Source organism: Oryctolagus cuniculus, chromosome 2 (genome assembly GCF_051225735.1).
Source record: "Oryctolagus cuniculus isolate XC-2025 breed Fujian yellow rabbit chromosome 2, ASM5122573v1, whole genome shotgun sequence".
Lineage (NCBI taxonomy): Eukaryota > Metazoa > Chordata > Mammalia > Lagomorpha > Leporidae > Oryctolagus > Oryctolagus cuniculus.
Genome location: NC_142868.1, coordinates 42,947,437 through 43,089,536, shown reverse-complemented (window position 1 = coordinate 43,089,536; position 142,100 = coordinate 42,947,437). Strand labels below are relative to the sequence as shown.

Sequence of the window (142,100 nt, the reverse complement as noted above, 5' to 3'; positions counted from 1 at the left end):
AGCACCACGGGGAACTGCTTGGATGTGGACCAGACTTTGTTTTCAGAGCCTCCCCTACCACATGCTTCAGCTGTCACCCCGGGCCACCGTCTTCTTTATTTTTTTTTTTTCTTTTTAGGGTTTATTTATTTACTTATCTATTTGAAACATAGAGCAATAGAGAGAGGGAATGATTGGGAGAGGGAGTTGAAGCTAGAAACCAGGAACTCCATCGTGGTCTCCCACGTGAGTGGCAAGCACTTGGGCCACCTTCCACTGCCTTCTGGTTGGATTGGCAATGGAGCAGCTGGGACTCCAAAATAGAATGCTGGCATGACAAGTGGCAGACCAACCCGCTGCACCGCAACCCTGGTCCCTCGCCCCTGGCCTTTTAACTGGCCCTCTGTCTGTGGACAAGGACAGTTTCTCCAAAAGCAGCCAACCTGCTGCAGGCTCAGGGTGCTAGGACTGCCCGCCCTTCTCAGCCCACCCCATCTCCAGCCTAGGGTTCTATCTCCGAGGTTGTACTCTCTACAAAGGAGGGAAGCGGTGTCACTGGGTACCTAGGGACCACACTGCAGGCAGGGACGAGGCTGCTTACCCTCGGTGCTAATCCCCACTTCTGCCGCACGTGTGTTTTACATTTCTGCTTGCTCCAGAAAACACGTGTTGTTTTTCTCCCCCACAATGGCTAGAATGTGGGAAAACCTCTGGGACAATAGTGTTCTCTAAGTGAAGCACACAGAAGGCTTAACTACTTTCCTGTCTTACTGGCTCTCTGAGTGACTGAGCGCTCTCTCTTAAACTAAAGTTAAATTCATTTAACATATAGTCATTTTACAGTGTACGTTCACTGACACTTAGCACATTTGCAACATTGCGCAACTACAGCTATTACCATTATCAAGCTCCAGAACATTTCCATTGCCCTAAAAGAAAACCCTGCACCCATTAAGCAGCCACTTTTCATTCCCCCCTCATCAAAGCACCCAGCAACCACTATCAGCAGATTTACCTATTCTGGACATTTCATGTCGGTGGACTCCTATCACGGATGATCTTTGTCACTGGTTTCTTTAATTTAGCATCGTCTTTTCAAAGTTCACCCATGTTACAGCATGTGTCAGTGCTTTATTTCTTTATATGCATGGATTACGTTTATGTATCACATTTTGTTCATTCATCTGTTGATTGTATGAGTTGGTTCTACCTTTAACCTATTGGTAGCAGAGGGTTGAGTGTTTTCAATTATTATTTCTGGCATACCAAGTTGTCTCAAAGAGTTTGTGGAAAATGGAATTTAAAAATAGGTTTGGCTGGTGCCGTAGCTCAATAGGCTAATCCTCCGCCTGTGGCGCCAGCACACCGGGTCCTAGTCCCGGTCAGGGCACCGGATTCTGTCCCGGTTGCCCCTCTTCCAGGCCAGCTCTCTGCTGTGGCCCGGGAGTGCAGTGGAGGATGGCCCAAGTGCTTGGGCCCTGCACCCCATGGGAGACCAGGATAAGTACCTGGCTCCTGCCTTCGGATCAGCGTGGTGCACCCGCCACAGCACACCAGCCACAGCGGCCATTGGGGAGTGAACCAACGGAATAGGAAGACCTTTCTCTCTGTCTCTCTTTCTCTCACTGTCCACTCTGCCTGTCCAAAAAAAATTAAATTAAAAATAGGTTTATTTTGCTGCAAGAAATTTTGAAATCTATGCATAGTTTTCTCATAATACACACTTTCTGTGAACTTCTAAAATTTCCCTTATATATCTAGTAGGGGAATTTCTGGAACACATGGTAATTCATGTTTAATTTTTTGAGAAACCACCATACTGTCTTTCCCATTGGCTAAACCATTTTACATTCCCATCAACAATGCACAGTGGATCACATCCGCATTGACTTTTCTCATTTTCAGGTTTTTAAAATTATCTTTATAGTGGACTAGTCGTTCATTGTGGTTTTTGGGTTGCATTTCCCCAGTGACTAACGATGTAGAGTTAGTCTCCTGTGTACCTTTGAAGAAATGTGTATTTAAGTCCTTTGCCGAATTTTAGGTTGGATTATCTTTTCATTATTGAGTTATAGGTATTCTTTATATATGGTAGTTATTGAGATTTTTTTATCACATAACATGATTTGCAAATGGTTTTGCTCATTTGTAGGATGTCTTTTTACTTTTTTTTCTTCTAAAGATTTGCTTGTCTATTTGAAGGGAAGAGTTAGAGACGCAGAGAGAGAGAGAGATAGAGCGGGGGGGGGGGGCATCTTCCATCTACTGGTTTGCTTTCCAAATGGTTACAATGGCTGGAGCTGCGCCAGGAGCCAGGAGCTTCCTCCAGGTCTCCCAAGTGGGTGCAGGGGCCCAAGAACTTGGGCCATCCTGTACTGCTTTCCCAGGCCATAGCAGAGAGCTGGATTGGAGGTGGAGCAACCAGGTCTTGAACTGGTGCCCATATGGGATGCCAGCACTACAGGCGGTGGCTTTACCTGCTACGCCACAGTGCCGACCCCAATGTCTTTTTACTTAATGCATAAAAGTTTTAAATTTCGATAGGTAAAATTGGCCTATTTTTTCCTTTTACTGCTCTTACATATTTTTGCTGTCATATCTAAGAATCCATTGCCAAATTAAGTTCAAGATGATTGATCTTTATGTCTTCTTCTAAAAGAATTTTATAGTTTGGATCCTACATAAATGTTGTTGACCCATTTTAAGTTTCTGAATGGTGGGGCCAGGCCTGTGGTGGTAAAGCTGGCATCTACAGTGCCAGCATCCCATATGGGCACCGGTTCCAGTCCCAGCTGCTCCTCTTCCGATCCAGCTCTCTGCTAATTCACCTGGGAAAGCAGCAAAGGATGGCCCAAGTGCTTGGGTCCCTGCACCCACATGGGAGACCCAGAAGAAGCTTCTGGCTCCTGGCTTCAGATCAGCCCAGCTCTAGCCATTGTGACCATTTGGAGAGTGAAACAGCAGATGGAAGACTTTTCTGTCTGCCTCTCTCTCTCTCTCTCTAACTCTGCCTTTCAAATAAATAAATCTTTTTTTAAAAAAGTTTGTAAATGGATTGAGGTAAGGGCCCAATTTCATTATTTTGCATATGGATATCCAGTTGTTCCAGCATTATTTGTTGAAGAGGTGAATGGGTTTATTCCTGCTTTAATCTATATGACTGTCCTTATAAAAGTACAATAGAGTTTGGATTACTTTAGGTTTGGAATAGGTTTTAAAATTGGGAAGTATGAATCTTCCAACTCTACTCTTGTGTTTCACTATTATTTTGAAAAATTAGCACACTGTATTATTCCCTAATGGACTCCTGTGATGGGTGAGATTCACCCAACCCTTTCCAGAAAGCAAATTATTTTAGTTGAGGGAGTTATAGCTGAAGGACCTTGGAAAAGGGAGAACCCAGAGACCCAGGTTATGATTATAGCTTTGCCACCAATTCTCTAGATGTTCTTGGCAAACCACATCTTCCCTTTGGGTCTTGTTTTATTCTTCTTCAAAATGGAGGCAACTGGGCTTAGTCAACCCCTCTTGCTTGGACTGGAACCAACAGCTTTTCAGTAAGCTCACCCTGAAGAATGAGCGGGATCCCCAGGTTGGGGACACAGGCACCAGAGAGTTGTGTGAGACGGTTCCCCTGCCCCACACCCCACATCTACAGCTGTCCAGCTTCAGCCAGCTCCTCCTTGAGCCAGCAGTAAAGGAGTTCCAGGAAGAACTGAATTGTCAGAGGGACGAGAAGCCTGGACCAGGAAGAAATTTAGAGGTGTCTCCTCCTCTTCAGTGTCTCCTCTGGCTCTCATGAGTGTCAGTTGGTGTTTTCTTTCCGTTGACCAGTGAGTCTGAGCAAGCTTTCACGTGGTTTAGGAGGCACACACTTATTCACACAGAAATGGTGTGATGATGAGTACTGTGTGTGATACGAAGACAAGTCAGAGGCATGTCCCATCCTCTGGAGATCACTGATCATTTCACATTTGAGTACTAGCAGGGGCAATTTAAATCATTTTGAAAATCCCTACTTTTTTCATTTATTTCAGTATTGCTTCCAATTTTTTGAACTGCTAAGGCATATGTAAATGGCCTTAGTGCAGGTAAAAACAAACCTGGACAGAAAAGCTCAACCACTGGGGCCATCACTGTGGCACAGCAGATTAAGTGCATCCCATGTGAGCACTGGTTGAGGTCTCGGCTGCTGCACTTCCAATCTAGCTCTCTGCTAATGTGCCCAGGGAAAGAAGCGGAAGATGGCCCAAGTGCCACCCATGTGGGAGACTGGATGGAGTCCCAGGCTCCCGGCTTTGACCTGGCTCCAACCATTGCAGTCATCTGGGGAATGAAGCAGCGGATGGGTTCTCTCTCTTCTCTTGGTCTCGCCCTCTCTCACTGTAACTTTGCCTTTCAAATAAAGATAAGTAAATTTGAAGAAAGAAGGAAAGAGAGAGAGAAAAGGTCAGCTACTTACTCAGATGCATGTCTCCTGTAGGAAGTAACTCGGTAACGTACTTAAGTAACTTAGTAACATACTAAGTCTGTGTTACTCTGCTGAAATCAGGATGCAGTCTCATAGAACCATTTTCCTGCAGGGATATTGTCCAAAGTCTGCCCTGTGAGCCTGAAGGCCACCATCTCAATAGGCAGTCTCCATCTGTGTCTCGCTCACTTCTACCTGGGCTGCCCTGGATGTCAAGTAACATCATCACATTGGAGTGGGGGTAGACCAGCCAGCACCTGCTGCAGAGATGGTGACAGCTTTCGTCTGATGCTGGCCCAGGTGATGGAGTTCACATGGCGGGCGGGGGTTGACAGAGTGGGTATCAAGAGTGACTCCTATATTTATGGCCTGCAATGCTGTTTGGTTGGTCCTGTTGAGTAAGTTCGGGAGCACAGAGAACAGGGCACGACTCTGTTCAATGGCGCTCTGTAGAGCTGCGCAGCACTTGAGTCCTGGGATGACTCAGCCCGAGACAGGTTAAGCTCCAGATGTCTTTGCGGCACACCGATGTATCAGGAAGGAGGCAAGTGTGGCGCAGGGAGAGGGTAGGAGTGGTGGGAGAGGCGGGGTTTCTGGGTGAGACTGCAAAGCGTGCAAGCACCGAGTAGGAAGAGGAAGAAGTCCTGAGCCTGGAAGACAGGCAGTGCTGGAGGGATGAGCTCCTGCAAAGGGGGAAAGGGAGAGGTACCAAAGTAGCCTGGGGGAACCAGACTGAGACTGAGAGCAGCTGAGATTGGAGTGGGCTGTGGAGCGAGTGGGGGTGTGGAGAGAGAACGCACAGGCAACTCCCCTGGGAAGTTTGCCTTCCAGACCTGGGCTCCATCCAGGCCTTCCCCATCCAGGCTGCACAACTTGGGTAAATCTCTTGGCCTCGTTGGAGTCCAGTTACTGTCCAAGAATGGGCGCAGGGCCAGTGCTTCTGTCCAAGCGCACTGACCATCTTTTGCAAATTGAACTCAGCGTATATAACCTGGCACTTGGTGGAGAGGGTCACGGCGGCATCACTTCTCTCACCTGCTCCGTTATCTCTGAGTGATGCAGTGCACAGCTCTTCAGTCCAGGGAGTGGAAGCTCTAGACTCCCTCCAGGGTCAGGGCGAGGAAGGGTCGGGAGGTGGGAAGTGAAAGGCAGCACAGGGGCAGGGCTGGGGCTCATCCAGGATGCCAGAGAAGCGACAGGTGCTGGGGGAGAGGAGCCTGCTCTCATTCCCGAGTCGGGAGTCTGGAGAGGGGCTCCCTGCACCCTGAGCAGCCCAGAGCAAGGCCGAGAGGAAGGGCAGCGAGAACACGCACCTGAACTGGCAGCCAGCCTGGGGGAGACAGAGGCCCCCGGGAGCCCTGGGGAGAGAGAGCGGCGGGCGCCTTTAATGAGCACAGGTGTTGGAGTAGAAAATTTTCCATGAAAAGGAGGCTGTGAAAGGAGGCAGTGAACGTAACCACGTGGGCCCTGCTGGCAAGCGCCCCGATTTCTGTCAGGTTGCCGCGCGCGGCCTTCTACTCTGGTTGCAGGCTGTTCCGAGGACAAACAGCAAAGAGACTCCTTTTCTTCTCGTGTATGCAGTGAGGAAGGTGGAAGGGAAAGAGGTTCCCCCAAAGGTGGGCGGGGAGGCAGAGCCGGGGGTAGAGGCAGGGCTGGGGGTAGGGTTTTCCCTGCAGCTGCCCACCCCTACCCTGGCTCACCTGCAGGGAGATGCCAAGAAGGTGCAGGTCACTCGGCTTGTGGGGGTGGCGTCTGCCCAGCCTGCCACCCCCGTCCACCTGCCTCCCTGGAGCTGCTTCTCTCCTTGGTAGGGGCCGAGGTGATGGTGCCGAATGGTGTCTGCACCTCTCATGTCACTGGCCCAGGAGCCAGGGCCTGTCGCGGTGCCTCGTGTGTGGCACTGGCCAGTACATGACTGCTGAGAGCTAGAGCTAGATATATCCATGATAGGTGGATTGGTGGATGGGTGGATAGACGGATGAACAGAGGATGATGACGATAGAGAGACAGATGCATGACAGGAATGATAAGTAGATGATAGATGATTAATAGATGATAGAGAGATAGGATAAGTGGGTGGGTGGTAGATGGGTGAATGGGTAGGTATTTGGATGGATAGATAGATAAATGGCAGATAAACAAGCAAAACCTTGTGACAGGCATTTTAGTCCCAGTTTTCTGGTAGCTCAGGGAACTGAAGTGTGGGATGTAGAGAAAAGTCTCCTGAGAGACAAGAACCTGGGATCCACAAAGCTGTCAAGCGCAAAGCGGGAGGAGGTTACACTTGGACTCTGGAACATGGCAGCACAAGGTTCAAGCTTGCCACTTACTGGCTGTGCGTGTCTGGGCAAGTGACTTAAGCCCCATACCTCTGAGTCCCCCGCAGCATGACCAAATCAACGTACTGGTCCTCAGCTGTCAGCCATGACCTGGAGGGCAGTGGGCATCCACAAGGGGGATGATGGCAGGAGAGAGCCAGCTAGCCACGCAGGTGCTACCATGGTGGAGGCCTCGCCAACAGAGCAAGGGCCTGGGGACTGCTTGCCGAGGTCAGGTGAGCCGTGGCCCCCTCCACTCTGCCCGCGGCCTCCCAGAGGTCCCGGGCTGCCCCATTGATCGGCCTGTGAAAGGCCACTCGGCAACCACTGGGCAGGCTGGTTGCTGAGAGACGGCCCCAGAAGCCAGGGCTGGGATTAGCGAGTGGCCCTGTTTGCTCTCCTTGCTAGGAGGAGAGAGGACTTTGGTCTCCGCTTATCAAACTGCCCGGGTTTGAAAGCCCAGGAATGCAGCCTTGGGCAAATGTGCAGGTTCACAGGACACCCATTAATCAAACAGTCCTCTTCCCTCCACCCCTAATAACCTGACCCCACTCCACACACACACAGCACACTCTCACACACGCACTCTTACCTGGTCTCCTCCCAGGTACAGGTGGACGTGTTGGGGGAGAGCAGGGCGTTGGCCCCACAGGCAGGGTAGGGGGATGGAGCTGATGGGCCGGCCCACCTCTGCCCCACACCACGCGCTGCGCTGCTCCCTGCAAAACCGAACAGAAATAGCCTCTGCGGAGCTGCTGGTGCACACTCTGTCCACACGGCAAAGCCTGCTTTCAAGGTCTGTGGAATGCAAAGGAGCACCATTCGTTCTTTCTACACGGCAGATGGGACCAAGGCAAAAGTCAGGTGTCGCCCGCCGCACCGGCCTGAGCCCCAAGCTTCTCATCTGGCCCTCTACTGCAAAGGGAAAAGGGGTGAAGTGGGCGGCACTGGATTTCACAGGACAAAGGCAAACACTAAGAGGACATGTGGGTCCCTGGTAGTAGGCAGCAGACACCAACTACCAAGTTCAAAACCTGGCCATGTAGCCTCGAAACAGCCGATGCAGGCAAGACTGTCCGTCTCCGGAGACAGTGCAGGCTTCCCATGAGCCAGCCGTGGTGCTGGCTACCACACCACTAATGTCAACCGTGATGGCAGAAAGGACACAGGCTGGAAGGAAGAAGACAAAAACGCCCAAGCGGTCCCACTGCCCAGCCGTCATCTAAAATACTGTTTTGCAGGCTGGGCACTACATTTGAATTTCCCTACACTGAAAACAGGAGCTCAGTCACAGAGGGTGAGCTGGCCCCCAGGGGGCCCTGCCAAGCTCTGTTGGAGAGACATCCGTGTACACTCAGGAGCCGCGCATCCTCCGGGGAGCTCACCAGTCTCTCTGGGGCACCTGCTGCCATCTGCCCCCCATGGCCACTACCTCCACCCAGGCTCTCCTGCCCCCTTCATTCTCAGCCCAAGCCCCAGGGTGGCCCCTGAAACTCCTTCTCTACCTCGCAGCCAAGTGACCTCATGAAAACTTAGGCCTAATCTTGCACTTCCCTGCTGAAAATTCTTGGGGACACTGCCATCCACCTGCCTACCATGGCCCTCAGGACAAGACAGTGACTGGATGCCCTGCACAGCCCACAACTGTCTGCCCCACACATTCAGAGTCAGCTGCAGGTCAGGGGCTCACCAGCTGCCGCAGCCTTTGCGCATGCTCTAACTGCAGCGCCGTAAGGCCCCCACCCCCAGCACAGTGACCCCTGCCTATCTCCTGCCCCTGGCTTCTGGCCTTTCCCCAGGCTCAGCACCCTGTCTGCTCCTCTGCTAGATCACCATCGACGGGTGGCCACGTGCGTGTTCCCGGCCCCCAGCACGGGGCCTGGTGCCCCATCAGTGTTTGCCAAATACATAGGAAGACTGCCTACTTGCAAATATGTGAAGGCAGCTTAGCCCCAACATGAGTAGCTCCAGAGGTCCAATCAGGGCCAGTGAGCAGAGGCAACAGAGAGGCAGGAAGCTGGTGGGGCTCACCAATGAAACAGGCTTGGGGTGGGCATCTACACTGGCTAAGCTGCTGTTAGCGATGTCTGCCTCCTACAGCGGAGTGCCTGGATCCTAGGACTGGCTCCAATTCCGACCCAGCTTCCTGCTAATGCTCACCCTGAGAGGCAGTGGTGATGGCTCAAGCACTTGGGTCCCTGCCCGCCACGTAGGAGGCCCAGATTGAATTCTAGTCCCTGGTTTCAGGCCAGCCCAGCCCTGGTCATTGCAGGCATTTGTGGATTGAACCACTGGATAGACTGTTTCTTTGCCTTTCAAATAATAAATAAAACTTATGAAAATAAAGTACAATAGGCTGTTCCTGGAGCTGTCTGACTGAATGAGACAGGATGAGCCGGTGACGGGGGTGGTAGCAGAAGGATCTCGTTGGCGTGATGTAACCTCCATGGGCCTTGGAGCTTCAGGACCCCATGGAGTAGCTTGGCTTCTGGGACCCCCTCCACATCTGCATACCAGTCACATCTCAATCAGGGCTCTGCCCCAGCTGAGAAGGGTCCTGGAGATGTCACGATTCTAGAGAGGTGTGCTTTGTGGCTACAGAAAGGCAATGAGGTTGGAGTTTGACCGCCAGCCCGCAGGGCCCCAGAGGGGAGCGGAACTCCTCTCCACCCTGACCGTGGGGGCCCACACATTGCCCTCCCCTTCTCCTGCGGGACTGAGCATACTGCTTCCTGCCAAAGGCCACAGGTCCCGAAGGCCAGAAGCCCAGAGCCAGCCCAGGTGCAGCAGGGAGGAGAGGTGACCTCAGGCGGCCGCCAGCAGCTCCGTGGCCCCAGCTGGGCCGCCCTCCCTCCCCAGCAAGGTCACTGTTATCTGCTCTGCAAGGGCGCTTGCACGGCCTGGACGCCCTCCAAATATGCAGAGGGAGTTTTACCCTAACCCAAGACTGAAAGGCCTCCCACGCCTGACATTTTCCAAGTGTGTAAACTGCAGACAAGGACAAGCAAGAAAGGGGCTTGGAAGCGCTTTTGAGGCCCTAGACTGCTGATGTTCTTCGTGCATGTGTCAGGATCGATCGGTCGACGGGTGCCTGGGTGCACACGTCTGCGTCCTGTGTGTCTTCATGTAATATATGCACATACATGGTCTCTGTTTGTGTGCCCTTGTGTGTAAGCATGCCTGTGTGTGAAGAAGCTATCTGCTTTGACTGTCACCCTGATGTTCTGAACCTGTCTCTTCTACGTGGCTCCAGATCACAAACTCCAGCTGCCTACAATGCCATCTGCCTCTTGGAAATCTTCAAAGACAAACTGCGCTCATTCCCCACAGAAACTTCTCTTGCTTCCCCGATGGCTTTTGGCAAAGCCACTATCGCTGTCTTGCTTTGAGATTTTAATCCTCAAAAAGAGTGGAATTTAACGTCAGCCAGCCGTGTACCCCAGGGCCCTGTAGCCGGACGAGAGACTCGCATGAGTCAGCCTCCCTGTGCTCAGGGCTGATTGCTGAAACAGCAGCTTCTGCGAGTAGGAAAAGGAGAGCTCCCTGGCCCCTGGCACTGCTGGCGGAGACCTGTGCCTGGAGCACCCAAGCCTGCAGAAGTGTGGGTCTCAGACCATGTGGGTTCGAACAGAAGTGACCTTGGCCTCACCTGTTTGACTCCCATGTTCTGTTGCCGGCATTTTTGACCCCATCTGGCCCCCATTTGTGGAAGACAATCCATTGTTCTTCTACTCCTTCTACTCTAGCAGAACCATCTGGGAAAATATACCCATGACTTCCCTGTTCTTAAAGGTAAGGCACATTTTTCAGGCTCTATCATATTGACTTCTAGTGTTTAACACTAGAAATCTCTTTTATTCTTTTTTGTTTTGTTTTTTTGACAGGCAGAGTGGACAGTGAGAAAGAGAGACAATGAGAAAGGTCTTCCTTTACCGTTGGTTCACCCTCCAATGGCCGCTATGGCTGGCGCACTGTGCTGATCCGAAGCCAGGAGCCAGGTGCCAGGTGCTTTTCCTGGTCTCCCATGCGGGTGCAGGGCCCGAGCACTTGGGCCATCCTCCACTGTACTCCCAGGCCATAGCAGAGAGCTGGACTGGAAGAGGAGCAACCAGGACAAAATCCAGCGTCCCGACCAGGGCTAGAACCCGGTGTCCCGGTGCCGCAGGTGGAAGATTAGCCTATTGAGCCACAGCAAAGGCCCTCTTTTGTTCTTAAAACTCCTGTGGTTTTGGTCCTCTGCCTCTTCTACCTGCCTTGGCCCACGGCACTTTTCTGTCTATGAGTGTCACCGGTTCTCAGGCTGTGAGCCACTGCTTTCCTGCTGACAACCTCACATCAGCCCCGGAGCCCCTCTGCCCCCAGACTCAGACACGCACACGCAGGCACCTGCAGAGCACAGCCACCACGTGTACCACGTGCACCGCGTGCACCGCGTGCACCGCCTCCTGGATGTGAGCAGCATGCTTCACAGATACCTTACATTCAACGTTTCCAAGAGCAAAGTCATCCTCCCTGATCCTTCACATCCACACCACGTCCTCACCCTCTGTTCCCTCCCTGTGTGAATAGGCACTAGCCCCCATCCAGCACTCCAGGCCACAAGCCTGAGAGGGGTCCTTTATTGCCCCTCCCTCACCCCGCCACCTCATTCCTACACCCTACAAATGCGATCTACCTCGAGCAATGCTGCCCTCTCCCCTTCCACAGTGCCCTGACCCGGCCAAGGCCTTCAGCCCTCACCAGCACTGCACCAGCCTCCTGCCTAGAGGCTCTGCCGCCTTCCCCATCTCCCTGCCCTTGCCCGCTCAGCTAGTGTGACACCCAGGCTCGATCGTGCGATGCCCCCTCAACATCTCTCGGCCTCAAAAGTACAGTCTGAGTTCTTTAGCAGAGCACATCTTCTCTTCCTTCTCCAGCCCTTAGCTTCACACCGCCACGTCACGCTCCATGGTGATCATGACCTCTTGGCGTGTTCTGAGACCACCACACTGCTCTCTGCCCTGTGCTGCTTCCTCTGCCTGGGACACTCTTCCCTCACTCGGCAGCCTACATGATGGCCCTCCGCCTTCATGTCCACCCACCTGCAGGTCAATCTCAGGGAGCACCTCCACCCGGAAGCCTTCTGACCCCAGGCTGGACCACGTCCTCCTGCCCTGTGCTCTCTGTGCACCACACTGGCTGATGTTATCTGATCGCAGCCACACCCTCCCATTAGTCTGTAAGGTGAAGGCTGGAACTTGCCGCTGTGTCTTACACAACTCTGTTCCTCAGCTCAGTGCCTGGCACAGGGTGGGAGCTCGAGACATTATATCAGGTGCAATCAAATTAAACTACAGGCTGTCCTGGAAGAGAGTGCAGAGAGGGAGAAGAGCAGGCAGAGCGGCGCCTGGTGCAGAAGCCAAGGTATAGACGATCTGCCACAGCACTTCCCTTCTTTCTCAGGGAAAATCTTCTGAAACCAGGAGGAATTCCTGAGGCTGGTGACTCAGCAGATAGAGAGGCAGACAGACTTCCCTCTGGTCCCAGGAATGCTTCTCGCCAGGGTCCCAAGGAGTGCTGAGCCACAGGTCAGATGAGAAAAGGAGGCGAATCAGAACCCCTTGGGTGCAGGAGAAACAAGGGGTGCAGCAAGAAGCTAAAAAGAAGCCATGGAGGAAGCCAGCAGGCAAATCCAGAAGGGGAGACACTGTATGAAACTACTGACGTGGGGGCTGGTGTTGTGGCGCAGTGGGCTGAGACTCTGCCTACAGCGCCTGCATCCCATAAGGATGCCAGTTCGTGTCCCAGCTGCTCCACTTCCAATCCAGCTCTCTGCTGTGGCCTAAGAAAGCAGTAGAAGATGGCCCAACTCCTTGGGTCCCTGCACCCATGTGGGAGACCTGAAAAAAAGCTCCCGGCTCCTGGCTTTGGATGGGCACAGCTCCGGCCATTGCAGCCATTTGGGGAGTGAACCAGCAGATGGAACACTGCTCTTTCTTTCTGCCTCTGCCTCTCTGTAGCTCTGCCTTTCAAATATATAAATAAATCTTCAAAAAGGAAAAAAAAAATAAACTATTGACGCCAGTGTCCAGCTTGTCAGTGGCTTACATAAAAGGAGACTTCTGGGATGTAACAACCAGGTGTGTGCCTGGCCATAGATTGGGTTCTAATGAGGATGTCTGGAGAAATAAAAATGCAAATGAACCCTAGAGAATACTAAGGAATTACCATTCATTTTCTAATGGTATAATATTCCTCTGATGGTGTAAGAAAAAGTTCTTATTTTTTAGATATATATTCAGACACATTTAGGAGTGATATGATACCTGTAACTCACTTTAAGATACTTCAGCCTAACATATACAGTGAGTTTTAAAGGGGGAAGATGGCCAGTTGGAGACACTATGAGATAACTGCTTTCATCTTATGAAAGTAATCACAGCCAGTGAGTTCACGCTGATAACAGACTCATTTTGTGTTGTGTATGTTATGCATAACAGGTCAAATAATTTATAGCTTTGTCATACAAAGAGCTATGCAGCTAGGAGTGAAGTCAGTGAATCTGGACAAAATAGTTTTAATGACAAAAGGAGACCCCTGGATGTCTGAGACTGAGAATATGCACAGGGAATTTAGAGTTAGCAGGGATTGGAGTGTAAGTCAAACACTAGAGAAACAACTGTAAGAATGAGTAAAAACAGTACTTGGCAGTGGCTAAGACCATGTACTTCCCAAACTCACTTCCATAAATGCAACTCAAGAATCAGATTGAGGTTGTGAGCTGTGCAAGAAACTCAGGGGCCAGAACTGAGGGAAGACTGCAGTAGCTCAAGCGGATGGCAGAGACAAGGAGCCCAGAGGGAGGACCTGGGACAGGCTCCACATGGGCAACACTACGACCCTCCCCTTCCCTCTGGGATGGTTGTCCAGTTAGGATCATACAAACCTACTCTGTAAGCTAAGGGTGGACATGCTGCAGGATGGAGCACATATGTGCATATGTGTGTGTGTTTGTCTTGTCTGGCTCCCAGTAGACTAAAGGAGACTGAAGAGAAAAGCATGACAATATTAGCAAAGACTGGCAGCCAGGAGCCAGTGCTGTGGTATAGCAAGTTAGAGGCACCAGCACCCATATGAGCACCAGTTCGAGACCCGGCTGCTTCACTTCTGATCCAGCTCCCTGCTAATGTGCATAGGAAAGCAGAGGATGGCTCATTGCTTGGGCCCCCACACTCATGTGGGAGACCTGAAGAACCTCCTGGCTCCTGGCTTCGGATTGGCCCAGCTCAGGCTGCTGCAGCCATTTGGGGAGAAAACCAGCAGATGCAAGATCTGTCTTTCCCCCTCTCTCTCTCTAACTCTGACTTTCAAATAAATAAATAAATCTTTTATTAAAAAAATTATGAGAACCAAAGATGAAATCATAACGTTCACCTATGAAAAGCAGACCACTGTGGCCGATCACTTAAAGGCAAATAGCTTTATGCCCTCAGGAGTCACGGAGGCATCACTGTGTTACTCTCGCATCAAGGAACAGTTATATCATGCCTTTCATTTAGGGAACTATGTGTCATTTTTCAAGTCATCAAACATTTGTAATGTTTTTTAAAGTTTTTGCAAAGGGCGTCATTTATCAGACTGTGAATGCTGCAAATGTCTTGTGTACAAACAAAAGTATGCAACCAAAGGCAATTAAATAGCAGTTTGAACAAGGTTATTCCCAGGGTAAATTCACGTGCTTGTTTCGTCATCTGTCATTGACTGCAATGTGAGGTCAGTGACACTCATTTCAGAGGGCTGCTGCGAGGATAAGAGGAAGGCTCGTCTGTGGCCTCACTTGTTACGTGACCGGTGAATGAATCACCACCAGCATCACCACCGCCATCAGGAAACCACTTCACAGCGTCACAAAGTGACAGCCTCAGTCATTGATTCAACAGCTGAGCACCCTCCACACAGCAGTCACCGAGGGCAACAGTGAGCAGCTCAAGCCCCTGCCTCACACTGTCTCCTTCAGGGACTCCAAGCAGACCCACATGAGGCCTTGACGCTGTCTTACAGCTCACTGATACTCCGTTTATTTTTCTCAGTCTCTTCCCGTGTTTCATTTTGGAAAGTTTCTGTTACTGTTTCTTCAAGTTCACTGATGTTTTCTTCTCCGATGCCTAAGCTGCCATTAATTCCAGCCAATCTAGCTTTTATGTGTTTTTTTTTTTTTTTTTGCAACTCTGGAAATTATATTTGGGATTTGTTTATATCTATCATATCTATACTTTTTTTTTTATTTTTTTGACAGGCAGAGTGGACAGTGAGAGAGAGAGACAGAGAGAAAGGTCTTCCTTTGCCATTGGTTCAGCCTCCAATGGCCGCCACGGCCGCCGCACTGCGGCCAGCGCACCGCGCTGATCCGATGGCAGGAGCCAGGTGTTTATCCTGGTCTCCCATGGGGTGCAGGGCCCAAGCACTTGGGCCATCCTCCACTGCACTCCCGGGCCACAGCAGAGAGCTGGCCTGGAAGAGGGGCAACCGGGACAGAATCCGGTGCCCTGACCGGGACTAGAACCTGGTGTGCCGGCGCCGCAAGGCGGAGGATTAGCCTAGTGAGCCACGGCACCGGCCATATCTATACTTTTTTAAAAATTTTTATTTATTTGAAAGATAGAGTTACAGAGGGAGGTAGAGACAGAGAGAGAGGTCTTCCATCCACTGGTTCACTCCCTAACTGGCCGCAACGGCTGGAGCTGTGCTGATCTGAAGCCAGGAGCCAGGAGCTTCTTCCAGGTCTCCCACGTGGGTGCAGGGGCCCAAGACCTGGGCCATCTCCTACTGCTATCCCAGGCCATAGCAGAGAGCAGGATCAGAGGAGGAGCAGCTGGGACTAGAACCGGTGCCCATATGGGATGCCGGCACTTCAGGCCAGGGCTTTTTAAACCTGCTGTGCCACAGCACCGGCCTCCATATCTATACTTAAAATGCTCATGTTGCTATCTTCTTGAACATACAGCTAATACTTACAGCAACTGTTTTAGTGTCCTTGTCAACTTATTCTACCTTCTGTATCATTTCTGAATCTGTTTCTATTGATTGAAAGTTCTCTTCATTATGGGTCATATTCTCCTGCTTCGTCACATGGTAGATAATTCTTAATTGGCTGAGAGACATTGTAAATTGTACCTTCTTGGGTGCTGGCTGCTTTATATGTTCTTTAAATATGCTTGAGTTTTTAATTGGGGATCCAATAAATCACTTGGAAATAGTTTATTCCTTTAAGGTTTGCCTGAGGTTTGTTAGTTGGAACCAGAGCAACCTTAAGACTAGGGCTAAGCAGATGGATTCCTCCTACTGATGCCATAGCTTTCTGAGTACTGTACCTGATACCCCACATACTACAAGGTTTCTCTATGTGACTGGTGGGAATGGGGACCATTCCTGACCTGGGGATTGCTAGGCCAATTCATTCAAGGAGTTCTTTCCACAAGCTCCACGTGTCTCCTTGCACATCTCAGCTTTCTGCTGGCTAACTGAGGAAGATCCTCTGCAGGCCTCGAGTGTTTCCTGTGTGCAGCTCTCTACTTGCTCCACTGGGCCCTGTGAACTCTCAGCCGCCATGGCCTTCCCAGGCCCCAGTCACACCTTCTCTGCTCACTGCGATGTCCAGGCTCTGCCTTGGGCTTCCCTTCTGGGTCCTGCAGCCTAGCGACGCCCCAGGCGGGAAGTGGGGTCAGCAGCAGGTCTCGGGTCATTTGTTTCCCTTCTCTCAGGGGTCCCTGTCCTGCTATTCCTGCTCTAAAAACCACGGTTCGATACTTTGTGTCCCAATTTTTCATTGTGTTAAGGCGGAGGTCCTGTCACTGGTGCTGTCACTCTATCTTGGTTGGAACTGGAAGTCCTGCTTAGACTTGTAGAACAGAGAGTGATTCTTCCTGGCTGGGCTTGGACCTCAGAGGATGTAGGGATCAGTGTGGCTTGAGCCCAAAGCCAACATGGCATAAAGGAGGAAAGAGGAGACAGACGGTGCGGGTGACACCCCTGCAGCCCTGAGGCACGCCGGCCCACTAGACCTCCTGGCCTCGGGAGAGAGAGAACACCCCTTTGCTGAGAGCAGCTGGAGTCAAAGCTTTCTAATATTTCCAAGTGAGCCAGTCTTAAGTGAGTCTACTCAAAACGCATGTGCATAATAGCACAGTGGAGAGCTGGGGCAAAGGTTAGAGGGAACAATCCGTGCCACAGGCTCCCACCGGCCGGCTGTGCACACCAAGTGCTCAGCACACCCTGTGTCCCCTCTGCTGCTTGACCAGGCCTTGGGATCCCATCCTCTGGCCCACCACCTCTCGGAACTCCCCTGCCTTTTCACCAAGCAGCAGCTCTGGTCCTCTGTTGGGTTCTCTGCGAGCTGAATGGGGTTTTGCAGTAAATATCCGTCACCTCTGATCGCAGCTTTAAGAGGTGTAACATTTGATAAGCTCCATTTAGCTTGGCTGTACTGCATTGTTGAAATTATTCAGAGACAGATTGCTCCCGGCTCCCCTCCACCCCAAGGATTTCTGCTCTACTGAGCCTGCCGACAGCGAGTGACCAGGAAATAAGGAAGGGGAATCAGCAGGCAGTTTCTCACCATAGGCTCAAAATCAGTTCCAGCCGTTGTTCTACACCCATCACACCCCATTATTCCTTGCTAATTGCAAACGTGGTATGCAAGTTAACTCTTTGAGAACAATGCTGGCTTTGATTGGAAAGGAGGCAGAACACTGCCCCTCCCCCCGACCTGCCACCCAACACCCCACACCCCAGCTCCTCGCTGGGTCCCCAGCTGCTGACTTGGCCTGTCTGGGGCTCCAGGGCTGTCACACTAGGGAAGAAGAGCTCTGAAGGGGCATTCTGATTGGGATAGGATGGCTGCGGGGTGGGAGAGAAGTGGCCAGAGGGCTGAGTGGCCTCCTACCTAAGGTGGCATAGAGCAGACCCGCAGGGCTGTGCTGCAAACCCTTGGCCCCGTCTCAGAATATACCAGTCCCTCCTGGTCCAAACAGTGACATGGACATGGTCTCCCTCCCTGCTTCCCCTGAACAGCTGCAAATGCAGTGAATTCATGCAGGTGGTGGTCAGGCACTGTGCATGGGGGAACAGTATTTCAGGAACTAGTTTTTCATCTTCAGAATCTACTGGCCTCTATTTTGCCAGATAAGAACAAATGAAAGTAATTGTGAGAGACCAGTGGCCTGCCAAACCCCCAATGCTATCTGGTGTTTTACAGAAAAAAAAAAAAAAAAAAAAGGCTGGCTCCTTCCCTTAGACTCTGGACTACAACACTGAGGTGGTGCGATAACCAAATCCAGTGTGTGAGCCTGGATCAGTGTGGATCCTGGACCAGAAAGAGGACATTTGTGGAACAATTGGCAAGAGTTCAATGAGACCTGCTGAGTAAATACTAAGATGTACCAACGTCAGTTCCTTCATACGGGTCCTCACCCTGTGGTTGGGGAGATGATTGCGATGTTCACTAGGTTGGAATTCTTTGCATTGTTTTTGCAACTTTTTGTAATTGTGAAATTATTTTAGAAAAAAATGAAAAGATGATCATAAGGAAGGGTGTTAGGTGCAGCAATTAAGTTGCTTCTAGAGACCCCCCCCCCATCCATATTAGAGTGCCCAGTTCGAGTCCAGGCTCCCCTTCTGATTCCAGCTTCCTGCTAATGCCCACCTTGCAAGGCAGCAGGTGACAGCTCAAGTGCTTGGGTCCCTGCTACCCATGTGGGAGACCTGGATGGAGTTCCAGACTCCTGGCTTCAGTCTAAATCAGTGGATGGAAGACCCTCTCCTTCCATCTCTCTTTGCCTTTCAAATAATTTAAAAAAAAATGTTTTTGTAAAAATGATCATAAGGAGAGTCCCACTCCCAGAATTCCAAGAGCCTGGGGAATAAAGGCAAGTTTTGGGTGGGGAGGGGGCTGTGGGAGAGGCACTGAGAGGTGTCCTTGTGTCCCCAGAGGGTGGCAGTGTGTGCTGGGGGCACTCAGGAAAGCCAGGCTTTTGGAAAAAACTGGGGGCGAGGGGGATACGGCAGAGGCATGTACGTGAAGTGATCCCTGCCCGCAAACCTGATGCTCCATGAATTTACAAACCTTCACCAGCACGAGTGTGATCAGACGTCTTGTTTCAGTAGTGAAGGCTCGCTGGCTGGCGGAGGCAGAGCAGAGGGGCCACACCTGCAGGCTTTAGGGACCTGAGACAGACTCCTAGGAGCCTTGGGGTTGGCCAGGCTGTGCCATAGGATCAGAGCCAAGTTCACCTAAATTGCCGAGGGGCAGGAAGGCCCCCAAGTACTGGGTTAACCCCTTATGCACCACAGAACCCAAGATGTGCATCGCCTCCTGGCAAGAGGTCACCCCCCACCCTCTTCGTTGAGATGGCAAAGCCACCCAGTCAGAACCCAGCGATGCCTGCTCACACAGCTGCTCCCTGCACTACCTGCTCTCCAACTACAGAGCCTGCCAACCTAACGGTGGAGAGGCCCATGTACAGCATTAGAAGCATGGATTACCCACAGTTGGCAACCTAGAACAAAACAAAAACTTGTGCTTGCTGCACAAGTGTCTTTAAGCTGGAGAGGGTGTAAAGAGGCCAGGAGATGTTTACGAGGTAGGGAGAAAAACGGCCAGCTCGGCCTAGGTGACCATGAGAAATCACCTCGGAGACCTCCAATTACAGAGGGCCTAACTGGCCTGGGGCTGCCGCTGCTGCTCCCACACCCATGGCAGCGATTACGGGAAGGCTTTGCCTCAACTCCCACGGCTGCTCCCAGCCCCCGGGAGTGGGCAGCGGGGACAACAAGCAGAACTCCTCTGGCGACCCACGTGAGCTCAGCGACCTCTCGACTGCTTGGCTACACTTGCTTGTCCTTGCACATCCATCTAGAAACTTCCACCAGCACTCTCCTCTGCTCTCCTCACTCAGCTGAAGCTTCCTCAGCGGACTGATGGCTCCCTGCCCGTCTCCCCTAATCTCTGCAGAGTTAACCCCATCTTGGCAAATGCTTTCCGAAGATCAGGACCAACCTAGGCAGCTTTGGCAGATGCTGCTCAGCTGTATGTGCGCCTTTCCCAAGATGCTTCATTCCAAGCCATCTCTAGGAGACCCACCTGCCCTAAGCAGGCAGGGCCGGGGACAGGCAGCCACAGGGCTTTGCTGGTCATGCTTTTGTAAGCGTTAAGGTGTGAAATGTCAGGAATAAAATCTCCAATGATGCTGAGATGGTTAAGTACTCACTCCAGTCTAGGAAAAAGAGTCCCTCCAACTGTTCATGTCTCATTACTTTCCTGCCAGTCATCAGTTTTGTGCCAGTGGCCATGCCTTTGAAGGACTTTTATAAGGGAAAAAAAAAATTGGGAAAGTGTTCCAGATGAATTAGCCTGAGAATTAGGGATTACAAGAAGTTGCACATCACAGCAGGGCCATGTTAGGATGATTTAGCCTGTTTTTCAGCGAGCGTTGCTGAAGCCTTACAAAGCATGTTGTTGAAGGCATGCAGATTTGCACGCGGGCTTTTCCCACTTTCCTGTGAATGTTTTCTCCAAAGTAAGAATGCCCTAGGGACACCTACTTTCACACTAGAGAGCTGCTTCAGAAACAGCGCGATTCAGGTGGAAAGGGCAAACACAAAAGAGTAGGAAAGGAAACAAGACGAGACGGCAATGGAAAGAAGTGGGGAGGCGTCTCCCCTGCCTGGTGGCCGGCAGGTGTGTTAAATCAAGTTGTCTGGCCTAACACTGTCTCTCTACACATTTGCAGTTGGCTTAAAGGTTTCTCCACACAGAGTAGCTGTAACCTGACTTGTTGTGCAAACAGACTGAAACGTACTCATGGAACTAGTGGCTGTGGCCACCCATTCACACCAAGTTCAATAAGACACACATGAGCTATACCCACTCGGGCTGTCTCTGCCTCACTTCTTTTCTCTGGCTATGAACACACCTGACCCATTGGGAAGGCAAGGTATACTGAACCCTTTTTTGGTCTGGACTGGGACCCAATTCTGGAATCACAAATGTCCATCAAGATGTACAAAACTGGGGTTGATGTAATTTTGTCCTTGAAGCATGGGTGAATGTGGGTGACTTGCATCTGGGTGGTGGAAGGATCAGTGACCCTGGCTCAGGAGAACCATTCAAAGCCTAGAGCTGGAGAAGTCTACCTTTGCCCCGCCCAGTCAGAGCTGTCCAAAATGTGTCCCATCATCCAGACAGGTGAAAACCCTCAACCTGGGAGAGGCTCATCCTCAGAGAAGGGGAACACGCCCATCCCCACTCGCCCCAAGGATGTTGGAGACACTGGGTGGGAGCCCCAGGAGGAGGGAGTGGGGGGTGGTGATGTGGGAGCCGTTGCCAGAGCAGCCGTCCTGGGAAGATGAGCCTGGTATGGGGTTCGGTGCCTTCCACACTGAAGCAGTCCAGGGGCTCCCTAAGAACAGTCAGGGGGTGAAGAACCAGGTTCTCACCTAGCAGGGGCTTGGAGCTCCTGGAACCCAGCCTCCTGAGTTGAGTGTTGGGGCAGAGTCTGAAGCTACTGGGGCAAGAGCTGGGACTGGAACACAGATGAGGGCATCATGTGGGTGTCATGGCAACCATCCCATGGCTCTGGTCCAGCATGCATTTCTGGGCTCCTCGCCCTGGCGGCCCTGTCAGCACTCATTTCCTCGGCTGGAGTTTTTTGGTCTCAAAACTGCCCAAGTGATGAAGTCAGATTCATTCTTGCTTAAAGTAGCCCTTTTAATTTTTTTTTTCAGCGTAACTCAGAGTCAGAAATATCTGTCTGCCGTTCAATACACATACGTGTGTGAAAAATATCAGTAACATGTTTCACAAAACAATACCCTGATGATCTACAATGTGTTCTAGTATTTTCTCTTCCTGTCTCTTCTGGCTCTTTTTTTCCCTCTCTCTTCCATTATTAAATAAAGAAAAATGCTACTTACAACTGGTCAAGCACCGGCTGAAAGGAGAGTCACAGCTCTGTGGCCAAGGGACCATCTGGCTCCCAAGAAGCCCCTTGGAGAGGTAGCAGGACAGGAGTGGGCTCTTCTCAGGAGTCGTCAGCAGGCCTTTCTGAGAAGGTTGAATTATGACCCAGGGAGGTCCCCAGGGCCGGCATGGGTCATCCTAGTGCACTGAAACACCCCTGTTGGAGCCCCAGTGGACATGCCTCAGCTCAGAGCCTCATATAGCTTTTGACCACAATAACAGTAGTGTGCTTACATATATTATGTCACTAGAAGAACAACGGTCAGAACAATCTAGCAAAACAGATGTGACCATCTTACTTAACTGGTGGGAAAGTAAGATCAGACACTCTAGGTAAGCAACTTTTCCAGGTTCACCTGAGCTGTTGGTTGTCAGAGCTAGGACTGCGCTCCAGGTATTAAAAAAAAAACAAAAACAAAACAAAAAAAAAAACCCTCAAGCAACAGACATATAGACATACAGCTACACATACAGATGTATAGCTTCCATCTACTGGTTCACTCCCCAAATGCCAGCAACAGGTGGGATTGGGACTGGTTAAAGCCAAGGGCCAGGAACTCAGTCTGGGGCTCCTACATTACATGACTACCACCATGGCCTCCCATTAGCAGGAAACTGAAACCAGAAGCAGAGCTGGGAATCAAACCCAGGAACTCCAACATGGATTGCGTGTGTGTTTTAACCACTAGGCCAAACACCCACTCTCATCCATGTCTTCTGATGCTTTTTTTTTTTTTTTTTTTTTTTTTGGACAGGCAGAGTGGACAGTGAGAGAGAGAGACAGAGAGAAAGGTCTTCCTTTTGCCGTTGGTTCACCCTCCAATGGCTGCTGTGGCCTGCGCGCTTCGGCCGGCGCACCGCACTGATCCGAAGCCAGGAGCCAGGTGCCCCTCCTGGTCTCCCATGCGGGTGTAGGACCCAAGTACCTGGGCTACCCTCCACTGCACTCCCTGGCCACAGCAGAGAGCTGGCCTGGAAGAGGGGCAACCGGGACAGAATCCGGCGCCCCGACCGGGACTAGAACCTGGTGTGCCATCACTGCAGGCAGAGGATTAGCCTAGTGAGCCGCGGCGCCGGCCCTGATGCTCTTTCTATAATGGCCCTCCCAATCCGTGTACTTTTTAAAAATAAATCTATCTCTTAATTCAATTTTTCCATGAAGTTTTTTCAGAGAGACAGAGGCAAACAGAGACAGACCTTCCATCTGCTGGTTCATTCCCCAAATGCCCACAATAGCCAGCGCTGGGCCAGGCTAAAGCCAAGAGCCTAAAACTCAACCCAGTTATCCTACATGGGTAGCAGCAACCCAAGCAGCCAAGTACTTCATCCACCATCTGGGCATTAGCAGAAAACTAGAGCGGAAGCAGAGGAGGTGGGACTCACGTGAGGCACTCCAATACAGGATGTGGCCGTCCCAAGTAGCAACAACTGCTACAGCCAGCATCACCCGTTACCCCAGGGTTCGGGTGATCCTCTGGGATCTGGAACCCCTCAGTCCTCTCCTCTCTCTTCTAATACTCATGTTCTCACAGGACTCGGAAGGTCCCAAGCAGGGGAGCTGTCTCTTGGCCTCTTACAGCGATCTGGCTGGCTGGCTGGCTGGTTGCCCCTCCAGCCAGGACTTCAGCCAGAGTCGGCCCCCAGAAAGGGAATGAGCCAATGTTTAGGATTTACACAAGGACAGCGACTTGCTCAAGAAGAAACCAAAGACAAAAAAGAAGTCCCCGTGCTTCCATCTCTGCCTGGAAACTCTCTTAAGCTGCTAAGGGCAGGAGCGACGTGCAAAGCCCTCTGAGAAATTTGACCGAAAGACACTGCATGCTGGGGGCGGGGGGTGTTCATTCATTTGATTGTATTTTCATGAATCAGTGGTGTCTGCAGTTTCACCGGCACCCACCCTTGCCCCGCGGCCGCAGCTCAACCTCAGGCCTCCACTCACCAACACAACTGCATGCAGGGGTCCCCTCCCAGCCTCATCCATCAAGCAGGCCGCTGTCTGCAGACATTCCGGGATTTGTTGTATTTGGGATTAAATGGGGGGAGGGGAGGGGTAAAATTCACAGGGTTTCTATAAATATAACTTCTCTGGCTCTTGTTAAAACTCTGGGGGTCACAGGAAATCTCTGGTTTCAAACAACTCTGTGTGGAGTGATCCTGTTTACTTGAAATGTCTAGCCAAGATCTAGCTTTGCCCCATTAATACTAAATAAATAATTTCCACAGAAGCTAGTTTTTGGTCCTCTCTGCCAAAAATTTGGAGAAAAGGGGCCAGCACAGAAGCCTCACATGCATGTTGCATGTGAAAGCCACAGGGTCAGGGAGAACTGGGCGTCCTTATTTCTGCAAGTGGTTTCATGACAGACAAGACGCAACTGGTCAACCAGTCTATCCAAAGTGACCTATCAGGGCTACTGCGCTGGTCACCACTGAAGAGATGGTTCAATAACATTGCACTCAATCTGAAAAGGGTCTAATGGGTGTATGTACCTTAGGTACAAATAATTAGTAAGTAAGATTGCCAGATTTAGCACCAAAAATGCACATCACCTAGTTGTATTCACCAGCCATTTGTGACTTTAACTAAAACACTCGGGTGGGGGGAGGCTTGTTTTGGCTTACAGTTTGGAGGTTCACAGTGCAAGGTCAGGCAGCCCCACTTGTCTGGCATTGAGTAGAGGCTGGCGGTGGGGGAATGTGTGCAGGCAGGGATCCTCTAGGAGCCAGGAAGCAGACCTCTGCGGTCTCTCCTTATTCAATCATGGGCCTCCACTGCAGCAAACTGATCCAATCCAATTCTAATCCAATTCACTTCAGATCCTGTTCAAGTCGTAACATCAGTTAAATTTGAATTTCAGAGAAGTAACAAATAATATTTAGCATTAAGTATGTCCTGTACAATATTTGAAACATACTTATACTAATTTATTATGTATGGTTTATCTGAAATTCAGATTTATTGGGAATCCTCTATTTTATCTGGTAACCTTACTGGTAAGGCCCTGTAGGCTACCCTTTCAAGAGAATTTTATTTTTAGCTAAGAAAAACAATACACAATAAAGGAGTTAGGAAGGAAAATTCGGGGACAGGGATGTGGTGCAGCAGTTAGGTCCCCTACTAGGACACCCACATCCTACACTGGCATGCCTGGTTTAGTCCTGGCTGCTCCACTTCCAATCCAGCTTCCTGCTAAAGTGCACCCTGGAAGGCAATGGAATTTTTATGGCTCAAGTACCTGGGTCCCTGCCAAGTACAGGATGGGTACTTTTGCGAGAATTTGGGGAGTGAATCAGTGGATGGAAGGTCTTTCTCTCTTTCTGTCTGTCTCCCTATCACTATCTGCCTTACAAATAAAATGAAAACACATAAATATAGAATTTTTTTAAGAAAGAAAGACAAGAGGATTTGTGGGCCTGTGTATTCTTCCAGGTGAAAGGAGCTTCCTTGCTTGAGGATTTGAGGTTTTTTCTTTTTTAAGATTCATTTTATTTATTTGAAAGAGTTACAGAGAGTGGTAGAGACAGAGAGAGAGGTCTTCCCTCCCCGGTTCACTCCCTAAATGGCCGAAATGGCAGGAGCTGAGCTAATCTGAAGCCAGGAGCTTCTTCTGGGTCTCCCACACAGGTGCAACGGTCCAGGGACTTGGACCATCTTCTACTGCTTTGTCGGATGCATTATCATGGAGCTGGAACGAAAGCAGAGCAGCCAGGTGCCCATATGGGATGCCGGCGCTGCAGGCCAGGGCTTTAACCTGCTGCACCACAGTGCCAGCCCTGGGAATTTGAGTCTTATTTTAAAAAAAAGATGTAATATTTGCTGATGATGTTTTTAATTTATTTTATGTATTTGAAAGCAGCACGTCAGAGAGAGAGAGAAGCAGAGAGAGAAAGCTCTCCCATCTGCTGGTCACTTCCCAAATACCTGCAGCACCCAGGGCTGTGCCAGGCCGAAGCCAGGAGCCAGAAACTCCATTTGGGTCTCCCTCAAGTGTGGTAGGGACCCACGTACTTGAGACACCACCTATCGCTCCCCACAGTGCACACAGCAGAAAGTTGAATGAAGAAAATAGGCAGGACTCAGCAACAGGCACTTTGACATGAGAATATGGACGTTGCAAGTGGTGGTCTAACCACTGTGCCAGACACCAGCTCCAGTTCCAAGATATGTCCCTGGAAAGTGTCTTTCATTTATTTGAGAGAGAGAGAGTTGCCATGTGCCAGTTCACTCCCCCAAATACCAGCAACAACCCCTAGATTCTGGTTGTGTCCAAAGTGGGCAGCCAGGCACTCAAGCAAAGTCTCCCACGGTGGATGGCAGGGACCCAGTGACTTCAGCCATCACCCACCGCTTCTCAGGGGCTGCATCAGGAGAAGCCGGCATCAGCAGCCAGGTGTGAGAGCCAAGCACTCTGCTATGGGATATGGGCGTCTTCACTGCCAAGCCAAACGCCCCAAGAATTGGCCTCCTATCAGGAAGGGCAGCTTATCTAGCCACTTGGTCCCTAAATAATAAAGCTCAGTGCCCCGCCCGCAGGGATGACAGGTGCTTCCCACCCTGTGCTCAGGACGAGGTGGCTCTCGTTGTCCATTTGCTGGAAAGAGGAAACGGAGGGCAGGGAGATTAGAAGCATGCCCAGCTCACCGCTTGGAAAGAGGCCACCGGGGCAGGTCAGGAGCCACACAGGAGGGAACTTGTTCTTCCTCAAGCCATCTCTGCAGGCACAGGAGAGGCGGGGGTACTGAGGGACCCTGAGCGGATGATCCCAGGGAGAGGAGGTGGGTACAAAGTGTGTGGAAAGCACCAACGCTCCCAGGAGGGCTGGGGTGAGGGCCGTTTTGAGAGGGCTCCCGGGGCCGGAGTGACTGCAAAGAGCATGAGTAACAGATGGCAGGGGGCTGCCTGGGATGGGGTGGAACAGGCGGTTACGAGGTCTCTGAGCATTGTAATCCCAGCTGTCGTTGGAGCCCCGGCTCAGTAAGGGAAGTGCATTGGGCTTGACCCAATTTAGCAGTCGAACAAAGCCAGAATTTCAGGAAACACCTCCCCAGTCTTACTCCTAACAAAGAATTCTGGCCCAACACAGTTTTCTGGTAGAACTCACTGCAGGAGGAAGCCTTCAGAGTTGGTCACCTCTGATTTCAGCTCAATAAAATCAATGTCAGTGTCACACCCACTCGGGCGTGCCTCTAGTGTTCGTGTCAACAGAGATCTCTGCAAGCCACACCAGCGGCTCTCGAGAGGGGCCTCTGTCCCCAGGAGACGTGTGACAGTGAATGGAGATACTCTGGGTTGGGAGTGGGGGAGGGGGTGCTGATGTATGATGGTTAAAGGCCAGGGATGGGGCTGCCAATCCCACCATGCCCAGGACAGCGCCCATGGCAAAGAATTAGCTGGCGCCCAGAGCCAGCTTGGACAACTCCCCATTCCCTCCTTCACTTGCGAAGCAGCTGCAGGCCAGCGCTACGGCTCAATAGGCTAATCCTCCGCCTGTGGCGCCGGCACACCGGGTTCTAGTCCTGGTCAGGGTGCCGGATTCTGTCCCGGTTGCCCCTCTTCCAGGCCAGCTCTCTGCTGTGGCCAGGGAGTACAGTGGAGGATGGCCCAAGTGCTTGGGCCCTGCACCCCATGGGAGACCAGGAGAAGCACCTGTCTCCTGGCTTTGGATCAGCGTGGTGCACCGGCCGTGGCGGCCATTGGAGGGTGAACCAATGGCAAAAGGAAGACCTTTCTCTCTGTCTCTCTCACTGTCCACTCTGCCTGTCCCAAAAAAAAAAAAAAAAAAAAAAAGAGAGAGAGAGAGAAGCATCCACTGAGTACCAACTGTGCCAGGACACTGGACTAGGTGCTTGGGCTGTGACAGTTCCTAGAGCAGGGTGCCTGATCCCATCAGATACACCCGGGGCCTTACAGATGTGTAGGTGAGGCTGGTGCATGGGGCTGGGAGGGAAGAGGGAAGCTGGAAGGCGATCTTGCTCTGCACAGGTCTGGGGGGCTTTCCGGGGGACACACTGACAGAGGCCCACGGAGGGTGAACAGGAGCTTGATGGGCAGAGAAGAAAGGATGAATATTCAAGCGACAGGCTCAGAGGCACAGAGGTGGGAGAGCAGAAGAGTGCATTGTGGGGACTGAGGTGGCTCTGCAGCATCGGTGCACAGCCTGCAAAGGAGGAGAGGCACAGGGCCGGACACGGAGGTCCGACGGCCGTGGGCAGCCTGCACCTGCGCTTCAGTGTGCAAACTCAGCCCAGGGCTGTGATCCCAAGTGCACCTGCAGCAGGAGACACGCCATGGTGGGGGAGGTGGGAGTGAAGGCCGGAGGCCCTGGGGACCTGAGGCTGAGGACAGGGAAGGGGAAAGCTGGGGATGGGGGCACTGAGTGACTGATGTGGCTGGGGCAGGGAAGGTGGGGAGGTGCCTGCTCAGCAAGGCTGCCTAACAAAGACCACAGAGTGGAGCTTAAACAACAGGTGGTTATTGTCCCACAGTTCCCGAGGAGGCCAGAAGTCCAAGATCAAGATCAGCAGCAGGACCGGTTCCTCCTGCGGCCTCTGGCCCGAGCCTGCCGGTGACAGTCTTCTCCCTGTGCCCTCACGTTGTCACTTCTCTGCACTTATCGCTGTCCTCATCTCTTCCTGTGGGGGCACCGCAGAGACCCACCTAACCTTATCACCCCCTTCCAAACCCTCTCTCCATTCTACGGTAACAGGGAGGGGATGAGCTCAGTGACTTTCAGCCACGTCCCAGGGTCTATCAGATTGTCACTGGCTAACAGACGCTGACCCCGCAGGCAGGAACGCAAGCACCTTCCCAGAGGTCAGGCCGGGCAGCTCTCTTGCCCAGAAAAAAAGAAACGCTCATTTCTCGAGTCACTGCCAGCCAATGGGGGCGTCGCACACAGTGTGCCAGTTCACCCTCACGGTACTGCCGCAGCCAGCTCCTGACATCCTTGTCACACACACTTGGAGGCTGAAGTTTGGAGATGTTAAAAAAAAAAAAACAAAAAAACAACAAAAAAAAAAACTGCCAAAGCGCAGTAACATTTAGCCCAAACCCAGCCCCCAGGGCCTTCTGCACATCAATTCGTCTGCTGGAAAAGCCCAGAGCTACAGTGTTGTCCATCCAGGACCCAGAGCAGACAAATCCATCCCCACCACACCAGGGATGTGCCTGTGGAAGCAACAGGTAGCTCCTGGGACACCAGAGTCTCCGGTCAATATTTACCTAGTAATTCAAGCAGGTAATAAACAGCTTACAGGTAGCTTCCCTCCCACTACACACTGGGCCCGGCCACAGCAGGTCTGGATCCCTGCAGAACGGACGTTCCCAGCCTGGCAGTAGGAGAGAGCTCCCTGCAAGAGAGTTTTGAAAAATCCTGGGCTCAGGCCATCTCCTTGCCAATGAAGTCAGGGCTCTGGGGTAGGACAGAGGCCCCAGTTTTCTTATAAATGTCCCTAATGTGCAGCCACAGGTGAGAAAATGCTGCCGTCAGCAAACCTGCCAGGCTCCTCCTTGTCCCTTGTCCACCAGGGTTCACCAAGGGGTGTGACACTCAGCCCGGTGCCCCTTGCCCTCTGTGCACACTGCGCCACATCCTGGCTCCAGCACCCCTAGCTGTCCGCACATGGCTGCGTGGATGTGACACAGAGTCGGATGCACACACACGCACTCCCGCGGCACACACCAGGAGGCCTGGGCAGGGGCTACAGGGCCAGAGTCAGGCTACCCCAGCTGCAGGGGCTCAGGCATCTGTCTGAGCATCCAAGTGGAAGGGCCAGCCAACCCCCTCCCCACAATGCCAGCTCCACATCTGGGAACCGAGACACAGGCATGCTGCAGGGAAGAGGCCTGGAAGTGGTCCCCTGCTCGCCACCTCCTTTGTGTGTGAGGATCCTGAGACCCAGAGACAGGAGGGGCTGTGCCCGAAGGCCAGCAATCCCCAGACACCGGCCAGGCACCGGTCATGAGCACCATGGTCCTCGGCAAACCGGTCGCTGGCACTTGTCTAGGGCTGTCAGATGCTGTCACCAATCCAGCCTCACCACCTTAGGAGACAAGTGAGGCTTTCTCCCAATTTTAGAGATGAGAAAATTGAAACAAAGGACTTTTCTTCTCTTTTTAAAAATTGTGATAAGCCTAAACTGTACCATACTAAGCATTTTTTAAAATATTTATTTTATTTATTTGAAAGGCAGAGCCACAGAGAGGCAGAGAGAGAGAGAGAGGTCTTCCATCGGCAGGTTCACTCCCCAGTTGGCTGCAATGACCAGAGCTTCACCGATTCAAAGCCAGGAGCCAGAAGTTTCTCCCGGGTCTCCCACATGAGTGCAGGGGTCCAAGGACTTGGGCCATTTTCCATTGCTTCCCCAGGCCATAGCAGAGAGCTGGATCAGAAGGGAGCAGACGAGACTAGAACCAGTGCTCGTATGGGATGCTGGCACTGTAGACAGCGGTTTTACCTGCTACGCCACAGTGCTGGCCCCCATTCTAAGCATTTTAGTATAGTGGGTTAAGCTGCTGCCTGTGATGCTGATTATCCCATATGGTCTCAGGTTCAAGTCCCAGTGGCTCCACTTCTAATCCAGCTCCCTGCTGATGCACCTGGGAAAGCAGTAGAGTATGCCCAAGTGCTTGGACACTGCACCCATGTAGGAGACCTGGATGAAATTCCTTGCTCCCAGTCCCAGCTGTCTCAGTCATTTGTGGAGTGAAGCAGCAGATGGAAGATCTCTCTCTCTCTCTCTCTCTCTGTCTCTCTCTGTCTCTCTCTCTCTCTCCCTCTCCCTGTCCCTCTCTGTAACTCTGTCTTTCAAATAAATAAAAATAAATCATTAAAAAAAAAAAAAAAACCTGGGGCTGGCATTGTGGCGTAGCAGGTTAAGCCTCCACCTGCAATGCTGGCATCCCATATGGGCACTGGTTTGAGACCTGGCTGCTCCACTTCAAATCCAGCTCCTTGTTAATGTACCTTGGGAAAGCAGCACAAGAAAGTCCAAGTCCTTTGGGCTCCTACACCCACAAGGGAGACCCAGAAGAAGCTCTGGGGTCTTGGCTATCATCTGGCCAGCCCTAGGCACTGCAGCCATTTGAGGAGTGAACCAGCAGATGGAAGCTCGTGCTCTCGCTCTCTCTCTCTCTTTCCTCCTCCTCCTCCTCTTCCTCCCCCTCTCTGTAACTCTACCTTTCAAATAAATTAAAAATAAATCTTTAAAAAAAACACACTAGCTCTAAGGTGGATTTAGCCTAGCACTTAAGACACTTCTCATATCGGAGAGCCTAGGTTTTGGAGCGGCTCTGGTCCCTGAGTCTGAGGCAGACCCTAGGAGGCATCAGTGATGGCACGTGTCACTGGGCTCTGATCACCCTTGTGGGAGACCTGGATTGCGTTCCCGTCTGTCAGCTTCAACCCCTGACACTGTGGGTGAGTCAGTGAATGAGAGTGCGCGCTCTTTCCCTCTCTCTCCCCCTGCTTCTCAAATAACTAATTTAAAAAGTTTGTCCATATAACCACTAGCTCCTCACTCTCCCTAGCCCCAGCCCCTGGCATTTTCCACTCTACATCCCATCTCCGCTACGCTAACTATTCTAGGTATTGATGTAATGGGGATTTGTGTGTGACTGGTGTATTCCACTTCGCATAATGTCTTCAGCACACACCCAGACTGTCGCTGGTGTCAGAATCGCAGAGTTCCACTGTACAGACAAACCATGCTCCATCTAACCCTTCATCCAATAATGGCCCCTTGCTTCCGCCGTTTGGCTAACGTGAATAAGGCTGCTATGAACATGGATGCACAAATACCTCTTGGAGATGCAGCTTTTGATGCTTCTGGACATGAGTATGCTCAGAATCATTCAGCGATTTTCTGCTTCACTTTGAGGGAACCAGCACACAGCTTCGCACGGTGGCTGCACCGTTTCACGTCCCCACCAACGGTGCAGGAGGGCTCTGCTTTCTCCACGTCCTACCAATGTTTATCTTCCACTCTGGTTTTGTTTTGTTTTTTATGGTAACTATCCTAGGGTGTTATCTCATTATGGTTTGGGGTAAGGAGATATCTCCGTGTGGTTTTGATTTGCATTTCCCTAATGATTAGTGACACTGAGAACTTTTGCTTGTGCTCATTGGCTGTCGTGTGAAACTTAGGCCTTTAAAGTAACTTGCCCAAGATTACTGAGCTAAGCACGGCAGGGCTAGGTTCACACCCCGGTGTCTGCCTGCAGGAACTGTTCTGAACCAGGAGCGCTGAGATCACACAAGCAGTGCAGTGCAGTGCAGTGAGTGCTCCAGAAATGTTTGCTATCACTGCTACCACTCCCGCTTAAATTACTACTACTATTACTGTTGATATTACTGTGACTGCTACCACAAGCCTTTCCAAACTGGAGTCAGCCAGTTCTGCCTCCACACCTAGCTGCGACCCCACCACTGCAGGCTGTGGTATTATAAGCAATGTTGTGGCCAAAACAGAAAAGATGAAGGACTGCCAGGGCTTTGGGATTCCAGCGGACGATGGACCCACCGGGTGACAACAGTGCTGGCCTCAAACCTGTCTCCGGATCTCCCTCAGGCTTGCTAGGCTGGGATCTGTGGGTGGGGGCAGTGGTCCCCAGGGGACTGACCCTCTGCCAAGTTCAGCTGAGTATCCTGGCTACTGGGGCTGGGCCAGGAGTCTCACTCACTGGCATACCACAAGGGATAACAATCTTCCCACCAGAAAAAGACAACAAAGGGCAAAGCGTGGTTTGGCTCCTTTTCCCTGCTTTTGTGAATTTGTTCTGTGGTGGTCTTGTACTAGATTTTCACTGAAAAATATACATGAACAATCCGAGGCACCTGTAAACAGATGTATGGGGAAAAGAAGCCGATACACAATAAAGTGCACCTATGTAAGAGACCCAGGTTTGGACCCATGAGACCATCACCAGCACCATCATGGTAAACACAATCACCCCAAGTGTCCTCATGCCCCTTTGTAGGGACTCCTCCTTCCCAGGCCTCTCCGCTTCTCCCCCTGCCCATGCACTCATCACCTTCCCCCAGACCCTCAGCTTCTGTATCGGCAGCGTTGGAAGAAATAAAGGGTCTTCAGCCCTCCCAGTGAGCACTGCCTTCAAAACCACCCTGGCGACACTGCGGGGAGTAACAGACAAGGGCCTCGGAGCAACCTGGGCAGCCGCTAGTGCGGCACATTTGTGCAGGATCAGAACAAGGGGGTTGGATGGCCAAGTGCGAGAGCATGTCCAGAATGCCTTCCTCGGACATCAGCCAGCTTCCCAACTCCTATACATCCCTTCCAACCCACCTCTCCCTTTGGGATGCCTCCATTGGCCCACGTGTCCCCAGAAGCCTTGCTCAGAGTTGTGCCCATTTTGCCGGGGATGGGGGGCATCTTTTACCAAACATTAAACCAAACTGGAGGTCTGGACCACCCTCCATCAACAGGAACTATGATTTCCACTAACTCAGAAGACAGTCATCTCTTTCCTCTTATTCAGCTTTCCCAGGAAGATTGACAAGCGCCCAATGCAGTGCCCAACAGCCCTCTCAGTTACACCCAGCTCCTCCTCGGCAACTGCAGCCTGACCCCTGGCTTTGCCCAACTCAGCTGCCAGAGTCTTCCTGGCTGACCCTGCCCACCCTCCCCGGCCCAGCTCCTGAGCACAGTATTGCTACTATTCCCAGACAAAGGAGATGGGCTCCGAGTCCCTGCCTGCTCTGCTTCTCCCCAGCTACTCCGTCCTCCTGCTTCCTGCCCGTGTCGGCCTCCCACACGTGTGCCCTCGCCACCCTCGGGGGAGACCCCTGTCTCCATCTCTCCTGAGGGCAGAGGCCCGCGGTCCCTCCCAAGCCCCTGAGTAGTCTCCAGCAGGACCCAGCCTCTCAGCTCCTTCACCCTCACCACGGCTCCCAGTCTCTCCACCGGTGTCGGCAGCAAAGTGGAAAAGTTCAAAGCTCCCAAGGCCATTTTCCTACAGACCTCCGATTTCTGTGTCTTTCCTAGCGCCAGATGTTTCACATCATAGAAAATAAATATCCAGTGGAATTAATGCTTCCTGCTGCATCCTGTTTGGCTTTTGGCCCGGAGCTGGGACCTGGTGTGTCGGGCACCTGTCCTCAGCCTAGCAGGTCCCTGATGGCCCCTGGCCCTGGCACTACCTCTTCAATGCAGGCTCTGAGCTGGGGGCTGCTCAAAGATCTTCACCTTCCCAGGCGGTCGACTGCAAAGCAAACCCAGCTCTGCTCACCGAGGAGCCAAAGATTCCATGGTGACGTTGCTAAGCTGTCACAGAGAGCCAGAGCCCTAAGGAAGTCCCCACGTGGACAAAGAGCCTTCAGAAGATACTCAGTCCACACCCTGCCTCCAGAACACCAAAGCTGAGAGACATCCTGCCCTTCTTAGAAGCCCAAGGGAGGGCAAAGAGCTGTGTAATTCTTAAAGGACACCATCAACGTCTTGACCCTGGAGTGCAGCGGCACCACTGCGGCTGCTGGGGTTGAGTCCAGAACCGTAGCCAGACACGAGACTGGAGGATAAACAAGACATGCTGGTAGTGTCCAGAGAGCCCAAGGAGGAAGAGGAGGAAGAGGAGGACATAGTGGATCCCTAGCAACCTGGAGCAAGCCCCGGGGGGAAAGGCGGGAGCAGCCTGAGCTGTGTGATGAGCCTGTGCCCTCCAAATCACACACACAGCACTGTACCGAGGAGCTCACCGCCTTCTTGCGTGCCAGGAAGCACTGCGTGGCCCACAAATTCTTGAGCAGCTTGAAATAAAGTGCATACTTCACCCCAGCCTCCCTCGGGGGGGCATCAAGACATGTCCTTGCGGTATTAAACTTGCCATTTGTTTCTAATTCGTAGGAGTGGGGGCTGACGCTTTGGTGCAGTGGTTAAGCTACCGCCTGCCACAACGGCATCCCATATGAGTGTCCATTTGAGTCCCGGCTGCTCCACTTCCAATTCAGCTCCCTGCTGATGTGCCTAGCAAGGCAGCCGAAGATGGCCCAAGTGCTTGGGACCCTGCCACCCATATAGAAGACCCAGATGGAGTTGCAGGCTCCTGGCTTCAGCCTGGCCATTGCAGTCATTTGGAGATCAAACCAGCAGATGGAAATCTCCCTTTTCTCTCCCTCTCTCTCTCTCTCTAACTCTGCTGTGCAAATAAATAATCTTTTAAAAAATCATTTGTATAGCTAGGAGTTCTGTAAACTTCATGGATTTTGGCGTAGGCAAGTAAATTCTGTAGAATTAGCAATGATTCCATCTTAATAAAGTCCTGCGGTCTGTGAAAAATGATTATAACAGTACAAAGGATGTGTAGGGGAAGGAGACCAGGGACAGTAACCGGCACCTGTTGAACAGCTCTGTGCTCCATGATTTATCTATGTGATATTCCAGAACTCTCACAGCCCTGAGGATAACAATGCTGATCAGGATGCTAAGGTGAGCAGCTTGCCCATGAGTGACGGGGCTGCAGGACGGCCGACTCCAAACCCTGTGCCGGCTGCTCTCCGCAGTGTGGCTGAGCGCCGTCGTCCTGCCTCTCTGCATCAGTGGGTGGCTGTGGGCCCCCGGCTTCCCATGTGCGCCTCCCCCTTCAGTCTCAGCGCTGGGCTTTCTCCTTTACCCCCGAGTGAGCGCGCCCTGGAGGACTGGCCACCACTCAGGAGGGGACGGACTTGATAACACGGTCTTATTTAACCGCCTGTTGTGATCAGATGGTGACAGAGTGCCTGGCTCTGCTCAGCCTCCATCTACTGGGTCAGGACCAGCTTGATGCACAGAAGATTCATGCCAAGGAATTGAGTGATTTCATTAATGCGTTTTATGGTGGTAACATACACAAAACATAAACTCACTAGTTCAACCATTGCAAAGTGCATGGTGCACCACCACCTAGCTCCAGAATTGTTCATCTTCCCAACAGAAACTCTGTCCCCATTAAACACGAACTCCCCAAACTCCTGCCCCATTCTACTTTCAGTCTCTATGAATTTGACCTTGTACAAGTGCAACCATAAACTATGGTACTTTATGAGTGGCTTATTTCATCACATTTTATAGCACTGTGTCTTTTTTTTAATTTATTATTTATTTGAAGGGCAGAGTAACAGAGAGAGAGAGGGAGAGAGATCTTCCATCTGTAGATTCACTCCCCAAATGGCCATAATACCCGGAGCTGGGCCGGTCAAAAGGTAGGAGCCAGGAGCTTCTTCCAGTCTCCCACATGAGTTCAAAGCCAAGCACTTGGGCCATCTTCTGCTGCTTTCCCAGGCACATTAGCAGGGATGTCAGCATCACAGGCAGAGGCTAAACCTGCTACACCACAATGCCGGCCCCTAGCATCAGGTCCTCAAGGTTGACTTTAGGGTTTTTAAGAACACTTGCACAAAGGGTATGACCTGGGAGTCAACCTTCTCCACCAAGAGAGCTGGGCCTGCCCCAGGCGATCAGCCAGGAGTCCACCCTCTCCTCCTTCCTTAGCACCTAGCTCCTGCGAGAGCTGGGTTATGGGAGCAGCCCTCACCGTCATCTGTACGTCCTTCCAGACCTTGCCAAAGCTCCAAATACACTGCATACACTAGTTTGGGGGGGATTCTTCCAAGGGGGAGCTGCACAGGCCTTTCCATCTCATCAGGGACACACACCCCCACACACAGCAGGGTGGAGCCTTCAGGGAAGGCATCCCGAACCAGCAACTGCCTCCTTCGTTTCCTTCTGCCCCAAGCTTGGCACCTGCTGGCCTCACTTTATATATCTGCCCACTGGCTCCATCGACTCAACTGCAAACCTCTCTCTACTTCCATGACACCAAAGAGGCTCACCCTGGGTCCCTCCTTTCACTCTGCATTGGTGGCCGCTGCCTCGACCAGTGTCCACCTATGTCCCATGCCATCAGTTCTCCATCTGCTCTGCGAGAAGACCCTTCCCTCGGTCTTTCCTCAAAGATGAGGCCACCTTCCCTGCATCCCCCCACCCTGACCCTGCTGTCCCAGGCTGCCCAAGGCAGCTCCGCCCAGCCCTCCTGGGCGCACAGCAGCCGTGAGATTGCAACACGTGCACCTTTAGACCGCAAGTGCCACCTGGGCGAGGACTCTGCTGTTTGCCTTGGCTCCACCTTTTTATTAATTCCCTGCTGTCCTCATTTACGGCCCCATAAAATGACAGGAATAGAAAGAAAGAAAGAACCAACTGGCCGTTGGTGCTCCCAGAGCCCAGGAGAGGTGGGGAAGGGCTCTCCTTTCCAAGTTCAAGAGTGAAACCTCACCTTTCACCTATTTAAGGAGGAGCACCCAAGATCCCTTGCAAATCTTGAATGGTACCCCTCCAGGCCCCTTGTGCTTCTGAAAGGACTTCCTTGTGGGGGACTCAAATTCAGGACTCTCCACAGGCCCTGCTTCATCCACCCCCACTGTCTGATTCCAGCCCCTGGGCACCTGCAACTGTGCAGAGCTGCCCCAGGCCTGCCATGACCTCCGCAGACCCTGTGCTCCTTCTCTATGACCCCGCCCAGGCATCCAAACCACCTTTGCTGCTCTCCGAGGAAATCCCCCCATGGAGCCTCACCCACCTTGTCTGTAAGTGACGGACAGCCCAAGCTCTTTCCCAGGGCATCCTCCCCAGGGCCCCATGCCCTGCCCTCCTTCTGCAACTGCTGGGCACTCTGTGGGGCTGGAGGGGGAGGAGGATGGGGAAGTGGGGAGTAGCAGGGAGAGAATCAGGCTGCTCCATAGGCCCCAGGCAGCCTCCCACGTTGCTGCCCCCACCAGCAGCCTGGTCCACTCCCTGACTTCCAGAAGGGGCTCTTCCTCAACCACAATGACGAAGGCACCGCCCTGGGCTGTGATGCTGATCTCCCAAAGCTCTGCCCCTTCCTCACTGCTGCCAGGATACCTGGGCCAGGCAACGCTGCAATCCCCCACGGCCTCAGCCACCCTAAAGGGGTCCCTGTTTTCTGCAGGATAAAGCACATGGAGGCCAGCACTCAGACCTCAGCCTCCCTCCCGGACTCAAGTGCCTACCTCCTGGGTCTCTGAGTCTCCACCAAGGCTGATGCACCTGCTCTTCCTGCCGGCGTGTCCATGGTCTCCTTCCTTCCCTAGGAGAATATGGAATTGAGTAAGGGAGAATTTTGGTTTTAGAGAAGGGAGATACACTGAGTCTGATGGTGGAGCGAATGGCTCAAAAGCAGAGCAGGAATGTATGAGCCAGAGTGGAGGAGGTCGCTGGGAAGACAGAGTCGAGGCCAGCAGGGGAGGAGGAGGTGGCCTCATAGGAGAGCAAGGACAAAGCAGTTGTGTGCAGGCAGGAGGAAGGTCAGACTGGCACAGATGGGTAGAGGCAGGAGTGTGTCACAGGATGGCTTCAAGTTCCTCAGGGAGACAAGAAGCTGAGAGAAGGGAAGGGGCTGTTGGATTTTGAGGAGAGAGGAGGTATGCAATAAAGGATGACCTCAGCTATAGGTAGATGCATCTCCAGGTAGATGCTTAGACAATGGCTAGGACACTGCTTGGAGTTGGTGTTGTAGCACAGTGGGTTAAGCCACTGTCTACAACACCTGAATCCTATATGAGCACCACTTCTAATCCAGCTCCCTGCTAATGCACCTGGGAAAACAGAGGAAGATGGCCCAAGTGTTTGGTCTCTTGCTACCCAGATGGAGTTCTGGGCTCCTGGCTTCAGCCTGACCCAGCCCCTGCTATTGGGTCATCTGAGAGTGAACCTACAGGTAGAAGATCTTTCTCTCTCTCTAACACTGCAAATAAATCTTAAAAAAAAAGACACTGGTTAGGATGTCCACGTCAAAGTATCTGAGTTCAATATCCAGCTCTATCTTCCGATTCCAGCTTCCTGCTCATGCATTCCCTAGGAGGCAGCAGTGATGGATCAAGTACTTGGGTCCCTGCCATCCACGTGGGGTGCCTGGATTGAGTTCCTAGCTCCTGGCTTCGGTCTTGGCCTAGCCACAGCCATTGTGGGCATTTAGAGAGTAACAAACAGATGGAAATGCTCCCCTTTCCCAGTCTATCTCTGCCTGGTTATCCCTCTGCTTCTCAAACTAATTATTTACTCATCTCAATATGTGTAGAGCAAAAGATCATTCACCTAGACCAAGTGGGATTTATCCCTGGTATGCAGGGATGGTTCAAAATAGGCAAATCAATAATTGTTATACATTACATTAACAAATTGAAGAATAAAAACTATATAATTGGGACTGGCGCTATGCCTCAGAGGGTAAAGCTGCTGCCTGTAGTGCTGGCTCCCATGTGGGCCCTGGTTCCAGTCCTGAATGCTCCACTTCTGATCCAGCTCTCTGCTGTGGGCTGGGAAATCAGTAGAAGTTGGCCCAAGTCCTTGGGCCCCTGCAACCAGACAGGAGACCTGGAAGAAGCTCCTGGCTCCTGGCTTTGGATCTGCCTTTCTCTGGCCGTTGCAGCTATTTGGGTACTTAACCAGTAGATGGAAGACCAACCTCTCTCTCTCTTTGCCTCTGCCTCTATAATGCTGCCTTTCAAATAAATAAATAAATCTTTTTAAAAATATATGATTATCTCAATAGATGCAGAGAAAGCATTTGAAAAAGTACAACATTCTTTCAAGATAAAAACTGTAAGCACATTGTGTATAGAAGAAACATTCCTCAACATAATCAAGGCAATGTATGACAAACCCACAGCTAGCATCAAACTGAAAGGGGGGGGTGGGGGGGTGGCTGGTGCTGTGGCCTAGAGTGTAAGGCCACCACCTGCAGTGCAGGCATCCCATATGGGCTCAGGTTCGAGTCCCAGCTTCTCCACTACCTATCCAGCTCTCTGCTATGGCCTAGGAAAGCAGCAGAGGATGGCCCAAGTCCTTGGGCCCCTGCACCCACATGGGAAGACCCAGGGGAGGCTCCTGGCTCTTGGCTTTGGATTAGCTCACCTCTGGCCATAGCAGCCAAATGGGGAGTGAACCAGCAGATGGAAGACCTCTCCCTGTCTCTCTCTGCCTCTCCTTCTCTCTCTGTGTAACTCTGTCTTTCAAATAAATAAATAAATCTTAGAAAAAAACTGAATGGGGAAAAGCTGGAAACATCTCCACTAAGAACAGGAACCAGAGTTGTCTGCTCTCACCATTGCTATTCAATATAGTTCTAGAAGCTTTAGCCAGATCCATTAGGCAAGAAAAAAAAATCAAGGGATACAAATTGGAAAGAGGGAAGTCAAATTACCCTTGTTTGCAGATGACATGATCTCCAAATGTAGGGAAACCAAATCACTCCACTAAGAAACTATTGGAACGCATAAGAGAGTTTGGTAAAGTTGCAGAATATAAAATCAACACACAACAATCATTAGCCTTGGTATACACAGAAAATGCCATGACTGAGAAAGAACTTGTAAGATCAGTACTATTCATAATAGCTACATAAAGACTTCAATACCTTGGAATAAATTTAACCAAGAATGTGAAAGATCCCTACAATGAAAATTACAAAACATTAAAGAAAGAAATAGAAGACATAAAAAATGAAAAAAATCTTCCAAGTTTGTGGATTGAAAGAATATCATCAAAGTATCCATACTACCCAAGGTAATTTACAGATTCAATATGATCCCAATCAAAATACCAATAACATTCTATTCAAATCTAGAAAAAATGATGCTAAAATTCATATGGAAACACAAGCGACACTGAATAGCTAAAGCAATTCTGAAGCAACAAAAGCAAAGTCAGAAGCATCACAATACCAGATTTCAAGACATACTATAGGGCAGTTATAATCGAAACAGCCTGGTCCTGACGTAAAAACAGACATGCAGACTAACAGAACAGAACAGAAATCCTAGAAATTAATCCACACATCTACAATTAACTAATCTTTGATAAAAGAGCTAAAATAAATCCCTGGAGAAATGCAAGTGTCTTCAACAAATTGTTTTAGGAAAATTGGATCTTCACGTACAGAAATATGAAACAAAACCCCTCTCTTCCACCTTATACAAAAATCAATTCTAAATGGAACAATGATCTAAATCTATGATCTGATATCATCAAATTACTAGAGGAAAACATCAGGGAAACTCTGTAAGACATTGACATAGGCAAAGACTTCTTGGAAAAGACCCCAGAAGCACAAGCAATAAAAGCAAAAATAGACAAATGGGATTATACCAAGTTAAGAAGCTTCTGCACTGCAAAGGAAACACACAACAAAATGCAGAGGCAACCAACAGAATGAGAGGAAATATTTGCAAACTATGCAACTGATAAAGAATTAATACCCAGAATCTATAAAAAGCTCCAGAATCTAAACAACAACAAAACAAACAATCCAGTCAAGAAATGAGCAAAGGACTTGAACAGACATTTTTCAAAGGATGAAATTCAAATGCCCCCCCACACACACACACACAAATGCTCAGGATCAGTAGCCATCAGGGAAATGCAAATAAAAAACACAATGAGTTTTCACCTCACCCATTAGAATGGCTCTCATAGAGAAATCAAAGAACAATAAGTGCTGGTGAGGTTGTGGGGAAAAAGGTACCCTAATCCACTGTTGGTGGAAATGTAAACTAGTACAGCCATTGTGGAAGATAGTATGTAAAGTCTTCAAAAATCTGAAAATAGATCATATGATACAGCCATCCCACTCCTGGGAATTCACCCAAACAAAATGAAATCAGCATATGAAAGAGTTATCTGTAACCTCATATTTATTGCAGCTCAATTCACAATAGCTAAGATATGGAATCAATGTATATGTCCATCAAGTGATGACTGGACAAAGAAAATGTGATATATATGCACTGTGGAATACTACTCAGAATGAAATCCTGCCTTTTGCAACAAAATGGATACAACTGGAAACCATAATGGTTAGTGAAATAAGTCAATTCTAGAAAGACAAATATCATGTTTTCCTGAAATGTGGTAATTAATATACAGAGCACAAAAAATGTCATGTATAGGAGTGAGACTGGCATTTTAAGATTTGGTCATTGTTTACAGCCCTAGTCCATACTCTTGAGGAACAGTGGTTTCTGCTGCTTACTACTTGTTGAATTCTTTATTTGTAGATGGTTAAGCTTATGATTATAAAATAAATTGAAAGTATGTCATTGTTGCCAGCACCACGGCTCAATGGGCTAATCCTCTGCCTGCAGCGCCAGCACACTGGGTTCTAGTCCCAGTTGGAGCGCCGGATTCTGTCCCGGTCGCTCCTCTTCCTATCCAGCTCTCTGCTGTGGCCCAGGAGTGCAGTGGAGAATGGCCCAAGTCCTTGGGCCCTGCACCCACATGGGAGACCAGGAGAAGCACCTGGCTCCTGGCTTCAGATCAGCACGGTGTGCCAGCCGCAGTGGCCATTGGGGGATGAACCAACGGAAAAGGAAGACCTTCCTCTCTGTCTCTCTCTCTCACTGTCCACTCTGCCTGTCAAAAGAAAAAAAAGTATGTCATTGTAAAAGTTAAGAGAAAAATAAGAAAGAAAGGAGAAGGGAAGGTGGGAGGATAGGTGGGAGGGAAGTATCATTATGCTCTTAAATCTGCATATATGAAATACATGAAATTTGTTCAGCTTATATAAATAAAAAATTAAAATAAAAAAATGTGTAGAGCTATATCTGTCCACTTATTTTCTGATTTTTCCAATTATTTACATACTAACGAATGATCATATTAGAGAACACATCAGAATCAGTCTTGAAGAGAAAAAGCAAATTCTAACCGAAATATTACTCGAAGTGCCAGCCTCCTCCTCCATGGGGGAAAAGAGTAGCTACAATAGCGCTCTCTCTCGCTCGCTCTCTCTCTCTCTCGCTCTCTCAGTCTCCCCCCCACATACTGTCCCCACTCACACCAGAACACAAGACATGGGTCCCAGGAGAGAGGGCCCAGGGCTGAGACCCTCCGCTCTCCCCACCAGCTGAGGCCTGCCTTCTTGGGAGTGCCCCATCCCTGGCTCCTCTGTCCATCCTTCATATTCTGTCCAGCTGACACCTAAGGACGTTGCACCTGTCTAGAAATGTCCCACTCAGGAAGGCAAGAGGCCACACCATCTGGAAAAGCGCGGCCTTGAGTGAAAAGATGAGGTTATGTTACTGAAATAAGGCTAGGCTGGCCAAGCAGAATGGAAATAAATGCCACCATGGCTCTCAGAGAGGACACTTGTGGGATGTCCAGGTGGTCACTTGGGGTCACGCAGACACAAGGCAGAGCATCTCTCTCCCCAAGCGAAGTTAACGTTCCAAGTCCTGGTTCCCTTCGATACCAAAAAGAATAGATTCAAAGCTAAGAAAGATGACCCCAAAAGCACACACAACAAAAGAAAGAAAAATAGATGAAATGTCAAAACCTGAGCGCACCCAAGGACACAATCAATAGAGTGAAAGCGTAGCCTATGGAAGGGTGCAAGTGTCTGCAAACCATAGAAACAACAGGAAGCTGATGCCCAGGCTACACAAAGAACTGCTACAATTCAACAACAAAAGCAAACAACCAGAATGAAAAATGCGCAGAGGTCTTGAATTGGCAGTTCCAGAAAAGGTGCACGGACGGCCAGTGAGCCCTGAACAGAAGCTCAGCTTCCCTAAGTGTCAGAGAAACCTGACTCGGAGCTAAGGACAGGAGAGGTGGACAAGCCCTTGTCATTCCCAAGTGGTTCACCTGGGGACACAGAGGCGTCTGTCTCAATGGAGTGTGAGGGATGACATTACACACTCCTGGGGGGGACGTGGGTGGAGGTGGTGTGCAGGTTCCCATAGGGTGCTGAATTGGGTGACTGGGAGCCACCCCTGGGGGGTTTCCACTCTCAACAGCTCATTATGTGTACAGAAAAGCTGGGAACACCCAGAAGTAGTTGAAAAGGCAAATTCAAGGCCAATCATGCTCACCTCCAGCAGGAGCAAACAGCAAGCAGTGCATTGCTGCCTTCCTGCAGCTCTGGGCCTCAGGCGCGTGTGGACCCTTCTCCCAAAGGCCAGTGCAGGCGCCCAGAGGGAGAAGGCACGGTTAAGATCTTAGCAGGCAGGGGCTACTGCCGTGGGGCAGTGAATGGATTTTCCACCTGCGGTGCCGGCATCCCGTATGGGCACCAGTCTGAATCCTGGCTGCTCCACTTCCAATCCAGCTCCCTGCTAATGGCCTGGTAAAGCAGCAGAGAATGGCTCAAGTCCTTGGGCCCCTGCACCCGTGTGGGAGACCTGGAAGCTCCTGGCTCCTGTGTTTGGATTGACCCAGCTCTGGCCATTGCAGCTATTTGGGGAGTGAACTAGTGGATGGAAGATCCTCTCTCTCTCTCTCTCTCTCTCTCCCTACCCCACCCCCACCCCCCGTAAATCTGAGTTTCAAATAAATAAATACATCTTTTCAGCAGGCAGGTGTGGGGCAGAGTCCCACTCGGCTCCGGGGGCCGTCGTCCACCTGGCTGATGAAGCCTCTATCTCAGTCAAGAAGCGGCCACAACATTTCAGCACCTTCCCCGTATCTCGTGGAAGCTGCTCTCCCTCCCGTGGCCTTCACCTTCCGGCTCTGCCCGCATCCGGTGGCTGAGCCCAGCACTTCCGGCTCCTGCGCCGCGTGAGCGCGGGCCGCACCGCCATTTCCGCCGCAGTGCGCAGCCGCGTGCAGCGTGTGAGTCCCTTCGTCACCGCAGCCCTCAAACCTCGCGGAGCCAGTGGACCCCTGTGCAGAACTCGCAATCCCAGCGACTTCTCCTATCGAGTGAGCTCCTACCTATTCTTTTCTCCGGAGGCAGTCTAAACAAGGATCTTAAGAAAAAGACATTTATTGCCAAGACAATTGGAGATAAGAGAAGATCATCTGTCTGCCGAAATGACTTGGGCTGGGCCCCGGTTGCCGTGTTGTCAGAGTGATTTTAGCGCAGGCCCTGGTAGACATTAGGCTATTACAAACTCCAGATAAGCCCTCTTTTTATAGGGCATGGAGGAGTAAAGGGGAGCCAGCGAGTTACAGCCATCGTCGCCACTGGAGATAAGGGGAATATATATTTTGTTTAACCAAACCTGTCCGTTGGCTGGAGACGCCAATGAACTGGCATCCATCAAACCCCTTTCTGATTTACATGAATAGCTGATTCCCCCGATAAGGAAAAGTGTAAGTCAACACTGCTCTGTTGTAATTGGGTGTTACCTGCCCAGATACCGGACTTTTTATCTGCAGATCCTTTTGCAGGCTCCCTTCAGCTTTATCTGCCTCTTAGGTGTGACCAAATTGTCCTGTGTGTGTGTGTGTGTGTGTGTGTGTGAAACTCCAAAGGTGCACTCATGAATATGTCCCGAAGAAAGGCCACAGAGAAAGAATGACTTGGAATCTGAGAGAGAGAGAGAGAGAGAGAGAGAGAGAGAGAGAAGCAGGAAAGTGATGGATCTATTTCATAATCCCCACACCCTCACCCCTCCTGTCGTCTGCTCCCCAGGGCTCTCCTCTGCTCTCCATCAGCCAGAACGCCGGGAAGCCAAGCCCACGGCGGCCCTGATAAGACACCAAAACTGTGACAGATCAACCCACACCCCCGACTCAGTTTCCCCATCTAGGAGAGGGATAATTATATCTACCAGCCCATATCTATCATGAGGATAAATGGCCTGCATTACGCCAAGTGATCTTAAAACAGGAAGGCTGGTGGATTAAATACAGATTTACAAAGAATTATGTCCAAATGATGGTTATTTATGATGTGCTTCATGAAAATAATAGATGATAACCCCAGGGAGAACCTGCTTTCAATGACTCATTTTCCAGATTGGAAAAAAAAAAATGCTAAGATCCAAAAAAAGGAAAAAAAGGAACTTGCCAAGATAAACGCTCCCCGTTCCTACCTCCCCTTTGCTCAAGCAGTTAGGTCAGGGCTCAAGAAAGAAGAATTTGTGCTGCAAATCGCTGGTCACTCCCAGTCGGCCCTTCCCGTCCTAGGAAGTTCGACTTGGAGAGAAGACTGCGCAGCCTGGAGAAGCAGCTGCGATGGCGGTGATGGACGGCCAGCAAGGCTGTGGCACGTGCACGGCCTACGCTCTACGACTGCCGCTGGGCCTCACCTGGCCGGTCAGAGACTGTATTTCCAAAGGAATGAAAGGAACTGTGCTGGGGAGTGGGTTTTAATCTCAAATTTTGTTTTTGCCAGGACTGCTTTGCTCCTTGTCTATTAACAAACTATGCCATTGTCTTTGTAAAAGACTTTCTGCCAGAAACACAGAAGCTTATAAAATGTAAAAGATACAACTACGCACCTGTTCTCGCCCCCCAAACTCCCAATCTCACTCTCCCAGGGCAACTACCATGCAATATAGAGAGTCTGTCCAGGCTGTCACGGGCACAAACCCAGATGTTTGTGTTTGTGTGGGGTTTTAAAAGACTGCTCTATTTATTTACCTGAAAGGCAGAGTGACAGAGACAGAGATCAAGAGAGAGCTTCCTTCCACTAGCTCACTCCCCAAATGACCACAACATCCAGGGTGGGCCAGGCCAAAACCAAGAACCAGGAACCACCTCAGGGTCTCCCATGTGGGTGGGAGGGGCGCATTGGGTGGGAGGGGCCTGTGCACCTGAGCCATCATTTACTGCCTTCCCAGGCGCATTAATAGAAAGGTGACTGGGGCCAACGCCGCGGCTCACTAGGCTAATCCTCCGCCTAGCGGCGCCCACACACCGGGTTCTAGTCCCGGTCAGGGCACCGGATTCTTTCCCGGTTGCCCCTCTTCCAGGCCAGCTCTCTGCTGTGGCCCAGGAGTGCAGTGGAGGATGGCCCAAGTACTTGGGCCCTGCACCCCATGGGAGACCAGGAGAAGCACCTGGCTCCTGGCTTCGGATCAGTGTGGTGCACCAGCCGCAGCGCGCTGGCCGCGGCGGCCATTGGAGGGTGAACCAACGGCAAAGGAAGACCTTTCTCTCTGTCTCTCTCTCTCTCACTGTCCACTCTGCCTGTAAAGAAAAAAAAAAGTGGATTGGGAGCAGAGTAGCCAAGACTGGAACTGGCACTCAGGCATAGAGAGCCAGGATTGCAAGTGGCAGCTTAACCATTGCGCCCCAACACCTGTCCCCGTTTGCGTGTGCTTTTAAATTTAAAAAGGGCGGTGGTGGAAATGGTCAGTATCACTTTTCAACAAACAAGAACAAGCTGTGCTGTGACAACAAGCCTTCCAGGGAGGATGCACTGGACACCACGGCGCTAGGTGAGCTGGGTGAGAACAGAGTTCGCTGGCAGACTTTACTCCCGCAGACACACTGACTCAGCCCAGCTCCTGGGGACCAGCTCCTCCCCTTCTGCTCCGAGAGTGGCCAAGCACTCAGCCTCCATAGTGAGGTCAGAGGTCAGTTTGATGGAAGGAGGCTCTGAGAAGCCATTGAGTCAGGGCGCGTGAGTGACTCGACAAGAACAACTAATAAAGTGTGAATTAGGGGCATAGTAGATGAAGTGGGCTTTATGGCTGCCAAAATGAGGGTGCCACACACACTCATGGAAAGATGGAGCTAAAAGATACTTTTGGTGGCTGAATGCTTCAAGCAGCAGTGAAGATGCTGCCTGGGCCACCTGTGGGGTTGAGTCCCACCTCTGCTCCTGACTCCAGCTTCCTGCTAACGTGAACCCTGGGAGGCAGCAGGTGATGGCTCAAGTCCTGGCTTCCTGCCACCCACATAGGAGATCTTTATTGAATCCCCAGATCTTGGCTTCCTCCTGCTGGCCCAGCCCTGGCTGTTTGGGACATTTAGGGAGTGAATAAGCCATTAGCAGATCTCTCTCTCTCTGTCTTTCAAAGAAATTAAATAATAAATTAGTTTTTTTTATTTATTGACAGATCAACCTTTTTTTAAAAGATAAGCGTATCTTGGTACAAAAATGTTGAAATTCATGGATCCAAGGGGGTTTTCAAAAAGTTCATGGAAAATTCACATAAAAAAACAAACTGCTATAGATTCAAAGATTTTTGCACTGAAACAAACATTTTAATTCTGTTTTTCATGTGTTGTTACCTGGGTGGATAACATGCCTGGGAAATTCACTATCTTCCACAACCCAGTTCAAACACCCTGTTTCTAAAACATGCATTCATTTTCAACCCTGGCTTCTCATAATGGGACAGGAGACTTTCACAATGCAAGCAACCCTATGTAGTAACCTCCTCCCATCCACACGCCATCCCCATTAACACACACCCCACCCCTAGATCCCAAAGCACTCGGAGCAGCTCTCCATAACTGTACTTGTCAGCTTTAGCAAATAAAAACACAAGATATTCAGTTAAATTTAAATTCGGACAAGCAACAAATCATTTTTATTAACCAGTTATTGTTTGTATGAAAGCTTATTTTTAAAGATTTTTTTTATTTTTTATTTGACAGGCAGAGTTAGACAGTGAGAGAGAGAGAGACAGAGAGAAAGGTCTTTCTTCCATTGGTTCACCCCCAAAATGGCTGCTATGGCCAGTGCTGCGCTGATCCAAAGCCAGGAGCCGGGTGCTTCCTCCTGGTCTCCCATGCAGGTGCAGGAGACCAAGCACCTGGGCCATCCTCCACTGCCTTCCTGGGCCACAGAAGAGAGCTGGACTGGAAGAGGAGCAACAGGGACTAGAACTGGTGCCCATATGGGATGCCGGCGCCTCAGGCGGAGGATTAAGCAAGTGAGCCAGGGCGCCAGCCTGAGATATTTATTTTTTAATGAGCTACCATATTGAACTATCTTACAAATTTGCTTAAAGGTCAGGTACAAAGAGAGAGAGTACATCAGTGAATCTAACAGAGATAATTTAATAAATGAATAATCTAATAACTTTTAAAAATAAATTTAATTTAAATTTAATAAATTTAAAACTGAAAAAGCAAAAGGATAGCTCTAGTATTGGAAAGGTGGAAACTTCCCAGATAGATATAACTCCTAGGTTTGGACAATCAAAAGGAAACGGTTGAAATTATTAACATTTCAACATCAGAAAGAGAGGCCTATGGGGCATTGCTTCTGATTTCCTGTGAACTAAGAAGCCAGATTACTTTTTAAGCTTAGAAGAAAAAAGAAAGGAGTAGCAAGACTTGCTCTTCTGGGGAATTGTACCTTTTCTCCTGCTAAGCACATTTTAAAATCCAGGCATTACAAATAAAACAAGCAAAGGAAACTGAAAGGAGAAAAGAAGAGAATAGACAAAGTAGGGGACTCAGCAGGGCAGAGTAATCATTCATTGGGTTTCTCTTTGCTGTTATAAATCTATACTGGGTGAAAGAGAGGTTGGCAGGGCCGGCGCTATGGTGTGGTGAGTGAAGCTGCCACCTGTGGTACCGGCATCCCATGTGGGCACCGGATCAAGTCTAGCTGCTCCTCTTCCAGTCCAGCTCTCTGCTATGGCCTGGGAAGGCAGTGGAAGGTGGCCCAAGTCCTTGGGCCCCTGCACCCGCGTGGGAGACCGGAAAGAAACTCCTGGCTCCTGGTTTCTGATCTGCACAGCTCTGGCCGTCGCGTCAAATTGGAGAGTGAACCGGCGGATGGAAGATGTTTTTCTCTCTCTCTGCCTCTCCTCTCTGTGTGTAACTCTGGCTTTCAAATGAATAAATAAATCTTTAAAAAAAAGAGAGAGAGAGAGAGAGAGAGAGAGAGAGAGAGAGAGAGAGGCTGGCAACACAAAAACACAACAGCCAGAGAAAACCACAGTGCCCACCCTCCCCAGCCAAGGCCAGGGAAAGATCACCAGGCAAGGGAGTGCTGAGATCAGCATTGCCCTAGCTTAGCCAAACACCCCAGAAAACAACAACTGCCTGGCGAAGGCCCTGGATGTGTACCCTCGCAGAGCCACGGTGGGGCTCCTCGGCTCCCCCAACAGGTGGCGTCAGACGAGGCAGGTGAGCAAGTGGGACTTCGGCCTCCTGATCTCCGGAGGCCCCTCCGCTGCATTGCCAGTGACGACCACACAGGGGGCCTGGCCTCAGGGCAGTCACACAGGGCAGAGGTGGTGTCAGAGGAAGCTCAGCAGAGCCGGGACTTCCACCCCGATGCCTTGGTAATGAGGCCGCCTTCTCACAGTGTCTGTGGGGCCACCTGAAAAGCAGGAACAGGAGACCCTGATGGTCTAAAATACGATGGCATCGTTAGAAGCAACCTGGCCCACCACCCACATCCATCAGTCATGAGACGAAGCCCAATCTTCCATGGCTCAAGTGGCGACAGAGAAGATTGAAATAAAATCTAGAGTCCCATAACGTAATATGCAAAATGTTGAGGTTTCAACTGAAAATCACTCATCATAGCAGGAATGAGGGAAAACTGAACTAGATTAGAACGAACAACCAACTGACACCATGGGTGCTACAATTCTCTGACAATGATGCTATAGCAGTCATCACACAGGGCTTCAGCAGGGCTTATGAACACTTTTGAAACAAATGAAAAAGTAGCAACTTTTAGCAAGGAAAAAGAAGATATAAAAAAAATGGAGGGGCCAGCGCTGTGGTGCAGTAGGTTAATCCGCCTGTGGTGCTGGCAGCCCATATGGGTGCCGGTTCTAGTCCCGGCTGCTCCAGCTCTCTGCTATGGCCTGGGAAAGCAGTAGAGGATGGCCCAAGTCCTTGGGCGCCTGCACCCTCATGGGAGACCCGGAAGAAGCTCCTGGCTCCTGGCTTCGGATCTGCACAGCTCTGACCGTTGCTGCCAATTGGGGAGTGAACCAACAAAAGGAAGATCTCTCTCTCTGTCTCTCCCTCTCACTGTCTGTAACTCTACCTCTCAAACAAAATAAGTAAATCTTTAAAAGAAAAGAAAAGAAGAAAAAAGAAGAGAACAACCAAAGGAAAATTGCAGAACTGAAAAACCCTCTGTCACCTGAGTGCAAGCAATAGAATAGCGGGGACTGAAAAAGAAACAATGAACCTGAAAATAGAACATGAGGGGCCGGCGCTGTGGCACAGCAGATAAAGCTGCCACCTGCGGCGCCAGCATCCCATGTGGGTGAGGTTCAAGTCCCTGCTGCTCCACTTCCAATCCAGCTCCCTGCTAATGGCCTGGGAAAAGCAGCAGAAGATGGTACAAATGCGTGGAACCCTGCTGTTCATGTGGGAGACCTGGAGGAGGTTCCTGGCTCCTGGCTTCAGTCTTGCCCAGCCCTGGCCATTGTGGCTATCTGTGGAGTGAACCAGCAGATGGAAGATCTCTCTCTGTGTGTCTGTCCCTCTCCCTCTCTGTCTCCCTCTCCCTCTCTCTCTCTGTAATTCTGACTTTCAAATAAATAATTTTTTTTTTGACAGGCAGAGTGGACAGTGAGAGAGAGAGACAGAGAGAAAGGTCTTCCTTTGCCGTTGGTTCACCCTCCAATGGCCGCCGTGGCCGGCGCACTGCGCTGATCCGAAGCCAGGAGCCAGGTGCTTCTCCTGGTCTCCCATGGGGTGCAGGGCCCAAGCACTTGGGCCATCCTCCACTGCACTCCCTGGCCACAGGAGAGAGCTGGCCTGGAAGAGGGGCAACCGGGACAGAATCCGGTGCCCCGACCGGGACTAGAACCCGGTGTGCCGACGCCATTAGGCGGAGGATTAGTCTATTGAGCCACGGCGCCGGCCCAAATAAATAAATATTTTTAAAATTAGAAATTACTCAATTGGAACAACAGAGAGAAAATAGATTTAAAAAATGAATAGAAGATACTATCTATGTCTTGTAAACTGTAATGTCTAAGTGCTCCCAAAAGATGCACCATTCTTGGGTTCTTCTTCAAAGTTAATTTCCTCAAAAAAATATAAATTAAACCTCAGGAAGTTTAATTTATATTTTTGAAGAAAGTTTACTTTTATTGAATTAAAAAGGAAGGTTTACTTTTATTGAATTAAAAAGTACTTTATTTCCTTATTGTAGAAACAATCCTGTTGGCGTTCCTCCTACTCCAGAGTTTTTATAATTATAGTTGAAGCAACAATTACAACATTATCTGGTGTTCTCAATATATGTACAAGAAATATTTATGATAATTATACCACAAGTGGGATAGAGTAAAGGAATAGGAAGGTAATTAAGGTTTCTACACTTCAGTCAAACTGATAAAAATGTCGATATCAGTAGGCAGTGAACAGATAATGTTATATTGACATATATAAACACCCACTTAAATATCACAAAATGATATCATCAATAGCACTATAGAGAAAACAAAATGGAATTCCAAAAAATATTCAAGTAGTGCATAGGAAGGTTGAACAAAAGAGAATTAACAGATAGAAAAAAAATCACAGCAAAAAAAAATTAAAGGACCAACTTATATCCTAACATCAAAAATTACATTCATTTTAAATTGTCTCAATGCAACAATTAAAAATCAAGCTTGGCAGCGTGGATTAAAAACCATGATTCGGGGCTGGTGCTATGGCTCAGCGGGTTAAAGCCCTGGCCTGAAGCGCCAGCATCCCATATGGGTGCCAGTTCTAGTCCCAGCTGCTCCTCTTCCGATCCAGCTCTCTGCTATGGCCTGCGATAGCAGTAGAAGATGGCCCAAGTCCTTGGGCCCCTGCACCCTCATGGGAGATCCAGAAGAAGCTCCTGGCTCCTGGCTTCGGATTGGTGCAGCTCCGGCTGTTGCGGCCATCTGGGAAGTGAACCAGCAGATGGAAGACCTTTCTCTGTGTCTCTACCTCTCTCTGTAACTCTATCTTTCAAATAAATAAAATAAATCTTAAAAAAAAAAAGGATGTCACTTAATACAAAAAAAAAAAAACATGACTCAACAGTTTTCTGCCTAGAAAAAATTCACTGCAATTATAATAATGTAGACAGCTTGAAAGTTAAAAAAATAAAGATATACCATGCAGATATCAATCAGAAGAAAGCAGAAATGACTATAATAATATGACATAAAATAAGGTTCAGAGAAAAGAAAATCACCAGGGATAGAAAGGGACACAGTGTATTGATGAGAGGGACGCTCTGTCGGGATTTAGCAAACCCAAGTGCGCATGCACCAAACAACAGGACTCCAAAGTATGAACCAAAACTAAGTAGAACTACAGGGGATATAAATCAGCTACAATTATAGTTAGAGACGTCAACCCCCTTTTATCAGGAGTTGCTGGAACAACCAAACAGAAAATCAGCAGGCAAATAAAGGAGCTCAGGAACACCACCAAGCCACGCGGTGTAATCAGCGTTTCTCCAGCACTCCACCCAGCAAAGCAGAATACACTTGCCTTTCACATGTCATGGAACCAAGATAGAGCATATCCTGGGCCCTAAGACAAATCTGAGAAATCGCAAGGTATTTAACAGAGTTAAAATCGCACCGTGTTTGTTCTCTGACCATAACACAATCAAACAAGAAATCAGCAGAAAAATAACTGAAACATCTTAACAGACTTGGAAACTAAATGATATGCTTGTAAACAATCTGCAGTTCAAAGAGGAAGTCTTGAGAAAAATAAAGATAATAAATTGGACCAAATAAAAATGAAAATGCAATGTAACAAAATTTAAGGGACACAGCTAAAGCAGTGCTGAGAAGGAAATTTATTAAACTAAATGCTTCTATCAGAAAATGGGAAAAGTTTCAAATCAACTATCTAAGTTTCTACCTCAAGAAACTAGAAAAATAAGAGCAAAGTAAGTTCAAAGCAAATGAAGAAATGAAATAATAAACACAATGGCAGACATCAACGAAATGGAAAATACAAAAATAATAGAGAAAAATCAATGAAGCAAAAAGCTGGCTCTTGGAAAAGATCAGTAAAATTAAGAAAATTCCAGGAAAACTGAAATATAAAAAGAGACAGAAGACATAAATTACAAAAATTAAGAATGAAATGGGATATTACTGCAGAAACTACAGACATCGAAGGATAATAAAAAGGTGCTGTGACAAACTCGACAACATAAGTTTGACAATTAAGGTGAAATAGACCAATTTCTTAAAAGTACAAACTATCACAACTCACATGATATGAAAAAGACCAGCAGGTAATGGCTCTGTAACTCTTAAGAAAAGTGAACTTGTCATTAAAACTCCCAAAAAAGGAATGTTCAGACCCACATGATTTCAGCGCAGAGTTCCACCAAATCTTTAAAGAAGAAATAATACCAATTCTACACAGTCTGTTCCCGAAAATACCAGCAGGGCTAACATTTCCCAGTGCACTTTACGAAGCCAGTATTCCCCCTGATGCCAAACAAGACTGATAACAGAAAAGGACACTGCAGCCCAGCATCCCTCATTCATCTAGACGGAAAACCTTTTCAAAATGGTAGTAATAGCAGCGATACACCAAAGGCAGTACGTACTATGATTAGCGAGATTTAGTCCAGAGATGCAGAACTGGTTTGATCATTGGAAATCCATCAATGTGTAATAGTAATAGTAATTTAGCCACAGTAATAGGCTAAAGAAAATAAATCATTTGTTATCAATTGATACAGGAAAAAAAAAGCCTTTAACAAAAATTGGCACCCTTTCATGATACAAGTCCTCTGAAAACTAGGAATAGAGAAAACTATCTCAACTTGATGAAGTATCTGCCCCTAACATACTTAGCAGTGAAAGGCTGAGTGCTTTCCCTGAAGATGGAGAATAAGACAAAGATTTCCACTCTCACTGGTCCTATTTAAAAAAAAAAAAAAAGATTTATTTTATTTATTTGAAAGACAGAGTTACGGAGAGAGGTAGAGACAGAGAGAGAGAGAGGTCTTCCATCCACTGGTTCACTCCCCAGTTGGCTGCAAAGGCCAGAGCTGTGCCAATCTGAAGCCAGGAGCCAGGAGCTTCTTCTGGGTCTCCCAGGTGGGTGCAGTGGCCCAAACACTTGGGCCATCTTCCACTGCTTTCCCAGTGCCATAGCAGAGAGCTGGATCGGAAGTGGAGCAGCAGGGACTCCAACCCACTGCACCACAGCGCCAGCCCCCATCTCACTAGTTCTACTCCACATAGGACTAGAAGTGCAAGCTAGAACTTGAACCTAAAAAAAAAAAAAAAAAATGCAAATCATAAAGAAAGAAATAAAAGTGTGTTTATTTGGACATAACATGATCATCTACATATGAAATTCCAAGGCATCTACAAAAAACAATACTCCAAGAATTGATAAATGAGATCAGTGAGGTCTCAGGAAATAAGATCAACAAGCAAAAATAATTTGTTGGGAATTCTATATATTAGCAATGAACATGTGAAAACTGAAATTTAATGTGTAATATTTATAACTGCTCAAAATTATTTCCTTAAATGTAAATCTAGCAAAGTGTGAATGGGACTTGTAGAGTATACTTAGTTATCAAACACTAATGAAAGAAATTAGGGAAGATTTCGAGAAATGGAGAGGTATGTCATGTTCATGGATTGGAAGACTCAATATCCAAAGATGTCAGTTCTCCCCAAATTGATACATAGCTGTGATCTCAGCAGGATTTTTTTTTTTGCAGGTGCAGATTAGATTTTTTTAAGATTTATTTACTTATTTATTTTACTTGAAAGGCAGAGTGACAGGTGGGGAGAGAAACAGAGAAAGAAATACCTTCCATGTGCTGGGTGACAGCCAGGCTGAATTCATGAGCCAGGAACTCCATCCAGGTCTCCCACACAGCTGGGGCTGGCAGGGACCCGAGTACTGAGACCATCATCTGCTGCTTTTCAAGTGCCTTAGCGGAAAACTATCAGAAGCAGACCTGGTCCCAGATCCTCCCTTATGGGATGCAGGCATCCTGAGCAGTGCCATAAGCCACTGTGCCACAATCCATGCTCTGACACAGAAAAGATTATTCTAAAATTTGTGTTGAAAGGCAAAAGAACTAAACTAACCACGCCAATTTTGAAAAGAAGAATAAAGTAGGGGTCTGACACTGTGGCCTAGTGGGTAAAGTCACTGCCTGCAGTGCAGGCATCCCATATGGGCACTGGTTCAGGTCCCAGCTGCTCCACTTCCAATCCCACTCTCTGCTATGGCCTAGGAAAGCAGCAAAAGATGGCCCAAGTCCTTGGTCCTCTGCACCTGCGTGGGAGACCTGGCAGAAGCTCCTGGCTCCTGGCTTCAGATTGGCACAGCTCCAGCCATTGCGGCCAAATGGATAGTGAACCAGCGGATGGGAGACTTCTCTCTATCTGCCTCTCCTTCTCTGTGTAACTCTGACTTTAAAATAAATCTTTAAAAAAAAAAGAATAAATTAAGATTGTATGGCTTTAGTGATAAGGCCTGCGCCACACTGATAGACACATAGGTACAGCGTATCCTATACTACGCTTATTTGTATGAGTCAATCAGTCAACAGAATTATGGATTATTCTGTGTGGGTGGCCCTGTGTTAGTCAGTACTCTTTCAGTTGAAAATGTCCCAAAAAAGCCCTCAAATTAGCTTAACAAAAGCATAGTTGAATCTAGATGTTTGAACATTTCAGCAGGCTCCCTGAAGACACACATCCCACTGAATATGAGAACCCAATAGACAGATGACATTTTCATGATTGTTCTAGGCTAATAAATTGCAGGAAAATTATAATTGGATTTTCAAATTGGTCAAATTTGGGGAATTTGTTGCACCTCAGCCACAGGGAATGGATCCTGCCAGTCACAGAAGAGATGGGAGAGGCCGTGTGCTGGCCCTGGCCCTCCAAATAGATCCCTTCCACCCTTGAAGAGAGAATTGTCAGCCCGTCCTCCCCGCCTGCTGAGAATCTGAGGTTCTAGGGGGAGATAGGAGAGTGCAGATATGCACCAACTGAACCTTGGGGCTGATCTGAGTAGGATGACAGCAAAAGGTGGCTACTGAGTTCTTGAACTGAGATCCCAAAGCACAGAGGGCTTGGGCTCGGATGAACCTGGTGCAGGGAGACGTCCAGAAACCAGTTCAACGGAAGGAAAGTATGAAAATCATTTGTACTGTCAAACACACAGAGTTGATGGGAGGATCCAATGAGATAACAGCTGTGAATGCTTTGTAAACTGCAAACTTCACTGCCACACAGGTAGTTGTTGGTATCACTTAGCAAAGAGTTAAGCAAGGGAGGGCACCGAGGCACAACTGGTTAAGTCACTACGTGGGACACCAGCATCCCCCATGAGAAAGCCAATTGGAGCCCACCCCTCTGCTTCTGATCCAGCTCCCTGCTCATGCGCCTCGGAGAGAGCAGGTGATGGACCAAGCACTTGGGTTCCTGTCATCCATGTGGGAGACCCAGATGAAGTTCTTGGCTCCTGGCTTCACACTGGCCCAGGCTTGACTGTTGCAGGCATTTGTGGAGTAAACCAATAGATGAAAGCCGGCTGTCTCTTTCCTGCTCACTCTCTGACTCTCTCTCTTCTTCTTTGTCTGTCCCTCTGCCTTTCAACTAAGTAAATAAATCTTAGGGGGAAAAAAAACAGTGCATGCAAACCATCCCAAACTTGAAGAATGCTGTGATAAGGAGGGCAGAGTCAGCCCGCACAGCAAGAATAATGTAAGATCTGCATTCAAGGGCTCTCCTGTAGGTGACAGGATAAGAGAGAACACACACCCAGAGCCCTCAGCACAGGGTCTGGTGCCTGGGGGGTCCCACTAATGGCTGCCTTTAACAACGACAGCCCCGTTCACCAATGCTGATGTGCAAAAGCAGGAAGGCGGGAGTGTGGCTCAGGGGTGTTATCTGCCCACAACCAAACCAGTGTGGAGTTGGGCTGACAAAACTCTGAGGCCCGCTCCAGGTAGCATGCCTGGGATTTTACATAAGAAACTTCCAGTGCACGGCTACCACGTCCAATCACATCGCGGCTCTGGGATGAAAATAGGCTGGATCAAGACACTGACGAGAGTTGCAAAGCCTTGTAATATACTAAAAAACACTGAAGTCTACATATCCAAAGGGAGAATGTTACATCATGTGAGTTATTTACCCGTTTAAAACAGAAAAACAATAACAAAAGACAAACCACTGCAGCCCAGCAGAATGGAGCTGAGAGTGGCAGTCACAACAGGGCAGAAGTGTGTAAGTGAGTTCAATCTGGCCCTGGGTGCTGATTGTTTTCAAATTACTCACCTCTGCCCGGAGACCTGGGGTAATTCTAGAGTCCGGGTGCAAATAAAGTGTCATCCAGGCACGAGTTAGTCCTAATCCCGGGAGACACTCAGCCCAGCATCCCCTCACAACAATGAGAGGAGTTGCCCTAGCCCGTGTGGTCATGGCCACTAGGCCTTGCCAGGAGGCTGTTCCCCCGGGTGCAGGCCGGCACAGGAGGGCCAAAACAGGATCACTGGGTTGAGTGCAGGTGCCACTGATAGCTCGCAGCTGATAAGAGTAATTGCAGTAGTAGAAATAGTTCATTATTTTTTAGCATCAGGCATCACACTAAGAGATTCCCATGGTCATCTCATTTAAACTTGTCAGGAATCCTATAAGAATTATTACAACCATTTTACAGATTTGAAAACTGAGGCTTAAAGCTGTTCATTAATTTGCTCACACCAGAGAGAGAAATACAATTTCCAGAAACTGTCTCTTAACCACCTGCTCAATGACAAATACCCTAGAGAAAGGGCAGCCCTCGGAAGAGAAGTCAGAATTCAAGAGCTGTCTGCTGAGGCAGAAGGGCAGATGCTAAAGAGACTGCCATCCTCTACTTTCTGCAGTACTTTTAATCTTAGCAATGAATATGTGACACTTTCATAGGGAAAGCTAAAATAAAGTGTGTGCTTGGGGCTCACACTATGGCATAGCAGGTAAGGCCACCATCTGCATAGCAGGTGTCCCATATGGGCACTGGTTCAAGTCCCGGCTGCTCCACTTCCAATCCAGCTCCCTGCTAATGCACCTGGGAAAGCAGCAGAAGATGGCCCAAGTGCTTGGGCCCCTGACACCCTCAAGGGAGACCTGGAAAAAGCTCCTGGCTGTTAGCTTTGGTCTGGCCCAAAGTCTCTGGCGCTCTCTCTCTCTCTCTCTCTAACTCTGCCTTTCAGACAGAGAGGAAAACAGACAGCTGTTCCTTAAAAGTTTCTCTGGGACTCTCCTGTCATGGATTCTGAGAGGTGTTTGGAGTTCTGGCTGGTAGTTACATCATCACCATCATTTCCCAGATGAACACAGGAGCACAAGAGAAACACAGGAGTAGCTGGCACCTTCATTCACTCTGAACACCCCTCATGAGCCCACCCTCCACCACTCTGGGCAATGAGGGGCCGCAGACTCCAGTTTTGCCCTGGGGAAGACTCATGCTGGCCAGGGCTGGCTCAACAGAGCCTTGAGATGGTGGAATCTTGGATTCCTCCAAATATATAAAGCTTCTGGAAAGTTTAAAACCACAGGGAACAAAAATAGGCTTTCTTCTACCTCACAAAAAGATTCAGAATTATAGGGAGAAATGAAAATACAGAAGTTTCATCAACATTCCAATGACCACTTTTATTTTGTAAATTTTGAAACACAAGTTGTGTTCTCCATGAGTTGCATTTTTACCCAGTGGAGGCTGGTGGCCCTGACACCGTGAAGTCCCTGGACTCTGTGGACACATATAGAGGACTAAGGCAAAAATATGCTGGGTGCAAGCAAACACAGGTGCTCTTGTTACTGCACCATGATACAGGAATCTTCCTCCCCAGTCTTTTTTTTTTTTTTTTTTTTTTTTTTTTTTGGACAGGTAGAGTTAGACAGTGAGAGAGAGAGAGACAGAGAGAAAGGTCTTCCTTCCATTGGTTCGCTTCCCAATGGCCTCTACAGCTAGCTCGCTGTGTCTATCCGAAGCCAGGAGCCAGGTGCTTCCTCCTGGTCTCCCATGCGGGTGCAGGGCCCAAGGACCTGGGCCATCCTCCACTGCCTTCCTGGGCCACAGCAGAGAGCTGAACTGGAAGAGGAGCAATCGGGACAGAATCCGGCGCCCCAACCAGGACGAGAACCCGGTGTGCCAGTGCCGCAGGCAGAGGATTAGCTTAGTGAGCCGCGGCGCCAGCCTTTTAACACAAGGGTTAACTCTGCTCCCAGGAGGTCCTCAAGGAACTCCATGCTTCACCTTTCTCTTACTGAAAAACTATTTTCTTTTTAAAAAGTTTTGAGCAGACAGGGCAATATGCCCCAATCTTATTACCTATTTTAAAGAGTTGTTTTATTTATTTGACAGGCAGAGTGACAGAGAGAGAAGGAGGGAGAGATACAGAGATGTTCCATCTGCTGATTCGCTCGCCCAAATGACCATAGTGGCTGGGGCTGCGCCAGGCCAAAGCAGGGAGCCAGGAACTCTGTTTGGTTCTCCCACGTGGATGGCAGGGACCCAAGCACTTGGGCCATCTTCTGCTGCCTTCCCAAGCACACTAGCAGGGAACTGGATCAGAAGCCAAGCAGCCGGGACGCGAACCAGTGCTTCAGTCTGGATGCCAGAGTCACAGGCAGTGTCTGTGCTGTAACAACGGCCCCAACCTGCCCGATTATACGTGGATTAGTTGGTGTCACTGCTCTGTTATTTGCTATTTAGACAAGAGGATGAAGACCTCCTACCTAAATTTTAGAGCAAAAATCCAGTAGAAAACACTGGAAGTTACTCAGAAAACTAAACATAAAACAGTCCATATGATCCAACAATTTAACTTCTGGGGGGCTACCCCCTCAAAAATATTGAAAGGAACTAGAACAGATATTTGTACACCAATGTCCATAGCAGAATTCTCAATAGCCAATAGGTAGAAAAAAATCCAGTATCCACCCACAGATGAATGGATATACACAATGAGGTCTATACATACAATGGAATATTATTGAGCCATAAAAAGTGAAAATTCTGACACATACACAGCATGGATAAGCGCTGAGGACATTATGCTGAGTGAAATAAGCCATTCACAAGAGACAAACACTGTGTGATGCCCCTTAGAGGAGCCCCAGAGGACTCACATTCGCAGAGAGAGAGAGAGCAGGCTGGAGGGTACCAGGCGCTGGGGAGCTGGGGAGTGGGGAGTCAGTGCCTAACAGGTGCAGAGTTTCAGTTGCGGAAGATCAGAAAGTTCTGGCTATGAATTGCGTGGAGGCGGCATAACAATGTGCGTGCACTCAACGCCACTGAGCTGTGCACTTGCATTTTGTGTTACATGCATTTTACAGCAATCAGCACAACAATAATCACTCCCTCAGAAGAACCTGCTCACGAAAAGGCTCTCCCCTGGTGGAGACAGTGGGGCCCCTCAGGACCAAGGCCTGGCCCCAGCTTCGCCTGTGTGCTGTGTGCTGTTCAGCTCACTCTTAAGGAATTTTAATGATCTGACATGACAGGGAGTTTTACACTAACATCTTCCCGTGGCATAGTTTCTACAAGTCATTTGGCAGGGAAAGAGTGTAAAGATAGATAACCACAATGGACACCTTATACATCACTTACAAAAATGTTCGTAACTAAAAATCCTTGGAAGGGAGAAAGCATGCGTGTGTCTCTCATGTTTCCCCCTTGTCTCCCGGGCCTTCTCCTCTCCAGCTCTTTTCCCACCATCCATTTGCTCTCTGACATCTGGCAGTTCACGTACCTTTTCTGTTTCAGATTCTTGCTCTACATTTGGAAAGGGATATATGAACTTGTCTGCTCTCGGCTTACCTTGCAGGAATTGTTGTCAGCATCCCAGGAGACTAGGAACAAGGAGCTCTGTTAAAATGCAGAGGCCTAGTGTACATTGTTATTATTAAGAACTGCCTTTGGGGCCTGCGCCATGGCTCAATAGTCTAATCCTCCACCTGTGGCGCTGGCACACCGGGTTCTAGTCCTAGTCGGGGCGCTGGATTCTGTCCCGGTTGCCCCTCTTCCACACCAGCTCTCTGCTATGGCCCAGAAGTGCAGTGGAGGATGGCCCAAGTCCTTGGGCCCTGCACCCACATGGGAGACCAGGAGAAGCACCTGGCTCCTGCCATTGGATCAGCGCCATGCGCCGGCTGCAGCGCGCTGGCCATGGCGGCCATTGGAGGGTGAACCAACGGCAAAGGAAGACCTTTCTCTCTCTCTCTCTCTCTCACTGTCCACTCTGCCTGTCAAAAGAAAAAAAAAAAAAAAAGAACTGCCTTTGGGAGATACTGATTCTGTAAAGGATGCCTACCTTAAATAAGGCCTGGCATGACAGGAGAAAATTCCAGAGCATGTCTCTGTTGCCTGGTTCCCCAAATCACACCACTGCCACCATGCCCATGCCTTTCTGTGTGCAGCAAGCTATAGTGGCTAGCAGAGCTGCACATTCCTGGCACACAGAGAATGAGGTCCCCATCACCAGAAGCATTCGAAAAGAACGTAGGAGATTCCTGCTTTGGGCCAGAGATTAGAACTCTGAGGTTTCTCCCACTTCTAAAAATCCACTGGTCTCTTTATTGCTGGATTGAGGATCAATTGATCTGGGGCCTGTGTTGTGGCATAGCAGGTAAAGCTGCCACCTGGTATGCCAGCATCCTTTATGGGCACCAGTTCGAGTCCTGGCTGCACAACTTCTGATCCAGCTGCCTGTTAATGGCCTGGGAAAAGCAGTGGAGGACAGCCCAAGTCCTTGGGCCCCTGCCGCCCAAGTGAGAAACCCTGAAGTGGCTCCCGGCTCCTGGCTTCAGCCCGACCTAGCCCCACCCATTGCAACCATGTCTCTCTCTCTCTGTAACTCTGCCTATCAAATTAAATAATTTTTTTAAATTTTTGCAAAAAACAAAAAAAAACCTCTGTTATTTTTTGTTGTATACTAGGGGAGGACTAGCAAGGTTGTTATTATTGTACTTCAAATTCTCAGAGGGTGGTTGCATGACACAGCAAAGGCTGCAAAGCGTCCTCCCCAAGCAACCGGAAGGCAGCCTCAGTGGCTGAGAGAGAGGTTACGCAGGGAAGAAGCCCACACTGTGACCAGTGCTTTCTCCCCCGAAAGCATCATTCCTCAGGCTTGTTTTTCATGAATCTCGTGTCCTTCCAAGTGACCTTCCAGAAGCATCTCTGGAACCTTGTGAACACTGACTTAAAAAAAAAAAGCCTCCAGCCAGGGCTTCAGTCCCTAGCAGGGTTTCCTTCTGCTTCTACAAATAACCAAAAAAAAAAAAAAAAAAAAGGCTTGCTGAATTAATGAACCACTTCTCTTATCTATTCTTCCTGTTATCTAATTTCGAGAGGAAAGCTGGGAGCTCCAGGGAGCTGGGAGACGAAGCTCACAGCGTCTCCCTCCCACCCGGCTGAGAACAGTCTGGAATCCCTGGGCCGAGGGGCGGAGGCTGGCCCTGAGAGTCTGCCTCCCACCAGGCCTGGAGGAGCCACGGGGACACCGCTCCCACCACTGGTGAGTCCCCTCCTGGCCTTCCTGGCAGCCCTTCTGCCAGGGGAGGCCAGGAGCAGTGGCGGGGCTGGGGGAACGGGAGGCCGAGGGGAACGCGCTGACTCCCCGCTGGTGGGGAGAGGGAAAGGCCTGGCCAGGGTGCCACTGACCGCTGGCGGCTGGCTGGCGGCTGGCTGACGGAAGCAAGGACACCCTGCAGGCCACGCCACACAGCCAGGGCTTCCTGTCTGCACGGTCTTCCTCTGCTCCATCCTCCCTCTTTTTCTCTCTTCCAATGAGGAGGTGTTTTACTTTCTTAATTTCTGGGCTCAGCCTCCCATTCCAACAGTCAGAAATGGATGATCAGTCTTCAAGAAAAAATGGAAATAAACAGCACACCAGAGACCCAATGGGCCAGGGCAGGTGTCTCCACCCCTCGGCTTTTAGTCCTGGCACTGCCAGTCACCCTGATTTCTCCTGGGTCCCCTCAAGAAGCTCCCCTGGAAAGCTCAGGTGAACCCTTCCTGATCCACATCAGCGCAGGCCCTGTGTGATTTCCGGGTCTGGAAGCCTCCATGGTGTTTCTGGTTGGCCTTGTTACTGGGTCTCTTAGCCTTCAGGCCAGTTAAATTCTGTTTATTCCGGTGCCAGACTGGTGATGGGAAGAAGGGGGTGGAGGTGGGTCTCAGGTGTCCCACAGTCAGTATTTTTCCTCCCAGAGCCCACTGTGCGTTTTTGCAAGAGCTTGGTTGCAGACAATCGCAAGCCTTTGCGTTTTCATGCAAGGCAAACATCTCTCTGCCTCCTATGAAGCTGACGCTCAGGCAAATGGACTGCGGATCCTGTTTATAGCTGAGAAAAGGGCTGCTGTCAGAGAGAAGGAAGAAGACAAGCTGAGGTGGGCTGGGTGGGAGGGGGGGACAGCTTTGAGAGGACACGGTGGAGGATGAGGAGCTGGCTCCCCGCGCAGCGCTGTCTGACGACTGAGGCTCTCCTGCCATTGCAACCTCCCAGTTTCTCCCAGCCCCCCAACTTCCCAAAGGCTGAAAGCTGACAGTGAGCTGAGGAGGTAGGGTCTGGTGCACAGGCTCTGGGTCCCCGGACACCTAGCTATCCACAGTCGCTTTCCCTGAGGTGTCTCCCTCTCCAGAGGGCCGAATTCAGAAATGTCTCCAAAAGTCCACTCATTTTTCCCTTCTATTTCCCCTGCCCAACTTCCTGGCTTTCTTAGCCCTGGTAATTTTTCCTGGAGTGCAGGTAGTCTCCCTACCACTTGCATTCTCCAAAATTAAGGGGGAATTGGAAGATTTTTAGCTGGGAAAGTCAGGGACATGCCGACTGGAATGGAGGGAAAAATCTTACTGCTAACATCCCATGGGGGGCCATCGTCAACTGTTTTATTAAACATAGCAGTAGTGGCAAATGTTAGGCGTCTGCTTAGCTTTATTTTCACAAATCAGCTTAGAGTCGAGGATATTTGAAGTCCCACAGTATGAACTTTATTACATGGCCACGAATTTTCTTTGTTTTCTAACAATCTGTCCCTGAAGGCAATTTCGCACTCGCGGGGTTCACTTGGGGGGGGGGGGCGGGCTTGCAGTCCGTTTTGTGCGGTGAGTACTGAGGAAATGGTCCTAAACTGCTCTTTGTCCCTGTTCTGTTTCTCAAGCCCAATAAAATATCCATTTCAAATGGCTTCCTAATGCCTTGTTATATCTGCCAAGTGATTTACAGGACTGAAAATCACAGCGTGCATGTGTGAAGTCCAAGGATGTCTGAAGGCTGGACTCGGGGCCGGGGCTCGGAGAAGGGGGAAATCCGAGCCACCCACCCTCGAGTGTCTAAGCACAGCCCAAGGAGAGCTCCGGGAGGGGGCTACTGGGCTACTTCCACCTGCGTGATCTAGAACCGCGGTGGCTCTCCACGGCCGCGCGAACCCAGGGACGCGGAAAGGAGGGAGGGGGAGTCTCCAAGAAAGCTGGAGAGGGGCTCCTGCCGCGCCACTGGGGAGGGCCGCTGCGCCGCGGGACGCCCCTGCCCAGCTTGATAACGCCCGAAGCCAAGCTAAGGTCAATAAACCTGGCGGCGTCAGGCTCCGGCCGAGGGGCGGGCGGCCCGGGGGCCGGCGGGGAGCCGGCCGCGCTACAGGCTGTCGGCAGAATGAAAGGGCACCGGCGACTGCTGGGTCGGAATGCCGACCCAGCCCGGGACCCGAGTGCGGGAGCCCGGGGCGAGTAGCCCTAACCCGCCCGGAGTTGGGAGACCCGGACAGAAATGGACGTTTTAAAGGGGCGAGGATGGGGTGGGGTTGGAAAGGAGACTCGAAAGTGACTCCTTCGCTTCAAAGAGGCAGAGATCTGGGCCCGGGGCGAGGAGCAGGGAGGAAGGGGCTCTGTTTTTGTTTAACCGTCCTTGTCCATTCTCCTCCGCTGCGCCCCGCGGCTCGCGAACTCCCCTGGCTTCGGGGTGTTGGGTGTTCCTCCCGCTGCCCGCAGGAGGAGAAGGAAGAGGCATTGGGACAAGTTCATCCGTCCCTTGTCGCGCCGCCGGGGCCTCCCAGGGGACCTAGAGACCCTTGCTGCACGATCCCCTGAGGGAGCCCCGACCCGAAGTGCGCAGCCGGCGGGGGAGACCGGCAGCCGGGCCTGGGAACGGCGGCGCCGCCGCGTCGGATGCTCCGCGGCAGCCGCACGGCCGAGCCGTCGGGGCAAAGCCCAAGCGGCAGGCTCCAGGGTCGGCGCTGACCCGGCGACTGCTCGCTCTGGAGCCCGCGGGCAGATCTTGGCCTGTGAATTACGAGGCCCCTCCGAGGCGTTGCCACCTTCCCGCGTTCTACCTCCCTCCCCGTCTCCTCCTGCCCCAGAGGCCGCGGGTCTCCCTCGCAGTCCTCCAGATCTGCTCCTGGCGAGGCCGGGGCTTGGCTGGCTTTGAACCGGTCTGGTGCCTGGCGGGCCGGGGCGCCGCGGGCGGGTGTCGCGGCCGCGTTCTGCAGGGTCGCGGTTCTTCGTGGAACTGCGCTCCGGAAGCGAGGGTCTGGGGACTCAGACAACCCAGGCCGTAGGCAGCAGGGAGTGAGCCGCGGTTCCACGCAGGACCTCCGGCCTGGGCCTGGCGCGGGTCGGAACGCGTCTTGGGTAGCCCTTTCTGCGAAAGAGCCCTGTCGGGAGCGCAGGGATGGCCGGATGCCGCGAGGAGGAGGGCAGAGCGGCCGCCCGAGGCCGGAGAACCCCTCTCCACGTGCCAGGGGACCTCTCGCCCCCACACCGCTGCCTCCACTCCCTGCGCGGCGAGGCACGGAGCCAAATCCCAGCATAGGTCGAGGCTCAGGGGTGTTTCACCGAAACGGTTATTACATCCCCCGCCTCGGGCCATGGTGCTTGGGAGTGATGTTGATGGGCGTGAAATGGCTACCAGGCTCAGTGACTCAACCAGGGTCAGCGGCCACGCAAACCTGGCCCCAGCAGCCTCCTTCCCTGAGCTCGGTTGGAAGACCCTGCATTTCGGGCGCCGTCTCGCGGCGGGATGCGCGGGCCCTCGAGGGAGAGGTGGGATGCGGTCTCCCCAGGAGCCCGCGGATTCCCAGGCCGCTGCACGGCTCTTTCATCCTCATCTCGCGCCTCGCGCCTCGCGCCTCGCGCCTCCTGCCCCGCACTGGACGAATCTCCAGCACGCATCCTCCCGGGTCTTACAAAAACTCCTGGCAGACCCTTCCCGTCCTACTTGTCGCTCAAAGCGGGGCGGAAGCTGCAACCCTCGCGCTGAGGCAGGCACTAGGGGCCGGGTACCCGCATCCGGGGAGACCGCGTTCGAGGGGAGACCCTCTCTGGAATGCCTGCTGTTTTTTCTTTGGATATTGAGCTGTGTTGTTTCTCCCACTTCCACCCCACCCGCCCTTCTCAGGGATTTTCCGGATTCGTTTAATTATCGTCTTGTTAACTTTCCTCGATCTCTCTCTCTCTCTCTCTCTCTCTATCTCTCTATCTCTATTCCTTTTCTTTCTTAGCCAGAAGCTTCTCCCCATTCCTTTGTCCTTTCCCCATGTAATTTGCTGTTTGCCACCTGCATGCCTTTCTGCTTTGCCCTGTCTCTGACCAGCTGCAGCCTGGGCTGGCAGCTTAGATGCACAAACTTGTAACAATTCCTCTGCCTCTGGCTCCTCTTTTCCTATCCTAGCCTGAGGCCCTGGCTCCGACAATAAATTCACTTTTGTTCATTCGGGTGTACTACTTGTGCACAGTAGCGACTTCATAAAGTTGTCTTTTCCAATGAATCAGAAGCCTTCCCGTTGATAAACAAGCTCAATTTCTGCATATTAAACTCCACAGTAGCTATTTTGTTTGTCTTTAAGGAAAAAATGACATCACACTACAATAACTTTCCAAGGGCTAAGTGAATGTCTAAGAAGATTGATTTGCTCAGAAATGTGATGCAGAATTTTTTAGCCTTATAGAAACGTGAAACTGAGCCAGATAATTTATCCTGCCACAGTATAAGCTTTCCACTAACTCCAAAGATTTAACAGGAAATTGATATGGTATAAACAGATAACTTTGCCTTGTTCACTAGCTAAGATTTTATTTGCTTTCTGTTAGATCAGAGTCATCCTATCACAGTAATGATAGAACAATTAGTCTCTCCTTGTAGATAAATAATGCTTCGGAGTACTTATTATTTGTTCTCTGTAGAACCTACTGTTAGATCTCACATGAAATTTTTATATAACAGTGCTGGTAAATGGTAGATGATTTTTGCTTTCAGAAAATGACTGGAGACAAAAAATAGTTGATGTGGATAAAAATATAAGTTTTGCTCTTTAAGAAACTTTTAAAAAAAATATCGCCTTGAAAAAACACCAACGAAACTTTTAAGAGCCAAGATCAGGTGAAAACTTGACCGTAGGGAATTTGGAAGGGAGGTCAGAAAGCTATGACTCGGAAAATGACTAGCCTGCTGGGGGCATCCATCCCAGGAAGGGGACAGGCGTCTCAGTGTGTTCCTAGCTTCCCAAAGGTTAACAAGTAGAATCTAAGAATTACACCCTGGAACCCAGCAGATAGTAGCGCCGTCTCCCCTATCCCCACCCGCTTCCTTAAATGCTTGGGGCTCAGGGAAGGTTCTGGGAAGAGGCTGGAGGTGGAAATCACCTGGGTTCTCCCAGGTTTCTTGTGCCCTCTGGGTTCCCCAGCCTACCAGAGGGGGTGCCCTGGGAAGCTCTCGGCTTGGTGACCACTGGGTTTGCTCCAGCTGCGATAACGGAAGGGCTTGCTATCTAATCTGGACAGCAGTATGACCAATCCATTAGAGCTCAGCATTTATCCGGGGTGGGGAGGAGGGAGCCACAGGGGCTGGCATGCCCCGCCCGGCCCTGGGAGGCGCTCAGCTGCCATAGTGCAGAGGAGTGTGTGTGTTTGGGGGGTGGGGGTGGGGATGGGGTGGTTAATGAAGCAGAGTTTTGTGTGCACTCAAACCTCACCAATGCCCATTATTCTCACTTCTGCTAGAAATGATAATTCCACCCATTGTCAGTGTAAGCAAGAGTTAGAATCCCTTAGGGCTGGAGGGCTCACTCTATTTTTAAAAAGTTCAATGAGCTATACACAGTCTCCTTCAAGCTCACCAGTCAAAGGGCGATGTAAGATCCCACTTCCACCCGTATTCCTCCAGACTGGGGAGACTTAAGTCCACCCACCCATTCTTTCATTCATTCATTCATTCAGCAAACATTTACAAAGCTTTACTCCACGCCAGGCATTGTGCCTTGTGCTGACAGGTTAAATTATTTGCCCAAGATGAGGACTATGCTGGCGGCTGGGGCGGGACCCTAAATCAACTGTTCCAGCCCCAGGACGGCTCACTTCTTTCCCCCCAAGACATACAAATCGGAGACGCTGGGAGTGGGAAGGGCCCCAGAGGTTATCTGGTCCAGCCTTCCATTCAATGCAGGAATCTCCTCCCCAGCGTGCCAGCGGCCAGGTCCCTGCCTCTGCTCTCTCCCAACTCTTGGAACCGACAGCAGCTGTGTGGGCGTCCCATCTGAGAGCGCCCAGTGCAGGGGATGCCTCTCCCTGGGAGAAGCAGTGCCTCCACCTAGGAGCTGAGCCTCCTTCTGCCGCTGGGACTCCTGGGTGTCCAGCTCGGCTTGTATTCTCAGAGCAAGGGTCCTCTAATCTAGCTGTGCCACCCTTCCCCTGGGGATAGAGAGCCTAGGTTGCTGGATGCTAAGCCCCTTGGAACGTTGTGTGTGGGGGTTGGGGGCATTGGCCTTAGCTGGGTTGTCTGTAGGGGAAACTTGCTGTCAGGTCAGAGAAAACACCTGAGGCAGTAGTCAAAGAACCCTGGATTCCAGTTCCAGCACAAGCAGGGTGGCTTTCAACAAGTCGCTTTCCTTCTGTTTGTGAGATGCACAAATGTGCTGGTCAATAGCTGAGGAGGTCGCCTTTTTCAAAGATGAACTTTCTCCTCATAAATAATCGGAGGCTACAGAAAGTGATTTCTGGACAATTAGTGCATGGCAAAGAACATTCTGGAAGCTTTTTACATTTGGTGAGCTACTATGTGTGTGACGTCCCTGGGTCAGTGTAACAGTTTACAACCAATGTGAGAATGGTGTGATTTGGATCCCATCTTCCTTACTCACTACCTGTGTTATCTTGGGAGAATTACTTAACTTTTCTGTGCTTCGATTTCTTACCCTTTAAAATCCTCATAATCCTTAGAGCAGATGGTTTTCCCAATCCCTAAAATAATCTCCACAGTTTAATATATTCAGCTGGACATTGATGCTCCCCTTGTTTTAGTTTAGCTTTGAGCTTTTTGCTTCTTAGTTATAATTTCAAACTTCCTCAGAAAGGAGGAAATTTTATAAACATATTTTAACTATCTTATCCAAAACTGAGTGCTGGTGGTAGAGATGGAAATTTTGGGTGCAATCTTTCTAGAAGGCAATTGGCAACATTTATCCCAAATCCTAGAAACATTCACACCCTCGGACCCACTCTTCCAGAAACAGAAACTTACCTTAAGAAAATAATCAGGTGTTTCTAAGACATCCAAATTTATGATTTGACATCAATTATTTATTTATTGTACTAAAAACAGAAAACAATCTAAATTATGAACAATAAGAGTTTACTTAAGTCCATCACATGGTCATTAAATTGTATTTTCTTGAGCTATCTGATGACACGTGAAGGTCTCATAGTATATTATTTTTAATAAAAAGTCATTTGCGAAACACTCCAAACAGGGTAAGGTTTATGTTTCACAGGGAGAGGTGAGAAGCCTAATGCCCTGGGGTCTCTTTCAGGGTGGTGTGGTTAAAGATGTATTTTGTTGTCCTTGTTAGACTTTTCTGGATTTCCACTGAGCTTATGTTTATTTAACAAAAGGAAATATTTTGAGAGGGGTGAGGGGGACTGGCAGGATCCAGGGCAAGTCAGGCTTCCTGAGATCAGAGTGGTCCTTGGGCTTGTCCACTGCAGGGAACTCAGTCTGAGAGTCCCCAGAACTCTTCACCAAGGCCTGCACGGCCCATTCCTGGCGAGAGAGGGCCACAGGGGAAGGAGTGGTTTTTCCACAAAGGGCTTTCTCTTTCCCCTTGATATTTTCACAGCCACCCAGATTGTCTCAGAATTTCACTGGCAACCTTGAGTGTTTCTGAAATCAAAAACAATAGTCTAAGCTCTTGTAACTTTTTCCCTCTTCTCACAACTCCCTTTGCTAGCAGGAGGATGCGCTAGTGCGGTGGAGGGACCAGGCCAGGTGCAGGGGCCAGCTGCAGATACAAGCTTAGGCAGCTCCAGGGCCAGGGAGAGGAAAGTCAGGCCTCCAGCAGGGCCAGAAGCGGGAGACAGCATCCGGCAGGCCAGCGAGGTAAAGCTCAGAACATGAATGAAGACCAAACGAATTGAATTCTGCAGTGATGATTAATGAGTGTCAGTGCCACTTTGGAACGAGATTGTGTTCTCTTGCAGAGAAGTGAGCAGGAGGTTAGACTTGCTGTCTTCCTCCACTTCACAAGCAGAGCGTGGGGTGGTGTGCATGGGGCGGGGGGGGGGGGGAGGGAGGTAACCAAAAGAAGCAGAAACCCCATAAACTACAAGATCTTTTAAAAGAAAGTGCATTGAGCTTTTGCTTAATGTAACACATCTCAGTGAGCAGAAGACAAAGCCAACACAGAAATAAAGAGGAGTTTCGTTTTTGCTGATTAGCAAGTAAACATTTTAGTAGATTTATTTTATTCTGCCTATAGCAGGAGATGTGGGCTGAATACGCCACTCCATCATCTTTCTCTGAAGTGCACACTTTTCAACTTTGCAGTTGGCCTTGGTTGGTTGGTTGGACAGTTGTTGGTAAGGGAGTATGAATAGAAGTTTTGCAAATGCAGAATTTTAGATGACTGTAGACTGGAGCTGGCTCCACCTCAGCTCATCTCTGCCCTTCTCTGGCTACAAAGCAAGCAGGGCCCAGTTGGGAACCACAAGCATCTGCATAGCACATTTGCTAGCCCTTGACACCACACAGGCATGGTAGCAGGGACTGTTTGAGGGGTCTCACATGGGTAAGTCCAAGATACCTTTGCCGACTAGATTCTCTGTGACCTAAATCCTCAGGAACAGCAGGTTTCTTGGCACCCATCTCTGAAGGAAATTAAAGGCACACAAAAACACCTACATATTGTATCTTATTCTCAGAGCAACCCTCTGGGGTAATCAGTGCACATGTTGCTAGAGTACTCCAGATGAAGGAACTGAGACCCAGAGATGCATTGCTGAGGGTCTACTACTAAGCAACAGAATTCAACTCGAAATGCCCTGCTCTAACCAAGAAGTGCTGCCTCTCCACATGCCAAGGACATGTGAGATGGCGAACTGATTTGTCATTGCACTAATACATATTACCAGGATCCCTTCATTCACCCCTCTGAAAACTGTAGAATCAAAGGACGAAAGAGCCTCACTGCACTCAGAGCCCAGGAAGCCCTCCTCCCCACCCTTCGCCATGCAGGTGTGGCCCAGGGAGGTTAAGTGATTTGCCAAAGGTCACCCCATAAATTAGTTGAAAATGACCAATCTCATTTTTAAAAATTAGTTGAAAGAACTGCCTACCAAGCCCATTTTTATGGCTTATTTTAAGCAGGTTAATAAGTACACCAGCCACAGCTTTAAACCCAACTGAGTAAATGCTGACACTAGTTTATAGATTGGGCAGATAAGTAGCAATAAGGAATTATTCATCTCTCATTTATCATCCAGCCTCTCCAAGGTGCAAGTTATAAAGTGAAGCAAATAGCAGTTCAAGAGCCCCCACACATGTGAGATCAAAATGGAGAAAACAGTGGTTTACAAAGTCACATGTTTATAAAGTGCATATGTCCAAGGTCTCCTGAAATGTGAAAAAGGGGAAAGATTTAGACAAATTATTTGTGTTTCACAAGCAGGTATATTTCTAATGCAGAATTCTGTGCTTGGTTTCAGATTCACTCATTTTGTTGAGTATGTATTAAATACCTATGGTATGTAGAGCATTGTGAGGGACTAGTATTATTCAATACCATTAATGTTAGCATTATTAAATACTATTTAACCACCTAGAATCTTTTCAGCTTAACGAGGTGATAAAATAAAGCATGTATACACACACACACACACACACACACACACACATCCATACACAATTGAATCTCAATCCTTTTAGGATGAGGCTTTGCATAATGCCTGGAACCAACTGGTGCCAGGCACACGAGGGAGGGGAAGAGTGCCTGTCCCAATGCGGTAGTCACAACAAGGAGAACCCTGAGGAGAGGGGGGTGGCCTTGCTGCAACCTTTTCCCAAGATTTCTTTATCTTTAGGAGGGGTTGGGAAATTTCATAGGCAGAGATGGAGACAGTGAATTGATGGCCCCAATTAAGAGCCTAATCCAAAAATCCCCTTAAGCACCAACTGGTGAAGAGCTGCGTGGGGAACCCACAGAGAGCAACCGTAGTTATAACATTTGCAACACGCTGAGAATGGATGAAACCAACAGATGACTTGCCTGTTTGGGAAGTAAGCTCTAACGAATGTGTGTGTGTTCTTTAGAAGGGCTGATTTATTTTATTTTATATTCTATCAATCCCAGTTTGCCAATGGTGGACCTGAGGCCCAAAGTTCAGTGTCAACAGAGAAGCAGCCAGAAATCCAATAAGTGACTTTGCTCTCAGCAGCCCAGAGGAGAAGCTGGCTGTAGCCAGCTGGCTCCATCTACCCCCCACTCCCCAACCCCCACCCCAGTGACCGACCTGCGTCCTCAGACAAGCAACCATTCATCTTTGGGCCCAGCACCCAGAACACTGCAGAATCTTTCAGTGCAAAGAGAATTTGGAAGATATTTAGTCAAACCCTTTACTCAGTAGATGGGTAAACTGAGGCTCAGGGGGTTCTTGTGACGTCACACAGCTGACCACATGATTTATGTTAAATTACCAGAGAGTGCATGCACTCCTAATAACTACACAAGGATAGCAGGCCTAGACGGGCGGACTTGGGCAATTCAGGACACTGGGTTACCCTATTCAACAGTGTGAATCAGAACAAGGACCATGTCCAGACCCCAGCCAATATGCCCCCCCCTTTGTGGCCTCATTTTTTTTACTTTGAAGGTTAGAGTGTGTATGAGTCCACAGGAAAATTGGGAAGATACTCAGCCTAGAGATGGAAGCCGTGCCTGGAGCCCATTTTGCCTCAGTTTCTCCCGAGTCTAAGGAGAGATGAAGGACTGCAGTTTCCAATGTCTGTGACTTGTGACCCTGCTGTCCCCTCCTTGCAAAGGGCAGATGCAGCAGGGCCAGCCAGCCTCCCAGACTTCTAGGCTCTTCCCAGAGCCTCCTGCTGCCTTGTCACTAATCCTCTCACCCCAGCGATTGCAACACACTGTGGAGGTTTGGCCATAGGATTCAGATTTATAGAGGGGAGATATCGGTTCCTATAGCAGCATGTTGACATGGAAAAGCAGGGCATGACCAGAGTCTCAGGGTACCCAGTCTTGGCTGTGTCACTGAACAGCCCTGTGACTCTGAGTCAGTGCACGGCCCTCTCTGGCTCCTAATTGCCTTCTATATAAAATGAGTGGATTGGACCAGAATTCTTAAGCTCCCTTGCAACTCCAGGGCTCCACATCAGTGTCAGAAAGAGACTGTTCCATGACTGATAAGTGGGCCAAAGGTATGTGGGGCCAGGTCACCCCCACCAACAGGGGCCTCGGGCCAAGGTGCTGATGAGGCATCACGAGGCCCCTGTGGGTTTGCACACGGTGGAAGGGGCCATGGCATGTGTGTTTCACCTGCATCTCTGATACGGCATCTTCAGGCACGCAGGATGAGCACTCACACTGTACAAGAACAAGTTGGAAATGTCAATTTTCTTAGATCAATTCAACAAACTTTTCTCAAACATCTCTAATATGCAAGTTAGAAACTACTGGAAATAAAAAAGATGTCGAACATGGGATTTGTGCCCTCAAAGAGAGTAAAATTTGGGGAGAGGAGTAGACACACAGAGTTGCAGAATGATTAAGCTCAAATACAGTATGTTGAAGGATGTGAGACCAAAGAGGGAAAGACATTGATTCCGGAATGGTGATGGGAACTTTGAAAAAAGAAAGATATAAGTAGGATACATGCCTTCATGTCCCTTCTACATCCCTCAAAATTCCATTCTTGAGTTCTGAAATCAAAGCATGTGAATTTCAGTCTTGGCTCCACCAAGTCTCCGGCTGGGCAAGCTACTTAATCTTTTGTGCCTTAGTTTCTTCATCTATAAAGTGGGGGGAATAAAGTGACTGTGTAGATAAATGAGGCACCGCATCCACACAGCATGCTTGGCACCAGGCCTGGCACACAGCAATGCCCAGGGCTTAGCTGTTAACAAACGTTTGATGAACGTTTTTCATCTGTAGTTCAATCCTTTTATCATACTTATCATTTTATACTCAACTGAGCCTCCCATTGCGAGTTCTTTACTGAAAACATTCACTATCTACAGCTGAGACTGAGTTCAGACTTGGGGTCCTGGTGTCCCCGCCCTTCCATTGGGCAGGACCCAGGACCGGGAATGAGCCGCGGGCACGCTGGAGCCACAAAAGGGCACGGCCTGGTGATAACCATGTGGGGAGTTGAAAGTCACAGAAGGCTGGGGACCCAGGGGGTGAGTTAGTCCAGTCTCTTCATGTTACAAAGAAGGATGACTCGCCTGCGGTGGTGGCACTTACTGGGTGGCAGTAGCAAGATTTGAGCTCCCACCATCCTCACCCTCGGTGCTTAAACAGCAATCCACAAGGAACTCTGGGGTCACAGCAACCTGGGACTCCTCCCTTCTCCCTCCTCTCTCTCTCTCCCCTTCTCCCTCTCTCTCCCTCCCTCTCTCCTGAGAGAGAAAAATTCTTGAGCCTCCTAGTAGCATTAGCGCCCTTACCCGTCCAGGACTAGCAACCGATTCAAAGCGCGTGGGGGCATCTTAGCCACTAAATGCTTCATGCTGTTTCCGGGAGCGCTTTGCGGGTAGCGTGTGTCACCAACACAGCAGGCAGCCCTCAGGACTTCCATTGCAAGGGCAGGGAGAGCCTGGCGGCCTCTTTCTGCATCTGCCAGGGTAATGGGAGCAAAGAACGAGGCGGGGACCAGAGAGGAAGGTGGAGGTGGGGGAATGAAGCAGAGAGGCTGAAAATGAACTGAACTCCATCCCGGAAGGATTCAAGGGTGCTCACTGTTAGCAAGGATCACGTGCTCAAGGAGAACGTCAGATACGTGCAAAAAGGACAAAACACACCACCAGGAACTTGACAGTCCTCACGTAGGTCTATGCTTTTTACTTCTCCACCCATCTCACTGCCACCGTGTGAATAGTCCAGCGGCCTCTAACTAGGAACATTCGCGCGCGTCCTGTGCTGGCTGCTCTCCCGCACGGCGTAATTCCCGCGAAACTGACTTTTCCTTTGGGATCGCGTCGCATTTGCTCTCAGGCCACGAGTCCCCGCCTCGAAGGGCGCGGCCCCTTCCCGGGGGCAGGGACTCTGCTCCTGGGGGCGCACGGCCGGCGCCGCTCCTCCGCGCCTCCACCGACTCGGCTGCCCGGGTGAGAGCGGAGGCCGGGGCGGGCTCAGGGAGGCTGGGAGGGCTGCGGCGCCGGGATCCCCGCGAAGGGCACGGGCGAGCGGGGGGCGGGAAGGAAGCGGGGCCGGCACACCGGGCGCCAGGCCGGGGAGGCGCTTCCGCGCCCGCCACCCCCTCCGCGGAGCCGAGCGGGGCGCGCCTCGGGGCGGGGGCTGCCGGCCGGGTGCTGACCCCGAGCGCCGCGGAGTCTGCGCCCGCCCGCCGGCCCGCGCTCGCCTCCTGCCGCCTCGGGTTACGCGGCGGCCGTCAGCGCGCACCTCATCAATAAGGCCTGACAGGCCGCCGGCTCCGCGGCCATCCATCACGCCGGGAGGCGCGGGCGCGGGCGCGGGCAGGCGTGGGGCTGGGAACCTGACGGGACGTCCCCGCGTCCGCCCGGGCGAGGCCGCCGGAAGAGTCTGCAGCGGGCGTCCGCGCGCGATGAGCCAGGCTCGTGCACGCCGGGGGCGGGGGGATTCCCCTGACAGCCCCGCGTGGCTCGGAGGCAGCATTTTACTCACACTGGGCCTTTCACAGACAGGCTCAATTTTGGTTGAAGATCCGTACGGGAGATCAGCAATGGTCCAGCACAATCGGTACACTCCCCAGAGGAGGAGACTGAGGGCCAGAGTGGGGGGCGAGTGTGCCCAAGGCCGCATGGCTAGGTGGTGACCAAACCGTCTCTGGACAGCCGACACCACGTTGGCACCCAGCGGCAACCGTGTCGGATGTGCGTGTTTGGCACCAAACGTGTGACAGCGCAGGATCGTGCGTCTCATCAGATTCTGGCTGTGCCTCGGTGCGTGGACAGTGCAGGGCGCGCGCCATGCTTGCCCTTCACCCAGGCCAGCGTGTGTGTGTGTGTGTGTGTGTGTGTGTGTGTGTGTTGAGAAGAAGACAGACGGGACCGGAGGTAAAAGTACGGAGACCACACCGGCACATTAAAAGGGTGCATTTAGCGTTCCCAGTCCCACCTGCCCTTTTCCCTAAGGAGGTAAGATTAGGGTTTGCCTGTCCCAGCCCCTACTCCTGCTTCTCTCTGCTGGCCTCTTCCTTGCTGGTCTGACCAGCTTGAAGGTGGAAATTTGTGTGCCTCCTCCATGAGTGTTCAGAGTATGGATTGCAACACTTACAAGGGAACTCAAATAACTCAGAGGACTTTGAGGTTGAAAGAATGCAAGGTCGTCCCGGAGTGCAATTCCTTTCAGAAGAGGGAGACTGGGGCCCACACTGTTGCCCCTCATTTATTCACGGCAGGGCCCCCCCAGGAATCCCTGCCTGGTTATTTTTGAAAACAAAACATTTTTGATTGATTATCATGTAATTGGAAGGCAGAGAGATGAGGAGAAAGAGATGGCGAGAGCAACTATCTGCACCCCCATCCCCCAATTTGCCAGGCCATTCCTGCATCCTTTTCACTTTTCTCTTTCCTTTCCCACCTTTTGGCCCTTCTATTGCTTAATTAGCAACCTCTCCAATGGGAGGGCTGAGAGGATCAGGAAAGAGGACCAAGCCAAATTGTTTACTTTGTTGTGAGCAGGAAACACAGCATATTCTGTGAGTTTTTGTTTTGTTTTATTGTTGTTGGTAGTTTTTTCTTAGCGTTTGTGTTGTTGGTTTTTAATTCAAATGTAAATGATGATGTTAAAACCAGTGACTGATGATGAGTGTCTGTTAACCTTTGTATTATTATTTTCTTTCCTTAGTTTGACTAGAGTTAGAAACAATGATATTATCAACAACTCTGGAAAAAGTAGAAGCAATCTCTCTCTCACTCTCTATCTCTCTCTCTCACACACACACACCTTTTTTTTTTTTTTTTTTTTTAAGAAGCCAAGCTTCTAAAGCCATCCTGTGATCCAGATAGGCAGGCAGTCAGTGGCTGTGGGGCTGTTGTGTGCTGTTCACTATACTGTCATAGTTGTGAATACTGCACAGCTGTGTGGCTTTTTCTGGCACAGAGCACACTTTATCCCTGTTCCCCTTACCCTGCATGGCAGCCCACCCATGTGGACATGGTGAACTGCAGCCGAGTGCAATTAAACGACCTAACTGTCCGAGCCAAAGCTGCTTCTTCCACACAGCTCTCATCAGGGTTGATTCTAGTCTGGTACAGGAATGCCCATGTTTCACTAAATGCTGTTGCCTCAGTCCATTCGAAAATACAATTCTAGTTTCAGGAGCAAACACATTTCTCCTTCAAGGCCAGTCCTTGGCTTTCACACCCTCATGGGACCAGTTAGACAAAACCCAGTGTCTGCTGACTGCCTGGGTCCTCCCACCCTCTAGCACCCTGTGGGGGCAGTCAGCAGGTTACCGAAGATGACTTAGCAATTCCTGAGCCATTTGGCCCCAGGACCCTCCTCAGGATGCTAAAGCAGGATGATTCTCCAGTGCCACACCCCTCACCCCCAGTCTACTGGGAATGTGAGTGTGGTTATGTGTGTTTTAGTGTCACACGTGTTCACTGGAGCTGTGCCCAGGATGGACTGCTGTGGTTATTCACATGGACCAAGGATGAGCAATAGGGAGGATCAGCCTTGGAAACTGGATCCTTTAAAAAGAAAGGCATTGCTTTCTTCTGCATATAAATCATTCTGCTGAAGTGCTGTGGGTGGGAGTGAAAGATGTACCAGGGATGTGGAGTCTCACTGGAGACTGCAGAGGGGTGGAGAGATGGGGGCAGGAGCATCTTACCCGGTTTTCTCAGTTTAATAAAGATTTATGGAAGTGTAATTTACACACAGCAAATTCACTCCATGTAGTGTGCAACACTTACACAAATTGTGTAACCACCACCACCATCAAGATATTAGAGTAGTCGCAGCACTCCCCAAATTTCCTCCTCCCCCTGTTGTAGTCAACCCTTCCCCCAATTTCCTGACCCCCCCCCCACCCCTAGCCTCTGGTCTGTTTTCTGCCCCCTCTGGTCTTTGGAGCCTTCCTTCACTTAGCTGGATGCGTTTGAGATTCAGTCTTGTCACTGGATGTGCTTGTAATTCGTTCCTTTTTGTAGCTGGGTAGTGTTTCATTGTGCATTGTACATGAGTTTATCTACTCCCTACTTGGTGGCCTTTTGTGTGGTGTCCAGTTAAGGAGAATTGTGAATAAAGCTGTAGACTCTGACAATTCCAGGCATACTCTTGTTGGTTAAAACACAATTTACATGGAGTACTTGTAATCCCCAGGCATATCACAGTCCTCTGCTGGACCACGTTCAGAGAATTAGGTGAGGATGGCACAGTCCTTGGTAAAGTGCTATATGGAAGGGTGGACGTATAGGGGAGAGAAAAACTGTAAAATCAGAACTAGCAAGGTGGAGTAAAAACAAATACATAGTTATTGAGAAATTGATCAATCTTGACTGACAAGGCAAGTAAGCCTCACTCTAGGCGTGCCCCACTGCCCCTTCAAAGAGAGTATGGCACTGGGCAGGTGTGGGGGAGGGGTGGGAGAAGCCCCAGTCCCAGCCAGAAGTAGTGTGTGAAGGGGAGGAAGGGAGGAGATAAGATCCAGAGAGACTCCTGGTCAGTCTGCATTTGCAGAAGGGAGCGCCTGCCAGCTCCCCTCTGTCCACGGGCCAGGTTTGCATTTCACGCAGACTTTGCTTGTGACTTTTCTCCCTTTGGTACCCTGCCCTCTGACAGTTCGCTGCTCATTAGCACCTCTGGCCAAGGGCAGAGGGGACTGCCAAAGAAGTCAGACTTCAGCAGTAAAGCGTCCCGGTCGTTCCACACCACACACACGCACACATAACTAAGCTGGGGAAAGCTGAAACCGGCCGCCCCGAAACGGATGGGAGAACCTTCCACTCTGTTTTCTCGCTGGGTTCAGAAAACGGTAAATACCCTTTTGTCAGAAAGAGGACTGTCTCGCTAGTGCAAGCTTCATGCCTCCCCTTCCTTCTGCCCTTCAAGAAGTCGGTGATTTCCCAACAAGAAGCACTTCGGAGCTGCGGCGGTCGGAGACGTAGCTCCGCGGGCACCTGCTGCCTAGCGGTGGGAGGGGAGGGCATGTGCAGCTACCCGACTGCCCACGGCCACGGGACCCGGGAACGACCCGGCTGACTTCTCAGCGGCGAGGAGGACAGCAGGGCCGCTGCCCCCACCCCCGCTCCGCCAGGGACGCCAGCCCCTCCCGGGCTCCGGTGGACCCTTGGCGGCGGGGAGGCTTGGGGGGCGAGACGCTGTTTTCGCACTCCGGCTTCGCGCTTCCTCGACACTTTCCTGTCTCTCGCCCGGCCGCGCCAGGTCGCGGCGCCTGCCTGGGCGTCTTCCCCAACTCGGGGTCACCCAGGGCTCCGGGGCGAGGGGAAGGGTGCCTGGCGGATGGGGCGTTTCGGCCACCTCGGGGTGGAGGAGGGCGGTGCGGAAATGAGCCTGAGCTGGCGCTGAGAACGCCAGGTCTCCGAGGGCCCCACCAGTCCCCAGATCTGTGCACCGGTACCGGCGACTGGCAGTGCTCTGCCCACCACCGCCACCGCTGCCCTCGGGGCGGGGAGGGGAGGGGGAGCATTCAGCAGTGGGCCCAGCTCTCCCATGGTGCTCTCCTCCCCTCCCAGGCCGGACCCCTTTCCTGCGGGCCTGGGGGAGGAGTCTCCCCCCCCCCCCACGCCGCCCAGTCCCTGGAGTCCTAGCTGGCCTTCTTTCCCAGGGTCTGTGCCTGCCCTCTCCACCCGCTGCTATTTTTCCTCACCGCTTTCGCCGTTAACACCCTACAAAATGGACTTTACATTCTGTCACAAATTGTAAGGTCCCCAGGTAGAGCTCAGGCCTCCAATGTTGCTAGCATGGGTGCTCGATAAATATAGACAGAATGAGCGAATGATAGTAAACGTCAATTGAATGGATGAGTGGATGAGTGAATCCCTCATCCTTGAGTTCTCACTGCCCTCTGGGTTCTCTTCTCTCCTGGTCTGGCTGCTTTCTGCTTTTCCCCCTTTTCTCTCTTTCCTTTCATTTTTCTGCCACACACTCCCTCACCCCATTTTCTTCTCAGCCCCAGTGCCTGCCTTGATCCCTTGGTCCTCCTCTGAGCTGTTGGAGGAGGTGCACCTGGTGACACAGAGCCTACCTGGTCCCCCAGCCAAGTACTACTTCCAGAACCCTGCCTGTGTACCCAGATATCCTTGGTTTGTAAACTCCAGGCTCCAGGGACCTCAGGATGTCCCCGGGATAAGCCCAGACTGCGGGTGGCTGCAGAGCTGAGCTGGCAGATGAACCCGCAGGAGGGATTTGGGTCACCTGGACCCGGACCGGCTCCTCCCTCCGCCTCCAACCCCAGCATCAGCCACCCGGTGCGGGGATGTGGAGGCTCTGTGCACCTGTGTGTGCTTGGCCGCTTAAAGGCAGCTCTCAGCAGCCTAGAGGAACGCCGTAAGCAGCCGTGTTTGTTATTTTCGTTCCCTCAATTATTGAGCACCTACTGTGTGCCACCCCTGGACGCTGCCCTCACCGAGCCTGCCCTCCGGGGTAGGACGGGAGCTGAGGTGGCAGCGCACAGCCAACTCCAGGTAAACGGGCTTGTAACCCCGGAGAACCTGGGACCTGTAATGAAGCCAACGAACAGTCCAAGGACGTTCTCCGTGCTCTTGCTCTGGGGGCAGAGCCAGCAGGTCTGGGACTCCGCAAGTCTCCAGCCAGGAAGGAAGGGAGGACACACATTGACAGACTTGGGGCCTACATCAGCAAGAGCCGTGCCAGAAGCGGCAAAGAGAAAGCTCCCCACAGACAGCTCCCAGAGCCTGCGGGCTGCAGCCGTGTTCGTCCGCCTGGGCACTGGGCGTTGGCAGCGCCCACTCGCTAGCTTTTTCAGAGGTCCTTGGATGAAGAGGAGGAGAAGGAGCCCCGTTTGGGAGCGGGGAGGAGAGGGGCAAACGCGCGGGCGTCAGCGCAGCCATCGCGCCACAGTGCTCGGGGCTCGCCGGCCCGCTGGCGGCGGAGCCGGGACTTGCGGGCTCCGGGAGCGCCGGTCCGGGACCCGAGGAGCGCCCTCCCCGCTCCGCAAAGCTCTGGCATCCTCCCAAGCCTAGCCAAAGTGTTCTCGGGCTGCGGTCCCCTTCTCCGTCCCTTCCCACTGGCTTTCAGATGATGCCACGCCAAGCATTTTAGTTGAAATGTAATTGCTAAATGTCAGACATGTTCATTAGAGGAAATTTAATTTCTGAATAATACAATGATGGTGAAAGAAGTGTTTCATGGTAGAAGGTGGTTTTAAGTAGGAAAAAGCGAGGACTGAGGGACTGGAAGCTGCCGCTGCTACTGCTGCTGGGGCTTTGCCAACTCTGGCCGGCGTCTCAGCCTCTCTGTTTTCTAGAAAACAGCCATGGGCTGTTTTTTAGGGTGAGCATGGGAATACTTCTTTCCCTTCCTCTAATGTGATCAGGTCGCCGTTTCCTAGAGGGAAGCTGTTCTGTGATCTGGAAGTCGCTGTAAAACAGGAGTGGTGTGCCACAAACTCGGTCTGCGGTGCAGGGAGCTGTTGCGGAGGTCTGTGAGGAGAGATTACCGCGTCCCTCTGCCGCGCGTAGCAGTGTTTTTTTTTACAAGAGAATTCAAAAGCGGTGCTGCCTCCTGTCCTCGCGTCTGTTCACCAGAGGCTGGATGCAACCGGGCTGCTGAGCTCGGCGCCCGGTGCGTCGCGCGGGGATCGCTATATGATCTCCCCACCCCCACTCCAATTCCAGGTGTGCGAGGCGCGGGGTGCAGGGAGGCAAGAAAGGTTGGTCTACGTGGTCTTCCAGCTTAACTCGTTCTTCATTCTTCCAGCAGCAAAAACAGACTCTGCCGAGCCGGCTGCGGGTGGGGGTTTTTGCGAAGGGCAGGGCAGACCCCTGGGGGGAGGTCCCAGTGTCGCCGAGAAAACGAGGAACCGCGCCGGCGGCGCGCAGGGCTGGAGGGAGGGCAGTGCGGGGAGAGGACCGGGCATTCGCTCTGCGCGGGTAGTGTTGCCCGTCCGTCCCAAGAGGCGCGCCCGCACTGCGTTTCACGCCACGGGGGTTGGCATCTGTAGGCCCCTCTTCCTGCTCTGCCTCCCTCTCTGAGTTTCTGGTTTCCGACTACAAGACTCTGGTGACCTTGGGCGCCGTTTTGCTCTGGGTGCCCTGGCTGCAGCAGACTCTCTTCCAGCGAGTAGGGAGGGCCTCGAGCCCGCAGTAACTTGAGATTGTGGACGGGCACGGTGCGCTCGGCTTAAGTAAACCCGAGCGTGTCCCCCAGGGAAATCGCGCGAACCTCTTCCTGGGAGACCCTTGCGGGTCTCACTAAATTCCGGCATCTACTGCTTAATTTTTTTTCGAGGAAATCCACGTTCTTCTGTATAATATGCTCACAATTTTGTCTCTTCCAGAGCTCTCCCAGAGTATGGGCTGACTCAAGTCCGGGGAGCCTTAATGAGACAGAGGAACGGATTTTTCGCTGTGTCCTGGAGAGGTGGTTTTTTTTTTTTTTTTTTTTAGAGAGTATAGTATATCTAAATCTTGTCTTTAAAAAAACCTCGCGATTTGACGCTGGGTCAGTAGACCCAGGCCTTTAGTAAAAAGAGGTCACGGTGTTAAACGATCCTCTTAGATTATGGGAAAGAAAAGCGGAAAAGGGACGAGAGCCGGGTTAAGCAGCCCTCCCAGGCCAAGCCAGACATCCTCCTTAAAAATAGCCGAGAGTCTGAACCTCAGAGCGCCGGACCCCTGCCCCCAGCCGTCTCCAGAGTGAGCGAAGCCTGGGAACCTGGAAAGGCGGCCGGGAAACCTCTTCCAACCCCCGGGCCAGCGAGGCCTTGAAATGCTCCCCGCTCCAGGCAACGCCGGGCTCCCGCCTGGCCCCGGGGAGGGAGGGGGCGAGCCTAGGAGGGAGTGAGGGGAATAGAACACCCACAAAGATAGGGCGCTCGCCAGCCACTCCTTTTCGGCCCTTGCACAGAGGCCTTCCGGGAGAAAGCCGGAGCGCTGGCCCACCGGAAAAGCCGCAGGAAACGGACCCACGTTTCTGTGTCTTTGAGAAGCAGAGAATATTCCCGGGCCCTAGGAATTTTTTCTAGGTTTGGGCCTAGCCAGCAGCCGTCCAGCGGGAGGCGCGGGTGGTCGACCCCTCTTGGGGCCTGGCGGGGAACCTCGGCCCTGGGACTTGGGCGCCCTTGCAGGGGTCTTAGAACAGCCACACAGCGGAGCCAGCTGCTTTTCCCCACCTGCGCACAGAGGCCGCGCTGGGGGCTCTGCGAGGCCGGCGGGCTGTCCAAGGCAACTCTTAGAGCACCACACCTCGCGCTGCGGCCCATCTCAAAGCGCTGGGAGAAGCCCGTGGGGGCAACGGGCTTTTGTGCCTCCCAATGGGAAGGACTCCGCCAGCGCTAAGCCCCAAGTTCCTGACTTGTTGCAAAGAAAATCCACTGCCTAGTGTAAGTCCCCAGGCTAACCCTTTTTGCTCTCTGAATGCCATGCATGGGAGGAGGGAGAGGGAGAGCTTGAGGCCCCCGGCCAAGCGGGACCCCCAGATCCGCGGGGGCAGAGTACAGAGGCAGCTTCCGGTTCCTCCAAGTCCAGACTTTCAGTTCTCCAGAAGGCCCTCGCTGGCCCCTTCCTCAGACTCAACCCAATGAAGATGAGGGCTCCCTTCAAACAGGGCAGGGGTCGAACCCTTCCCTCTGCTGCGTCTGGGGATGCAGATCGCGGTGTGCTGGAGCTTTTCCCCCGGCGCCCGCCTCCGGGACCGGGACCCACTCTCTGGAGTTTCCTGGCCTCTGATCTGCGGGGCCAAATTCTGCGGAGGCGCTGGCTAAGAGCCGGAGAAGGGACCCGGTGCGCAAGCCTCTCGTAGTTTGCGTCTCCGGCGCCGCAAGGCTCCGGGAGCAGCGGCTGGGCTGCGGAGGCCGGGTCGGGGCGTCCAGGCCGCGTGCAAGCTCTTAGCTCCGCGCCCTCGCCGGCTCGGTTTTCTCTTCTGCGCTGGGGCCTGCTGGACCTCCGCACCTCTTGTTTAGGGAAGAGAATTCCCCGCGCAGCCGCGCTCACTTCTTCCTCTGGGATTTTCCTGAGAATTCCCAGGAGTTGGCCACCATCCCATCAGGGGGTTTCCTTACAATCAGCCCCGCGTCCTAGCCTGATCCTCAGCGACCGGGTTACCCTGGCGCGCACCGGGAGCCCATAACTGACTTCCGATTGCGGGAGCGGGTGTCGTCTGCAACTAGTTTCGGAGCAGCACAGGTTTGGTGCAGGGTGGTATCCCAGCCCCCTCCCGATACCTCTGATCTGGGAGAAACCTGTGCTCACGGAGCGAAATGCGGCCTTTAAAAAAAAAAAAGTTTAACCGAAAGCGTGAGAGCCACAGGCCGGCTGTTATCTGGGACTGAAGGCTGCGGTAATCGATGGGTTATTTTTACGCGGTAATAGGGCCTGTGATTGCTCTATTAACCTTTAGACCTGTCTGAGGGACTCTCCGGCTCGAAGCCCCGCTGCGCAGGGGCCTCCAGGCGCTGACGCCGGCTCCAATCTCGGGCTGACACCTTCCCCGCACCCCATTCCGAGGAGGAACCGCCCGCAGCCCCTGGAAAAGCAGCCTCCACTGAGAAGCTCCCCCGGATCGCGGGGTCACCCCCCACCCCGTCCCCGCCGTGTTCTTTCCATGGGGGCAGCAGCCACTGCAGACTGCAGAGGAAACAGGCAAAGATCAGAAGCCCAGGAGGCCGCAGAAGGGAAGCGGCTCCAGGAAGGGGCGCACGTTTTGCATAAATACATAAAGCTGCGGGCTGGTGCCGGGATCCTCGGCGCCCGGCCCCTCTCCCCAGGCTCCAGATCGAGATTCCGTCTTCGGCTCAGATTCTAGCGACAAGTCCCGGAGTTAGGGTCTCGCGAACCTCCTCGGAAAGCCGGGCTGGGTCGATCCCCGCTAGTCGCGAGCGGAAACCTTCGGCCAGCGGGGCACCGGGGTGACCCGGAGTCCCACGAGCGATCGGGAGTGGAGCCGGTGAGGTCCCCTTCCCCAGCCCCGCCCCTCGCCCGCCGCCGCAGGACCAAGGCTAGGCCAGGGGAGTGGGTGTGGGAGGGAGAGGCTCATTTAAAAAGCCTCGGGGCCACAAAGCCAACCGAATCGACCTCGCGCTGGGCGGTGCGCGAAGGGCCGCGCGCTGGCGATAGCGCTTTGGTGTTTCCCGAGGAGATTCCTGCGCCTGGACTTTGCCTGCTGGGGGAGCTTTCAGAACAGCCCCGCAGCTCGGCGCGCGGCGGAGGTGCAGCCTCGGCCGCGCACCCCCGCCCCCCGCCCTGGCACGTGACTCGCGCAGGCCACTCAGCGCCCGCCAGCCCGAGCTCAGGGGCCTGGGGACCCGCACCGGCAGCCGCGGGACTCGGAGGCGGCGGGCTCAGTGGCCGCGGAGGCTCCGCCGCCGCTGCTCCAGGGGCGCCCAGGCGAGAGCGCGCAGTTCTCTGGAAGGCTCGAGGCCCGGCAGGTAGGGCTCTTTAATCCCTCCCCTGGCTCTTCCGAGCTGTCCCCGACCCTCGGCGCTCCTCCGCAGTGGTCTGCCTGGGAGGAGGGAGGGAGCCAGTTCGCGGGAAGGAGACATCGGTCACTTCCTCACGCCCCAACTGGCCGAAGCCTGCTCTGCTTTTGACTTTGGCTTAGCAACTCCTTAAGTCTAAACCGGATTTGAGGGCGCCGCGAAGAGGGCTGGTCCAAGCGCGTTTGGGGTTCTTTCGGTGTGAACTTGAACGCTGCCAATCTCCGTCCTCGTGCGCCGATTCTTCAGCCCGGGCCCGGGTGGTGGTGGTGATGGTGGCCGTGAGAAGTCGCTCTGACCGACCTACCTGGGGAAGGCCGCACGGCAGCTCCCGCTCGCCCACCGCCGCCGACTCCAGGGACCGGGGAGGTGCTCCGAGGTGGGGACGGCTGCCGAGCGGCCTGGCCTCCTAGCTTTCCTGACTGGGCTCCAGGGAAAGAAATGCCCCTCGCCGAGAGAATCCTCCCATCTACACTGCTACTGGGTGAAACTGGCCGAGGCCTGGAACCCGGGCGAGGGGCTGCGACGTTCCTCCCCGCTCGCTGCGGACCCACGGTCGCCTGGCTTTGGGCCGGGCAGGGGGTCCACTTGGGGCGAGAAGGATGCCCAGGCAGTGAGCTGCCAGCAGATTGAGGGAAGGGGCGGGGGGGAGTTTCACTCAGGAGAAAAGAATGGCTTAGTAGAAGAAGGGACCCCGTCCAGAGCAGCAAGGTCCTGCGCTGCCCGCAAGGCTGGGGGAGCGTTTCCTGTGGTTCCCAGAAAAGGATGGCTCTTACGGGAGAGATTCGCCTGGGGTGACGGTGTATGGCTCCCCCGCACTTGGAGTCTCCGGGCCCCTGCCGCGGCAGCCGCCTGCCTGCGGCTGGCGTGCCGGCTAGTGAGTGGCAGCCTTGCGCGCTGCAGGCCGTGAGCCGAGGCCGAAGCCAAGGAAGGACCTGCACACGGGCGCGAGCTCGGAAGTGTCCCACTCTGAAAAACTAGATTGGAAGAGGGTAATGTTGGCTAAATCGTGAAAGGAGAAAGCATGGCCTGTTGGCCTGCGGACTTGGGGTGAAACGGATCAGGAGAGAGAAAGCTGGGGCGCAGGCCAGCCGTGAGCCGCCGCCGGAGCTCGCTCGGCTGCCACAGCACGCCGCGGGACCCCGGTTCTAATACAGAAATAAGCAAGCATCATTTTAAGGAATAATTTCATGTCTTTCCAGAAAGGTATGGGGGGGGGGATATTTTCTTCTCCTTCTCTGTTCCACTCATCCAGCTTCAAGGTAAATATGTCAGCCATTTGAAAAGGTGGAGAATGTCATAAAGACGTGTTAAATTTAGAATATTTTTAAGCGTTTACATTTTAAAGCTTGCAAGTTAGCACTTGTATGTATACTGGAAATTGGATCACAAAATTCTAAGTCGCCTTCCTTTTTCTGCAGTTATGTGAGAAAAGAAAATTTACAATGTTATCTTTTAGAACTGCAAGAGTTTAGTATTACAGAAAATGGGATGAAGTAGATCAGCCACTTGATTTTAAAGTTAAAACTGGGTATTTAATGAAGGGAAGGTTGCACCTTCACTTATGGAAGCACAGAGGTTGCTTGGAGGTGTTGAGATTTTGCTTTAAAAAAAAAAAAAGTTGGTGGCCTCAGGTAAAATTTTTTTGTACCCATCCTTTAACCAAACTAGCAAGGAAGGAAATGTCTCTCAAACCAATAGTTATTGTATATTTTGAAAGCAAAGAATAAAACATCTTGTTACTAGGTGCCTATATAATGCAATCCTAATAATCCTGTGATTGTTACTAGTGATGTTGCAAAAAATGCATCAGGTGGTGCATACATACTAGAGATTACATTTTCAGAATTTTCACAATAAAGATGATTGTTTTAGTAATATTACATTTGAGGTACATTAGAACTCTGTAGGTGGAACTTTGTGCTGTTATAACAGTTTAGTAAGGCCCTGTTATAAGTGCTTTAAGTGTATTAATTTATAATCCTCAATAACAATCCTCTCAATGACTACAAATGAGGAATCTAATTTTTTTGCATTTTGCATATGAAGAAACTGAGGCATAGAAAGTTAAGTGATTTGTCTAAGGTCATTCATTCAGTAAGTGGCAGAGCCTGGATTTAGTATATGGTTCAGTGAGTATCCTTGTAAGTCCACTATTCCAGTAAAACAAGAAACCACTGTTTGGAGTAGCTGCTGCTTCTTAAGGAGAAAAATGTGGTTGTAGCGGACAGCTTTAAATCCTTGCAGCCTGCAGATCCCATCCCCCATCCCCTCTAATTGTACTTTGATCCTAACAAGTTTCAAAACTTTCCAATGTTTCAGTTCCGTCTTTTGCAAAAATAGACACTTTTCCTTGGTACAGGGATCCAGAAAAGGATCTGGAAGTGCAGCAGGTGCTTCAGAAAAGGGCAGCTCCTATTTTCTCCGTTAAAAAAATCCATCATCCCATCAAAACCTAGGGTGCTCAGAAGCGTACAGTCAAGCCCCACAGACCTTTCCTATGCAGTCTCAACTCTGATTCCGCAAATGGATGGCCCTGCTGATTCTAAATGAAAAAAACTGCTCATTGCATGCGAGTAGTCCAGTGAGCGGTCCTATAAAGTGACCTTGTCCATTCCTGTCGCTTTTCTGGTCCTGATACACAATCTGCAAAATGTCTAAAATGTAAGTATCTGCAAGGAACATGGAACTCATTTGATTTGACATCTGCACGGTACATGTATGGATAAGGGGTTTCACCATACTTTTTGGGAGATTGAGCAGACACTTGCTCATTTATAAACATTTAGACTCAACCTCTAGGTTTTTCAAAAAAGATTACAAACAGAACCTTCATAGCTTGGTGGTTTTTATAAAGTTTGTGATTGTCTACCTACAGGCAATCTTAAGTTGTTTCCCGGACAGGAATTACTGGGGAGAGGTGGCAGGACTCCCCCCGGACACCCGGAACCCTAGGGGGCTTACACTTGAAGAAAAGGGTAAAAGTAAAGCCCCCCCTCCCCCCAAGCAATACTGAAATCATTGACCGAGCTCACAACCAGTAACTGCACGCCCAGAAGCGTGCGCAGGGCGCCCTCCCGCAAGGCTTGCCTGCCCCGCCGACGGGACCCCTTGTTCTGAGCCAGACAAAGGCCGCCGCTTCCCGCGTCCTACGGGGCCCCAAGCTGGGCCGCGGGGTGGGGCGATTTCGTTTGCAGTGCGGGAGAAAACAACCCAGCAACCCAGGAAAGTGGGCTGGAAAGCTCTGGAATGAACGTCTCTCTTCCTCCCTGTCGTTCCTGCTTTAGGACCGCGGCTGCAGCGAGGAGGCTAGGAGCTTCGGGGACCTGGGCTTGGAGGCCGATCTACGAACTCCGCGGGACCGGGACCGAGGCCTCCCAGAGGGCCGCGTGCGTGACCCGCAGGCACCGCCCTGGGTCTCCGGCCACCCACAGGCTCTCTGCACCGCTGGGCCCCGGGGTGGATTCGGCCCGTCCTGTACCACATTCTGGAACAACCAAAAACTCCGTTTGGGATTTTTTCCGAATAAACAAGAACCTAGAGGCTTTTGCTCAACGCTGGATGGATTTAAGACATAGACACTTTTGAGCGTCTTGGGTTTTCCCCTTTGATCTTTGATTTTTATTTCCGTGACAGTCCCTCACACGCATATTTTTATTGTTATTCTCCCTCTCCGCGTTGTTCGGAGATCTGCCAGGGCAGAGGGAGGACTCCGAAGCCAAGGACGATGTACCAGAGCCTGGCCATGGCCGCCAACCACGGCCCCCCGCCCGGAGCCTACGAGACGGGTGGCCCCGGCGCCTTCATGCACGGCGCAGGCGCCGCGTCCTCGCCGGTCTATGTGCCCACGCCGCGGGTGCCCTCCTCGGTGCTGGGCCTGTCCTACCTCCAGGGCGGGGGCGGCGGCGCCGCGTCCGGAGCGGCGTCGGGCAGCAGCTCCGGCGCGGCCCCTTCGGCGGCGGGGCCCGGGACGCAGCAGGGCAGCCCCGTCTGGAGCCAGGCAGGAGCCGAGGGGGCAGCCTACACACCGCCGCCGGTGTCGCCGCGCTTCTCCTTCCCGGGAACCACTGGGTCCCTGGCGGCCGCGGCCGCCGCCGCTGCGGCCCGGGAAGCCGCGGCCTACAGCTCCAGCGGCGGGGCGGCTGGAGCGGGCCTGGCGGGCCGCGAGCAGTACGGGCGCGCGGGCTTCGCGGGCTCCTACTCCAGCCCCTATCCCGCCTACATGGCCGACGTGGGCGCGTCTTGGGCAGCAGCTGCCGCCGCCTCTGCGGGCCCTTTCGACAGCCCGGTCCTCCACAGCCTGCCCGGCCGGGCCAACCCCACCGCCCGACACCCCAATCTTGGTGAGTACCGAGCGCGGGCCGGAAACACCGGCCGCCCAGAGCCCTGCTCGGGGCATTCGCCGTCCCTGGAGCGTGTGCCGGGGGTGGGAGAGGGGACGTGCTGGAGGCCACCAAGTCTCCCAAGATGGCACACGAAGCCTCGAGGCGCAAGCTGGCGGCGGTGAAGTGAGGGTCGCCGTCGTCCAGCCAGGCGGGCCTCCCCGCCAGATCCTCTTCCCCGCGAAGGTGGCGGGGTCCGGGTGAAGCCCCCGGCCGCGCCGCGCTGTAGCTGACCCGCGCGAGGCACCCTAAAGGAGCAGCGGCTGGCGACCGCTAGCCCCGGGTTCCCGTTTTCCTCAGAGGCCTCTGACGGCGCTGGCATGGCTCTGAGATCTTTTGGACCATTTGGCGGCGCCGTTGCAGGATCCCTGGGAGCGGCAGATGATTTTCCTGTGGGGGGCTTCACACCGGGAACAAAGGAGGCCGCCCGCGAGATGAGGTGGACTGGGGCCGCACCGTGTCGCCGGACGCTGCTGGCCGTCCAGGGCCAGCCCGGGGGCTTCTTCGTAATGCCCTTGTGAAAGGGAGACGGGAGTCCAGGGGCTGGGATTGCGCCTCCCTTGGCTGCAGGGTCTCGGTTAGAAACGACAGCTGTGGTGGGCGCCGTGCGGTGTTTCCACCCGACTCAGTGCGGGGACGGCGAGCGCAGACGGCGGCCACCGCCGCTTCCCTCCGGGGGGCCGGGGTCGGATCGCGCCGGCTCTGACGCAGGGAGGTGGTGAAGCCCAGGCCTGACAGACTGAGTTAACATTTACTGACTGCCTACTAAGTGCTAAATCCTTCTGCTTTTGTTCTCACTTTGAAGAGGAAAGCCTGTCCCTCCCAGGCTTCCAGGCTCAGGCCGCCTCTGAGAAGGGTCCCGGCTTTGAAGACCTTTTAAATTATTCTCTGGCCCTGGGTGGCCAGGGGAGGTCCTCCCCGGGGGCTCCAGCCAAATCCACATCCCAGGTAAACTGATTAACCGTGGTAGTGGCGCCGGGGCCGGGAAGCAGACGGCCCCCTCTGGCGAGGAGGGGCGGCCAGCGCCCGGGCCCTGCGGGCGGCCTCGCAGCAGTAGCGCATGGTGCATCTCCGTGCTGGGCGGCTCGCAGTGGGCTTGCGGGCCGTGGGGCGCCGTGGCCTTCATTCGTGCGACATCTACATTCTCTCCAGAACCGTCTCTCGTGCCGCCTCGGGTGGCACTTAAGGGGAAATGGTCCCCAGAATTCCACTTTCTTCTGATTAGGGAGGCGGGAGGAGTTTGCTCGATAACTCCTATAATCCTGGGAGTGAGAATTTGGCGTTCCGTTAAGGAAAAAAAGAGAAAGGTCCAGATTTACAATGCAGCAGCGTGGAAACAAAATGGATTTTTTGTGAGTGTGCACAGCGAGAGTGTAGATTTTTTTAAAAAAGATTTATTTATTTATTTGAAAGGCAGGGTTACAGAGAGGCAAAGACAGAGAGAGAGAGAGAGAGAGGGAGAGAGAGAGAGAGAGAGAGTGAGAGGTCTTCCATCCGCTGGTTCACTCCCCAGGTAGCCCTAATGGTTGAAACTGCGCCAGTGCGAAGCCAGGAGCCTGGAGCTTCTTCGGGATCTCTCACACAGGTGCAGGGCCCAAGGACTTTGGCCATCTTCTACTGCTTTCCCTGGCCATAGCAGAGAGCTGGGTCAAAAGTGGAGCAGCTGGTGCCCATATGGGATGCCAGCACCGCAGGCGGTGGCCTTACCAAATACCCCACAATGCCTGCCTTCCCCCCTCTCCCTCCACAGTGTGTAGATTTTTTTTTTTTTTTTTTGACAGGCAGAGTGGGCAGTGAGAGAGAGAGACAGAGAGAAAGGTCTTCCTTTGCCTTTGGTTCACCCTCCAATGGCCGCTGATCCGATCGATGGCAGGAGCCAGGTGCTTCTCCTGGTCTCCCATGGGGTGCAGGGCCCAAGCACTTGGGCCATCCTCCACTGCACTCCCTGGCCACAGCAGAGAGCTGGCCTGGAAGAGGGGCAACCGGGACAGAATCCGGCGCCCCGACCGGGACTAGAACCCGATGTGCCGGCGCCGCAAGGCGGAGGATTAGCCTAGTGAGCCACGGCGCCGGCACAGTGTGTAGATTTTTAAAATGTAAGCCATACCGTGCAGAAAGTGTTCCCCAAATTCCACTGTAGTCAAGGGCAAGCTGACCTCCAAAAAGGGTCTGCTGTCCAAGCACTGCCTCTCCGCTGCTCTGGCCTCTAGGCTGTGCTGGCCTGTGCCTGAAGTCCCACCAGAAGGCCTAGTGACTGGCTTCTCCATTCCCTGCGTGGCCAGGTGTTTCTAACCTGAAACCCTATGAGGTGCCCGAGTGTCTTTGTTCAGGGTTTGGGAATCAGGTTGAATTTGTTGCCATCCAGGTCTTCAGCGTGTTTTGAGTTTTGCACTTACTTAGCTTGAAAAGCAGGCATTTGAATGTGCCCTTTCTATGTTTTTCCCATCATGCTGGTCCTCCTGTGAATACCTGGCAGCTTGGGAATGAGTCAGCATGCATTCTGGCCTACCCAAGTGCTGGAAGCGTGTGAGATCTGATTTCATGGCATCGATTCAGAGCTGATGATTACATGGCAATAGTGTGGCAGTACAAGCACAGCTTTTCTTTTTAAGATTTATATCTATTGAAATAAATATAATTGATTTATATTTATTGAAAGGCAGAGTTACACAGAGAGAGAGAGAGAGATACAGAGAGACAGATCTCCATCCACTGGTTCACTCCCCAAATGCCTGCAACTGCCAGGAGTAGCCCAGGCCAAAACCAGAGCCAGGAGCTTCTTCCCTGTCTCCCAGGTGAATGCATGGGCCCAAGGATTTGGGCCGTCTTCTTCTTCTTCTTCTTCTTCTTCTTCTTCTTTTTTTTTTTTTTTTTTTTTTTTTTGACAGGCAGAGTTAGACAGTGAGAGAGAAAAACAGAGAGAAAGTTCTTCTTTCCATTGGTTCACTCCCCAAATGGCCGCTGCAGATGGCAAGCTGTGCCAATCCAAAGCCAGGAGCCAGGTGCTTCTCCTGGTCTCCCATGAGGTGCAGGGCCCAAGCACTTGGGCCATCCTCCACTGCCTTCCCAGGCCACAGCAGAGAGCTGGACTGGAAGAGGAGCAACCGGGACTAGAACCCGGGGTGCCGCGCTGCAAGCAGAGGATTAGCCAAGTGAGCTGCAGCACCAGCCGTGGGCCATCTTCCACTGCTTACCCAGGCTATTAGCAGAAAGCTGGATTCGAAGTGGAGCAGCTGGGACCGGAACCGTCATCCATATGGATGCTGACATTGCAGGCGGTGGCTTTATCTGTTATGCCACAAAATCGGCTCTGAACACAAGCTTTTGAACTTTGGCAAACCCAGATTCAATTCCAGGTGTCCCTGCTGATCTTGGGCAAGTTATTTATAAGCTCACTTCAGTAAAATGGGTTTATCATCACTTCTTTAGTGTTGTCTTAAATTTGAAAGATAAGGTAGCATTTGTGAAATATCTGGCTTTGGTCCTTCATAAGTGACAATAATTTTATTAAACAGTCATTCACTGTCATGCAGAGAGGCCAGATTTTCTGGTTTGCCCAGGACAGAGGGGTTTCCTAGGACTTGGGGGTTTTAGTACTAGATCTGGTGCCATCCCCAGCCAGCAGGGATATGACATGAGCATGGCACGGTTATGAACTTGAGAGGTAAGTAGGGAAAGCAGAAACACTTCTCTCGCTCTGTCTCAGGCACTGAAAGTCACCTTAGTGGTGCCATATGCATTTTGGTTTTGAATGAGAGGTTGCCAGGAAGAGGAAGTGCAAAGAAGGAAAAAAGAAAAACAAAAAGAGAAACTGGGTCCTCACTGACATAGGTGTAGTACCATGAAATAATCCAGAAAGCCCCAGCTTTTGTTTAAATAATGTGTTTGATGCCATAGGCAACTCCGCACAGACTCACCCTTAATTCAGAAATTGTTTATTTTCAATGAGGAGAAATAATATATTTATTTTTTGAAATATTAGTGTAACAATAGTTAATATCTTGCTAGAATTCTTATGTTGGTTATTGGAATAAGGGAAAAATCAAAATAATAGAAGTGAGTTAAATCAAAATAACGGAAGTGGCCATCTCTAAAACCCTGCACTTTTTTGGAAGGAAATTATTCTGTTCCACTGCAATAGACATGGACTTTAATTCATTCCAAGTTCAGTGTGAACCAAGGCCCTGAAACAGCTATTGAAATAGTTAGGCTGCCTTAATGGAATTCTGTGACCTTCCTGAAGGCAGGTACAGAGTCTTACTCATTTTTAAGTGCCTGGCACATGCTGGGCACTTAGCAAATATTTGAGTAGAGATCAAGAAAGTGGTTGTCCCAGAACTCTGCCCTGCCTGGTCAAACCACATAGAATGACTGGAGCACTTTAGGGAGAGAGGGCAGGATGGAAGAGGGTTCTGGAAGCCCTGAGGAACCAGACATTGTAAGTTGCAGAAGTCACTCAGTGGACAGAGGTGACAGTGCACCAATATCTAAAAGGTAAAAGGAAGAATAGCCTATGACCTTTTAACTTCATGTCGCCCTCAGTGACCAGATACAAGGTTTGAGAACTCTACATGATGGTAGCTATTAGGAAATGCAGTATGGACTATGGCTTGTCTTCATAATAAATTGCTAGGCACTAGAAGTGCTCAAAGAGACAGACACTGCATCACATCGGAAGCTTCTGCCAGCAAAGTTGTGTACCCACTTCTTAGTTTTGAGGGCTTCGGGTCTGTGTGTGGGCATGCACACATGTGTGGCTGTGTGTGTAATCATGGTTCCAGGACAATATGAGTACAACTGTCTCCTTTTCATGAGCATATGCATTTGGCAAAACTAATGGAAATGTACTCTCAAAATGTGAGTCTTTGGTTGTATGTATAACACATCACAATGAAGATGGTTTTGTACCAATTAATGATGAAAAGGAGGCTGAAATGGGAATTATATGTAAATATGCCTTGAAGGATACAGTGTGATGCTGATAGTATGCCTTGAAGGATTTAGCCTTCCCTAGAAAGGGTAGGGAAATGTATTTTACTGTGGAATAACAATTCTCTTGTGGAATGGAGAAAGGGCAATTATAATATTCTCAAAGGATCAAAAAATTTTGAAGCTTTTGAAGAGTCAGTTAAAAGCAGCAACACAGTGAAATGTGTGCAGATCATTCAGTGTTACCCAAATGGTTTCTTTAAAAGAAGTTTTGTCCTGTTTGGTGCAAGGTGGGAGCACTCAAGGTGTTTTGAGAGTTGGTTTGTGGTGGAGGTCAGTGGAAACCACCCCACTGTTTTCTGGATCTTTCTGGGACTGCTTATCAACTTGGCCAGTTGCTTTCAGTGCCAGTTCATTTATCCAGGGAACTTTGTGAGACCAGCTCTGAAGTAGCTTGTTTGGCTAGAGAAAGATTTGTCAGTCTTCGAGAAAGCCAAAGTTGTTTAACTTTCCGGTTACCACCCTGCACAGGTCACTCAGTGTCGGGGCTGGTCTGTGGTGTGAAGGGGACAGCCAGTTAAATAAGGAGGGTGTGTTGGGGTGACCAGGGGTGTGTCACGCCTTCAAGTGAGACCTGCCACTTGCCCAATTGTGTCCCATCGAAAGGTCAAGCCACATCGGCCAGGCTCCCTCTCAGCACTCAGGTGGAGGATGCACAGGAGACAGGCTTAGATAACCCTTTCTTCCATATCCCTCTCCATTTTTTTCTTACTTAAATGCACAAAGAAAACAAACATACTCTGAGGTGCAGAGAAACAGGAACTCTGATACCTGTGAGTGGGAGTGTAAATTGGTACATGCATGGAGTCCTTGGTAATGTCCATCAAGATACAAGCTGGATAGTCTTGACTTAGAAATGCTGACTTCTAGGAGCGTAGTCTACAAATAGACAAGCGCATATATGTTGCAGCACTATTTGTAATAACAAAATCATCATTAGGAGACTGTATAAGTATAGAAAGTATATGAAGTTCATTGTGTAATGGTATGGAAATCTCACCAGACATATCTAAGTATGGGAGGTATTCTTAGCACTATTCTCCTGATATTAGCAAAAAGGAAGAAAATATTGTATTCCCCTGAAAATACATAAATTATCTCTGGAAATATTCGTATTTGTAAATACAGATTCTCATAGGGAATTTATAACTGATTATAGGGGGAATGACAGGTAGGTGTGACGTAAGGGTGGGAAAGGGACTTTCACCATAGGTGCCTTGGAACCTTTTGAATTTTTTGAAACCATTCTAGCCTCTTTTGTTTTTCCTTTTTTTTTTTTTTTTTTTTTTTTGAGGAAGGCAGACACTTAGTAGAAAGAGCTCTTATCCACTGGTTTACTCCCTCAAATATCCAAATGATCTGGAAAGGATGAGAAGGGAACTGGCAGCCAGAAACCCAGTCCAGGTGTCCCACCAGGGTGGCAGGAGTGACATTACTAAAGGCAGCACCACTGCCACCTCCCACTGTCTGCATTTGCAGCAAGCTGGAGTCAGGAACTGGAGCAGGGCATCAAACCCAGGCACTCAGATGTGGGACGTGGGTGTCTTAACTACTGGACCAAACACCTGTTCCTCAACCATTTTTTATGCTTATGTCTGTGGATTAATGGATTAATATCCATTAAATCACAAGAAAACACATTGGCTATACAGGGAAGTTAAAATTTAATTTAAACAACTTTAAATCCCCCTACCCTTTTTTGTGACAGTTCCATGTGTTCAGTACCTCTATGCTGTGTCTCCTTTGGAAGACCCCAAACACAGTGATGACACAGGTCTGTCTGCACATTTGACAAAGCTCATGGAAGTGTACTTCATAACTTTTGCATCTTGCAAAACCGAAACTCTGTACCCAATAAAAACCTCTCCATTCTTTCCTCCCCATGACCCCTGGCAACCCTTGTACTTTCTGTCTCTATGAACTTGACCCCTTCAGGGACCTCATGTGAGTGGAAGCACACAGTATTGTCCTTTTGCATCTGGCTTATTTTACTTAGCTTACTGTCTTTTAAGTTTCATCCATGCTATCGCATGTGTTAGAATTTCTTTTCTTTTTAAGTCTGAATAATATTCTGTAGTACATATAGACCTCACTTTGTTTACATTCATCCCAATATGGATGTGCAAATGGAACCTTTTGAATCTCAAATGATGCAAATGTATTGCCTATTTTTAAAAACTTACTAAGCCAATTAAGTGAGGTTTTTTTAAAAAAAGATTTATTTGTTTTATTTGAAAGGCAGGGTTACAAAGAGAGAGGGTAAGACACTGAGAGAAAGAGAGAGAGAGAGATCTGTAATCCACTGGGTCGCTCCCCAAAAGGCTGCAAGAGCCAGGTCTGGGCCAGAGCAGAGCCAGAAGCCAGGAGCTTTTTCCAGATCACCTACATGGGGGCAGGGGCCCAAGCACTTAGGCCGTCCTCCACTGCTTTCCTGGGCACATTAGCAGAGAACTGGATCTGAAGTGGATTGGCTGAAACTCAAAAGTTGCAAACAGAGGCTTAACCCATTGTGCCACAATGCTGGCCCCACCATTTAAGTTTTTAAAAATAAACATATGATATTCATACTTCAACTTCCTGAAAGTCTCTCAGCTGCTTTTTAAAAAAATTCTGTATTTCTCATTCTAAATATAAAGATATGACATAAATCATTGTTGATTTAATTTGGTTTTTACTTATTTTTTTTAAAAAAACTCCTTAGGGCTTTCCTTGGTGCTCAAGCTTCTTCAAGATTATGCCAGGTAGATCAACACCATCCTTGGCTGCAATCCTGAATTTGACTTTCGAATTCACTTATCCGACAGGCAGTTGCTTCACTGAGGAGGAAATTCCCTGATGCTGATTTCATTCCCGGTAGCAGATGTAAGTCAGCAACTGTCAAACGTCTCCCACCACAACACACACTGCTGTGGCTTCCTAAGGGCCCCTCGTGGGCACACACACTCACACACCTGACCATGGGTTGCCTTTCCTGGTGCACAGTTCTCCTTCAGGGGTACACAGACCAGAACAGGCTGGGAAACACCAACCTAAGCGATGGTGGAATTGTGCTTGAACGCAAGTTGCCTTCTTCCAGGCTGCAAGGTGATTTTTAGAGACTGTTCCATTTGCAAATATTGCCGCTTCTCTTTGCATAAGAAAGAGGAAGGCTTCCCCCGCCCAGCTCTGGAAGAGGCAGCGCTTGCAGACTTGGGCTTCTGCCTTAAGAATTCAAAGGGACTATTTTGACAAGGAAAGGTTTGTCTTTGGGGGACTTCTTTGGCCTATCCATCCTGCAGAGCCAGGGGACAAGCTCCTTTCTTGGGGAGTATCGCTGTGCTAGATTGACATGGCCTGTTGTAACACAGTCCATGAGTGGGTTACTCGGACAGTTTTATTGGATATCTACAGAGCTGCTCCTTTGTCACCTTCTAAAGAAGAGCAGGGAAAAATAATAGGAGTGGGGTTATAATAAGAATAACCTCGATCTATTTTAATTTATACAAAATAAATGTGTACTTTTTGGTACATCAGTGTTTAGATAGTAGTTAATAACGTTTTAGGAAGAGTAGTGTGTGCTTTGCTTAATAGCCCATCATGAATAGAGTTGGATCATTGGGGAAATCACCCTATGCCAGCGACTTTGAAGTGTGGGTATATCCTATGATCTCCATTTGGCTGGAAAGGAAACTGACGTCTAGAAAGATGAAGTAATCTGCCCAAGTCCCCACAGGTAGCAGACAACAGCTCCGGCTTAGAACCCAGGCAAGGCCAGCCCCTGCTGTGGGACTTTCCCCTTTTCCCCATGCATTTGCCAAATTTGAGGCAGTGGCATTGACCCTTTTAGAATCAAAAGCTACATCGTGGTTGAAGGACTCTGTTAAACCTTGTGATTTTCCTTCCTTGTTTTCCGGCTGTTCTCTCTCCCCAGGGTAACTTCTGTCTGTGTGTCCCTGCTTCCCAAGAGTTTGTGTCTTCCCAGGCTTAGGGTCTGGAGTAAACTCCCGTCTCATTCTGGTCCTGAAGGATGTGCAGCTGGGGACTGCATGGGTCCCCGGCCTTGCATGAACTGCTTTTTCAGCCTCTTGACTTTAGTGTGCAAAGGATTAAGGAGAGAGTCCCAGAATTCAGTTCCTCTAAACTAGGATTCACCTAGGCTGCTGGCTGCTTCCAAAGAGCCAGGACCTCAGAAACTCCTTTGCTAAAGGGAATCTACAACCATTTTCTCCATTTTTCCTTTTCTCTGAAGATTTCAAGAGTGTTTGCGACAGGAACAGAGGAACACAGTAATTTTGATTGTGATGAAGATGAGAACAGGGGCGTGGATCAGGATGGTGACTAAGCCTCAGGCAGGAATGGACTCATGGAGGTGGTCTGAGATGGACACAGCATCGGAACTGGGGCAGCTTGCTTGTTCCTGGCAGGCAGCCTATAGTTTTATCTACGACTGCTCTGCAATCAGAATTGAGCTGGGATATTCAAGCTTCTTATCAGAGTGAAGGGAATTTGGTTTTCTGGCCTTTAGCATTTTGAAGGAGCCCAAGAATCGACTTGCTGTTTGTAAAATATTTTGTCTCTTAAAAGAAGATTCTAATCCGGATAGGTAAGTCCTTGGAAAGTCCCTGCAAATGGAATCTGAGGTGGTCTTTCATTTTTATTGAATAGTCGCTGTTACATTTTATTCTGCAGGATGAGAAACCAAGATGCTATTATTCAACTTTTGAGAATTAGTAAGCCATGAACTTTAGGACCTCCCAATTGCACATTTAGTTTTACTTCTTAAAATTGGATTCCGTCTTTAAATTATTTTCTTGATCTTTCTTTCTTTTTTTTTTTTTTTCAACCCTCTCGGTTTAAATCTGCATTTTGACTTCTAGAAATCCAGTCAAACTTTATCACCTCCATTTAGAACTGATCGATAGCAACTGGTGAGCAGGTTAATTATAATCGCAGAATAAACGCCGAAGTCTCAAAGTTCACCACTTTTGCAATGTTTCCAAACCCCTCGGGGACCATGCCAAGAGACACTCATTGACCCATTCCAAGCAGGTGTGGGAGTTTGAAGGAGGGGGCAGACAATCAGATCTGATTCAAGACAACTCAATTTGGTTTCTTATCTGCAGCTTTTCCTATCTTATGATGTCTGTCATTTCAGATAAAAAAAGTTCATCAATTGAGCTGGGAAATGGCAAATTACATTTTTGTCTGATAAAAGTGTTCTAGTTGTTGTTTTATCAGATTGGGTTGAAATTGCATGTGTCTCTGTCAAGGTCTGCAATGAGCTTTTCAGATATTTTATCAGGTATTAGGAGGGGGAGACCTTTTTTTCTTTCTTCCTTCATGGTAGGAAAGAATGACCTGACTTCTAAGATCATAAATCAAACCAGGTAAAGAGAGGCAATAATACAAGTTACCCCTCAAAATTGAGTAGGCGGGGAAGAACAAACAACAAATAAAACCTTTCTCCAGCATATAGGGAGAACTTAACTTGACCCTAAATAAAGAATGTGCTTCCCACAAGTACATGGTTAGTAGAAAAATACTGCTTATTTGCAAAACGAAAATATTTTCTAGGCTAAAATGGTTTCAGAAAAACGATTCCCCCAAACGGAATCAATAAAACTTTAATTATTCTTCTTTTATTAAACTTGATGTATGTTTAATGTGAAAAAATGAAACACCCAGATAGATGAATGTGCAAATTAATTGGTAATCTTACCACCCAAAGATAACCACTGTTAGGCATTAATCCTAACTTTTTAGTTACTATGCATATACAAGAATGTGCATATCTATATTTTTAAATAGTCATAAAAGTTACTGTTTAAAACCACTTCAGCACTGAAGAGTTTCTGTAAGATTAGTGGCCCAGACTGGCTCCCTCAGGACTGATCCCTTAAAGAGTACAAAAGTGGGAAACAGATCAAAAGAACTGTCAGTAAGGGATAGCCCATCCAATGGGAAGGCTGCAGGTAAAAACACGTGTGTTGTGCAGAAGGGACAGCAGGGTTGAAGTGGGAATGTATCTGTGAGTTTTAAGTGGGTGCCCCTGGCCCATCGCAGGCTGCTGACTGGTGAGGCTCAGCTTGCTGCTGCTAGGAAGGGGGACCCAGGAACCCAGCAGCCACAGGGAAATGAAAACACTTCAGTCTGAGGTTGAGAAACCCAGGGTCCTGTCCCATGCCCTCATTTTCCTGCTGGATGACTTGGGGAGACTCACTGTATCTGCTTTGTAAGGTAAAGAGATCAGATCAAGTGCATACATAGTGAGAAGGGCTACTCCAGTGTCCTATGGGGATTTTAAAATCCAGGGATTTCGGGCCTCCCCTGTGAGAATTATTCAAGTTTACCACTGGTAGGGCTTCACATTAACATTTAACCTACATGGGCTTGCCTGCACAGCATACTCGCTGTGTGAAGTGGACACAGGAGGCAGGTGGCCAGGGAAACCTATGGTCACTTGCCTCAGTTTAAGCAACAATACCTGTGAATCTTGGTTTGGGTGGACTTTGCTTTTTCTTATACATAACAGAATACGTAACCACTAACATGCAAAACAAACTTTGGGAAACCATGGGCCAGTGACCTCAGAGTGGTCTCAGTTTATTGTACCTTTGGTTTATTAATAAACTCATTGAGTGTCTGAGGTTCTAGGAAGCAGAGGAGACTCATAGAGGGTAGAGTGTGACAGATGCACATACCAGACACATTTCTTTGCTTCGTCAGTCAGCCAGTTGAGTTGTTTCTCTCCTGCTCCTTGTGAGCTGGGTGCTTGGTTTCGGAGATATGAAATATCCAAAATGGTCTCTGAATGCCAGTAGCTTACAGTCTGATAGGAGGAAATAAAAAGTGCATGTGCCATGTCAGGGCAGGGAATGAAGAGCTATGGTGGGGTATACCTGTCTTCCCCGAGAGCCCTGAGGATGTCAAAACTGGCCTTGGTGCAGAAAGTTGAGCAGGCTTGCTGGAGAAGGGACAGCTCTGCTGAGTCCCGAGGGATGACGGAGAGTTTGCTGTGTGCAGAAGGGACAGCTCTTTTGCAGCCTAGGGTAGGGTACACAAGGCTGGGAAGCAGGCGAATGCATCGAGAAGAGTTCACACTTAGCCTTGGGGTAGAAAACTTGAAAGTAGAGCAGGATTTGAGTAGACTTAGGATCCATGTCTTTGGTTATAGGAATTGTATAGAAAGGCTCAAAATTGTGGCTCTTGGTTTTATTTTTGCCTCCCTCAGGCAGGGCAATGATTGACTTCCTGTCCCATACTGCATCCATTCAGACGAGAACTCTGCTTCACGTGCAGCTGCACACTGCCAGCATATTTTGGGAGAGTTCCGTGTGTGTACTCTAGCAGGGCAGACGGCTGTGCGGTTTGTGTACAGACTGAGGCGGGGGAGGGGAAATGCAGGTCACTCCTAGTCCCCAAACCTGGATCCCTGCTACCAGGAGGGAGAGGAATGAGGTGTGTCTGACCCAGGACCAACAGCCTTTTATAACTCCACCCTCTTTCCCCGTTCTTTGTAGGGGTGGTGGGTGGCAGGAGTGGCCTTGAAATAGGAACAGAGATGATCACAGGAGAGAATACTTGAATGTGAGTGTGCATCACTAGACTCTGCAGAATGGGCTCATCAGCACACTTACCTCCCAGGAGGCTTAAAAGTCAGGATGAAGGGCTCTGGATAACCCCTTATTTTGACATCTCTCTCTCTCTCTCTCTCTGATCCATCTTTTTTTAAGTTCAATTCTTGCCTTTAAACCAGTTTTTAAATATGGAAATCTAAACATATGCAAAATTAGAGAATAGAATACCTAGCTTCCAGCCTCAACAAATACCAACCCGTGGCCAACTGTTTCGTTCTTACCTCTACTCTCTTTTCCCTGAACCTGCCATTTTTAAGCCAATTCCAGACAGCATGTCATATCATCGAAAGCACTTGTGTATGTCTCTGTAAGACATATAAGGTATCTTTTTAAGTAGAGCTCCAGTTCCAAATTGTCACCTCGAAGAAAATTCACTGACACTGTTAGTGTCCTGAGATGTCCACTGAGTGTCCACATTTCCCTGTTTCTCTCATTTTCCTTCACCATTTGTTCTAATCAGAATCTAAATAAGGTGCATATGTTGCCTCTGTTGACATCTCAAGTTTCTTTTGTGGGTTCTCCCTTCCCCTCTCTTTCTTGTGCTTGCAATATGTTTGCTCAGGAAAGGAGGCTTTTCTTGTAGAAATTCTGCAGACTGCTGTTCTTCATGACACTTAGCAGGTTCCTCCCTCCCTCACTGCATCTGTGATTGGAAAGATAGACTTGATCAACTCAGGTGGAAGCTTGGAGCCTTTAGGGGTTGCAAATGGTAATGTTCTGACGCTGTCATTCCTCCGTTTATTAGCTGGAACTCTTCTACAATACTAAATACATTTTTAGCTTATCAAATATTTGGTACCCTGAGGAAAAGTTTGTATAAGAAAGGGTAAATGCAGGTTGCTTTCACTTCACTTTTCAGTGTTCAAAATAACAAATGAGTTCTCCAACATCCTTCAAAGATGACCAGTGAGATACATTTTTTTTAGTGTCATTAAAAACTCCTGGGTTTAAACAGATGAGTTATAGGATGTGTTTTTGTCCCTGTATTCCAACTGATGCTCAAAGTATCCTACTTTTTGCTAGTGGGAACTTGTTCAAATCGACTCAAGTACATTTGACAAAATGTTAGCTTAATAGTTTCCTGCTTTTTGTACTACAAAATGTTCCAAGCCCTTCTCTTCCATTTTCTTCTCTCCGACCTGAATTTGGCCATTTCCCCCAAGAAACTCTGGCTCCTTTCATGAGGAATGGTATTTGGAGCTCGCTCTTGGCGCTTGCTGTCCTAGTTGTGCTTATTACCATCGGGTTAGTCTTTCAGCAGAGCTAGGAAATACTTCACCCGCCCGCCCGCCCCAAAGATAAGATAAAATATATCATGTGCTCATACCAATGCTTCCAATTCAAATTTGGGACTAAAGGGATTTTTATTTCACTTTGTGCTTATTTTTTAAATTGCAGTAAAATATACAGAACATAAAAACTGCCATCTTAAATATTTTTAAGTGTAAAGTTCAATGGCGTTAAGCACATCCACATTGTTGTGAAAGCATCGCCAGCGTTTATCTCCAGAGCTTTTTCATCTTTCACAGCTGAAAGTCTGCATCCATTAAACAATAAATCTCCGAGTCCTCTTCTCCCCAGCCCCAGGCAACCACCGTTCTACTTTCTGTCTCTGCGAAGTTGACTGCTCTAGGTACCTCATATGAATGAGATCATATGGCATTGGTCCTTTTGTGTCTGGCTTCTCTCACTTAGCATAATGTCGTCAGGATTCATCCATGTTATGGTGTGTGTCAGCGTTTCCTTCCCTTTTAAGAATGAGTCATATTCTGCTGTGTGCATAGACCACTTTTTATCTATCCACCCATCATCTTTCTGTGGACTCTTGGGTTGCTTCTGCTCTTTGACTATTACAAGTGATGCTCCATTTTTACCTGGCTATATAAGTATCTTTTTGTGTTCCTGTTTTTAATTTTTTAAGTATATACCTAGAAGTAGCATTACTAAATTATACGATAATTCTATGTGGTTTTCAGGAACCACTAAACTGGTTTCCATAATGACTGTATCATTTTACATCCTTCATGACATCTTTACATCTTTTCTTTCTTAAATATTTATTTATTTATTTCAAAGTCAGAGCTGCAGAGAGAGAGGGAGAGACATCTTCCTTCTGCTGGTTCATTCCCCACATGGCCACAATGGCCAGAGCTGGGTCAGGCTAAAGCCAGGAGCCAGAAGTTTCACTCAGGTTTCCCACATGGCCATCTTCATGTGAACCACCTGAACCATCTTCAGCTGCCTTCCTAGGTGCATTAGCAGGGAGCTGGATTGGAAACAGAGCAGCCGGGACATGAACCAGCACCCATATGGGATGCCAGCACTGCAGGCAGCAGCTTAACCCACTGTGCCACAGCACCAGCCCTGCCATCCTTACATCTATAAGTCTTTTCATCCACATCCCAAATCCCATTTTGACAGGTAGAGTTACAGACAGTAAGAGAGAGAGAGAGAGAGAGAGAGAAAGGTCTCCCTTCCGTTGGTTCACTCCCCAAATGGCTGCCTCGGCTGGCGCTGTGCCTATCCGAAGCCAGGAGCCAGGTGCTTCCTCCTGGTCTCCCACATGGGTACAAGGGCCCAAGCACCTGGGCAATCCTCCACTGCCCTCCCGGGCCACAGCAGAGAGCTGGACTGGAAGAGCAGCAACCGGGACTAGAACCCAGTGGCCATATGGGAGGCCGGCACTGCAGGCGGAAGATTAACCAAGTGAGTCACGGAGCCCCCCCCCCCCCAATCCTATTTTTAACTCCAACCCCATTTCTCCTTTCCTTTATGCCATGGTATTCATAGAGTCTCAGAGTAATAAAACCAAAACTTTCACCAATAATACAGTTACTGAAACCTGTTTTGTGCACCTGTTTTCTAGTTCCTGGCTTTGGGCTCCTGTTCAGCTACATGAGCTGGGGTGCACCTGCCTGGATTCCACTGGGCATCTTGGACATCACCACCTACAACCTGTAGCTGTCCCCATGTCCCCAGCAGTCTGGTTTCCCCTTCGGCTTAGCAAGGTTGACACAGCTGGAGCCAAAGTTGGGTGGAGGGCCTTGAAAGTCAAGTCGAGAGCTTCGGGACTTTGTGAATTGAGGGCAAGTATGATAGAAGCAGTAAATCGGGAATATGTATACACAGAAGGATGTGTGTATATGCGTGTATCAGATGGATTACTGGCATGGAGGCTGAAGGCAGGGAGGTCAGAGAGGAGGTGTTCAGAAGCTTAATCTAGTCCTGAGAATGAGTGAATGATGGCAGAAGATATGAAAGGAAAGGCAAGGGGGAAAGCACCAGGTCAAATTGGGAAAGGGAAGCTGTAGGGAAAGTCAGTGATTATTATTCTCTCAAGCATCTGGACTCCATTGTGAAGAGAGCTGCGGGGGAGTGAATGTAAGATATCTTACATTCTTACCCCCAGTTCACATAGGCAGTGGATCATCCTCATGTCACTGCCCTGCCCAGACATGGTGTCTACAAATAAATTCTGGGCTGCCCTTTCATGCTGTCCTGGAGAGAGTCATTGCTTGTATTGTAAGCCTTCCTGCTTACCTGATGCACTCCCTGTGTAGTGAGGGTAGAGGTGAGGAGGGGGCAGGGGGGATGCATTGTAAGGAACTATCCAAGAATTCTGCATCTGAGGTTCCTCTTCATTGACCTACCATGTGGCCCAGGCCAGTGTCACCTCTTACTGCCCCATCAGGGGTTCAGACCTACTTTTCTTCTCAGTAGTTTAATTTGCTATGTTGAAAAAATCTAAAGGAACTTTTGTATAGGGAGTTGAATAGATTTTGAGTGGGTGTGGAAGTTACAGAAGGATTTCTCATCCATCTGTTGCCCAAGGCCTGGGGATTGGATTCTTCACTTGTCCCTTCAGGCCTGGCAGCTTCCTGGACTGATGGGATAGGCTGGGAAGTCAGTGGCACTTGTAGGGAGGGCAAAGTGCAAGAACTGGTAACTGCCTTTGATTGGTTGGCTGTTGGGAGGAAGGCAGATTCGATCACATTTCTGGAGAGTCCCTTGGATTTTACTACTTGGGCTCCCATGAGTCTTCGTCTTTGTGGGGAAGGCCAAGATAAGTGGAACTTCTGAGCCTGGCTCCTGTCTCGGAGGTCAGCCTTGCTGCTGTCTGTGATGGCGGCCAGGCACATAGAAATAGAGTCCTGGCTCACAGGACGTGCCGGATGATGGGAGCACCACGACAAAGCATCTGGTACCTGGTGCTTTCCTAGTAACCCCACAGTACCTTTTTATGCAGACACTTTTTATCTCCTGTCCTCCCCAAGTGACTGAGGAAGAACTGGAAGCAAAAAGAAAGAGAATACAATCAGAGAATACAAGTTCCCATTGCCTCTCAGTAGCCAAGAGGCAGGGAGAAGGTGGACCTTGTGAGTGCGTGAAACTGAAGATTGGTCTCTCATCTAAACCTCAGGGCTGCCTCGTCTCTGCGGCCAGCTTCTGCCATGTTTCCAGGCAGAATTCCTGAGAACCAGACCTTACGGTGCTATCCTTTTATATGGATTATTGATCCACCAGACTAGAAGTGTTTCTAGGGCAAGAATTGCACCCTGTTTCATTTTAGGGTCTGTAATACAGTCACCTGGCAAATACCAGATCCATGGTCATTAATTAACATAAAAGGATATAGTCTGGAATTCATCCTCATGTCAGTAATCCCTTTGGCTCCCATATTCACACCTGCATGAATGGCCCTACTGAGATATCCTCTCCTCCAGGGAGGAGAGGAGTCATCCTTGAAAAAGGGACCCAGGAGGCAGAAGTCCAAGGATGAGCCTGTCCTGATCCAGGATCAGCTGGACAGGCAGAGGGACCCTGAGAGAGGTGGTGGGAGAGGAGCTCCAAGAATTGACAATGCATAGAGGGTCAGGAGGCAAGAGACGGACCTAGAGAGCTCCCGTGATATGTTCTCCAAGGTTGCAGCAGAGAGCAGGGCACCTGGAAGTTGGATCCACCCTCAGCATGTGGTGGTCTGAGGCATGGGGGAGGGATGTGCTGGTGGAGACATCCAGGAGGCAGATGCGGTCACGGTGGGAGTCTGAGGGTCCCCACTGCCTCTGTGTGAAGCCTTGAGAACAAGGCAGAGCCCCCAGGATGGTGAGGAGGTGCCAAGAGGGCCAAGGAGGAGCTCAGCTCAGCAGAGCTGGCCTGTACTGCAGTCGAGGCGTGTGGGGCAGCGCAGGCAGCGGCCCTGCGAAAGCGAGCTGGGGGTATGGAATGGCTGAGTACGTGGCTTCACGACAGCCGCCAGCACATTGCTTGGTTCCCTGTTGCCCCCTTGCTCTTCCCATGGTGCTCTGGGCCCACTGTCTCCCTGCAGACTCTGGAGCCTTCTCTCATCATGTTTGCCCTTTGCTGCGGGTGGGGACCTCCACCCACTGTTTTCCCTCCTCCTGACTGGGAGAAGAAGTCCGGGATCCTTCACAGAGAGCCTTGGGGGGCCTCAGGGAGAGCTTTGTGTATACCCCTGAAACTGCCTCTCAACCTCATCATAACAAACCAGCTCAGGAACTCCAGGATTCCCTGCAGAAACAAACTCTCCCATCAGACTCTGTTTAAAGCGTGTAAGTGCCTGTTGATTTTGGAGGAGAGTCTCTCCCTGCCCGAAGTGCTTCGCAGAAGTGACGAGACACTTTCCTGCGGGGAATGTTGATATTAGGTTTCCTGCCCTGTGTAAACACATCTCTAGGAATGGCATTAATAATGGGGACCCGTTCCCCAGGATAGAGCAGAGGGGCAGTGGGGAGAGATGGAAGAAGAGGGCGAGATCTGCCGGGAAGGGGAGAGCGGACCACACGGACCACATAACCAGCTGTTCGTGGGGAACAGAGTCCATTAGCCAGACTTGTTTTCTTTGCTTTTGAGAACTTTTGCTTATATTTCTTATTGGGACCTCCAACTTTTTACTCATTGGTTGATGATAAAGGAGTGGCAGTAGAATCTTGTGGCTAAGGAAGCTGAACTGGAGTCAGACCTGGTTTAAAATTCTAGCCTTTCCCCTTATAATGTCCTCGATTTTCATGGGTATAAAGTTGAATTGAAGTTACTTCATGGGGTTATTGCAAAATGAAATAATGTTCATAAAGCATAATACTTAGCATACAGTCTATCTGTAAGCATTACCTATTAAAAAGCTAACTATTATCATTAAATGAGATATTACTTAAAATAGGAGGTTTTTTGCTTCTACTAACAAAGGTGCACAGAAGGATGCCAAGTTGAATCGAGGGATTTGGATTACTTGGAATTTGCCTCTTTTTTTCTGTTTCAATCTATAGTTGAGGGTATGGGCCCCTTTTCAATTTATTGCCTATAATTCTTTCTACATGAGCACACACGTTTATGCAGGCAGAAGTTAGTTGGAATTATAGTTGCCTGAAGAGTGATTTTTTTTTTTTTCACAGGCAGAGTGGATAGTGAGAGAGAGAGACAGAGAGAAAGGTCTTCCTTTGCCGTTGGTTCACCCTCCAATGGCCGCCGCGGCCGGCGCACCGCGCTGATCCGATGGCAGGAGCCAGGTGCTTCTCCTGGTCTCCCATGGGGTGCAGAGCCCAAGTACTTGGGCCATCCTCCACTGCACTCCCTGGCCACAGCAGAGAGCTGGCCTGGAAGAGGGGCAACCGGGACAGAATCCGGCGCCCCGACCGGGACTAGAACCCGATGTGCCGGCGCCGCAAGGCGGAGGATTAGCCTAGTGAGCCGCAGCGCCGGCCAAGAGTGATTTTTTTTTTTTTTAAATAAAGGTTTTAGAATATTGTAAAGCTCCTTCTAAGGGAGTTGGGACCATTTGCTTCCAATGAGATTTGAACCAGAAGAAAAAAGGCAGAAGCTACTTGGGTTGAACTCAAGAGGAGACAGGACTGTGGCTGGGCTGTGGAGGGATTGTGTGTTCTGAGCAAGCCCTCGCAGTGCCGGCCCCGGGAACCTCTGAGATGCAGTGGGATCGCCGTCCACTTCGAGTTCTCTCAGTAGACCCTTCCCTAGGGTAGGAGCCCAGCAGCCCTGGTGAACATTTTGACCATACTAAATGGTGTTTCCTGAAGCGGGGGGGCTAGCCTGCCAGCTTGTGAATTTCTGCCCAGAAATGTATAGGACCCACACTGGCTGCTGCATTCCGAGTGGCTCTGGAGAGGGTATCAGGGTGAGGAGGAGCCACTTATTTTTAAGGATTTAATCCAATCCAGTTTTTATTCTACACTCTGGATGGTTCTGTCATAAGAACAGTGTATCCAGTAATTTGCCTTAGTCTTAAGTAATGCATTGCAGCATTACTTTTAATCTCTGTTCTAGAGTAAATTTAAAAACTCAAACAGCAATTTTCATAATTAATATGAAAACTTTGAATTTTTAAAAAGGACACTGTAACAAGCTGTTTCGTAACTTAAGTATTTTCCACTTTTTAAAATGCTTTGGAAACTGAAGCTTGAATCTGCTTCTCTTTATCTTCTCTGCTTCCTTTATCGACCCTCTAGTTAGTATTGGGCTGCTGCAAGAATGCTCAGCTTTAGACATTCATTTGTTTCTTCAATAGGGTACCTTAAAAACCTGAGAAAGAATTCAAGGGAAAAAGATGACATGTCATGTATTTTTTCAAATAAAAACGGAAAACTAAGTGAATAAATTTTTGGCATACTAACAGTGTTCCTTTGATGTAGGATGTTGAAAGAACTTGTGATCACAATCTAATTTAAACTTCTGCATCAGAAACTAACTTCTCATAACTTCTGTAAGGTAATTGTAGAGAATATTAAATGTAACACATTGGGAAGAGCCTTCCAAGATAATATACAGAGGACAAGAATGTAAATCCTACAACTCCTGTTTTCATGTACGCTGAAAGCACATAATTCTCTCATAACAGACAAAGTCTGTAACATTCTGTTATGAAAAACACAACCATGCTAGCTCCACTACACAAACCATAATCCCACACCTATGAAACAAAAATAGAATTAGTGATGCATTATTACCTTATACAAATTTAACCAATGTGGCAACTGTGTCAACAGAATGAAAACATTTTCAGGACCTAAGTGCAGACTGTACATCTTAAAAGCAAGCAAAAATGCAAGACCAATCCATGCGTCATGTATTCAGCTGAACAGTTGGGTGAGAACATCGCAAAGGCACATCCCTAGACAGCTCTCCTACGGGGAGCTGCAAGAGAGCAGAGTACTGCACGATCCCAGCACGTGTTGGGGGAGCAGTTTCAGACACATGTGTGCAGAATCCACTTTTCCAAAAGCGTCTTCACAGTTCCGTCTTTGTCTCTGTGTTGTTTTCCTGGCTCTCGTTCTACACTTTGGCTCCTTCCACGATCGTGTTTGTCCAACTAGTTCTAGTATCACTGTGATCTCGTGTGTGGAACCGTTCTTTGCTTCTGCTGTGCTTTCTAGATTTTTCTTTGTTGGGGCTGTGCTCTTGTTTCTTTGATTTTTTTTTTCTTCAACACTGCCAGTTCTTCCTTGACTTCCACTTCTACTTTGTTTATTTGATTTTTCTCTACTTTCATTTTTGTGTTTACTTGATTTTTCTTTGCCCCTGCTTCTACTCCATTGCCCTGCATTTCTACTCCTACTCCTGTTTCCTTTCCATGCTTCTACTTCTGTTGTGTTTCCTTCTCTTTCTTGGAATCTTCTTTGTCATCTGATGCTGCCTATCTTCTTTGTCTTTGTTTTTCTTCTCTTCTACTGAACCCATAGCTAGTTAGTTCCTGGGACCATTCTCTCCTTTTAAAAAATATTTTATTTATTATTTGTCTGAGAGCTAGAGTTACAGACAGGGAGGGAGAGAGAGAGAGAGAGAGGTCTTCCATCTGCTGGGTCACTCCCCAAATGGCCGCAACAGCTGGAGCTGGGCCAATCTGAAGCCAGGAGTCAGGAGCTTCTTCCTGGTCTCCCAAGCAGGTGCAGGGGCTCAAGCACTTGGGCCATCTTCCACTGCTTTCCCGAGCCATAGCAGAGAGCTAGATTGGAAGAGGAGCAGCTAGGAAGCAAACCAGCACCCATGTTGGTTGCTGGCGCTTCAGGCCAGGGCATTAACCCGCTGCGCCACAGCGCTGGCCCTGGACCGTTCCCTCTCCTTTTCTTGATTAGTCCCTGTTTGCTTATCGTAGTCTCAACCTCATTTTCTACCTTTCTCATGTTCTTTCTCTCTTTCCCAATTCCCATCCCTTCTGTCCCCTTTACAGTCACAACTTCCACTGCAGCGTCTACCTCCCGTTATGCCTGTGTTCTCATCTCCGGTCAACAGGTCGTCTTCATCGTTCTCCCTTTCTTCAGCTTCACGCTCCAGTCGTTGCTGTTACTTCTTTCTCACCTGTATCAAAACTAGAAGACCCAAGGCCCTCCTAATGATGACTTCTACTTCTTGGTCTTGGGAGCCTCCTGGATCTCATTGATCTCCCTGGAGACCCTGAAAGCCCTGCATTTGACGTGTCTAACTCCTCAGCCCCTTCCTTCCCATCTTTCTTGATTTTTCTAGGTCAAGTTTTAAACTGTTGATCAATATTCTGAGCTGGAACTGGAATTCTTGGAAGCAAAATAGAAAGCCAGTCCAGTTTTGTAGAAAGATCACGGCATTTCTCCAGTGGTCAATTCACAGCCTCCACGTGCCTTCACACGTAGGTCTTCTTCAGCAGCCGGGAAGGATTCAACCAATGCCATGGATCTGTCGGTGGCTGTGGCTGTGGCTGTGAATACCTCACATACATAAATCCAAGGGCTCAGACATATGGAGAGCCTTTGTGTGTTATAAGACCCATCACTTGCTCGTGAATTGAGTTCAGAGTAAATTGTATAGCAGACAAAATGCTGTACAGACAATTCCTCCTGTTCCAACATCTCAGACCCCTCCACACAGCTCTGTCTGGCCCACTGCTTCCTCTGTCCCATGCTTCACCATGGGTACCTCCACCTGTGCCCTTGGGCTGCTCCAAGCCTCACTGGAAGACTGAGACAGTCCTACAAAATCTCCCCCACCACCTCATGGTAGCTCGTGAGCTCGTGGAGCTGAGCTTCAGAGTAAGGGGATGACAGGATGCTGGTCAGGACCATGGGGTTGAGGCTCATCGTCTTCTCATTGCCTCACAGCGGCAGCACATGGCCCCGCTTGCCCGAGACTGCCTATTGATGGCGCCTCCGCTACTGCCGCCGCTGCCACTGGGCTGCAGCCATGGCCGCCTGGTGCTGCGACTCTGAAACACATTTTCTAATAACTCAGGATATACTTCCTAGGGGTTTCTGCCACTGACTGGCTCTATGGGCTGGGAACAAGATCCAAGCTTCTTTGTGCCTCCATCTTCACTGAGGAGTGATGTGGCCTTGGTGTCCATCCTGGAGGAGCCCTATGGAGCCTTCAATTCCTTTGTAAAAATGAGTGAAGTGGACCCACACCTCCTAGGTCTATGGGCCCTTCCAGCTTTGATGAGCTCTCTGAGAGTCAGGAGGTAAGGACGTAGGGGGATAGTGTAAAGATTCTACCAAAAATGGGAATTGAATGTGAAAAACAGGAAGACGTGAAGGGTGCTTGCTTGTGCTGTGACTGTCAGGGAGTGGGGGCTTGGTCTGGCCCCCCGTAAGGGAAAGGCGTGAAGAGTGGTAGTGGTACAAGCCCAGCAGTGCTTATTCTGTGCCTTGCTCTCCTCTAGCACTGTGCCTATTCCCAGTGAGTGTCCTGCAGACAGGGTGGCAGTGTGCATTGTCAGGCAGAGAAACCAAGGTTGCAGGGATGTGCTCAAGGCCACAGGGCCGCGGCTGGTGGGACCCAGGTCAGCAGACCCCCCAGGGCATGTGCCACTCTGCTCCTGCCTGTGTCAGCTGCACTGGGTGAACGGCCTCCCGTTTCTGGGAGATGGGGCCAGTGGTGTTCCCGAACAGCTTGCTCCAGGCTGCTCTGCTTGAGTGATCCTCCTTCCCTCTAGATCCTGAGACCACAGGATTTTTGTGGGTTGTTTCTGGGGGGATCCTGTCTTGTTTTTTCTTGTCCTTTTCTCTCCTTTCCATTTCTTTCTTCTCCGCAATCCCTCCCCTTCTTACTTTTCTTTCTCTTTGCTTTCCTTGTCTCCAATCTTCTCTACTACAGCTACCACTCCCTCTGAGTTTTTTCTAGAAGAGTGGGTCTACAAAAATGCTGCCTCAAGACATCTCCCTGGGGCTGGCGCTGTGGCGCAGTAGGTTAATCCTCCTCCTGCAGTGCCAGCAGGCTCTGGTTCTAGTCCCAGCTGCTCCTCTTCTAATCCAGCTCTCTGCTATGGCCTGGGAAAGCAGTGGAAGATGATCCACGTGCTTGGGCCTGTGCACCCACGTGGGAGACCTGGAAGAAGCTCCTGGCTTTGGATCGGCTCAGCTCTGGCCATTGTGGTCATTTGAGGAATGAACCAGCAAGATGGAAGGCCTTTTTCTCTGTCTCTCTCTATGACTCTGCCTCTCAAATAAATAAATATATCTTACAAAAACAAAAAACAAAACAAAAAAAAAAACAAAACCTAAAACAAAGCACCAATTACATCTCTGGTGAAGTTAGGAGATAGCTCATACCCCAGCTGTAGAGACACGACAAATACAGTAGAAATTCTGACATCATTGAGCGAAAGACTGAGAGCTGGTCCGTACCTCCTAATCTCTAGCTGGGCATAAATATCTTGGTTAATAAAATAAATGAGATGGGAAAAGAGGGGTAATGTTTTTGTTATTTGCAGATCAAAGAATGATCAACATCACTAAGTAAATATGAGAACACTTCAAAAATTCATGGAAAATGGAATTAAAAGATAAATTTATTCCTGCATGATGGCCCAGTGGACTGGGCTGCTACCTGTGATGCCAGCATCCCATGTTAGGGTGCCGGTTTGAGTCCTGGCAATTCAGCTCCCTGCTGATATGCCTCAGAAAACAGCAGAGGGTGGGACTGGGAACACTGTCACCCATATAGGAGACCCTGATGGAGCTCCAGGCTCCTGGCTTTGGCCTGGTCTATCCCTGGCTGTTGCAGCCATTTGGGTGGTAAACAAGTGGATGGAAGATCTCTAACTCTGTCTCTATGTCATTCTGCCTTTCAAATAAATCTCTAAAAAGTCAGGGGTAATTTTTCTTAAAGATAAATTTACTTGGTACAAATATGTTTTGAAATGCGTGCGTATGAAGGGTTCATAGGGAATCTGTGTTATGGGAAAACTACGCAAGCTCTCTGTGGACACTGCTGCACTCTCCTGATAGGATTAGGAAAACATGGCCAAGTGGGGGAAGGCGCTGTACTCTCAGCCTGGAAAGCTCAGCAGAATTCTGTATTCAAAACTCCCCCAAACAAATCTGCAATTTTAATGCAATCCCAGGAATCGTCCCAAAAAAGTGCTGTAAATTCAACTTGTCAAACTGATTATAGAATTTATATGGAAGAGTTATTGTATGAGACTGACCAGGATAATTTTTTAAAAGAAGCCTTAAGAAAGCAGGACTCACCCTTTCAGAAATCAAAACAAACCAAAATAAAGAGGCACTGGCACAGAAACTAATGCAGTGATGTGTATTACGGCCTCGGTGTGTGTAGCAGTGAAAAATTACTTGCTGAAATACAGCCAAGGCATTAAGGGTGTGGAAACCACCATATTAAAAAGACTGGCATTAACATTGGATCCTTTCAAGTATCAAGTACAGCTAGACAACTGAGGGAATTAAGGAATCGAATGTAAATGTTATGTACCTTTACAACGTAAAACTAATAAATCTTCCTATAGCTGAAATAGGAGCAATACAGAAAAATTTCTCTCTCTCTCTCTCTCTTTTTTTTTTTTTTTTTTTTTTTTTTTACAGGCAGAGTGGACAGTGAGAGAGAGAGACAGAGAGAAAAGTCTTCCTTTTGCCGTTGGTTCACCCTCCAATGGCCGCCGCGGCTGGTGCGCTGCGGCCGGCGCACCGCGCTGATCAGATGGCAGGAGCCAGGAGCCAGGTGCTTTTCCTGGTCTCCCATGGGGTGTAGGGCCCAAGCACCTGGGCCATCCTCCACTGCACTCCCTGGCCACAGCAGAGGGCTGGCCTGGAAGAGGGGCAACCGGGACAGAATCCGGCTCCCCAACCGGGACTAGAACCCGGTGTGCTGGCGCCGCTAGGCGGAGGATTAGCCTAGTGAGCCGCGGCGCCGGCCCAGAAAAATTTCTCAATAGATGGCTGCCCATGTGTAGTGTGGTCCCACTTAGCATCAGGGCTCACTCTCTGTTCTCCCCCACTCTGATGGCATGGGCATGGCTACGAGACTTGCTTTGGTCAAAGACCAGTGACTTGTGACTTGAAGATGCTGTAGAGGCATCAAGAGCCATCCCTACAGCAGAGCTTCAGCCAATTTACATGTGATGTCAATGGCAAAATATATTTGCAGCTGTAAGCCACTGAGATTTAAGGGTTGTTTGGTATAACATAACCTAGAAACAGCTGACCAATACATTGTTAAACAGCATCAAAACCAAGCATAAGTATTATATGCATATACCTCTGAACATAGCTATGACATGTCCAACACATCCTTGAGAAAATTTTCTCCTCTATGTGAACAGATGTGGGCAAGGGTGCCTGTTGAAACATTACAATGACAGCAAAGATCAAAAACAACCTAAATATATACCAGTAGATGTCTTGGACACTCCGGCTGCTATAGCAGAATACCATACATAGACTGGGTGGCTTAGACAGTAAATATGATTTCTCACAGTTCTGGAACCCAGGAAGCCCAAGATCAAGGTATTGGCAATCCAGCGTCTGGTGAGGGCCTGCCTCCTGACTTGCTTTGGCCATCGTTTTGCTCTGTCCTCACATGGTGGGTTGGGGAGAAAGTTGTTTTGTCTCTTAGAATGGCAGTAGTCCTCTTCATGATCACTCCATCCTCATGACCTGATTACCTCCCAAAGGCTCCTGCGCCTGCTTCACACTAGGGGTAGAGTTTCAACCTGTGAATTTTGGGGGGCACAAACATTCAGTCTATAACAATAAGGAAATTAATAAATAAAATGGGATGTGTTAATATAATGAAAAACTGTAAACCAGCATAAGTAAAGTAGACCCACAGGTATCTACTAATTAAGTACATAATTAAAAGCTAGACACATTAGTAGATTTTTAAAAAAAAAAGAAACCTAGAATAAGAAGATATATAGGGGAGTGGATAGCATCTGTATTGTATTGTTTCTTTCAACGTAACTGAGGCAAATAGCATAAAATGTTAACATTAGACAAAACTGGGTTGAGTGTTCATGGCTGTTGTATTCCTTTTTTCAGTGATGAGATATCTCATCTTTTCTAAAAACTAAGTTTCTAAATGCCATGTATAATATGAAGGCATTCATGTACATCTGTATGTAAAAGTGTAAGAATAGATTTGGAAGGATATACACAAAATTCAAAATAGTGGTTGGATAGGAGACTTTGAGGAGGGGTAAAAAAGATTGTGACATTATTCCTTGAATGTTTTATAATTAAAATATTTGTAAAGATTTATTTACTTGAGAGGCAAAGTTAAAGACAGAGAGAGGGAGAGACAGAGAGAAGTCTTCCATCCACTGGTTCACAGAACTGGGATGATCCGAAGCCAGGATCCAGGAGCTTCTTCCGGGTCTTCCACGTGGGTGCAGGGACCCAAGCTCTTGGGCCATCATGCGCTGCTTTCCCAGGCACATTAGCAGGGAACTGGATTGGAAGTGGAGCAGCCAGGACTCAAACTGACATCCATATAGGATGCCAGTGCCACAGGTGGAGGCTTAACCTATTACTCCACAGTGCCAGACTAAAAAAATGTTTAAATTATAATTATCGATGTAGAAGATTCTGGAAAAATAGAGAAATGTTAGTCACTGTTGCCTCTGGGGATACCTAGTGTTGGTGGAGATTCTGTTTTCATGTCATTCTTCTGTACTACTTGAACTTTTAAAGAAATTATGAATTTTATCATTTAAATATACACTGAGGGGGAAAAGTACCAAAATATATAAGTGAGAATTATAATGCAGTGCCAGGTATACAGTGCCGGGGGACCAGGAGAGGTTAAAATTACTGCTGGAGAACACTTCCACCTCTGGTTGACCTGGCATTTGTCCTCATTGCCCTGAAGAGCAAGTCTGAGAAGCGTAGCTCCTGATGTTGACTCAGTGAATGGGCCCATCCCCCTTACTGGTCGAGTCCTGGACGACTTGCAGCTCCTGGTGCCCTCCAGAGCTCAGAGGACTTCCCTGGAGGGTGTGTGGCTGTGGATGCCTGTGTGGAGGGGAGGACACCCGCTCTTCTTTTTCACCCAATCAGCTGCATCCCTCTCTCTTGTGTCAGACCTCCTCAGACGCGATTTTCTTCTGAGGAAAGTTCCTGCAGCGGGAAGAAACATGACAGGAAAAGCCGCGGTGCAGAGTAATTTACAGACTTAGCATTTGATCTGCAGTCACTCTGGATCGTTCTCACCTGGATCATGCAGTCCCACATCCTCACTCTACAAAGATCTGAGGGCTACTCAGGCAGCGCGTGTACTGCTGGCTCCACGGCCAGAGGGAGCCGGGCCTTACTGTTGGTTTTGTAGTAACTGCACTCAGAGCTGAACAGAGCCCTCCCGACTCACCTTAGGCACCACATTTCACGCAGAAAGCTTGCAGGGTAGCAGGGTAACCGGCTGGATTAGCAGGAGGAGAAGATGTGAAGTGCTGGCGATTGGAGCTTAACCTTGGTTTGATTAAGTAATCCCCGAGAAACCCTTGAGAGGGGAAAACAGTCCCCCTGTATAAATTTCTACACCCTCGCTCACCGCCCCTTCGGAAAGACGTAAATCTCGCCTGAAACGCCTCCCGAGCACTCAGGGCAATAAAGAGGTCACATTATATCTCCATAAATCTCCCCGGCTGGCTGGCTGGCTGCTGCCATTCCTCTCGGTGAAGGGGAAGTTGTTTTCTCTGGACAGCCGGCTGCAGGCCTGGAAGGAAAGGCCTTTCCCTGCAGGCCATTGTCTCGGGCCCTGAGGGAGCTGCCCTGCCAATTTGTTGCATGTTTCCTTTCCAGCCTGCCAGCTTGTGACAAGCTGGACAGGGCTTGCAGAGGCCGGCAGCCCACACTGCCTGCTTTAAGTCACCCTTGGCCAAAGCTCCCACTCAGTCTTCCTCAGAAATAAGAGGCGCAAGGGCCATGTGCCTGTGCGTCACAGAGCGTGAGAAGCCAAGCCAAAGCTCCCGGGGCTGGGGCCCCAGCCTGCTGAGGAGCTGGGGGCGGGGGCTCCTTGGGACCGGGACTACAGTGCTGTGAGACGTGCGTGACACAGGTTGCAGTTTTAGGACCACAGCAAAACTGAGAACCCACATGAAAAGTGGATTCTACTTTCCCATTTGGGAAATAACATGCTTTTATGGGAAGATCAGAAAGTGGAACCTGCCTGATTTAAAATGAACTAGTGATGATGCTGGTCTGCTTTATCGAACGTATAAAATAACTATTTATCACAAATTGGAAATCAATTCCTGTGGTATAAAAAGACCCAAATGCATATGGTGAAAGTGTCTCTGAGCCACTATGATACAAGCAGCCAGTACTGTCATACCTTGTCTGTCCTCCCAAATGTATTTGCTGTATATATAAACAGACAATAAATCAGATGTGGGTTCTTCTCCCGTTTCTGTAAGGAGTCTCACGTGCACTGCTCTTAATTTTGCTTCTGCTATTTCACAGCTTTATTGGAAAGCTTTCCATATTGGTACATAAAGATCTTCATTCGGTATGGCTACATAGTGTGTCCTAACCGAATCAACCGGTCCCGTACTGTGAACATAGAAGTTGTTTTTTCAGTCCTCTGCTGTTGCAAAAAATATCCTTGTGACTCTCCTTGCACATAAGCCATTTCACACAACTGTCATGACCTCGGTGGGATTAATTCCTGAAAGTGGGATTTCTGGATCAAATGGCATGGGCACTTACACTTTTAACATGACATTGCCAGGGCCAGCGCTGTGGCCTAGAGGGTAAAGCCACCGCCTGCAGTGCCGGCATCCCATATGGGTGCCTGTTTGAGTCCCAGCTGCTCCACTTCTGATCCAGCTCTCTGCTGTGGCCTGGGAAAGCAGTAGAAGATGGCCCAAGTCCTTGGGATCCTGCACCCACGTGGGAGACCTGGAAGAAGCTCCTGGCTCCTGGCTTCAGAGCAGCGCAGCTCCAGCTGTTGCAGCCATTTAGGAAGTGAATCAGTGGATGGAAGACATCCCTCTCTGCCTCTCCTTCTCTCTGTAACTCTGACTTTCAAATAAATAAATAAATATTTTTTTAAAAAAGACATTACTAGACTGCCTTCCCTATGGTCTGTACCATTTCACCCTCCCCATCAGTGCTCATCCCCTCCTCCCTCATTTCCAGGGCACAGAAGGAGGATGGACGCAGGCTGGGGAGAGGCCTGGGAGGAGCCAGACCAGTGTCTGACTTTGTCCACAGCATGATTGACAGGCAGCTTTTGGGAAGCACTGTGTGTCCCATCCCACACTTGCTGAGGCAGTGCCCACAGGGAGAGCTTTCCCCCTCCTGAGGGCTGGGGAGAGTCAGCCGTAACAGGCACCTGAGCTGCCTGTCTCAGCTCAGATGGGGCTGCCTGTCTGGAGGAGACGCCTGGGCCCAAGTAGAAGAAGGTACTTTGAGGAAGAGAGCACCCAGAAAATGGGAAATAAGGTAGATATCTCTGATCTTCCAACTCCTACTCAGAGATGCTTGTTAACTCCTTATTTAACTAATTTAAACCATGTTACAGGAAGAGAAAATCTTGAGAACATGACCCATAGAATTGTCATTTAAAAAATCGTCAGGTTTTCATATTTCTTTTTTATTAAAGATTTATTTAATTATTTGAAATTCCGAGTTAGAGAGAGAGAGAGAGATAGATCTTCCTTCTGCTTGTTCACTTCCCAAATGGTCACAATGGTCAGAGCTGGGCCAGGCCATAGCTAGGAGCCAGGAGGTAGCTTCTTCTTGGTCTCCTGTGTGGGTGGCAGGGGCACAAGCTCTTGGGCCATAATCTGCTGCTTTTCCCAGGCCATCAGAGGGAGCTGGATCGGAAGTGGAGCAACCAGGACTCGAACCAGTGCCCATATATATGGGAAACGGGCATCACAGGGGACACCTTAACCCGCTGTGCCTCAGCACCAGACCTGCCATGAGCATCTTAAGGATAAATGTTTCCCCTTTTAAAAAATGCTTTGCAATGAGTCACACGAGCAGTTTTATCTCTGAGAAGAACGGGCTGGGCTTTGGTGCATACAGCATATACACATATGCAGCCTATGTGTTCAGTCCCCTGGCCCTGCCTAGATGACTGTCATGGCTGAATTATGAGGCGTGTCCAGGAACACAGCAGCTCAGTGGCCAGACAGCCACGCAGGCCGGGAGCCAGCACTCGGATTCTCACTGTGCTGTTGCCTTTTTGCTGCCTCTCCAGACACCGTGGGTCTTGTTGAGGTCACACAGGTCAGTGTGCACTGGGTTTCCGTGGTGTGCAGAGCACTGCAGATGGTATGGCCCAGCTGAGAGCAGTGTGGAGTGGAGAGGCTGAGATAGGGTCTGTTACCATCGTAGGTGACTGATTCACCTTCGTGGGGCCTTGGTTTCCTCCTCTGAACGTTCATTAAGTTGTCCAGATGGTACGTGCAGGGTTTAAGACCCTGTGTGTTGTGCCGATTGCCCTCCAGGAGCCTTGCAGCCTACCTGAGCAAGCACCCCCACAGGAAGCATTAGGGATGTGCACAGCTAACCTGTGGCTAGAGTCATGAACAAGGTGGAGCCCAGAGAAGTGGAGGGTGTCTTTGGGCTCGGCCCCCAGGGTTCCTGAAACAGCAAACTTCATCACTTGCTCATCCCCGGTCAGGGCTATTATGGCTGCAGCTGATTTTCAGCCCGAAGCCCAAAAAGCTGTGAGATGTCAGCGCCAGTGGAGGAGCCTGGTGGTGAGCGCAGTGTTAGGTAACTCTGCCCCAGCACTCTGCGTGCACCTTGTCGGGGAGGTGGTGAAGTCAGCCGGTGCCACTGGGGAGAAATGCCAGAGAGTCGGTTTATCAGGGATGTTGACGTCACACTGGGGCTGATGGGGGGCTGTCGCGGGTCTGATTCAAAGCTGGAATAATTAGTAATGTGCCCCCTTTGTCTCAGAAGTACCCCAGCTTGGGTGATGAGTTATATAGCATCCTGGTCAGACCTGGGAACTGGCCGAAAAAGGAGCCAGCTGTCCCAGGCTGCCTGTGGTCTGGGGTGCCGGGACACAGGCCAGGGATCTGTTGGACACAACAGCTACTGAGGCCCAGGCTCCTCAGTACATGGAGGATCCACTGCAAACACTCTTGACAGGTCATTCTTGGGAGAGTAGCACCTAGGAGACACGTGGGGAAACAAAGCGACCAAACAGTATTTGTAAAAAATCCACTGGTATAAGGACAAAATACTGACATTAGGCAATGTTTAAAAAATATCCTGTGGCATAACTGTTAAGCCGATGCTTGCAGCGCTGGCATCTCACATGAGCAACGGTTCAAGCCCCAGCTGCTCCACTTCTGATCCAGCTCCCTGCTAATGTGCCGGGGAAAGCAGTAGACGATGACCCAAGTGCTTGGGCTCCTGCCAATCCATGGCAAACCCAGATGAAGGAACTGGCTCCTGGCTTAAGCCTGGACCAGCTCTGTGTAGCCATTTGTGGAGTAAACCAGTGGACGGAAGATCTCTCTCTGACTCTGCCTTTTCAAATAAAGAAGGTAAATCTTTTTTAAAAATAGCAACTTAAAACACAGTGCAGTCATTTGCGTATTCCTTTTCTCTTTTCCTTTGCCTACATTTGGAACAGTGTCTCAATTCGCAGGTGGGAAGGACCTGGACAGCCGTCTCTTGGGAATTTAGGAGCCTTAAGTGTTCAGACAGACACCACACTTAGTATTTCCAATAGCAGTGCATGGACTTAGCACTGCACAACCCAGGCTTCCATGACAGAATCATGGCTCAGGCTCAAGTGTGAATTCTAAAACCTGGAGGTGCTTCTCCTGGAGCTTGTGATTGACTCTGTGTTTTGCTGGGAAATCTGTTATGCTGTCATTGTGTTCCCATATGTGGGGACTCTTGAAGTTCTCACCATCTAATCTTGACAATGATGAAGGCTAGGGAGCATTCCCTTGGATAGGTCGGCTGCAGAGTGTTGAAGCAGATGTGCACTGAGAGTTTTGGAGATCAGATGAACTGGGAGTGAGTTTTGAACCCCTGCCTGCTTCTGGGGAGAGTTGGGCCTCAGTAGGATGGTCAGGCAGGTGTAGGCAGGAGCCGAAGGGATTGGCTCTGTGGTTATGAGATTGGTGGGCCAGCCTAGGTTCAGTCCCAGCGCTGCTGTTTACTGGCTCTTAGTCCTGGGTAAGACTTGTTTTCTAAACCAAGGGAAGGCAGTGGGCATTGTGGCTCAGCTGCTTGGAATGCCCACACCTCATCCGGGAATGCCACTTCCAGTCCTGGCCATTCCACTTCCGATGCAGCTTCCTGCTAATGCAGGGGATGACTCAAGTACTCAAGTCCTAGTCACCCATGTGGGAGACCCAGATTGAGTTCCAAGCTTCTGGTTTCAGTTGTTGGGGGCATTTGGAGAGTGGACCAGACAATGGAAGATCTCTCTCTCTCTCTTTCTCACTCACTGTCTCTGCCTTTTGAATAGATAAAAATATGTAAATAAACATTTTATTTTATTTACCGGAAGAAGGACTGACTGGTGGATTCTACCTGGTCCCCCCCCCCCCCCCCCCCCGCCCCTGGGTGTCCTCTTTGTAATGTGTAAGCCCTGCTCGAGGTTAGGCTGATCAGGGTGTTAGGTCCTGGAAGATTTTCTTGTCTTTGTTCTTCAGCCTCTTGGCTCCTCTGCCTCTGGCTCCTTCCTCCCTTTCTTCCTTCCTCCATGTTTCTGCTGTTTCTAACTTCCTTTCAGAACGTCCTTGTCTGTGATGTTTTAAACCCGAGTCACATTCTGGAGCTGTGCAGGGAGGCCCCCGCCAGCGCCTGGGTGCTGCCCCCTCTGCCTGGTCTTCCGCAGTCAGCGGCAGAGGCCCCGCGCCACAGGGCCACTCCAAGCCAGGCCTGGCGTGCGCAGCTTCTGTTCAGCTGCCGCTGGAGCTTCCAAAATAGGTGCTGTAATCCCAGCCGGCCTCACGCTGCCCAACCTCGGCCCTCCCCTCGCAGCCTCCTGTCACAGGCATCTGCCTGGGCCTGACAAAGCCCAGAAGACCTAAGGCTCAAGGGCTGGCAGAAAGACCTCAGGATTTGTTTGCTCCTTGTGCCCCAGGCCCAGGCGCCAGCCACAGGCGTGGATCCAGGCCCAGCCTCTGGCGACCTTTGCATGGGACATTCCGGTGGGATCAGGGACTTTGCTCCTAAGGCCCCTTTGGTTCCCAGAGGAAAGTCTCTGGACAGGTGGCCACCCTACTTGTGGTCGTGTTTGGGGCCTTCCCCGGGAAACTCCTGACTGTCCTCTGGCCTCTCTTTCGAAGCATGGGGTGACCACACTAGGCATGGGTCATGTTCACTGTGCTGTGTATCTGCTCTCCTGGGATAGGTTACAGCATGACCTGGAACAGCGGGAGATGTGCACGTGGGTGGGGCTACAGCCCAGGCCCACTGCGCCTTGTCACATGTAGTCAACTGTTGGCTTTATTTTATGTGTCTGCAGCTAGACTCCAACCCCTCTGGGCAGAGACTTCACCCACAATTTTCTAGTATGACTGTATGTCCAGCACTCACCACAGGGGCAAGAATAGCAGACACAGCAAATGCTTGAGCTACACTAACCCCATCAGCTGAGCTTTCTCTCCAGCTTGTGGGCAGTGGGCACTGCCCAGCGGAGCTTGCCCACCATGCCCCTGGCCTCTGATTGCCCCTCCTGTCTCTCCCTCTCTTCCTCGCCCTCCTTATCCCACCCTGACTTGCTAACAGCTGCCTGTGTCCCTGAGAGGGTGGGGTGGGGCAGAACCCGGGAGAGGGCGGAATGTTTGGTCAGTTTCTCTGCTGGGGTTTCAGGGCTGGGAGCCTTCAACCTCCTGGCCTACATTTTTCTTTCAGGCACTTGGGTGGGACTAGTTTGCCTTAATTCCTAGGAATGGCCGTCCTGCACCTAGGAAGCCAGACTGAACTTGTTTACTCCTTAAAACACTGTTTTTCTTTTTTGTTTAAAGACAGGACGTGGATGAAGGTGAGGAGTTAGGTCTGCATCCTTGGGGTTAGGACACATTCATTTTGTGCTTTGAATGCTGAAACAATCATCAGTCGGTATGACCCGTGAGCAGCAACTTTGAGACCTCACACATGGTGCACAGAATGTTAGTCTTTTTTCTTTTTTTTAGATTTATTATTTATTTGAAAGGCAGAGTTACAGAGAGGCAGAACCAGAGAGAGAGAGAGAGAGAGAGAGAGAGAGAGAGAGAGAGAAAGAAGTCTTCCATCCACAGGTTCACTCCCCAGTTGGCTGCAACTGCCAGAACTGAGCCAATCTGAAGTCAGGAGCCAGGAGCTTCTTCTGGGTCTCCCATGGGGTGCAGGGACCCAAGGACTTGGGCCATCCTCCACTGCTTTCCCAGGCCATAGCAGAGAGCTGGATCAGAAGTGGAGCAGCTGGGACTAGAACAGGCGCCCATAAGGGATGCCGGCACTGCAGGCAGTGGTTTTACCGGCTATGCCACAGCGCCAGCTCCCACACTGTCAGTCTTGTGCTCTGTCAGTTACCAGCCCACACTGTCAATCTTATGTTCTGTCAGTGACCACCTGTGTCTCACACTTGGTCAACTCTGGGGCAGTATACGACTCAGAATGGCCCCAGTGGTTTGAGAAAAGGACAGATTCCCAAATCTCCTAGGCTCTTTTATCTGTCCTTCCCTCTTCCCCAGTAACCCAGCACCACAATTTGTCCCAAGACCTCCCCCTTCCCTCTGGTGTCTCCAACCCCAGGCTCCCAACAATAATCCATCATTGTTATCTCATTGGGTGTTTGCAGAGCACTTTACAGCCATTGTTGTAAGTTTTTCCTCTTATTTGCAAAGGACTTTACAACTATTATTACAAGTCTTTCCTCCCAATGTGGGGTGATCCTTCCCAGGGCTGGATTCCCACTGCTTCCCAAGTGGTTGGACCAATTCCCATGTTGCCCAGCACTGGGCAGGTATGGCTGCCTTCAGGTGGAGGCCACAGCTTTGTCCTCCCACCTCGGAAGTCGAAGTTGCTCCCTGGAAAGGTCCACCCAGCACCTTCCCTGTGAAGGGACAGGAAGGCTCACCCCAGACGTTAGTGCTGGCTTGGGGCTCACAGCCTGTCACCCCTACTTCCCCCAGGGTGTGTGCTCAGGCAGCAGGGTATGAAATCTGTTCCCACAATTCTTCAGTCCAGGAGGGAAAAAAATACATGTGTCAGAAGTCAGAGATCAAACAGCCCCTTCCTCAGTGTGGGTTAGGAGCTGCTGCCATGTTTGAGTTCCAGTTTTTTTTTTTTAAGTTTATTTCTTTTCTTCCTTTCTTTCTTTCTTTTTTTTTTTTTTTTTAATTTGAAAGGGAGAGAGATCTTCATCCACTGGTTTACTCTCCAAATACCCACAGTAGCCAGGGCTAGGCCAGACCGAAACCAGGGCCCTAGAATTCAATCTAGGTCTCCCCACATGGGCAGCAGGGACTGCACTGCTTGAGCCATCATCTGCCTTCCTGCCCTAGCAGGGAGCTGGATCAGAGCAGAGTAGCCTGGACTTGAACCAGGCACCCTGATATGGGAAATAGAAATCATTGCCAAGGGGCATCTTAACTGCCACACCTAATGCCTGCTTCTCTTTCATCAAATTTTCAAATATAGGCAATTATAAGAATTCAGGATGGTGTTTTTACCAAAGAAAAGTCCATACAATTTAACTGATCTAATAAAAGTGTCTTTCTGGTAGTCTCTGCTGTCACAAAGTCTTTGGTGTTCCGTGTGCTGCATTTTTAAATTTAACATTATGGAACATTTAACTCCATGGGTGCCTTGTCTGTGTAATAGCATTTAGAAAATTTATGGCATATGTCCCTGAGCAAGTAGGTAGGAGAGCAAGATTTTGTGGTAGGAAATGTGGGAACTCCTCAGATTTGGAGGTGTGGTGGGTTGCAGTTGTCTGACTGGGAGCCCCAGGGAAACACGGCCTGTCCCTCCCATCCAGGTCTTTCCTTTGCTGTTCCTGGAACACCTGACCCTCCTGCCTGGTTCAGACTTCTTTCTGGGTTGGGCTTCCATACTTCCTATCCTGTCTCGGTGGTGCCTACCACCAATCCCCGACTCTGTTGAGGGTATGTCCTGAAAATGCATTGAGTAATAGTGTTAGTCATTACTGATACTCACGTCCAGTTTGCCCCACTAGATCATTGGCATTCTGAGAACAAAGCTCTCTGTTAGCTCCTGTGACAGCTATGGGAGTGCTTAAATACAGATGCTTAGTAAATATTTGTCGGTGACAAATACATATTTGCCAACTTCCAATGGCTTTAGCTGGCCAGTAAGATCTCTGCTTGAATGTGTAACCCTTTCTCTGAGACAAGCCTCAGGGAGTTTTGCAGCAGCAGATGAGCAGTCAGCAAAGGGAGACCTCCCAAGACTCCTGGGTCTTTCTCTAAGATTCTGTCATGCATATAGAACCGTCTGTGAGACGGGAAAGGGCGATCTTTCTCCTAAATCAGAGAACAGACCATGAGATTTTTTTTATTGTGGTGCTTAAATGGACCAGGAGGTAGGAAAGAAGCTGGTTTGCTTATCTTTAATAGGGGAAGAGTGTGAATCTCTATCTGTGAGGGAGGCATACTGAGCTATTTATGAATAAATGATAAGCGTGCCTGGGATTTCTTTCAATAATATAGGATGGGAGGAAGTGGGCAGAGGTCGAGATGGGACAAGACTGACCACAAATTGTTGGAGGTTGGATACTGGTTAAATAACAGTTCATTTTTATATTCTGTCTACTTTTTTTTTTTTAAGATTTATTTATTTATTTGAAAGGCAGAGTTACAGAAAGGCAAAGAGTAAGAGAGAAAGAGACCTTTCATCTGCTGGTTCACTCCCTAGATGGCCGCAATGGCTGGAGCTGTGCCTATCTGAAGCCAGGAGCCAGGAGCTTCTTCCAGGTCTCCCATGTGGGTGCAGGGGCCCTAGGCCATCTTCTACTGCTTTCCCAGACCATAGCAGAGAGCTGGATTGGAAGTAGAGCAGCCAGGACTCAAACGGGCGACCATATGGGATGTTGGCACTACAGGCGGTGGCTTTACCTGCTACACCACAGCACCGGCCCCTGTCCACTTCTGAATGTTGATTTTAATTTTTTTCATAATAAATACAAATACAATAAGAGGCTTGCACTGGGTTTGGACTGGAAGGATGATCTGCACAATCCTGCTTCCCCAAGCACAATTGAGAGGAGAATGAGGAGTCTTGTTTCACTTTTGAGACTGTAGTGCCATCTAGTGTTTATTGCAAATCCTGAGAAAATGACATTGCTGGTGTCTCGCTCCTGGGTGGGGGGGTGGGGGGGGGGTTGGGGTTAGGTCCTTTCTAGTTCCTCAGAGGAGGTCCTGTGTTTAAGAAGCCAGTCTGGCAGCTACAGACAAGGGCTGCAGAGGTGGTGAGGGTGGTGTTGGTGACAGAGTCTAGGTGGGAACAAGCTGTGGACAGCAGTCACCTCTGAAGGCAGGTGACCTTGTGGCAGGCCCTCCGAGTGACCCAGGTGTAAAAATAGCCTCTCTTTCGCCGGCTGTGCTCAGCTCCCTGGCCTGAGCAAACAGCCCCTCACACCTGCACATTGTTTACTTGGTGTGGACACACAGCTACCTGTTTGCAGGTGCAAATGACTGTTTGTATACCCAGAGTTGAGGGGTAGCCCCCCCCCCATCCTCCTCCTGCCCACATTCCCTTACAGCAAGTAGTTGGTCTAGGAGGAGCGAAATGTCCAGCTTTAAGCCCCAAGGCTGGGTCCTGGTGGAGGGGCCCTCCACTCACCTGCCCCCAAAACATGCCCCCTCTGCACTGGAGCAGCAGGACAAGAATAATCCAGAGATCAAGGTAGCTATGTTTAGGGACATAAAATTAGGACAGCATGGAGTCAAGGGAGACTTCTTGCAGCTCTAAGCCAGGAATTACACAGAAGACAGGGAGTAAGAAAACCAGCCCAGCCTCTCTTCACCAGGATCGCAAGAACAGATGCACGGATGCACGTGGAATCTGTCCATTGTAAGATTCAATGCACAAGGAAGATACAGGTGATGGGGAGTGAGTGGAGGCACAGGATGACAGCCTCGGTGCAAGGGTGGACTCCCGTGGGTGGTCATGCTGTGCACCTTGACTTTGTGCCAGTGAGCAGGCAAACAGCTGTGGTAGCAGAGCGCACAGAGACATTACCCTGAGAAAAGTGAAATCTATGCAGGGCAGTCTGAGAATTTCAGGAACTTAAGAAAAAAATCTAGTCCCTTTGACTTCGAAATTCTAATCCTAGAATACGCTAAGGAATAAACACAAACCCAGGAATCTGTGTACAAAACAGACAGTGTTTACAAAACAAAAAATGAGAAAATGGATAAGGACAAAGTATGCCACATTCCCATGAGGGAATATTATGTTGTGCTACAATGAGTTAATAATTTTTAATAAAGAAACTTTAATGTAATTAATAAAAATTTTAATAATGTAATTTTTAATTAATATCATAATGCTTTGGTATTATGCAAAGGAATGACTTAAATTATTTTTTAAAAGACTTATCTTATTTATTTGAAAGAGTTTTGGAGAGGCAGAGTTACGGAGAAGCAGATGGAGAGAGAGGTCTTCCATCTGCTGGTTCACTCCCCAGATGGCCACAATGGCTGGAGCTGTGTCGATCCAAAGCCAGGAGCCAGAAGCTTCCTCCGGGTCTCTCATGTGGGTGCAGGGGCCCAAACACTTGGGCCATCTTCTGCTGCTTTCCCAGGCCATAGCAGAGAGGTGGATTGGAAGTGGAGCAGCTGGGGCTTGAACCAGCAGGAAGGGCTTAAATTATATAGCTTGACCTCAATTAGGCAGAGATATCTGTCAACATAGAAAGTTTTGCCAAGGATGCAGTAGAACAAAAATGCTTGTAACTGGTAAAGATTTCTATTTTCTTTACCCTTGTTGGCACTTTCTCATTTTCCTGGAGTAAATACATGTTGTACTTGTATTCCCAGCGGGAAATAACGTTAATTTTGAATTGGCGGTGGGAAGGGGGAGGATCTCAGCAGATCTCCATGTTAGGGGAGAGCTGTGGAGGCTGTAGGCCCTGAAGGCCGGAGTGGGTGAAGTGTGGATGCCCAGGTTGCCGCCCAGGCTGCTGGTGACAGCCCTTGCTTGCAGGCTGTGCCTGTGACAAAGTCCACTTCCCACTGCAATCTGTGTAGCTGCTGCCCTGGGGTTGAGGTGAGCGGAGGAAGCGACAGGCACCGCAAGGTGACCCCTCTCTCCTCCCGCCTTATGCCTGCGGCCTCCACATTGTCACACGCGAGGTTGCTGGGCATGAACTAAGAGTCAGTCCTGTGCGTCTCTCACCCAGTAGACATGTTTGATGACTTCTCGGAAGGCAGAGAATGTGTCAACTGCGGGGCCATGTCCACCCCGCTGTGGCGGCGGGACGGGACAGGACACTACCTGTGCAACGCCTGCGGCCTCTACCACAAGATGAACGGCATCAACCGGCCCCTCATCAAGCCTCAGCGCCGACTGGTAAGCAAGCGCCCCCAGCCCAGTCTAGCAGCTGGGGCTCCCCGGGCCCCCCACTCCCGTTGGCACTTGCTGTCGGCTCTCCCATTAGCTGGAAAGTCTCTGGTTTGGAATTTTGGAATTCTGGAATTTGAGGGTGTGGGTTGAGGGATTGGGCAGGTGGCTGGGAGCAGTGCATAACTTCTCACACCCTTAGGGTTGGTGTGAGCCCCCAGCATGTGCCAGACCTTCCGGTCCAACCCCTTTGATGCCCAGAAGCGGATTGAGGCTCATAAAGCCAGTGACGTCACCCACAGTCACACTGACAGTGTGTCTCCCATGTGCAGCCAGAACCCAGCTGCACTGGCTCCCATGCCAGTGCTGTCTGGAAGGTGTCCTACGTGCCCAGCAGCCCCAGGAGGAAGGCTGCTAAAACCCCAAGCCCAGAGGTTAAGCAGTTTGCACTGGGCCCAATGCCTGGGACTGATTTGTAGCTCTTGGTACCATGCTGTTTTTGAAGGTAATTTGATTCTGCTCAGCAACCATTGGCTTGCGTGGTATTAGGAAGGGACAGAGGGGACACGTGATACTTCCCTTCCCTGAGGTCCCAAGGCCCATTCCATCTTTGACGCCATCAGGGTACAGGGCTTCTTCACCCGCACCCACAGCCCAGGTTAGTTCTATCTGTGGTGAAAGCATTTCTGCGGCCAGAGCCAGGGTTGCTGAGCCATTCATGTGCTGCGGAAGCCAGGCCGAGGGTACACTTGCAGCGTTAGTCTTGGTTTCATTCACTTCTCCCAGTGGCACGGGTAAGGGAGCGTCAAGATGGGGCTGCTGCAAGTGGCCCAGCCCTGCTACCCCTCCGGGGAGGCCCAGCTCTGCAGAAGCAGACGGGAAAGCTTTCCTCCCTGTGTCGCAGTCCGCCTCCCGCCGAGTGGGCCTCTCCTGTGCCAACTGCCAGACGACCACCACCACGCTGTGGCGCCGCAACGCCGAGGGCGAGCCGGTGTGCAATGCCTGCGGCCTCTACATGAAGCTCCACGGGGTGAGTGACGCCCCGCCCCGCCCTGCCCTGCCCCGCCCCGCCGCCCACCACGGCCCCAGCCCCCACCGGGCAGGCTGCCGGCTCTTTCCTGGCCACTGTTCAGTTCCCTTCAGACTGGAATCCTTTCCCCCTTCCTAACAACGATTGAGATCTGGAAGCTATCGTAGATTTGCGGGCCCGTGCATCTTTCATGTTGTATGAGTTCACATCTTACAGATGAGGAGACTATGCCATAGGTAGTCCGGGATGCTTTGATTCAGCGGATACAGTGATAACTTGTTGAGGAATAATCGTATTGATCTAGTTAGCCATTCCATCTGTGAAACAAAAGCAAAGCTTGCCCTCCACTTCCTACCTGAGACAAAATAAACTTGGGTGAATCAAAAATATTAGACATAAGACGTCTTTGAAATAAAATACTAGGCAGTAAAAGAAATAAAAATACTAGAAGAAAATTAAAGGAGAAGTCTTTAGACAACTTTCGATATGGAAGGAGAACTTCAGCAGGTTTGAAAAACTTGTAAGCCACATAAGTTAGATGTATTGGATCATATAAACATCCAGTGTTAGAGTATGCAAAATGACATCAGAAGAAAGCAAAAGCTAATGCACACATATGTCAGAAAGGGGGGGTTATCACTTCCAGAAAGCAAAGAGCTTTGAGAAAGCACAGTACTTTCTGATTTGGAACAATCTCCTTTATATAGTGTTTTATTTAATTTAAAAATTATTTGTGAAGGAGAGGGAGTGAAACAGAAAGGGAGATGACAAGCTCCCATTCACTGGTTTTCTCTCCAAATGCCCACAACAGCCAGAGCTGCATCAGGGTTGGAAGCAGGAGCCAAGAACTCAATCCAGGTCTCCCACTGGGTGGCAGGCACTCAGTTCTGTGGGATATCACCTCCGCTTCCAAGGGCCTGCATTAGCAGGAAGCTGGAGTCAGGAGGTGGCACTGGGCATTGAACTACACACTTCAATGTAGGATGCAGGCATCTTTAATTGCTAGGCTAAACTCCTGCCTGTTGTATAGTATTTTAGATAGTAAGGCAGGTTGCCAAACACTTTCTATAACATTTTTTTTAAAAGATTTATTTGTTATTTGAAAGGCAGAGTTACACAGAGAGGGAGAGACACAGAGCCAGATGTTCCATCTGCTGGTTCACTCCCCAAACGGTCACAATGGCCGGGAGCCAGGAGCTTCATCCAGGCCTCCCATGTGGGTGCAGGGGCCCAAGTGCTTCCGCCACCTTCCCCTGCTTTCACAGGTGCATTAGCAGCAAGCTGAGTAAGAAGTGGAGCACCTGGGACTGGAACCAGCACCTGTATGGGACACTGGTGTCCCAGGCTGCAGCTTTACCCACTACACCACAATGCTGGTCCCATAGCATTTTCATTTTGAAAAAGGAACATAACTCGTATGTAGTTGCTGATGCACACACAGCACACCTCTGGAAAGACACAGAAGTTGGAAGCGTGGAGCTTGTCTAGGAAAGGAAATGGGGCTGGAGGAATAGGTATTAGAGAGCGTTGTCTTCACTGTGCACTCCCTTGGCACATTTTAGATGTCCATATACAAGTCTTGCTCAAATGTAGGTTAAACAAAGTTAGCAAAACAAAACCAAAAGCAGATCCTATAACCTCATAAGAAAACAATTGATTTTTCTTCCCAGCTCCCCAGATGGGCAAACTTTTATGAGCAGACAGCCCAGAGAAGCCCCTAGATAGCCATTAAATGTAGGCAGACATGCTAGGCCTCCCTGAAAATCGGGAGTATAAGTGGCAAAACCCTGAGATTTCTCATTTTACACATGTATTTGTCGATCATTAAAATGTGTATAAAATATAGTGCTAGTAAGGATTTGGGGAAATAAGTATTCATTATTTAAATGAGAATTACTGTATTTTTAAAAGAAATTAGGCTAGCCGTATTTATTAAGGTTAACAATACACATCCTGGGGTGGGCATTTAGCCTAGCAGTTAAGACCCTGATGAAGTTGCCATGGTGGTGATGATGGCAGAATAGTATGAATATGCTTAGCACTACTGAATGATATGCTTAAAAATGTCTTAAGATGGTAAATATTAGGTTACATGTATTCCACTACTTTTTAAAAACTATACTTAAGTGAATAGGAATAAACATGAGGGCAAGATTCTTGTGAGGTCAACGCAGGCTTTAAAGGGGCAGAGGTATGAGGAACAGCAGGAGACCCTCCTCCAATGGTGGGCAGAGGTGGGGAGGATGCTGTGGAGCCCCTGGGAGATGAGGGGCAGGGTCCCCTGACTAGGAGGCAAGTTCAAGGTCACCAGTGTGTGCATTTCTCTCTGAACCTGAAGCAGCAATGTCTGTGAACCTGGCACTGAAGCCGCAGCTGGTAGTTTTTGGCACATGTGGCCTTCATCTGTCCCACATGACAGACAAGCGTGGGATAGGCCAGGGGCGACAATATTTGTCCTGGCTTAAGAGAAACCAGATGAGGGGAAGGCGTAGTAGTAGAAACTCCAGGAAGATGACCTGCAGTCCTGCCCCCACCCCAAACCCTTGGTTAGCCATCTGAGGGCTCAAGGGCCTGGCTCTGAGCGGCCACTGCTTGTTCAGGAGCAGCAGATGCGGTCAAAGTCTTGTCCACAGACAGCTTATCTCAGGGCCGGGGCACAGGAGCCGCTCTGCTGTTTCCCACCATACACACAGACCCTGCCACGGGCTCCAGCCAGACTCCGTGCAGGACAGAGCTGCTGCCAGCAGTGGGCCTCTGTGTGTCCCTCACCAGGACCGTCCTGTGTCTGCCTGCTTTCTCAGCGTCACTGCTAACAGTGCCCCTTTTGTGTTTTCACATTGCCCTGGTCTGGATGATAAAGCCCTTTGCAATACTGTTGTTCCTGCTGCCTGAAATGTATGCACGTTGTCTGCTCAGCTGTCACCTCCTCAGTGAAGTCTTCCTTGATTTCCTCGGGTCCCCTCCTCCCCACCAGGACAGAGTTTATTGTTTCCTCCCTTCCTTCCCGTGTCACTTAATAGAGCCTGTTGTTTCTAGCTGTCTGTCTCTACTACTCTACTGTGAACTTCCGGAAGGAAGGAACTATGTCTAATTCTACTGACCCAGGGTCTAATAAAATGCCCGTCACATAGCCTAGGTGCTCAACACATTGAGCTCTTTCTCCTCAGGGGTTCCGGGGGCCTTTGCACTTGGTTTCAGCCCCAAGGTCTGAGGGGTCGCTTAGGCATTGCCTGCTCCTTCTGCGTGCCTGCCTGTTTCAGTCGTGTGCAGTTGAGGGGCAGATGGAAAACCACACACACTGACTTGTGATCCTGCAGGTCCCCAGGCCTCTTGCGATGCGGAAAGAGGGGATTCAAACCAGAAAACGGAAGCCCAAGAATCTTAACAAATCCAAGACGCCAGCAGGTGAGGAGAAGACCTGTGTGTGATTACAGGAACAAGTCAGTAGCCCTGGGAATGTGTGAGAGTCCTAGCACAGCTGGTGACGGGTGCCGATAACAGCATCCAGCCCTGGCCTTGCAGGACGGAGCCCATAGCCCCGTAAAGTGGCATCCCCGCAGCAGACATGGGGAGCTTCTGAGGCAGGCTCGGCTCACCTTGTAGCCTGGTTATTGCCGACTGCAGACTGGATGGGTGGGCTGGACCAGCCTGAGGAAAGAGGAATGTTACTTGCTGCCTCGTCAGCGCTGCGGTCACCCAGGAACTCAACTCCTCTCCGGCGTCCTGGGCTCCAGGGCGCAGGGCCCATTGCTCATGGCACAGGACTCAGGTGGAAGTCAGTGCGTAACTGTTCCCAGGCAGCACCAATAAAGACCAGACTCAGGCCGGCGCCGCGGCTCACTAGGCTAATCCTCCACCTAGCGGCGCCGGCACACCGGGTTCTAGTCCCGGTCGGGGCACCGGATTCTGTCCTGGTTGCCCTTCTTTCAGGCCAGCTCTCTGCTGTGGCCAGGGAGTGCAGTGGAGGATGGCCCAAGTGCTTGGGCCCTGCACCCCATGGGAGACCAGGAGAAGCACCTGGCTTCTGCCTTCGGATCAGCATGGTGCGCCGGCCGCAGCGTGCCAGCCATGGCGGCCATTGGAGGGTGCACCAACGGCAAAAAGAAAGACTTTTCTCTCTGTCTCTCTCTCTCACTATCCACTCTACCTGTCCAAAAAAAAATAAAATAAAATAAAATAAACACCAAACTCACACAGCTGCTCCGAGGCAGATCTGGAATCGAAACCCAGCATTTAATATTAATAGTCAATTCAGCCTACCACATTGCCCTCTTAGTTTCGAGACTGAAGAATGAGGGCTGGGGCAGGTGTTTGGGGCAGGCGTTAAGCCGCCACTGAGATGCCCGTATCCCAGATGGAGTGGCTGAGGTTGAGCCTAGCGCCTCTGCATTCCAGCTTCCTGCTAACGGGCACCCTGGGAAGTGATGGCCCACTTGGGTCCCTGCCACCCACAGGAGAGAGCCGGAGTGATTTATGGGCTCCTGGCTTCAACCTAGCCCAGTCCTAGCTATTGCAGGCATTTAGGGAGTAAACCAGTGGATGGAAGATCTTTCTCCCTTTCAAATAAATAAAAATAAAACAAAAATTAAGAGAAAAAACTTAAATAAAGTGAATTAATCCCTTTGTGGTTACATTTTTTTTAAATATTTATTTTATTAATTGAAAGACAGAGTTAGAGAGAGAGGTAGAGCCAGAGAGAGAGAGAGAGAGAGAAAGGTCTTCCATCTGCTGGTTCCCTCCCCTAAATGACCGCAACAGCCAGAGCTGAACTTATTTGAAGCCGGGAGCCAGGAGCTTCCTCGGAGTCTCCCACGCAGGTGCAAGGGCCCAAGAACTCAGACCGTCTTCCACTGCCTTCCCAGGCCATAGCAGAGAGCTGGATCAGAAGTGGAGCAGCCAGACAAGGGCAGGGTGCTGTGGCACAGTGAGTTAATCCTCAGTCTTCAGCACCCGCATCCCATATGGGCACAGGTTTAAGTCCTGGCTGCTCCACCTCCAATCCAGCTCCCTGTTACTGCACCTGGGAAAGCAGCAGAGCATGGTCCAAGTCCTTGGGCCCCTGCACCCATGTGGGAGACATAGAAGAGGCTCCTGGCTCCTGGCTCCTGGCTTCGGTCTGGCCCAGCTCTGACTTTGGTGACCATTTTGGTGGGGTAGGGGTGAATGGAAGATCTCTCTCTGTCTCTCCTGTAACTCTGACTTTCAAGTAAGTAAATAAGTGTTTTTTTAAAAAAACAAACAAACAAACAAACAAACACACCAAGGGCTAACAACCATGCCCAAAGCATTCCCTACTCAGTACTGCTGCCAAATTGGAAGTGTTAACTGGTTGGCAGCATGTTCGCGGAAAAACTGGCCGACCTGACCCAAAGCTTAATCGAAGGCACGACAAAGTCAGACACAGGGCCCCCTCCCGCATCCTCCAACACAGTCAGACACCCACTCTTCCGGGTTCACCTGGGGCCTACGCCTTCTGGCAGGCATACTTCTTGTAAGACTTCTCCGTGCCTCCTGCCTGTGGGCTTCCACCTTGCTTGATGCTTCCCCGCTGCTTCCCCATAGCAATCCCAGGTAAAGCAGCATTTGGTGGCCATGTGTGATCCCCTGTCCCAGGTCCAGGAAGCTAGATTTGATTGCAAACCTATTCTTAACAGTGTCTATTTATCCCAGTTACTGTAAATGTTTACATCTTATTATTACTTAAGTATGGGGTGTTGTCCCAGACCTGCTAGAAGTAGCCTATAATATACAGTATTTGCATTTGTTTGTTGTTGTTTGTCTGTTTTTTACTTATTATTTGAGAGAGACAGAGAGAGCTCCCATCTGCTGGTTTGCTTCCCAAATGCCCATAGCCATTTCAGCCATTGCCAAAGCTGGGAGCCAGGAACTCAGTCAAGGTCTCCCCATGGATGACAGGGGCCCAATTACTTGACCCCTCACACTGATTCCCAGGTCTGCATTAGCAAGAAGCTGAGCTGGAGCTGGAGCCAGGTGTTGAACCCAGACATTCTGATATGGGGTACAGGTGTCTCAACTGCTAGGCTAAACCCTCATGCCTATTTGCACTCCTTAAAATTCAAAAAGCTTTGACTCCTAAAACACATGGGGCTGCAAGGTTTGGAATCTGGGTAGGAAGCCACCCAGCATTTGAAAAGGTCTCCTTGGAAATTCTGATTTTGAGAACTGTCGCCCCACTGAGATGGACCCCTGCTTCTCTCCCCAGCAAATGGAAATAAATCCCAGCCATCTCAAAGGGCCACCCTCCATTTTCCGCCCTGGCTAGCGTCCTCACTCTGCCTTGTTCCAGGTGCTGCGGGCAGTGAGAGCCTTCCTCCTACGAGCAGCGCTTCCAGCAACTCCAGCAATGCTACCAGCAGCAGCAGCAGCGAAGAGATGCGCCCCATCAAGACAGAGCCCGGGCTGTCATCTCACTATGGCCACAGCAGCTCCATGTCCCAGGTACGCCCATGGGCGGGACAGGGCTGTGTGTGGGGAAGTGGACTCCAGAGTCCCAGGTGGCCAGCTGGTGCTAGAGTGTGAGCTGCAGAAGGCCAGTGGCGAGCCCCCTCACTGGGCTGCACACGCCAGGCCTCCGAGCTGCCCTGTGCCCTCAGAGCCCTCCCTGGCCACGGCCATCTGCCTGTTCAAGACTAGGTCTCAGCACAGGTTACCAAGCTTCGGGGACTGGGACACAGAGCTGTGACACAGATGTTTGGTAGCTCCTGTGTGCATGGCCCTTGGAGACAAGAAGAAGGGAGTCCTGGGGCGACACCCAGTGTGGAGGGGCAGGAAGGCCACACCCACCTGCAGCCTGCACGTGTTGGGTGAGGGAGGGGGTTGGGGCCCAGCTGTTGGAAGCAGAGCCCTCTCAGGATGATGCCGTTTCCAAAGTGCAGGGAGGTTAGACCTTGGCCCTGAAGGATTTTAACAGGAGGAGGTAGGGCAGGAGGACCCTGCTGGCAGGGGCACAGGCTTGGCAACTGCAGAGGGTGACTGGGTGGTGGCAGTGGGGAAGGCAAGAGCAGGAAGGGTGCTGTTTCCACGAGGCCCTGCTTCACGTCCGTGGATGGCCAGGCAGTGCCTCCTGCCTCTCACAGGTGACACCAATGGCATCCCTGCTTCCTGGCCTCTTGGGAGCAGGATGCTCCACGCCTGATGACGCCCCCTCTTTCCTGGCCCTAGTCTGCTGCTTTCTCTGCACTTAATGAAAAAGGCCATGTCCCCTGGAGCTCCTGCCTCTCCGAAGGAGCCCCTTCCGGGTGGCGAGGATGCCCCTGTCGAGAAGTGCAGACTTGAGGGTGCTAAGATTTAGGACGCGTCTCCTGAAACCCCAGAGCCTCCTGAGCAGCCCAGCCCTGGCTGTGTTGTGTCAGAAGCAGCTGAGGAACTCCCGGATGGCAGGGATTAGGGAAAACCAGGAGGCTGCCCTGGGTCCCTGGCCCTGCCCTCCTGGGGTTGAGCCCCGCTGGGGCCATCTGCACAGCTGCGCTCCCCTCCCGAGCCCGCAGGCGCCATTCTGTCTGTCTCACTGCGTGCTTTGTGCTTTTCAGACGTTCTCGGTCAGCTCCATGTCTGGCCACGGGCCCTCCATCCACCCAGTCCTCTCAGCCCTGAAGCTGTCCCCACAAGGCTATGCGTCTCCAGTCAGCCAGTCACCGCAGGCCAGCTCCAAGCAGGACTCTTGGAACAGCCTGGTCTTGGCTGACAGTCACGGGGACATAATCACTGCGTAATCTTCCCTCCTTCCCCCTCAACTTCCTGCGTGGACCCGGGGCCTGGAGGCCAGCAGAGATCAAGGCTCTGGGCTCCCGGGGCCGGCCCCCGTCTGGGAGTGACTCTGGAAGAACAACTGGGAAGAAACTTGAAGTCGACGATTTGGTTAGGGCACGTAGGTGCTGGACTTTCTGATGCCTTTTCAAGGTGGGGGGGGCTGGCAGGAGCCCAGACTCTGAATGGAGGAGCCCGCCCTTCACCACGAGCACACGAAGTCTCTCCCATGGAGCTGGAGACGTGTTTCTCATTCTCCTCCCCGCCCCACCCCTGGTGAGACAAGGTGTCCTTCTCCTCTCCTGTCCACTGCGGTGACCTAAGCTGGTGTCTTCTCCACTGTGTTCTCAGCACCAGGGCTCCGAGGGCGGCCGGAGGAGGCAGCCCCTGTCCTTGCCCAACACTCCCCGGAGGCATGGCACGTCTCTGCGTCCCCCAGTACAAATCTGACTCCAAAAGCACCAGGTGCAAAGCAGATGTTACTGAGCGCTTCCTGGGGAGCCGGTGGAGAGGGCCACGTCCCAGCACCCGCCGTCGCTTCATCAGACCGCAGCGTGGCGACGTCCCCTTCCCTTGCTGAGGCCCCATCCTTTGCTCCATGTCTTCCCTGCCAAGGCCTCCTAAATGAGAGCCCTTCTGTTCTGAGTGATTCAGCTCTGCCTTCAGCCTGTGCATGTCTCCCTTTGTAAAACATGAGCTTGGTAGCGTAGCCGAGCGGCAGGCCCCTCAAGTCTACCCCCGACATCCTCCAGTCACCCTGTCGCTCGCACAGCTGTTTGGAGCAAGGACAAGAGGTTCTGCTGCTGCAGCGGGCTTGGCTAACGCTCACCTGGATCTCTAGACCCTTCCGGAGGCAGTGCCTGGTGGACAGCGTCCTGCCTAGGAGCAGGGGATGCGCCAAGGACTCTGGCTCCGTCAGACTGTGGCCCTGCTCCACAAGCCCCTGGGCCTGCGTCCTTTCCCCAGCAGAATTCGTTTATCCAGGCAATGAAGAGCAAAGATCTCGCAACCTAGACTCAAAGCAAACGAACAGCAAAATCAAACCCACGGAAAGAAGCAGCGGACGGATGAGAGAGCAGCGGGGGCCTGGCGGGACTGCAGCTCCGCGCTGTCCCGGGCTGGCCTTCTGCTGCTCATTCTCAGCAGCACGGACGGAAGCTGACTGTGGCGTTACTGCCCTGCCCCCACACCCAGCCCCCACCCCGATCCTACTGGCTGTAGCAGAGAAGATCTTTAAGCCAAGAATCTGTTTTAATCATCATTTACATTGTTTTCTTTCCGAAGGCCACCCTCCTCTACCTTCCCAAGCCCACGAACCTGTTAACATTGTCTTAAGGTGAAATGGCTGTAAAATCAGTATTTAACTAATAAATTTATCTGTATTCCTCTTTCCCTGCTGTTCCCTCGGCGGTCACTGCTGCTGTGCTTTGCAGGGGACACAGAGGCCTGCCCACTGATGCGCTCGCGGGCTGCTCGGAAGTCCGTTTGCTCCCTGTGTTCTCATTTGGCCGCTGGCCAGGGCTTCCTCTGTAGGTGGTGGCAGGTGCTGGCAAGTGGTGGAAAGCACGCTTGTCCCAGCCCTGCCAGTGACTCCCGTGAGACCTTGGACAGGTCACCGTGGGCTTTAGATTCCTAGGAGAGGGTTGGGCCACCACTGACTAAGGGTCCTCAAGGTCCAACAGATGTCACTGCCCAAGTGGGGGCACCCTTAGAGCTCCCCTGCAGATGTGAGAGGCTGGAGCAGGGGCTGCATTCAGCAGAGAACAGATGACCGCTCAGCCCCGCGGAGGTGACCTGTGTCTCAGAGGGGAGCCCTGGGCAGCCCTTGCTGTCTTCCACCAGTCCCTGATGGCTGGATTCCAGTGGGCCCTACAGGAGCAAATGACGCTCCACTCCAGGAGAGAGGAGACTGGGACTTTCTCTCCCTTGTCCGTTTTTTTTGTCTTCACCTTCCTAGGTGAAAGGATTGCTCAATTGCTTCAATTTAAAAGTATGGGGAGAGTGGGACTGGCACTGTGGCAGAGCAGGTAAAGCCACCACCTGCCGGGCCAGCAGCCCACATGGGCA

At 50.3% G+C, this 142,100-nt stretch overlaps 1 protein-coding gene, 1 long non-coding RNA gene and 2 pseudogenes across 7 annotated transcripts in view; 2 read left to right on the top strand and 2 right to left on the bottom strand.

The window, feature by feature from the left end:
• The window catches only part of LOC103345245 (uncharacterized), a 44,172-nt gene extending 6,198 nt beyond the window's left edge, over nucleotides 1-37,974 (bottom strand). The window contains exons 1-2 of the long non-coding RNA XR_016228891.1: nucleotides 37,783-37,974; nucleotides 7,361-7,487 (exon numbers count right to left, since the gene is read on the bottom strand). This is a non-coding gene — a long non-coding RNA (uncharacterized LOC103345245). The remainder of the gene's footprint in view (nucleotides 1-7,360; nucleotides 7,488-37,782) is intronic.
• On the top strand, nucleotides 28,641-34,534 carry LOC149127746 (cytochrome b-c1 complex subunit 6, mitochondrial pseudogene; annotated as a pseudogene).
• A 24,814-nt stretch (nucleotides 37,975-62,788) lies between the features above and the next one.
• Nucleotides 62,789-141,425, top strand: GATA4 (GATA binding protein 4). Of its 6 annotated transcripts, none has more exons than XM_008248888.5 (7): nucleotides 62,789-62,939; nucleotides 89,812-90,867; nucleotides 131,076-131,245; nucleotides 132,141-132,266; nucleotides 135,584-135,671; nucleotides 138,574-138,725; nucleotides 139,817-141,425. In XM_008248888.5, the coding sequence occupies exons 2-7, from the start codon at nucleotides 90,252-90,254 to the stop codon at nucleotides 139,997-139,999; spliced, it is 1,335 nt and encodes a 444-aa protein (XP_008247110.1). In that variant the 5' UTR covers nucleotides 62,789-62,939; nucleotides 89,812-90,251; the 3' UTR covers nucleotides 140,000-141,425. The 6 variants fall into 6 exon arrangements, with proteins under 6 accessions (XP_008247110.1, XP_051698478.1, XP_089181553.1 ...); XM_051842518.3 differs by lacking the exon at nucleotides 62,789-62,939 and adding an exon at nucleotides 75,840-76,025; XM_089325427.1 differs by lacking the exon at nucleotides 62,789-62,939 and adding an exon at nucleotides 79,755-79,882.
• Nucleotides 111,465-114,392, bottom strand: LOC149127745 (uncharacterized; annotated as a pseudogene).
• Nucleotides 141,426-142,100: the final 675 nt, after the last annotated feature.

Coding starts and splice junctions, on each gene's coding strand:
- GATA4 (XM_008248888.5), top strand. CDS start 90,252: ATGTACCAGAGCCTGGCCATGGCCGCCAACCACGGCCCCCCGCCCGGA. Junction 131,246..132,140: donor TCAAGCCTCAGCGCCGACTG/GTAAGCAAGCGC, acceptor CCTGTGTCGCAG/TCCGCCTCCCGCCGAGTGGG. Junction 135,672..138,573: donor CAAATCCAAGACGCCAGCAG/GTGAGGAGAAGA, acceptor GCCTTGTTCCAG/GTGCTGCGGGCAGTGAGAGC.